This window comes from Protopterus annectens, chromosome 1.part1, assembly GCF_019279795.1.
Source record: "Protopterus annectens isolate FY-2018-M chromosome 1.part1, PAN1.0, whole genome shotgun sequence".
NCBI lineage: Eukaryota > Metazoa > Chordata > Ceratodontiformes > Protopteridae > Protopterus > Protopterus annectens.
Window position 1 is genome coordinate 490,576,649 of NC_056726.1, and position 144,179 is coordinate 490,720,827.

Genomic DNA, 144,179 nt, shown 5'->3' on the forward strand with positions numbered 1-144,179 from the left:
GGTCAGCCATTGTCCTCCTGTGCTTGCCTGTACCTCAGAGATGCATATACTGAACAGGAGGGGTCCCAGGACCGAGACCTGTGGGATGCCACTTATGACTGGTTTAGAGTTGGACATGGCACCTGCAACTCTGACCATGTGTGTTCTATCCTTGAGCCAGTTGGCCACCCATCTCATGATATAGGGGTTAATGTTCAAGCTGGTAAGCTTGTCTATGATGCCAGAGTGAGGAATGGTGTCAAAGGCCTTAGTGAGGTCCAGGTAGGCTGTGTGGACTACCTTCCCTTCATCTATGGCCTTGGTAACTGTTTCAAAGAAGTCAACTAGGTGTAGGAGGCAGGATCTGCCTTTAACAAAAGCCAAATTGGGTAGGGTCCAGTATCTGGAGGTTCCCAATGTCTCTGTTTATGAGTTCCATGATAATTTGCTCCATAGCTTTGCAGACCAGGCTGGTCAGGCTTATAGGGCGATAGTTCCCAGGTTCTGTTGTGGCACCACCTTTGTGGTGCGGGATGACTGTTTCTTTGGGTATATAGCCTGTGGTAAGGTTGAGTCTGAACAGTGAATGTAGGTGAGGGTTTAGTTCCTTTTAGAGCTCACGTAAGATGAAGCCTGGGACACCATCCAGTCCCATTGATGCTGTGTTCTTAGCTTTGGAGAGGGCTGTTTTTACCTGCATGTCCATGAAGTCTGCGGCTCTGCATTCTTCTGGGATGGACATGGGCCCTTTTGGGGGTGAGGGGGGGGGTGAAGTTTGCACTGAACTTGTCCACCAGGATGTTGGCAATGTCAGTTGGTTCAGTGTATTTTTTGCCATTTTGCAATAGCTGAAAGCATATCTGAGAGTTGCCACCTAAATGTTTGATGTAGCTAAAGAAGGCTTTGTGGTTATCTTTAGATTCCTTGCCAATGTTTCTTTAGAAACTGGACTTGGATTATTTTATGAGTGATCATAGTTTCTTGCTAATAATGATCAGTGATGCCTTTCCTTTTTGGAATTTTGCTCTATCATGTGTTAATTTCCTCCTTCTATTGTATAGCTTATTTATGGGCAAGGACCACCAGATTGGTTTCTTCTTTTTGGAGGAGTGAGTCTTGGTTTTAATTGGGATGGCTCGATCCATGCATCCCTGTAGATGCTCATAGAATGCACTTGTAAAGGATTCTACAGATTGGATAGCATTATCCTGTAGCAAGGGGGCTTTGAAACTTTCCACTTCGGTCTTGAGAAGTGTGAAGTTTGCTTTTGAAAAATTTTTCATAGTGGTTTTGTTGACTGGGGGTGGGGGGGGTTGGGATGTGGATGTCCAGTGTGATTACTTCATGATCTGATATTACCAGCGTGGGGTTTACCTCTGGTGTGGAACACTGATCCCCCATGTTGGTGATGATCAGGTCCAGTATGTTGTCACCTCTAGTGGGCATGGTGACTAGCTGTTCCAGGCCGTTTGAGTTTATAAACTCTATGAAGCATTGGACAAAGGACTTTGTACTCGAGTAATTCTCCCAGTCATTGTTTGTGTAGTTGAAATCTCCTAATATCATGGTGTTTGGTAGGACCTTTATATTTCCCAGTGTTCTCAGGAATACTGAGTGAGGGTCCTGTGACAAGGTATGTGATCTATAGCAGGCTACGATCTGATAAGCAGCTTTGCCCAATGTTAGTTGCACTTGCATGGTCTCCAAGGCCTCGTGCTGTGCCACTAACCTGGAGTTGTGGGTATCCTTTATGAAAATGGATACACCCCCTCCTTTAGTATTTCAGTCTGGGTTTTGGGGCTGACAGTCGGAAGGATTGCGATTTCTTTAAGTGGAGCATGTCCAACATCTCTGTGTTTGACATAGCTTTGTATGTTAGGCAGAGATCACCTCTGAGTAGGTGATATGCAACAGAGTAAAGCTGTAGTGTTTTGAGACGGTCTGTGAATGGCATGTATTTGAGGCCACTAATCCTCTTTGTGAGGTATTTCTGCAGGCTTTCCAGTTGTTGTAGATGTATTGTGAGGTAGATAGCAAAAGGGGCATTGTACTCTATAATGGATCTAATGAGTGATGAGTAGAGGGGAAGAATGACCTCTTTTATTCTGCATGAGACACCTTTTGTGATAAGGTGTGTCACGTAGAAGGATTTCCTGACTACTGTGGTAATGTGATTATCAAAGGAGAGTCTACTGTCCACCTGTGTCCCAAGGTATCTTATCACACTTTCGGTGCTAAGTATACTACCACCTATGTTGTAGTTCATGGGTACAGTGTTTTTACCAAAGGGGATGACAATGCACTTTTTGGCATTGAGCTTGAGGCCATGGCTTTGACACCAGGCATCTGTCTCAGTGAGGCCCTTTTGTAGGATGTCCACATCATTAGTAGTCTCGATTATGGCTCCTAGTTTGCAGTCATCTGGGAACTTCATTAGCCAGAGACCTTTCTTGTGAACCTGTACTTCAGGGAAGTAGATGCCAAGCAGGACAGGACCCAGGACTGAACCCTGTGGTACTCCACTTGTCACTGGTCCAAAGTTGGACTTGGAGTCTGCTACTTTCACAGTGTGGGTTGTGTCAGTCAGCCAGTTGACAACCCATCTTGTGACAAAGGGATTTATACTTAGTTTAGTGGGTTTATCCATAATTCTAGAGTGGGAGATGGTGTCAAAAGCCATGGCAAGATTTAGATAGGCTGTGTGAACCACCTTACTCTTGTCTATGGCTTTGGTGACTGCTTCAAAGATGTCTATCAGGTTTAGGAGACATGATCTGCCTTTTACAAACCCAAAATGGTTGTGGTCCAGAGTTTGGAGATTACCAATGTATTTGTTTATAAGTTCCATGATGATACATTTCATGGCCTTGCAGACCAGGCTCATCAGGCTAATGGGGAGCTAGTTCCTGGGGTCCATGGTGGTTCCTCCCTTGTGTAGTTAGATAACCGTTGCTGTGCGCCATTCAGCAGGCACAAAGCCTGAGGTGAGGCTATGATTGAACATGGTATGTAGGTGTGGTGCCAGTTCATTCTGTAGTTCGTGTAGACCACAGCCTGGGATGTAATCTGGTCCCATGGATGCTGTGTTCCTGGCTTTGGAGAGTGGTTTTTACCTGTGCAGCCATGATAACAGCAACTTTGCATTATTCGGGTATAGAGATGTGCTCTTTCATGGGTGAGAGGGGGTAAAGTTAGCACTGATCCTATCTGCCAGGCTGTTGGCAATATCAGTTGGGTCTGTATATTTAGTGCCATAGTGCTGTAACTCAGAGCAGATCTGAGTGTTGCCATTGAGATTCTTGACATATCTATAGAATGCTTTGTGGTTGTCTTTAGAATTAGTGTCGACTTTGTTTTCGTAACTAGCTTTGGAGGATTTTATCAGGGATTACAGCTTTTTCCTGAAGCTGAACAGGGAGCTCCTCCACTCATGGGATTTTTCCCTCTTTTGCAACAGTTTCTTCCTTCTGTTGTGCAGTTTGTTTATGGCGGGGGACCACCAGATTGGCTTCCTTTTCTTGGAGGATAGCGTCTTGGTTCTGTTTGGGATAGCACGATGTATACACTCATGTAAGTGCTTATAAAGTGCAATTGTGAAGGATTCAGTAGTCTTAACAGTATTGTCCATCTGCATGGGTGTCCTGAAGTTCAGCACTTCTGTCTTAAGAAGCATGAAGTTGGCTTTGGAGACATTTTTAACATGGTTTCCTTAATGGGGGTGAGTCCAGAATGTGGATATGTAGGGTAATTAGCTTATGGTCAGATGGGACCAATGAGCCATTGACTTCAGGTGTGGAACAACGGTCACTCAGGACAAACCAAACCCCATAACCAACACAAATAACCACAGAGTTAGCTAAATGCTACTCATTGCCAGAAGTCTCAGCCTCCAGATGCACACACTCAAGGCACATCTCAGTATGGAGAATATTGATATCTGTGCAGTAACAGAAACCTAGTTCAAGGCTCCAGAGAGCACATCAGCACTACCAGGATACTACTCATTCCATACCTTCCAGCATCAGGACCTGGATCATAGCACATAGGGTGGGGCTGTATCCATATTCATCAAGGATACCTACACCTTTCTCTACGTGCTCTGTACAGGATATGTCCCCATAGAATGTTGCACAGCAACATTCTTCACACTCCATAGGGGTGGGACCACAAAAACCCCTTAGCATTCATGCTCTATGAGCCTGACGAGTCTGCACTTTAAGGCAATGGAGCCAATCATAATGGAAGTCAACAATAAAGAGATTGTGAACCTTCACACAGTTGAGCACACCCAGTTTGGCTTCATCATATGCAGATCACACCTCCTGAACTGGGTGGATTTCTTTGAGACCGTTACCCAGGCTACAGATGATTGAAATGAGCTCAACACAGTCTACCTATACCTCATTACAGCCTTTGACACCATTCCCCAGTCAAGTATCACAGATGGACTTACCATCCTGGGCATTAATCCATACATCACAAGATGGATTGCAAACTGGCTAACAGATAGATTCCACAAACTAAGAGTTGCTGGCTACATGTCAGACTCTACACCGGTAACAATTGCTGGCCCCCAGGGTTCAGTCCTGGGGTCCCTCCTGTTTGGTATAGACTTCTTAAATGTACATGCCAACACAGGAGGGCTGGGGTTGACTAAGTTTGCTGGGAACTGTAAAGTGTTTGCCATAATAGATTCCCCGGATGACACAAATATTCTCCAGAAGGGACTCTATGAGACAGATGTGAGGTGTCAAAATCATGGCCTCAAGCTCATTGTGGAGGAATGCATAGTGATCCCCTTTCGTGAAAACAAAGTACACACAAACTACCACATAGATGTTACCCCCTTAAAACTGACAAGGTAATAAGGGATCTGGGGACACAAGTAGATAGTCATCTTTTCTTTGACAACCATGTTGCCAAAGTGATTGGGAAATCCTAAGTGGCCCATCTAATCAACAAAGGGTTTGCATCAGGATCCGTAGTGGTGGCCCTCTACTCTTAAGTCATCAGACCCATTATTGAGTACAATGCACCATTTTGGATGTACTCAACTACGCATATCCAGCAGCTGTAGAGACCACAGAGGTACCTCATCAAGAGGATTACTGACCTCAAACAGTTGTGTTATGCAACACAACTGGTAAAACTAAATCTGTTCTTCATTGCGTACCACCTACTCAGAGGCATACTCTGCCTAACATACAGATCCATGTCCAAAACATAACTGCTGAGCATGCTCCATCTACAGATAACAAAATTGAGTCGCCCTACACTCCAGGGATATGAACCTCATCACAACAATGAATACAGCATGCTGGTGGTATAGAGTACCATTCCCAGACACTTGCCTTACTGTGGAACAGAGTCTCAATGTACATCAGACAGAGCCCCCTCGCTGACACTCTTCAATAGGAACCTTGATGAGTGGATGGGAAACAGGCAATTCACGCCAGGCATCACATCAGCAGCCCCACTAGAAAGGGGCTTAGGGTACTAACTATTAGAATGAGGGCTTGGGAGACTACCCAATGGGGTGGTGAAAGCTGCACAACTTGCCTAGGCTAACATATGCCTTATTGAGGATAGGTTCATAGGTATGTAGTAGACTATGTGACAGGTACATGTCTACAGATAGTAGATATGTACTTCATTGTACCGTCATGTTGTACAGCAGGCACATGGGCCACATACACTGTAATGCTTACAGATACTGGTGGCTGTTATGTACACTGGGTGAGATGTGCACTTCATGTCTTTTGTGCCATTGGGATGTGTGCTGGGTGTGACAGTCCTGGATGGCTCCCTGTCGTGGTCACTCTCTTACACACATCTCTGCCCATCCATCTTTGGCTTATTATACTGTGTTCCCCCTACATATATATATAGGTAGGTAATAGGCTATCTGCCTGAAGGCATATATTAGTATGGCCAGAGTGTGCAGCTATCACCACCCATGGAGTTAGTTCCCTAGGCCTCTGTGTAGTAGAGCTGATGAAGTCATCCATTGTGTGTCAGTTCAGTTTCACATACACTCATCAAGGCTCCTCTGGAAGAGTGTCAGTGAGGGAATCAGCTTAATGTAGGTTGGGAGGGAGCCTGTTCCAAAGAAAGGGAAGTCTGTGAGTTATTAATGTATCTCTCCAACATGTTCTATTTATTGTTGTGATGATGATATCCTCAGAGCATGTAGTACAGTGAGCTTGGGGTTACTTCAGATAGCACATGTACATCCATTCTGCATTGGACATGGACCTGTCTGTTGGGCAGAGATCACCTGAGTAGACAGTATGCAACAGAGTACAGACTGAGTTAAATTCAGTCTTGTTGCATGAGGCAACTGTTTGAGGCCAGTAATGCTCTTGTTGAGGTACATCAGTGGTCTTTTCAGCTGCTGAAGGTGCCTAGTCAGATTCATCGCAAGTGTGTTGTAGTACTCTATGATGCGTCTGATGACTGATGATGGCATGATACAGCACTTGTTTGCGTTTGTCTACATTTGTCCTGCTGGCTGTGACTGTTAGGTATGTGACCCCCCCAACTGGTATGTGTGAGTGAGTTAAGTTGTGTCTGTGCCAGTGAAATGTTGTCATGGCTTAGTGGTTCAGTACTGTGACTATAGTGCACAGTAACCTGAGTTCGAGCCCTGTCACTGCTTTTTATTTTCCTGCTGGGAAGACCAGACTGCTTAGGGAACAGTAAAGCAGGTGTGAGTATGTTTACCTGACTTTGCTCAACTTTGCCCGACCTTGCCCGACTTTGCCTGACTTTGCCCAACACTGCCCAACGTTGCCCGACATTGCGCTGGTTAGCGTGGTGTGCAGCTATGCGCAATTGTATTTAAATATGCTCAATACTGATAAAATGTGCTTAGCAGTGCTTTATATTGCTTAAAATAGGGCACTCATGCCTCAGGTGGTGCTCCAGGGCTGCCTATTTTGGATGCACATATTACACTCCCTATACATGTTTGAAAACAGGTAGTGTCAAGTTAGGCATCCCTTTTACTGTATGTGCGAATCAGAGAGAGGTGTCATTTCCAGGGTTCCTACTGAGTCAGTGTATGTGCTATGCATTGCCTCTTTGCCAAGGCCAGGGCATACTGGGCATGCCTCCTTCTGCCTACTGGGGAAGGCTCAGGTTGTTCCTCCTCCGAGTCACACTGTGCCTGTCCAGGCCATGGCAATGGTGGGGGGGCTGTTTGGAATTGGGGAAATATATGTGCTCACCGACATGTGCTGACATGGCATCCAGGAACTGGTGCAGTACCCTGGATGTTGATGCCTGTGAAATCCCCATCATATCACCAGATGGTGTCTGGAAGATACCTGTAACTAGTATTCTTAGGCCAACACATACCTTGGTATCCACTGGGATGGGTTCCCCTCTGTTGGGTCTATGTGTGAGGTGTGGCAGGCACAGCTCAACAATTTGCTGCAGGAGGTTTCTGTCCACCCTATAGCGCTCCACTATCTCCAGCTCATTTAGCTCCTGGTAGGTTACCCTGGGTCTGTACACTCTTCTCCTTCTCCTCACTGTGGGTTGCTCAGCAGCATTCACAACATTACCACCCTCAGCACCTTGCACATGTTGGTTTATGATAGCAAGAGTAGCCCCTAACATTTTGTCTGACTTTAATGTTTTTAAGCTTTCCCTCTTTGTATACTGCAGTGTTGCAGAGTTCTTGGGAAAAAACATGGAAGAATGCTGTTTGCAGAGTTTAAAGTGCTGGGCTGGGCTAGTGTGCTGCCTGTGTAATTGGCTGATTCTGATATATTTCACCTGGCAGCCCTGCTAGTTCTCCTTGGTTAACTTCCTACTACTTCTTTTCCTTCCTTTTCCCTTTCTGTTTCCGCCCAGGGAAGCGTCGCGCAAACAAGCGCAAACACGCGCAAACGGGCGCACATGTGCACACACGCTGTGTGCCCATTTGCAAGAAATTTCAGATATTTTCATGGCGTACACCTTTGGTTTCTGGTTTTCAAAAAGGACAACTGTAGACATGCCTCTTGCAATCCTGAGCAACTCAGGGCAAACACAGGACACTGTGCTCCAATAAGCATACAGCCTTTCTGACATACTCCCTCATGATGTCACCTATCTTCTACTCTACTACTGACCTACTCCTACACTTACACTCTTGGGACATGGCTCACATGCTGGGGAAAATTGGGATTTACTATCCTTATCCTCATTTGCATAGGATTGCCTACTAATGCTTGGTTACATCTCTCACACTGAGCTTCCCCCCTTAGCAACCAGTACTCAGAGGCCATGTTGTCTTCAGCCTGCCATTCACCTGCATGACAGGATAAGCTTTTTAGTGAAAATTATTATTTCTGGCTATTTTTAAATTATTTATTTATTTTTTTTTTTAAGTGCCGCACGTTTGCGTGGCGCTGCGCTATGCTTAAACATCATAGATCTGGGAAAAAAATTAGATTTTAATAATTTTAAACATTTAAAAATGCCAATGGCCTTATATTTGGCCATTGGCATGCTTCCTCCACTGGATGCATCCTTTATTTGGAGCTGTCATAGCTCCATTTAGCAATTTGCAGAACGATACTCCGTTACCAACAGAGTACATTTCTACAAATAACACTACTCTTCCACGGACAGGTTAGTGTTTCCTGGATTGCAAATTTACCTCATTTGCATAGCTTTCAGCAGCAAATGAGGTAATTTGCATACCATGACTCTGTCCGTTCAAGAGTAGCTTTAGAAGCTCTCATGCACGCCCCTGCCGGCTGTTGCTGGATCGCTCGGCAGACATATTGGCTGTCTGATATCTTACTCTACTCTACAACTCCGTGCAAGCTTTCGTAAATCCGGCCCACATTGTTTATACCTTGTATTAAAAACAAAATGTTTTTTCTATTACCAAATTAAATTGCTAGCACACATTGGGACCTACACAGGCCCCATGGCTACTCCCCTTAACTTATTATAATATTCCCTCTCAAAATGCAGAAAGGTATTAAACAAAATTGCATAAAATGTTGAGTGAAATTAGGTCTATGTTAGACAAACTGGGACAAGTTAATAATGCTTTTTTAAACCAAACCAATAAGAAATTATAGTGAACAAATCCCTCTTGTCTGCTGTAATAAGTGACAGATTATTCAGAATGGTGAAGGCAACCTAAAAATGCCATGTGTCATTCAAAATTCAAGAATAAGTGTAAAAGTACTTTTAAGTTAGTGTCAATAAAATTACTAATGGTTTAGTCTTTGAGCCAGATGTGATACAGTAGCCAAACTGGGTGATTGTGAACATCTTTGTGACACAATATACAAACATGGTAATTGTGAACATCCTTATGGGTTTTTGGTATTCCCAAATATTACTGGAAAAATTAGGTCCTTAAGAAAATTAAATAGTACTTTGAAAATCAAAACTTGTCTGTGGAAGTCAAACATAGGGTCCATATTTAAATGTCAGCACTCCAAATGCTGAGTGCTAAATAAAAAAGATCTAAACTGTAGAAGAGTAAATGTCAAACCTCAATCTTTTCTATTAAACTTCTTTTTTACAGGAGGGAAGCTCCCCCCAAACTCATATAGATATCATCTCCAAGATCACCGTTCCTCACAGAAAAAGTAATATCCTAAGAAATGACCATCTTGCATAGCTCTCAACCTCTTACTGCAAGAAATCTGGACAAAGCCATAAATAAAAGGGGGATAAAGGCCCCAAACTAGGGCTAATTTTTAAGTATTGCTCTTACCAACTTAGAAAGTTGATAGAATAACAGGTTTTGCATTAACATGAATTTACTGATGGGCATGAAGTCTGAATCTCATTATTTTCTGACTTCAGTTCTCAAATAGTTGGCAAAGATTTGCCAGAAAGCCACAATGTTATAAATAACAGGTAAAAAAATATGAGGCAAAAATCTGGACATTCTGTGAAAATCTATACAGTTGAGAGGTATGCACATCTTAGACTTAATATCTGTAAGTCTAATTTTTCAGCCATTAAGTCTTTATGTTTTGTGGCTCACTCTAGGATCACATGATCATAGGAGATTACTAGGCTAATGGCCCTGGGGTCCTTACAAGCTTACCCAATAGTTTATTCCCCCCAAAAAAAACCTCACTCAGCATTTGTTTCCCCTGTCAGTGAGGGACACAGGTGGAAACCTTGGGACAGTTTTGTGGTTTTCTATCCACTCATCAAGGTTACATTTGAAAAGGGTCAGCAAGGGAAGTCTATTCCAAAGACTGGGCAGTCTTTTGGGAGACAAACCTGTCTCTCCAGCAGGTTTTGTTGATGTCACATATTAGATTTAGGCCTTTTGAGTGGATAATGTGCAAGGAGTTAGACTTGTGGATATGGATCATCTCTAGTAGGGGATGGTCCGATATTGCCTTGTAGATGAGACACAGATCACCACTGAGCGGTGTGCATGATACCATGTAGAGTGATAGTGATTTGAGGCTGTCTGCATAGGACAGGTGTTTGAAGCCATGAATTGTCTTTCTGAGGTATTTCTGTGACCTTTCCAGCTAGTACAGGTGTTTGGAGAGGTACATACCAAACAGGCCTTTATACTCAATCATTGGCCTAATGAGGATGGAGTACAGAGTGGTAATAACCTCTTTTTTCTGGATGCAATCTCTTTGCTTATGAGATGAACCAAGTAAAAGGCCTTTCTGACCACTGCTGCTACATGATGGTTGAAAGTGAGACTGTTGTCAACCTGAGCACGTAAGTCTCTCACCTCAGGTTATGTGCTTAGGGGGTTGTCATTGATGTGGTAATCAGTAGGGGCTGCGTTTTAGCTGAATGGTATGACTTTGGCACCAGTCATTTGTTGCTGTGAGACCCTCTTGTAGTATGTTAACATCATTTGGAGAGTCAATGACAGCACCCAACTCTAGCAGGTAGAGATATTTCATATGGTAACTCAAACAACAACATAGTTCTAAAAACAACATTTATCAGTCATGTTTTTTGAGACCAATTCATAAAATTCACTGTCACTAAGAGAAGAAGAAAATATTACTCATATAATTAACGTTTGCATTGCTTTTTTTGTGTGTTGGCCAACTGATTTTGTCAGGTCATTGTGAATGTGGTTTGTTATAAAAGATGGTAGAATTTGTTGTCAATTACATGTTCTGATGAGATACCATTTTACTGATAAGACTGAAAGTGCTAAAGTATTAACTCACTCATGACGATTGCTGAATATACTGGGTTGTTTTCTCTTGAGTAAAAGAATGACATGATCATAATTGAAAGAAAAAGCATTTTTCATCATGGTTAATGGGCTTCCCTGTGTTTCCTTATTGTATGAAATCTTGGAAATAATTTACTTACTTGTGTTAGCATGAAACACATGATTATCTGAAACTGCTGTGTGCTGTACTGGGGACTTTTCTGTATTTCCCAATGTACTGAGACTGTGTACCTGACATATATAAGTTCAAGTACCTGCTTGTTTCAAGTGGTCCCATTTTTTTAATTTAATGGGCAGCTTTTGAGCGAGCAGAAAGAAGCATTTGTAGTGCAAGGAAATGTTTTGTTATTCCTCATAGCGGAAGCTAATTAGTATCAGATAGAAATTGGTGGATTAAAAAAAGCAGTTGTTTTTGGAGGAAAAAAGCCCGTAGATTAATATTTTCCTTGTTTCTCAGCTAAGGAGGAAATAACTATTCCCCAGGTTTGAAGTATTTCTACCAAGTTTGCATGTAAACCTGAGAACTGGTGAGAACAGTTCTGGTATTGAATTTTATGACCTGATGCTGTTTAATATGATTGCTGGCTTCCCCTGGCTCCAATTTTACAGCTGGCTTTGACGTAACAGAAACAGTGCTACCCTTACTATTCAAAGGAGAAATTACTATTGAATAAATAACATAAATCAGGTAGCATATTTTATAGTTTTCTTAGTGATGTAGCTCATGCTTTGACTTTTTTGATAGCTTTAATTAATTCTGGCTGTTAAAAAAAATCCTGGTATACAATCATGACTGCATTTTCTGCTTTTTAAGTCCATTAATTTAGTTTATGTGCCTAAATTTATTAACTGGGTAAGTTTGCTTAGATATTCAGAGTAATTTTGAGATCCTAGGATAATAAGATAATATAAGTAATTAATGAAACTATGTGATTATGAAAGGTAGTAACAAGGATGTGAACAGTTACACATAACATTAGGTCTTTCCTTCCAAACTTCGTATATACCATTTGAGGTTATGATTTTTTGCCTTGGTTGCAAGCACTAGGCATGCCTGGATGCCATTTTGGCCTTTCTGTGTATGTAAATCAGTGTATCCATAAAGTACGAAGTTTAGCTACCAAGGCTATTAAGAGCAAATTAACTTAACTGCTCCTGTTCTGAATTTTATGCTTGTACTTACAGTTGTGACAGGACATGATTTGGAATCTGTGATGCAATATTTTCCTGTATGTTTGTCTAATAATCTGATTCAGAACAAAATGATCTAATGACTTTTCACTGGATTTTACCTTGATGAGTCTCGTTCTGCTTGTCATTAAAAACAAAGTTCTGCTTTTGCTTTTGATTTTTGATATTACCCATGCATTATGTGTTATGATATATGAAATTATACACAATATATTGAAATTATTGCAATGTCAAATCACTTTGTAATGAGCGGTACATTGTACCATGCCTAACTTTATACAGCATCTGAGCATTCATGATGCTGGAATCATGATGTGAACTCTGGCCAAAAGGTATGTGATAATAAATGTAAGGAATGCGTTTAGAAAAAATTGTAATGTATACTGACATAAAAGGAAAGTTATTTATCAAACTATTAAAGCATCACTGGACAGACGTGAACATTTTAATAACCTTCTTTTGTACATAAATGATAGTGTAATTCTTTTAACCTCTACCTTCTGCAACTAAATTTTAAAAATAAATCCACTACCGATTTAGTTTACTTGGACACTGAAGCAGAAAACAAAGAGCAAGAATTAGGCATACATTGTCATGTTTATAATGTAGGAAGCCATCTGGAAGGTAAATAATATACTCAGACTAAAACAGCTGATGTGAGGAATGGCACCTGTGGTGTAGTTTACTAGCCATCTTATACTTAATTACTAGCTATCAGTATGTTTGCATCATGGAGAAAGTTATTTGTAGTGAAGTATCAGCTGTCTCTTCCCTGGGTCAGGCTACAGCTCTGTTAAACCTGTGGCTCTAAATAGGGGGATGCACGTTCAGGCATCTGCTGATTCTGACCTCTCCTGACTGCACGGAGACCTTACAATATCATGCTGTTTTGCTTTAAGATGAATCAGCACAAATGACTTTCTGGGGCTCTGCATTCATTTGTTTATTTATGTCACTCTGGTAACAGGATTTGTTCAACCAGGTAAGGTCAGCCTGCAGGGGAGAAACAGGAAGAAAATCTCCAATAAATCACACTGGATAAAACATTCTTAACACACACACTCTAGTTCATAAAAAGAGGATTACTAAAGGGGTTATCATACAGTGGAAATGTTTAACTGTGGAAAAGCAGAAAAACATCTTAACTTTAAATAATCAGCTTGCTGTTGAAGAGATAGGATTTACCTGTATCATGCTGACTCAGGGTGAGTTTAACACCCCCCCAGCACAATCATTATTAAGACTGGAGAAATGCATGTGCAAGCTGAATGTGATTCATTTCTGTATGCTGTTTCTCATATCCTTGAGACTGCTATGCAGGGACATACTTCAGATCTATGCTTACCTCTCTATTGTCTAGAAGTTTGCAGGATGTCTAAATTTTTGCATAATATTTTAATTTTGTCTCTTGTGAAACTTAAATAATGACAGGCATTTGTGTTTCAGAATTCCCATTCTTCAGAAAATGCACACTGATAGATATTCTTTTACTCTAAAAACTTTTTAAATTTACAGGAGTATTTTTCTTAATTGGGCCTTTAACCCCCATTATTTTTGGCTTTGTCAGAATTCTGGTGTGAGAGGTATGGATCCATGGGCATATCTCCTGGTTGCACATTGACCTACTGAGCAGTATTAATGACTCTCACAATTTGGTAATGAAAGGCATTATTTATTTATTTATAATTTATTTATTATGTATGTATGTATTTATTTATCCTTTGTTGACTGGGTTAGTCCCACTCAGCTAGTAGTCTCTTTTTAGGGAGGACCCAAGGTATTATTTATGCTACTAGTAGAAATTTGACCAGGGCATTGAGGACCTTCCCCTTCTATTTTCAGTCAGTGCCATGGGATCTTTCTCATCCATCTGAGATACCACCAACATAGGCAGACGGGTCTCAGTGTAATATCTCATCCAAATGACATTGTGTTATGCAATGAGCTTATTTTTTTTTTCTAGGCACTGGCTCACTTTGTTACTTCAAGATGATACCATAATGCTGTATGGTTGTTTTATTACTGATCGAGTGGCCTACTTAAAATATAACCTTGTTATGTGCCTCAGGATGATTGCCAGTTACCTGGATACTGTTAGGTGTACCATGTGAAGTTAGTACTAATACCTACAGGCACTTGCAATGTAGTTCTCATTTATGGTCAGAACTAACATATCAGAATACCACCAGGTATATACAATGTGTTTCCTCAGCTGTCTGCACTTTCATACCAGGGTGATACCTCTAAGTACACATAATGGGTTTCCCCAGTTATGGACTACACTAGTAAACTAGAATTATCCATCCATTCTCAACCCGGGGTCAGGGTGTCACTTCAACAGTGACAATCATCTCAAACCAAGGTGCCAAGGTGTACACCATCAGGTGGCTACCCCTGCCACGGTAGTTCATTCATACCACACACACACACACACACACACACACACACACACACACACACACACACACACACACACACACACAGACAATTTAGTGTGTCCAATCTGCCTACTGTATGTCTTTGGAATATGGGTGGAAACCAGAGCACTTGGTGGAAACCCACATGACCACAAGGAAGAGATACAGGCTCTGCACAGAAGGTACCCCTGCTGAGAATTGAACCAGAGAACCTCTTATTGTGAAGTGACAATACTAACCACTGCTCCACTGCTGCTACCCTAAAACTAGAATGCAAACTAGAATGATACCTTCAGGTCTATTTTACTGTCAGTATCATATCATGTCATATCAGGATTATTCCATCAGGTATAAGCAATATATTTTCTCAATTCTGGCCCTAATTTGTGTACCAACGTGATAACATCAGGTATAAGTAATGCATTTCTATTTCCTCAGTTACAGTCAAGATCAAGAATTCTAGTCAAATCCAAAATAATGGGGGAACAAAGACGCAAATTCCGAGACAATGTCTAAATATTGTACCAGTTCACTCAAAAAATTAATAAAACAGCATACTTTGCATCAGCATGGATTTTTAAACAATAAGATGTATGAAACATCAGTGTTGGAGATTATTGACTTGTGTGTAATCCTTAGTGATTTATCAAAAAATCAATTTTTTATGTAGGACAGGTCAAAAATATGAGCCAAAATTATGGACATTATGCAACATCATGGAAAGTTGAGGGGCATGGTTTCCTGTAATAGTACTTTCAGTCCTCTGCAGCAACATACATTTTTGTGACTATATTTTACCATTTCTGAAGATCACAGCTAATCATCAGAAGTTGCTGTTTGTTTGGAAGGAGAGGAAGCATAGCTGTTAACTGTTGATAATTATGAGAAATGTTCCTTATTTTGAATGTATGAAATTCCATATTCCATATTGTTCCACATTGAAGTTGTCCATCACAATGTTATAATTATTTTTTTTTAACATATAGCCATGGTAGATCAGATGAAGTCATATTACTTTATGAAAACAACTTTTTTAATTAGTATGAGGAAACAATTATTAATTACAATGTGAGCTTCCAAGCAGAAGTTGTTAGTAAATGCTCCTGTATTTCATATTTTATGCATTTATTCTACATTGTGTGAGAGGTACTGTGTCACATTTTGGAGTTGGAAGATTGTGAGTGATGGGAAGCAGTCAATGGAAGAAAGCAGATGGCAGTCTGAAGCCAAACCCATTAAAGTGCTGTGACCTGGTAAGAGTCAGGACAGAACTGAGTGTCTGACAGTTCCAAGCCTAAGTTAATTATGATATATTTGGATGTTCTTGCATTTTTTTCACAAAAAACAGGTTGGTCTGTGGGCAGTGGTATAAATATACTCTACTTACTGCACAGTACAGTTGTATTTATTTTTAATTAATTTCTATAGCAAACAAAGTTGGTGGTGTGCTACACAATAACAACAAATGGAAATACACTGCTGTGGATGTTATTTTTTATTTGTTTTTTTTTCTGAGTTATACACAGAACTATAGAAAACATGGATATCATTTTCTAGTGTCAGGTTAGCTATGAAAGTAAATGGCAGCTACTGGATCACTTGGAGTGTGCAGTATTTGTTGAAAAGAACATTGTCATTATATTTGTGTGACTACTTTACAGTCAAAGATAATGCATCATCTCAAAGGGAGACATTCCACCAGGTCACTATGCTTGTGTTTTATGCACAAGTATCATATTAGAAGTCCCAACATGTTTTATTATGAACTGCCTTCACAGCCTGAAATATGGATTCTCGTATAGAGCTAGTAAGTCCAGCTTTTCAGGGGGGTTTTGTTGTAACAGTTGGGCACTGTGAATGGTTTAAACCAGGGGCTGTTTACCTATGCATAAAAAAGCCAGATAATGCTAATGTCCAAATATGGACTACATTTTCATGATGTTGAACTAAAAATCATATATATTTTACCAGACAAAAATATATTTTTTCAGTTATAACACATCATTACCATACTTTCAAGTGGCTAAAGCAGTGGAGACAAATTCAGAGGTATGCTGCACTGGGAGCTGTGAAGTACTGATAGCAGCCTTGGATTGGACTTTAGCTGAATACACTGCTGCTATTAGCTGAATGTTTTATAATGAATTCTCAGAGTGCGACAGAGATATATGATAATAATAATAATAATAATAATAATAATAAAATAACAAAACACATTTGTTAACCAGGTAGCCAACTGGTTTAAAGACAGGACCCTATTGATTTAGTTTAGGTATCTTTATTGCCATTCTGACATTTTGAATTATATTTATTTTTACTATAGGCTCTGTGGTGAACTTTTGCTTAGTATGTTTAGCAAAATAATGGCCTATAATAATTTGTTATTGAATTGTAATTACATCAAAAGTGTAATTCCCCTTTATTTATTTTGAATGAAAAAGTTTTTTGTCTCTGTACTTATGAACCCCCCAGTTAGACTCATACACAGTAAAATGCATTACAAGAAGATACATTTGCATATGTGTCTTTCTTTGCAGATGGAACAACCACCTAAATACATTTTGTGTCTCAGTGTCATGATATATTATTATGAGAAGTTTGCTTTAGTACTTTTTACAACCATTGATAAATGTTCCTTTATTGATTATTGCCACCACTGGTCTTATGAAACCATTTGGATGTTCTGGCTTTGTCATTCCTTTGGCAAAAAATCTATATTTTGTACGATTTTTCAAGCTAACAAATGCAGTATATAACAAAATCACATTACTGGTGTAATCTTTTGAATCCAGAACCAAAAAATAATATTCTTTTCTATGGAAATATAATATTTCTGTCATTTTATATACCATAGTGAAATATTCATATTTTACATGGCCTAAGAGTCATATGCAAATTTAATATTCTGTTTCCTACATTATGTAAAAGCTATTGGGTGTGCAAAACAAAATGAAGGTGGGGTTATCAAAGGGTCTTATCCAGAAATGTTCATAAGCATATCTTTTTTTTTTCAAAACAATTTTTATTGATTTTAATTGTAACATAAAACAATCACATAAAATCATGAGAAATAAAAAAAAAAAGTGAATCTAAAATTTTAACATATATATGTCGCATATATATATATATCTATATATATATATATATATATATATATATATATATATATATATATATATATATATATATATATATACAGAAATTAACAAATTTATAAAAACTGAAGTATATACAAAGACATCCAGTGAAATCATTAGAACTAAACTATTATTTTCTGTTTATATCATACATCACAGATAAGAAATTAATGAATAAAATGCACTTATTATAAAAGTTAATACTTTTTCAACAAGTTTTGCAGATTGACCCACAAATGGTTATCATATGTTTTCCTAGTTGTTCTAGAAATTATGTTTTTTAATTGTAAATTACATACATCATTTAATACATTTTTGAACTCAGAAAATGTAGGAGGAGATCCAGATATCCAGTTCTTTGTTATGGGTTTCCTAGCCACCGCTAGTATTGCCTAAAGTAAGGAGTACTTTATTTTTCTAACACATAGTGGAACAGGTGTATTAAATATAGCCAAGGATGTGCTTAAAATAAAGTTGTCAGTGAAAAGTGCCTGTAGTAAATCATTTACATTTTCCCAAAAGATGTTTAAAGTTGGACAATCGTAAAACATATGAGCCCAATTTATGTCTATATTTGATTTACATTTATTACATATATTTTGTTTTTTGTTAATTTTGTCCATTAATTGAGGACTGTAATGTGACCTGTTCATGAATCTCCAGGTATATAGTTTCCATCTCAAAGAAAAAGTAGTTTTTCCTGCTGATTTTAATATATTTGTCTTGTCTTGATCAGCCAGAGAATTATTATTAATTAAACTATAATAGTTTCAGTAGTTTTGTGGGCAACTAAATGTTTCTTCCCTTAAGATTCTATAAATGAAAGAAAGTTTGCCTGAGTAAGTATGATAATGTAATAGGGTTGATTGAAGAAATTGTAATAAAATCCTAGGATCATGTTTGGTGGATGAAGAGATCATTTGTAGTTTATTATCAAGAGATAATATAAGTATTTGAATGTCTAGCCACGTGGATTTGTCCAGTTGATATTCCTGTATTATGTGATCACAGATTTAGCCTTATATTCAGAAGTCAATTGGAACCAGAACTTGAGGTCATTATGTTTAAAAATGGTGATTTTGTTTGAATCTGAGGTTAAAAGAATTTCTTGTGTGAATGCTATGGGGAATAATAAAAAAAAACATTATTCATATTTAAGATGTTTATATATAAAATTTCTATGTGTAATTGTTGCAAGTACATAGAAGAAGGAAGTAAATTTGTAATAAACAAAAGAGAGTATAGATCAACATCAAAGTATAGTTGCAACAGTAAACAAGTTGTTTATCTAGCGAAATGCCAGTTGTGCCAGGTGTTCTACATAGGAAAGACTGACAGGAAATTGATTGATAGAATTAAAGAACATATTTATAACATTAATGTCAAGAAAATGGAGAACGCCTTGGCTAGACATATTGATATGTTTCCGACTCATAGCTTTAAATTTAGAGTTATAGATCAAGTTAACTCAGATGGTAGAGGAGGAAATGAAAGTTTACTTTTAGAAAAAATAGAATTGCTTTGGCAACTTAGAACTAATGCTCTCAGATTTCCAGGTTTAAATGAGATGTGTTCCATTAAATGTATTCTCAGATTAAAAAACTTAGAAAGGTGAAGTTCTCTTAAGGTAATTTTATACTACATGCTAAAACCATTTTAATTAAATTTTATTAAATATTAAATTTTAGTAATGATGTTTTTGTATTACTATTCACTATTTATTACTATTTATTAATATTTATTAATATTTATTAATATGTATTAATATTTATTGATTTTTAATATTTATTGACTTCTTTATATATGACACCTATTTAGTAACATTATTATTGTTAATATTGGCTTCAGTACACCTATTATTTAAGTTATGAGTATAGATGTACAGTATAACAATCTAAAGGTACCAATATTGACATTCATTAACTAAAAGTGTCCCTAAAAGTGTCTTTGAAGTAGGTTAAAATGATTTGGTTGGTAGAGGTCGTGTATGCACATGTCATTTCTTTATTATGCTTTATTATTTAATAAAGCGTTTATACAATATACTAGAATTAGGTTAGAATGTTTTTATTTGTATTTGTATACATACAGTTGTCATTATTAAGTGAGTGAAATATTAAAGAAAATATGTTGGTAAGGAGGGTTCACGTATTGGTTTAAGAGTGTTTTAACATAACTTTAATATTGTTTTAATTTTGTGATTAATACTGATTCAAAATGCTGGCTGTATTCATGCTTTTTATACATTGACTTTTAATATTTATGCTGGAGTTAATTATATTAAATTAATTTAATTCATCAATCAATTAATTATACTGGATAATGATGTTCAGATGTACTATATAAAGGCATATTTTAAAAGGGTTGTTGTTTATGATGAAGTTGGGGCAGGAGCCCTGATGAAAAGTGTATGAATATTTGCACACTTCAAAGTGAAATAAAACGTTTTTGTGGAATGTTTTTGTGGAAAGTTTCCAGTATTCGTTTAAATACAAATATAAGAACAGCTGTACTAATAGCGACTATCCTGGCTTTGGTGCTCGAGTGAGGTGAAGCGTTGTGTTTAGTCAAGGTTTAATATATTCATAAACATCTTATAATCAACATTTAATAAGGATATGGGTCTGTATGAGGAACAATTTTTAGGGTTTTTGTTAGATTTTAGAATGGGTGATATGAAGGTATATTTCCATTGCTGTGAGTGTTGTTGGTGAATACAGATGTACTTACAGTTATAGCTTCACCTTATGCACTTTCTTTTTTTCTCTTTATTCTTCTCTTTTTCCGTACACACTTTTTTGCCTCAGGAGATCGTGATTTATGTATTCCATAATGAGGTATTCAAGAAACTGTCATGTAGTCTCCAAACCAAGTAAAAAATGAAAACATATTGAGTATAGCATTAATTTAAGCTAATAAAGTTACTTCTTGGCGATTTCCACACTCAGTACTTCCTGGAGATGCATGTCTCTTAGCGCTGATGTCATCAGTAGGCATCGCAGTGCCAAAAATATGAAGCAAAGAAGTTAATGGTGTTTTCAGGTTGAATTGATGATTATGAAGCAGTTGAAGCTCGTGGATAGCCCGCACAAGGTGAGTAACATGCAGAAATTGTCTCTAGTTATTAAATCGGAGGGAAATCCATTGGGACAAAAGCAAACAGTTATTTTTAAGTATAGAGTGCAGCATTCAGAGACAGCTAGGCTTCAAAGGCCCTATTACAACTGTTAGAGCAAAAAAGGAAGCAACATGAGTCTTTTCCAGTACTGTATTCAGAGGCAACAAATGAAGCAAGGAATCACAGCACCACAGCAGGTCAAGAACATCACAAGCACATTTCAATATATTTCACCAAATGAAAGATGCCCTTTTCCATCATTAAAAAAAAGCACACTTTTGCCAGCTTGTCATGTCTACCAACAACAAATTGACTATATAGGTTAAAACAAATAACAGCATGGCTGTATAAGTTAAAATAAAATATGATAAAAAAAACATAATAAAAGGCACTGCAGCATATGAGCAGAAGAACTGTCTCAGAAGATTTCCGTATTGCATTAAATCTTTTTAATTCTTGGACAGACTTTACCATTATGGTTTAGACTGGTCTTGCATTTGAAGCAACATGGTAATGCAGCAAACCAGAAGTGCCTTATGCTAATTAGCCATGTTCCCTTCCCTGAAAATGTCCATAGTGCCTGATTTGCTTGATCAAGTGATTCACGGAATCTCTTGGCTGAGTGAAACTGTAATTTAGGAGGCAAAAGTAAATGCCATCAGAAGACAAAAGTCATTCATTCAGTCCTCTGGGAGTACATGTGGTGTAGACAAGTCCAGTGAATCTGTTGTGATGGAGTGCCATGACTGTGAGAAAGTGTTTGAAAGCTTACATATGGATGAGTTGATGTGTGTGATATGGGTGGCTATTTGGGTGTATGTGTGAGTACATGGGTATCTTAATGTTTTCTTGTATGAGTGTGTGTGTGTGTGTGTGTGTGTGTGTGTGTGTGTGTGTGTGTGTGTGTGTGTGTGTGTGTGTGTGTGTGTGCGCACGCATGTGTGTTTAGGGGATTGCCTTTGCTAATGTGGTGCATAGGGTGCTATGTTTTACACAGTGACATATTCAAAATATTATACCTCGGTCATATATGTTGCCAGGTTTTCAATTACTGACTCTTTGACTTTGGTCTTTATGCACTTTGTCCTTTGGCTTTAGGGTTTTAGCAGTACTCTCTTTGAACTGCTATGCATCAAATAAAAAGCTCATTAGCTAAACTGTCTCCTGTTGTGTTTACAGTATTTATTTATTACATTTAACCAGAAAATGTCTGACTGGGCTAGGAGCCTGTTTTCAGCAGACACCCAGGGATAAAATCTCCAAAATAGTAGCAAGCTAACAATAATTATTAAACAAGACAAATATAAAATACACAGTTGAGTAACACATATATATGTGCACATATATACAGTGGATCATTAATAGAGACACCAACATCATTGCAATTGTGTATACAGTTATGAGGAAATGGTTCATATAAACCCATGTCTAACAGTGCAGCAAAATTAAGTTGTGTACTCTGAATATTAGATGTGCTTTCTATAACAGTATTTCATGCATATGTTGTATTCTTAGATTCACAGACATCACAAGGCCACTGAGTCTCATGACCATTTTCCCTTGCCAGTACCCACAGGCAATACCTCCTTTGTCTAGGAGGGCCATGCCAGTCAATTCTGGAGTAAATTTGTGGACACTAATCCAGTTATCTAGGTTATGTTTAAAAGAAATTAGTGAACCACACTGTGTAACATGTAGGGAAAGTTTATTGCAGGGGTTTGGAACATGATGGATTATAAACCCATTCCTCTACTGTGTTTTATTTATATGTTGATTATATGGATTGCCTTAACATGTCCTCTCTTGTTCCTTCTGTCTTGTGGCCAAAGTCATAGATCAAAAGGACCAGTGAGGGCTGGTCTGTTCCTAAAGTAAGTTAGTAAATCTAGTTTGAGGTAAACTTCCAATGAGAAAAAAAATGCAAATGTTTCCTGATGATGGTATATGGTTGTCAAATGGGAATCCTGCACTCCCTTAATCCAGTCTCTTTATACACTGTAGCTGAATATCATGGGTGCAGATTAGTTGTGCATCTCTACCTGGATTAACAGTTACATTTATGTATCCCCTTAATGCTATGTCATCCTGAAACACATTTAGTTTACACACCAAAGCTTCCTAGTATATTTTGCTAGAGTATCTGGTGGATGTATGTGCTACTTGTTAAGCAGTTAAAGTCAATGGGCACAAGTGTCCTATTTCAAGGGCAAACTGGGAGCGGAGCACTGCCTGATTAATTGACTTGCTCAGAGTCACACAGCAGTCAGGTGGAGGTAGAAAGAACAAAACCTTGTACCTTTAGTTACAGAAAATTATTTATTTATTTTTATTTATTTATTTATGTTTGTTTATCGGGAAATTACGACTGGACACAGGTCCTTTTTCAGCGGAGGCCCGGGAAGAAAAGCTCCACAGAGTGAACAGTGATGAATGGTGTACATAAGAATCAGTACTTTATACATTATAGGTGATCATTGACATGGAGAATAAGAAAGAATACAGGTACACATTAGGTGCCATTAGGTAGTAGCTGTTGTTACACATCAAGTGAAGGAGTAGAAACATTGCAAAACAATTGTATAACAGTAATAACAGTAAGACAGATTCAAGAATTCTTAAACAAATATTAATAGACAATAATAATACACAAGAATTAATATTATTAAGAATAAATATCTCATTAACAGTTCAGAGCCTTAACCCTCTGCACCGAGTACCAGGCAAAAGTACCATGTTACAGACAAAATTAACAAATATAAATGTACACGTCTCATTAAAGAGCATGGAAATATACTAGAGATTAAGTGACCATTTCTATAGAACACCATATAATTTGAATATAAAATACTGTTATATTATATATAGAAAATTAATAAATAGTGCAATCATTACAAGTCCAAGGCAGAGGTGTAGCTAGCTATTTTTGTGCCCAGTGAATTGTCCCATTATCTTGTGCCTCCCCTACCAAGATCTTCACTGAATTTGAAGAGAAAAAAAAAACACCTTTCTTCTTTTGAATGGTAGCAAAGCTATTACCTGTATATACTTCTTTTGTTTGGGGATCACAGATGATGTTCTTCGACTGTTTTTAACAGTGCATACAAACCATAGCAATACAGTCATATTAAACTTTGCAGTTTATCAAATAAAAAGTTGTAGAACACATAATCTGTTAAAAGTAATAATCAATAATCATTAATAATTAAATATTCCAGATAGCACTGTTGTAATTTTGATTCCTCTTTTTACACAGTGTTTCCATTCTCCTACCCAGTATTTTTTATGGGTCTATATTACATCATTGAAAACTCTATTGAGCGAATGCCACTTCATGGAAAATGCCGTTCATCGAATTCCACTATTGTGGGGGGCACAGCCCCACACACCCTCCTTCTAATTATATATAGCATCTTCAAGATCACACTACAGTGAGGAAAGGTCAAATTTTCCATTCTTTACTGTACCGTAATCTCACTATGAACAGTTCAATGAATGGCATGCTCGCTGTAAGTGCACCGAAAATACCATTCGCTGAACAGAATTTTTAATGACGTAATAGGGACTCTTTTTTATAATAAGTCTTTCCTGCACCCAAAACCATATATATCATCACTCTACTAGGTATGATGATGTGATTACAGAGGCATCATAGTTGTGTGCACCAAGGACACTTAAAACAAGCATTTTTATTTTTTTAAATATTAAAGTATAAACAATTTTGTTCCACTAGACTGCATTCTGTGACCCAAACAGAATTTGTAGGAGCAGTTAGTTGTCCTGCACTTTTTGCAGGTAGGAGACACCTTTTATAGGATCACTAAGGGAAGTTCTTTTACAAAATTATATTTGTGTGTACTATAAGAACTGCTAAAAGAGGAATGGAAGGGAAACATATTTTAAATTAACATAAGAGATAGATAGATCCTGAGCCACTGCTTTTAAAAATAGTAAAAATGAACAGATCAGAAGGGTGTGGAAACATTTTCTCATACAACACTCAGAAGCTATTCAAAAACTTTTTTCAAGAAAAAAACAAAATGTTTTCTTTTCTCCTTAAATAAAAATATTGCTAAAAAGCTGCTTCCATATGTTACAGGTAATTAACGTCTTCTGGTCCCTATGATTCACCAAGTGACATAAGCTTTATTTTCTTTCCTAAGCAAAACTTTTATTACTTTTACTTTGGATAAAAGGGCAAAGTGTATGCTACTAATAAGTACACAGTGCATGATCCTACCACAATGCTCTGTGCACCTATCTATCCGTGTTTGTGTATGTGTGTGAGTGTGTGTGTGTGTGTGTGTGTGTGTGTGTGTGTGTGTGTGTGTGTGTGTGTGTGTGTGTGTGTGTGTGTGTGTGTGTGTGTGTGTGTTTTGTCCATACAGTACTGGAGATCAGTATGGACAACAGTATTTTTATTAAAATATAATGGTTAGAGTTGTCATCCTCGCAAATGAAACAGGAATTCTTAAGGCAACAGCATGCATTAAATCACCTGTTATATGCAGTTCTTAATTTAAATGGTTAACCTTGTCTGTCAATCAGTTAATATGATTAGCATTAAATTAAATGATAAAAAAATGTTATAAAACTTTCTGGGCTACAACAATTATTATTTCAGTCTTTCATTTGAGTGGACAAAACCATTAGCATTTATGTTTTAATAAAACCATATAATCTGTGCTGGTCTCCAGTTTTTCTTTTTTCCCATTTTTATTTGGTTAGTTTTGTGACATTATTGGACCATTTATATACAATGTCAGTCAGCTTTTGCTGAATCATGCTCACCAAAATATGTTTATTTTTACTTCAACATTATTCAATATATGAGAGGTATAAGGATTTACTTAACTTGGAGGCTACATTCTCACCTCAGAGCACTTATGGTAAGCACAACACACACTCACAAGATCCCAGGCTTCAGACTAATAAATCTCAGACAATAGTTCACACAGCAACACACATAACTTCCTCTTTCACCCCTTCAACAAGTACACACACCTCTGAAAATCACAAGGGTGCAGACACCAAGCCCTTACAGCCACTCAGACTGCATCTAACCATAGTAATGTTTTAATAATAACTAATCCTATTATCATGCATATAAATACCACCCTTAACAGGTCAGAGAAAAAAAAGGTAATTGCTTTTTTTTTGGAGCCAGACCCAGGATATAACAAGGACACTTAGAGATGACAAATACAATTATGACATTATAGTAGTCCAACTGGGGGTGAATTACCTTAGGTGCTTTACTCAGTGGGATATGCAGAAGGATATGACTGAACTTGCTATGCACATGTCAGAAGGAAAGGCACTTGTCTTGAGTGGTATTTTATCATCACCCAGAATTATCCGGAATTTGAAGTCAAGATAATTGGCTTTAAGAACTGGCTGTGTTGCTGGTGTCATTCTAGGGGGGATCCAATATGTGTCCCTTTGGATAAAGTGGCTGACAAGCCTTCCTGCTTTGCCAGGGAAAGTCAATACCTTTGTTACCAACATTTTCACATTCTGTCTAAATTAGCCTTTGTTGCCCCTACAGTGTCTTTTTACGCAGAATCAATCTGATGCTAATTCCAACACAGTGCATTTTAATTTGGAATGCATTAATTTAGTTCTAAGGAATGACAAGAGTTTAAACAAAAAAAAAATGTCATAACTTGAGGGTCTCCTGCAACTTGAACACATTGTTATATGTGTAGTTACTGAATGTGTATTACTGAATCTAGCACTGAATGTCAGCAAGACAAAGGAGTTGATTGTTGATTTCAGAAGATCTCAAGTACCACACAAACCTCTAGTGATGAAAGGGATGGCCATGGAAAGGGTCAAGAGTACAAAGTTCTTGGGTGTTCATCTCACGGAGAACTTATTCTGGTCAGTCCATGCATCCAGCACAGTCAAAAAAGCTCAGCAATGCTTGCACTTTCTAAGGAAACTTAGGAAGGCAAAATTACCAAGCTCCATACTTCAGACCTTTTATAGGGGCACCACTGAAAGTGTCCTGACCAACAGCATTGCAGTCTGGTATGGGAGCTGTAATAATCAGGATCGGAAGGTTCTCAAGAGGGAGAGTTGTAAGGTCAGTAAAAAGAATCATTGGCACGTCCCTTACACTGCTGGAAGATCTACACAAATGCTGATGCATCGACAGAGCCAAAAAGATTTCCAGTGATCCAACAGATCATGCCAATGGTCTGAACACTCACCTATCCTCTGGCAGGAGATACAGAAGCCTGCATTGTAAGACCACCAGACTAAAAAAACAGTTTCTTTCCGCTCTCCATTAGACTGTTGAACTCTTGGAAAAAACAAACCATGACGTCTGTTACATAACTAGCCTATCAAGGGGCTTATTTTATGGATGTGCAATAACTAAGTGCAATACTAAGGTAGCTCACCTAAGGACTGTAAAGTGCAATATACAAATGTGCAATAATTCAGTCTAATCGTAGATATGCTGCTATTGTTTCAATTTTACCTTGACAATATTACCTTCATATTGTTCCTTGCCTGCCTTGTCTCCTGTTCTGGGATGGTTGTGGGTCACTGCTGTCCTACCTTACTTACAAATTGCTACTTATTAAATTTCTACTGAGATATTTTATTAATTTTTCTCTGTCTATATGTGCAACTGTTTCCTACGTTGAGAACGAAGCATTGTAATTTCATTCAGCTGCACTGCTGTGTAGTTCTGAATGACAATAAAGCTTTCTTTGACTTGACTTTGAGTTACAGAGACCTGGATTCAGAGCAAAAAAGCACCCCCTCTGTTCCTTGCTATAGTAAATTTCATATCTTCAGTTCCACTGGTAATTGTGGAAGAGTATTATTAGTATTTATTTATTTATTTATTTATTTATTTATTTCTGTTGACAAGGCAGGAAAAGACCCTCTTCAGAGGAAGTTTGGCAAGAAAAGTTGCAAACAATGAAAATAAAAATACATACATTAATGTTTTAATACATGAAGTTCTAAAGAAAACACTGCAATAAAATAGAGACCACATACAGCAATGGCCTAATGCACAGAGGTCTAATGAAACACCGCACAAAGAATAGAAACAACATAGAGTCATGTTCTAATACACAGAATTCTAAGGGAAGATAATACTAATATAAAGGTCTTTGGCAATGGTGCTCAGTTTATCCAGCATTAAAATAGTATAACTTGATCTTACAGGTGAAAGAAAAAGCAGTAGAGTAGGGGTACATAGGATGAAATAATGGAAAAGTGTGTAGAAGAGGTTATGGAGAGAGAGATTATAAGGAAAATGTGAATTTGGGGAAATTGGTGAAAAAAGGGACATTTTTATGGAGAAATACGTATATTTATACATCCCAAAACAGGAAGGAAATGTGTTTAATATCTATGCTCCTTGTAATACATGCAACATCATGTATTTAGCAAACTGTGTAGCCTGCACAGCATTTTACATATGAAAATGTAGCAGGGAACTGAAGGAAAGAATCACAGAACACAGGTCACAAATGAAGAGGAATGTGGCCAGAAATGCATTGGCTAAGCATATAGCAGAAAGGGGTTTAGAACACAAATTTCGGTTCAGAGTAATAGAAATTATATATAAAAATATAAGAGGTGGAGATCTGAATAATGATCTAGAGCTTCCTGAATATGAATGGATTACACTGCTAGATGCAGACCACAGACCAGGCTTGAATGTAGCTACTAGTATTAAACCTGTTCTCAAGAAGAAACAAATGAATGTGCTGTAACCTTTGAGCTGACTACACCTTTAATTCTTTAATTGAAGTTTATAACTGAATCATTCTGATAGGGCTGTGTTTTATTGAAGTGCTTTAAAAGTGGTGTGATTTTAATGGTTCTACACACTAAAGAAGGGATTTTTTTCCTGAAAGCTTTGTGTTTTTGTGAGAAATAAATTGTGCTGCTGGTGCATTTTACTCAACGTGTCCATTTCTGGAATTTACCTTTTGTGTACTACTCTGAGCATAATCCCACCTAAAGATGGTGGTATAGATGCAAGAAATCAATCTTGCAGTTGTACCTTGACATATTTTTCTCTCTTGCCTCTTGCTGGGAACATCCCAAGTTTAAGTACAAGCTTAATCCTAGTTATCTAGCTGAAGAATCTCTCTTCACGTCAAAAAATGCAAAGTTTTCTATTTTACTTGTATCCAGTCACATTTCTATAATTTTTGTGCTTTTTAAATTTACATCAGCCAAATATCCTGAATGTCCAGAAATAATAATTTATCTAATATAGTGCTACAGTCACTGAGAAGATCAATGTCAAAAGAAAATCTATATGATTTGACTTAAATTGGTCTACAGCAGCATACAGTTGACTATAATATTAATAACTACAACTCCATCTCCTTGTTCCTTTCACAGACAGCAACAGTTCCACCAGACATGCCTGCTGTCTGTCTAGTTCCAGAATAGCTCACATCTCTTCATCTCCCAACATGATTATACAATACTCCTATGGTGGACTCAGTCTCATGTAAAACACCAATAGCAAATAAAGCCATAAGTCATAACCCTCCTCCCCACAGCACAATACAAAATGTCCCTCTGATTCATAGTTATAATGCACTGGACATGGGATCTGTAAATGTCCTTAAAAGAAAATGAAAAACAAAAATCCTCTAATGGCACAGCATATGTCTTCCAAAGTTTCAGTTAAGTTGTCAAATTCCATCTATGAAAGAGCTTTTCATAATGTAAACCTACTAGCCAAATCCAGTAATCCTCTTTCCTTTTCCTGCATTCACTTTGACTGCACTCCCACAGAAGTTTTTTCCTTTTCAGCCAGCTTCTGTTTGACTAGAGGAAATAGGTCATGTGATTTACTATTTACTTCTCTATAGCATGTCTGCTTCTTCTTTCAGCTGTTGAAGCTCTGCAGAGCTCAAAAGCAACAAGACAACTGAATTCTGTTACTGCTTTACTCTCTCAGGCACTTGTGTTAGATAAACATAATGTCTTGACACTCAAAGGGGGAAACATTCAATTTGAAATACACAGCTTAGTCCAAGAGAAATCAGTTTTGTTTGCCCAACACAACTGAATCACTGATGCAAGATGACTCTGAAATGTAGCCCTGCTCTATGGAGACCCTGCTACAATCACGCATACTTCTTTTTCCAGCATTCCAGAGCAATGATAAGATTCACATATTCAAAATAAGTTTGGTGAATCAAGCAATCATTTGCCAAGACATCTTCAAATTAGTCAGGTCTTCAGGGCCAAGTAATCTTCATTTAGCCTTGGGTGGGTCAGTTTGTCTTAAAAAGAACACTTTTAACATGCCTACCAGATCACATTACCCATCCTTTTAAGGAATGCCTTGCAAATATAACTTTTTTCCCAGCATGTCTTGTCCTCCAGATCTGTGAGCCTCATCTCATATTTGGTTGCCTGTACCAAAAGTATGAGCCTGTATTGTCTTTATCAAGGTCCACACAGGAATCAGAGTGCTTATTCAGTCTGCTCTATCTCTCTCATCATAAGCTCAGTTTGGTTGATATCTATTTTTAAGACAATTTTATGCACCATTTCTGAGATTTGATTTAGTGGCAGCAAGGGAATGTGGTTTAATTTCAGGGAAGATGCAACATCCATCATTTATCTTCTGTTGCTTGGATCCATCCTGGACTGCTAGAACTTCGTGTGGTAACGCTGGATCAGTTGTCTTTGTGCTGTTAATATTCCTTCTCTTGTTCTTTTTTTTTATCTCTGCTGGCATCCAGGAGAGACATACAATTAATAGTGATCAAGTTATGAAAAATTAAACATGTTGACTAACCAACATCATACAACATCCCAGCACATTCAGCTACCTGCCATAACTGCAAGTTCTACCGTATAACCTTTTATTTCAGTCATCTCTATTAAAAAAAGAAGTTACTTAGTAAACTGTCAGACAAGCCTAGCTGTAGTCATCATCATTTAAAGCCTTCTTTCCTCAATTTGATAACACCAATGGTTGCCAAAAATCGAATCTTCATTATCACTCCCTGTGCAAGCAACAGCTCTGTCCAACCATTCTGTGAGATATAGTACTCAATGGCCTCACAAATTACCTTATTTTCCAATTTTATCCCCATAGCTAATGTTATAGAGGTAAAGTTTCATCAATAACTGGTAGAACTTTCTCTAACAAACAGCCTACTGCCTCATGCACAGTGTGAGTTCAGGGCAACTTATGATACAAGAACTTCCAGCTTCTCAGTAATCCATCATAGTTTCTGAGATACGAAAAGAGGTATGCTTATGGCTGTTATATTCATGTATTTACTGAATAGCCTTGGAAACAGTCAACCACTCAAGTCTGCTGTCAGGATGACAAAATTTGAGTTTAGGAAAAGACCCCAGTTAATAGTTTAGTTGTTACTTAAACCATCATACTTTGTAGGTAATAATAGATAATTCCTAGTCAGAAACAGGCCACTTATGAGCTGGTATTCCTCGGAGCTCAATGTTGGGTCTAATACTCTTCATATTATAGAGTAATGATCAGTTACTTTCCCTATCATCCTTACATTTAGAATTATTATTATTATTATTATTATTATTATTATTATTATTATTATTATTATTATTATTATTATTATTATTATTATATAGTCACAGTTTTTGATTTGTCATGGGCAGGTCATGCTTACTCATCCTGGTGGTCTCTTTTGAAAAGGTCACCAAAGCAATAATTGAAGGTAAAATAGTATATGCCACATACCTCAACTTGGCCAAAGCTTTTGACACAATCCCCCACTTAGGTATAATAGAAAATTGGAATAAAACCCTAGGTCACCCAGTGGATTGCCAATTGGCTCACAGATAGGATGCCGGAAATCTAAATAGGGGAAGTTACTTCCACAAAAAGATCAGTCATCAGTGAAGTCCCCCAGAGTTCTGTGCTATGACCTCTCTTGCTTGGTATCTACTTCCCTGAAGTAAAAAAAAACAATACCAAAGGGCTGTGTCTGACTAAGTTTTTATATGACTGCGAATTAGGAGCAGTCATTGAATCCCCAAGTAACTTAGCTATCATGTAGAAAGGTTTGTCCAAATAAATAACTGGTGCCAAAATCATGGATTCAAAATAAATGCCAAAAGTACATTACCATATTCTTTGGAAATTATCTACCCCAGGGAAATACCACATTAACAATGCACCTCTAAGAGTTAACCCAATTGTTCAGGATTTGGAAATTTATGTAGGCAGTAACCTAATGTGTCCATTTTCTTAAGAAAGTCATTTTTATTGTGCAGCTTATAAACAAAGGGATTGTGTCTAGATATGCCATTGTCCCCTTTGGTAGGTTCATAGCTAATTACTAAGCTAGCTGCTCCTGGGGACCATTTTAAGTCTATCCATTTTTTCTTCTAAGGATGGGAATCAAACCCTGTACCTTGTGTTTGTGAGGCAAACACCTTGACCATTATACCACCCCCATCCCTCATTAATTCAATCATTGAGTATAATGCACCCTTTTAGCATGTTATCTTCCCAGACACATGTAACAACTGGAACATTAACATAGATATTTTACTAAAAGGGATACAAGACCTAAATAATATTTCCTTCATGGACTGACTCCTAGCCATGCTACTATACTAGGTACCCTTCAGACTACTATGAGTTGATCTGTGTCTGGCATACAAGGCATCCTCCAACCCAATACTGATGGATTTACTGCATATAATCACAGCAAATAGCATTAGAAATAGTCAGTCTAGGGATCTAAACTTCTTCTGCAATATCAACAGAACAGTTTGGAAGAACATGTTTATCTCACAGATAATACTGCTGGTCTGAAAAAACTCCCCATCTCTTTCCATATTCAAACGTAGCTCAGATCTATTGATAGAAACAGAACATTTATCCCAGAACTGCCCCTGTACTACTAATAGACAGAAGCAGCTCCCAAATGCTTTATCCCATGCATGAGTGTCTTTAAATTATCTATGGTCTGATCCCAGTTAGTCTCACTAGGGATAATATATAATTATTTAACAAGGGATGGGTAATGCCAGTCTAACAACAAACAGGATAGGTTATTTCAAGCACCAAAAGGGAAACTGGCCAGGTTTAAAATGACCTGCAAGGGCAGCTAATCTAGTACTTACCTATGAACCTATATATTGAAAAATCAGATTAACTTAATGAAAGCAAAAAAGTCAAAACTGGCTCTGTGTGAGAGGTTTTATAAAGTCATGCAGCAATCAATTAATGCACCACAATAATAAAACAATAAATGTAAGCATCTGCAATAATCACGGTAACAAAGGGTAATTGTGTGGCTTTAGTACAAGTAACCCTAGGGTTAAATAAATGAGAAGTGGGGTTTCCAGAGCAAAATATGCTTCTGGATGGAAAAACACTATTGCCAGAGTTGAAATGGTCTTTGATTTCTAGTAATGACTTATGCACACAAATATGCCATTTTTTAAAATAATGCATGGAACTCTAAAAGATAATTTGTGGTAAATGTGGGTGCCGTTGTTTGGTAAGCTACCCTGTGTGCTTTGCAGGCATATCTGAAGTGAATTTGAAGAAAAATGAAAGTATATCTATCACTGTGTTGTGCTGAGGAAAAAGATTTCTGACATCTTCTAGGCATTCTATTCACTCCCTGTATTCAATTATTCTTCATCACAAGTCATATATAGTATTTTCATATACTTGCTTTGTTAAAATAGCACATGACATCTTGTCTACATGTTGCAATGGAGGTCTTAGAAACAATAAGATTTCGTTAGACAATAAATCAAGTACTTGCTGGGGATAAATTCAATGCAGTCTAAACAGTGAAACTAAAGTTATATGGTTGAGCTCTCAATGATTTTGTGAGACTAGCCTGTTTTGAAAGAAATAACATTACAGCTCAGCTAGTACTACACTTACATTCTAATAAGATGTCTTGAGGTATTACATGGCAGTAGTTACATTTGTGGGTGCAAGTACCTTCCAACATTATTTGAGTTGTACTACATCTGATAACACTTTCTGCAATTTATGGGCGTATCTTCACTGAAGGTTGGGCATCGAGCTGGCACCTCAGCATTTCGTAAAAATCTACTGCCAATCATTAGCGGACCGGAGTTCCGCTGCGTCTACCCCTTACCGGGAAAAAGCAGAAAGACAAACACCATTTGCCTGCAGCTGCATACTTCCTGTCTGATAACTAATTGATTGATAAATTTGTTTAAAAATTAAGTGTATTTTTGCATAGTGCCCCAAGCAAGATGTTGACTTTCAGAATCATAATTTAATCAAATTCAAGCTGTGGCATGTAAAAGGTAAACTCTTTATCTTTGCTTATGCAGAAATTGATATATCAGAAACTGTTCCACTTTATTCTTTAACGTTGTACCTCATGGTAATCATCAAGTTTTTTATCTTTTGTTGCATTAAGACTAAGAATCTCTTGTGGCAGCCTGGTGGAATTACTCACCTAACCACAAATTGAACTGTTGCCTAGGAGACCAGATGAACTTTAGACCATCGCACAATGCAACTGTAAACTTACTTGCTTACACTGAGAAAGATCGCCTGCAGACCGCATGGAAATCAACCTGCTGTTTTATCCATCCACTCTGTCAGTCATTCACAGCATTATGCTTATGAGACACTGTCTTTCTTCTGAAGTTATATTACAGTATGCAAGATTAACATAGCATGGTATCTTCATGGTCAAGCTCTTGTTGTTTCCATACACTAACAAATAAATGACACGTTACTCCTGTCAACATTTTTATTAATTGTCTGACTGATACAGTCCTCTCTTTCTTAGCATTTTATGTTTAACCAAGTTGAAGGAAACAAAAATGCAGAGAAAACTTTTAACTATTTAAGACCTTTTAATCCCTTTGCTGGCTGAGACACTTTTGACTAAAATTTTATGGTCCGGCATCCTTTGTCCACAAAACATATTTTGTAAATCATTTAGTATCTGAAGGTATCAGGTATTCTGGACCTCTGTCCACTCGTAATAATGTTATAAGCATTTATACCCCAAATACCACAGATAGTGCTAGAAGCATTAATACCCCAAGTACCACAGGTAGCTCTAGAAGCATTAATACCGCAAGTGCCACAGGTAGTACTATAAACATTAGCACCCCAAGTTCCACAGGTAGTGCTAGAAGCATTAATACCCCAAGTACCACAGATAGCTCTAGAAGCATTAATACCCCAAGTACAACAGGTAGTGCTAGAAGCATTAATACCCCAAGTACCACAGGTAGTGCTGGAAGCATTAATACCCCAAGCACCACAGGTAGCTCTAGAAGTATTAATACCCCAAGCACCACAGGTAGCTCTAGAAGCATTAATACCCCAAGTACCACAGGTAGTGATAGGAGCATTAATACCCCAGATACCACAGGTAGCACTAGATACACAATATGCATGCATTCCTAGGGTTACATTTTCATAATATACCATACATTTTATGACACTGACTTAATCTGCTGAACTATATGCTTTCTTTAAATGTTCTAGTACTAATATGATAATGACTCAACAGTAGTATTCACAGTGGCTCTCTGTGTATATCTATGGGCAGACAATACCTTACCCTTAACGCCTTTACAAAATAAAGTATTATAAATTATGAACGATCTTGTCAGCCATTTGGGGTGAATTGTCAGGGCACTCAGAGGAGGTGGTGATGATTACAGAGTATGATCAGGAAATAAATCCCAAGCTAGAACAACATATGTTACACATAAGTTCATAGATACCAAGTTTTGTATCGACAGTTGGACATGAGGTCCACCACAATGCACACTTTCATCACAATCTGCTCTACATCTAACAACTATACTCATGAACTGAATGCTGTCTTCAAGTATGTAGTCACCATGTTACGTAACATGGATTCCCAAGCCCAAGATGACATTAATTTACAGTAGGATAACCACAGCGAAATTTGTTGGGTGATGTTATTGCCAAGTAATCTTTGATCATCTTTTCTAATCTTTTGTTCATCATTACCTGACATTTTAATTGAGTTAAAGGTATATAAAAGTTATATACAAGACAACTTAACCTTGCCTGGTAGTTTCACAAAACCCTATCTTATCCACTAACAATATTAACAAGGCCATCAAAAAAGAGTGTGTTTAATCACCCACTACAAGCCACTATACTTCTGTTTGAAAAGAAATCTGTTAAGGATATTAGAAAAGCTATAAACAAACCACAATCCAGGTGGATGTATAATTTGACATCCTGCCAAGCACATTTATTGTTTGTCATTAGCACAAAGAAGGACATACATGTAATTAATCCTGACAAAGGGGTGATGTGATTGTTATGGATTATATTGACTATGTTTCATGAACGGATATCATTTTAGGTGACGACATTTGCAGTGTTGTGATATTAAATGGACTGAATATTGCATATTCCAAAATTGATTCATTACTATATGACATGCTTATTAAGAGGCAAATTGATGACAATGTTTAGAGTTTTTGTTATAATTAGAAACCCTATACTCCATGTATTTTGGGATTGTCAAGTTGCATAAAGATTTGTTTAATTCCCCATTAAGACCTATTGTGTCCACAGCTGGTTCAAAAACTTATTTCATATCAAAATACATTGATTTTAAGTTTAAACATGTTGTTGAACAATTTCCCCATTTATTTAAAGACTCCTGGGAATTTTTTACCCAGGTACAGACCAATTTATTTAGTGACAACTTATTGTTTGTAACAATAGATCTGCAAGATCTATTCTCTGTCATACCTCACATAATGTTTCTGGAATGGTTCTTAGAACTGTTGGGGAGTATTACTTTGATTTCTGTATGTGAGGTGTCTGTATGGGTACACATGATGGAAGTAGTTTTATTTAACGACTTTGCAGTTTTTCAAGGGGAGTTTTACCAGCAAAGAATGGGTGAAGGGCATTTGGGCAGCTTGTGCCCCCATTTATGCAAACCTGATTATGGCATACTAGGAACAAGATTTTATTTTTAATTCAATGTTTAGAGATAGCTGGCGTCTGTATTTGCATTTTTAATGATCTACTTAATTTTTTGTACAGATTCCCTAGCAAGATAACATCAATGTATTGACTACATTAATTCATCCACACCCCGGGATTCACAAATCCTCCATGTAAGACTAAATAAGTCTTACTCGGAAACTGCAGTTGAACGGTATGATGTCAGCGTGCCATGCATATTCATGAGGGCATGCTGACTCCACTCCAAGTCTAACACGGACCGTGCAGGAAGGCAGGGGGCATGTCTGACTGCCGAGCAGTCCAAAGGTCCACGCCCCTGCAAGTGTCTGAATTGTGAAATGTCAACGCACATGGGCATGTCCACTCAAATGTCTACATACCCAACACTACACTCCCTCACATTGTAAACCCCCAGTACAGTTATAAAATGTAAAACTTTTAATATTTTTCTTATAATTCCCGATATAGCTGCCCTTATTTGCGCATGTTTTCGCGGGTGTGCCCATTGCTTAGCTGCAGTTAGCAATTTCGACATTGAAGAGCATAATAAGAAATGTTTATGCAAATTAAGCCAAATAGCAATAGTGTAGTCGTAGAGCCTTGGCACAAAGAAGAGACATTCACGGTTCGAGTCCCACCACTCCCCTTTCTATTATATGTTTTAAATTAGTATATGAAATAATTCCTGACACATATGAATAAAATTTTACTAAAAAGCATTGAAATGGCCTATGTATCAGTGAACAAAATGTATATATATTAATATAAGAAGGATCTTGACATATAAATGCCCGTAGCTAAGCAGCGCTTTACCCAGTGCAATATAGTTGCCCATAGTTAAGCAGCGCTTTACCCAGAGCAATATAGTTGCCCGTAGTTAAGCAGCACTTTACACAATGCAATATAGTTGCCCATAGTTAAGCAGCGCTTTACCCAGCGCAATAGGTTTGCGCGGAGCTGCGCACCGTACTAACCAGCGCACCATAGGGCAATGTGGAGCAACGTAGAGCAAAGTTGCCTAAACACAGCCACACCCCCTAGCCTGCCTGGACAGTAGTAAAATAAAAAGCAATGACAAGGTTCGAACCCGGGACACTGTGCACCATGATCAAAATACTGAACCACTAAGCCATGACAGCTTAGGATAAACATCCACTGTTAACATACATATACTTATAAATGGTAGATTAACCATTGCTAAGCAGGTCTGCAGTCAGCCGAGAATTTTCAAAAACGGCCAATCACAAAAACGTGCGGGAAATGCGGCATATTTAAGGTCCATAGGTGGGAATACTTGCCATAACTGATTGTAGTTCCCATCTGCAGTTAGAATGGCTGGTGCTGGAGAGGGTACTCACTTTCGAGCACAATGCTGGGGCATCGAGGAGTCAAAATACATGGTTTGGCTCCTTGTCCACCGTCATGAGTCAAGACTCCTGCAGGGCCAGTTCCAAGGGAAGGAGTACAAAGCAGAGGCTTGGAACTGGTTAGCTCATGATCTCACCAGTGCCACAGGTGTCCCTCGGACTGGTGAGCAGGTCCGTCACCACCATGCAGACTGAAGAGATGGAAGCAGGACCTACTGAACCAATGGATACAGGAGGCCCGTGACATGCAAGATGCACCACTACTGAGCAGGTAGCCATGGAATGCAGTATGTAAGACCTGCTAATTTAGTCTATATAATGGATAGGCACGTCTCAATATCCCTTCATTTAGCTGCAGGTGTCCATGCTGTGAATCAGCAAGCCTATGCAGATAGGCTGCTAAGGCTGCGTCACCAGGCAGGTTAGTAATTATTCTGCATGTATTGTTATATAAAATGGGTGAGAGAGCCTGAAATAAAAGTGTTGTAGCTGAATAATACAGCCATAAAATGCCCTGAATAATTCCTCTGCATGTACTGCTATATAAAATAAGTCAGAGAGCCAGAAAAAGAGTGTAGTAACCCATTAATAAAGGTAAAATAAGTCCAGAATAATATCTCTGCATGTACTGTCATATAAAATAAGTGAGCGAGCCTGAAAAAGAGTGTTGTAACCTATTAATAAAGGTATAATATGTCTTGAATAAGTCTTCTGTATGCACTGTAATATCAAATAAAGGAGAGAGCCTGTAGACAAGTGTGTAATGTAATTAATAAAGGTATAATACTTGGAGTGTGTCTGTGTCACTTACTTTGAAAAGTTGTTGTACCCTTGCATTATATAAATAGTGCTGTCAACCCACAGTTGGGCAGTCCCATATAAAGTGGATGAAGGAAGTGCCAGTAGCTGTGAAGCATATATACAGTCCTCAACAGTCGGTTAATGGCTGGCATGCATAGGTAAATCTGGCAGACAAGTAGCTTGTTAATGTGTTCCCCAGAAATGTGAGTGTGCTACATGAAATGTAGGGTTCTGTAGAAATTTAACTGAAAATGTCACGTGAACACATCCAGATATGTAGATATATAAATATAAATAAAATATATAGCTATGTAGCAGTAACATCTGCATCTTGGACAGCTACTATGTCAGATATAGGTCAGGTATATAATGAACTAGCCAAACCCATTACACAACCTAATGCATGTTGCCTAGTGTAATAATACATGTAGGGGATATACACCTGCATTCAATAGGAATGTAGTGTAGACTAAAAGAACTTATAAGATATTAATGGAGGTTTCTTTTTACACCCTACTGTATGTGCATAAACAATACAATTCCACACCTCAATGGGTATGTCTAATCTCAAAACATTTGTTGGGACATATGTCCTATTGTTCTATAAATATCTGCATTTACTTTGATGCATGTGCCCTGTTCAAACACCACAGTCTTGGTGGCCTGTTGCCACCAATCATCCCTGCATGCTGTTGTAATGTCCACTGTCATTCAATATATGCATGTGTTATGCTTGCTGTTCAACTGTTGGAACCCTGGTGTGTTGGGTTAATGGGAATATTCCTGCATGCTGTTACAACTAAATTGGAATGCTGTTGTCTATGTTGTAATTAAACACACCTAATCACAGAACGTATGGGAAGGTCGGTCCCAGCAGACCCACCTGTCCTTCCTCAGCTGGCGATTGCACCTGGCACCAGCAGGTCCGGTGCCCAGCCTGGGCTCCCCTCCTCCACTGGTCCTGTGCCACCTTTGGGTGGAAGCGCTGCAGGGGATGGTGCTCATCCCCCCAGTGCAAGCGTGGGTGGAAAAGGGCCACCTGTCACCCTCCGAAGGGTCCGGTTTTTGGTGCTTAGGGAGATCCAGTGTTCAGTCGCTGATCCCCTATGCCAGCTCGAGGCAAGAGTGGTGCTACTCATGGGTGAGCTTGCCCCTCCTATGCAGCCCCCAGCACAGCCACCCTTAGGGCTGTGAAGGTGCAGTGGTGTCTGCCCATGGGTGGGGATCTCAGTTCCACTGTTACCATCTGTGGGCTCATGGGCTTGCGATTTCCAAACATCTGTCCCTGTCAATTGTGTTCACCCACCCCATGTGTCATACTCCGCCCCTATATGTGTCTTGTCTGTCTTGTCTGTTTACCTCCCCAACCTACCTGCCCAACTATACCTACTTCCTCTACCTCACATTCCACTCTCACCTGAAAAAAAAAGAAAAAAAGGGCAATCTGTTCCCACAAAAAAATTACGCCCCATACATAGCTGCCCATTTCACACACATGTCCGCTGGACATGTAAATTGATAATTATAATTGGCAGTACGACATACTTTGTTGTCCTCACCCCTCTCTCAGGGGTGGAAGGTTTCAAATTTCACTCCAAATATCTAACATATGCACAGCTGCTGCTGGTAAAGAAATGGGCAGCTATGGACCTTCCCTACATCCGTCCTGCACATCCCGAGCTGGTTTCCCTACTGTCTTTCCCTCTTTGTGCCCCCCTTTTCACCACTTTCCTATCTCCCTATTTTCTTTTCTTTCAAAGAAATTAGTGCAGAGGTTAGTGGGAGTAAGAACTTTTAAGCAGTAGTTAGCAAGTTTGAGTGAGTGTGCGCATGTGTGTGCTTAGCTAAGCATCTCGCAAACTCGCTTACAACTGCCTTAGTTACTCTGTATGTCAGGGCCCTTGTTCTGCTCAGCAGCAGTCAGTCTCGAACCCCAGACCTTGGACACACTAGTCTGCATGAAGTACCACTAAGCCATAGCAGATATACAATACCTTGGTGCTGAAATGAATATATCTAGCAATACAATGAGTGAATGTAAAGGAAAAATAGGAAGGCCATAATGCAAAGCTTGTTCTGTGGATCTTTACCAGCAATTGTTGTGGAATTGCATTACATGACTGTGATAAGAGAAGCAGCCATTCTAGCGGCAAATAATGTTATAGAGGCACTTTACAACCCCCATACAGTATCATAGCAGGACGAACACTGGCATATCTGATTAGGGCAGAGGCCATACTTCCTAACTGTGACTACTTTTCAGGGATGTCCCAGATTGTGAGACATATTTTAGCTGTGTACTTCTGAATCCCTCTGAAAAGTACTGACTTTAGTCAGAAAGGTGGGGTATTACACAATGAATAATGACAATAATAACAGTAGACACCACTTGTACTTCATAAAAGGTGTACTAATCCATATGCACTGCTTCACTCAAGTCTACACTTACTGTCTCTATTAATTGGAAGGTGTACCTCACTTTTAACTACCTATCCCTGACTCCATGCAAATATGTACCTGAGTGTTTCATAGGCCTGGCAGCGGCACAAACACACAGGCATATCAACTTTTCTGCTGTTACACACTCTGCAAATAGCTTTGGGAGGGCTTCCACAAGCATATCCTTATATAGGAGTACAGCACAGAAATACCAAAGGATGTAGCCATGTACTGGTAGCAACTGACTGTAACAATGCCATTGTACCAGTGCTGAAAACACCTGTGGGTTGCACAGACAAAGAATAACAGGCTAACATCTGGCTACCATCTGGATAGGTTCACAGTTGGGAACTATGCAGACAGACCACCTGCCTTGATAAACTAACAGGTACACACCAATCCTTTAAGTCCAGTAAGATAACATTCACACAATAATATATAATGCTCTCTGTATGTCTGCATCCCCCCAAATTTTAAATATATGTGTGCGTTTAGGGTCTACCAAGGAAGTAGGTAGGCATACTCAGTACTGGAATTGTCCAGTTTTCCTGAAAATCCTGTGCTAATGTCAACAATAAAAAACACAAACCCTGCAGAAGTGAGTACATTAATATGCACAGTATAACAGTTCACAAACAGTTCATGTGCCAAAAGAATACTCAATAACTACTTTTGTATGGCAGTTAATTATATAAGTAGAAAAGAAACTACATACTCACATATATCTCATGTAAGCATTTGTAGGGGTGAGTTAAACTCTACACTGATAGCTCTGTACTGGAAATGGCAACAGTCAGGCCTGAGTACAACATGTACATCACTGTCTACACCTCTAGCTTCAGATAGAAGAAGTATACCAACCTTCTGACTTAAACAACAGTGTCCACAGCAAACAAGCATGGGCCCCACTCTGGGAATCTGAAAGGGCTACGCCTACATAACTTAGCAATTCATAGCACTGGGTTGCTATGATAGTGCGTACTGCAATTACCACACAGCAGGCTGTATGCATTTACCAAATGCTGGGCACCAATTGGTGCAGAGGGCATCACATGCACATGTGCAGATACCTATAAAAGCAGACTGTACTTGCTATTCCCACATGCAATCATTACATTGCACATGTTATAGCATCTGTAAACCTGGAGAGGAGTAAAAATAAAATTATTACTTAATAAAACAAAAATTTAATTAAGTAAAACAAATTTACTGAATTACTAACCAAAAATATTAAGTAAAAAAAAAAATTAATAACCAAAAAAAATTAAGTAAAAGCAAACTTTACTTAATTAATACCAAAAAAAAAAACTTGTCAAAACATACACAGACGGACCTGAAAGTGACAAACAGGTATGTAACAGATATGTGGTTACCAGCAAGTAGTAGATGTTTATGAAGAGTACTGTATATACTTTGAAATATGCATATGTGGCAGCAGTAGGTATGTATGCACTGATGCCATGCATAACTACTGCCATGGACAAATTAGTTTGTAGCTGTGTGCAGTGGGACATAACTGTGACATATGTAGCTCAGCATTAAATGTGAAACATCTGATCATGTCATCTATATTCTGTACAGTACTGTGTATAATGGCTGTTTGGGGGAGTAGTGCAAACAGCTATATAAACCTGGATGTGACAGAGAAACACATGCATGATAGTCATATAATGTGTAGCTTAGCATTGGCAACTGCTGTACCAGGCTAGTATAGTAATGTAGCATTAGCAGCTATAAATACTCCCTGTAATATTACTGTTATGCACACATGTGACAACTGTTCATGTTGTAGCAAGGCCCAACAGGTCATCCGTAAGGTCTACGGACTTACAACAGTGTGGACCTTGTGTGTGTATGACACACACATATGGAGAGATATTTCTGTGTCAGATATATTAGCATCTTAACATGTGCATAGAGCAAAGGACATACTGCAACTGTTTGTGAAGGGTGGACATATATATGTTGGTGAAGGTTGTTATGCGCATATTATTATGTAGGTTGTAGTGTGTGGCAAACAAGACAGCATACAGTGCTGGTATATGACACGTGGTGTTTAAACGCTGTGGGTATGATTTGTTAGGTTTTTAGTCTTCCAGACAGGGAGTCCTGCTAAAGATACATGGGCTGAGAATACCTTCAATGCATTCTGCACAAGATTGTGCAGTATTATTACATAACTGTATCCCTCTCAACCTTTGCATAATTGATATTCCCACCTTGAAAGGTGGGCTGTATATGTGACTATATGTAAATCTATATGTACACCAATGGATGTTTATATGTACGCTCAAGCTCAATGTTGTAAATGTATTGTCATCCCTTTTGTTAAAAACCCTTTACCCATGAACTACCACATAGTTGGTAGTCTACTCAACACCAAAAGTGTGATAAGAGACCATGGGATACAGGTGGACAGTAGTGTCCCTTTTGATAATCACAATGCCACACTAGTCATGTAAACTGTGTACGGTCCATATGTCATCAGAAAAGGTGTGTCATCCATGGAAAAAGAGGTCAGTGTTCCACTCTACTCATCAGTCATAAAACCTATCATAGAGTACAATGGCCCTTTTGGTATGTACCTCAGAAGACATCTACAGCAACTGTAGATGCCAGGCACATACCTCACAAAAAGTATTACCAGACTCAAACAGATGCCCTATGCAGACTGTCTTACAATACCACAGCTACACTGTGTCGCATACCACCTACCCAGAGGCAACCTCTGCCTAACATACAAAGCTATTCTAAACCCACAGGTGTTGGACATGCTCCATGTAAACAGATCAAAATCCCGACAAGCTACACACTGTACTGATCTAAACCTTGTAACATCAAAAAGCAGAACATGCTGGAGTGGTACATTCTCATCTCAGACACATACCATACTCTGGAACTAACTACCTATCAATAGCAAAGAAAGGTTCTCATTAGCAGCCGTCATGAATAATCATGATGAATGGATGTAAGATAGGAAATACAACCCAGGAATCACCTCTGTGGCTCTGCATGACAGGTGTACATGAACTTAAATTACATGGGTGTTGAAGGGCAGGATACCATATGGCTAGGCTTCTATAGGCCCTATGGCTAATAGCCTATTAGCTACCTAGGACCCGATACACACATGCATGCACTTGTTTCATTAATTGCTATGTGAGGCTGACTGAGTGTGATGGTCAATGTGTAGGTGAATGTGTCAACGTTGTGTATATGTGTGATAGCCTAGTGCGAAACTGTTTATATCATGGTATGTAGTGTTCTAGCTCTGATCCCTGCAAAAGATATGTATGCTATTGCTAGGCAAGAAAAGCAGTATGACATACGGTGTGATGTAGTCCCATGGTGTTGACTGGAGTGTGCCATTGTAGGCTAAAGCAGTACATGTATGCTTATTGATTGTCAACAATAGTGAATACAAATCCATTATGAACTGTAGTACTACCTGAAGCTGTAGGCCTAAACAGCACAGTATGGTGTATATCCACATTGCTTGGAAACACTGTTTTGTTTACCTGTAGTCCTCACACATTACATACCTCAGGCATAAGGTTTTGTAAGTGCTGACACACAGTACTGTATGGTACACAGGTAAAGCTCATCTGGGTTGCCATACCTTTGTGTCTTGTAGGTATGTCTGATGTGTGTGTGGGTATGCCTTTAACATGGCCTTGGTCGTATGTGTGTTACAGATATAAGTGCATATCTAGCAACATGTATAGTGTAGTACAGCAGTATGCCACCTATATTGATGAATGTGCACATATGTTACTTAGGGTTTTGCTATCAACAAGTAGTGTGGTGTACTGATAGTACTGTAACTGTACTTTACAATCATTTCAATGGATGACATATTTCTGTATGCATTAGCTTCATATATACCTCCTGTGGCTAGGTGATGCATTGTGTCACATACAGTGTGCCATGTACTGTTGTATAGTCTTACATACTGGTTTCACTTTGTTGCTGTGCAGAACATGGTTTAATATATAGAACGTGCCAGGCACTGTCAGGCAGTTGTGGGCTGAGCACTAATATGTGGTATTAAAAGTGTGTATCTACTGACAGCCAATAGGTTGCTATATATGGCATTTCATTGATATCTGAACTTTAGAATGTTAAGTGTGCCACATGACTTGCTCACAATTATTGTTTTATTGTCTTCTAGTGACATGTCTCACCATCGCAACCCTGCGTATTCCCCTGAAGAGGATGAAATCATAATATCCACCCTAGTGCAATATCACACCCTGCTCTTCTCCAGAAGCAGCCAGGACCAGCATGAGCACACTGCACTGTGGCAAGATGTTGTCCGTCGGATTAATGACGTAGGCATGCATAACCGGACTTTTGAGCAGGTACGCTCTCACTGCAGTGATTTAATTAGACATGTCTGGCAGCATGCCTCCGATGTCCGCAGATAACAGCTTGCCACAGGTGGTGGTGCAGCATTACATCCGCCCCTCACCAGAGTGGAAGAGCTGCTTCTCAGCGTGGTGGCTCCGAGCCAACCACTACAACAGGCATGTGTCATCATGGAGGCAGGAGTCACCCAGCAAGTTGACTCAGAGCGTGCAGGTAAAATGGCATATCTGTAGACTACTGTTAGCTCGATTGTTAGAACATGCATATGTCAGATGTGTACTGTGTATTTAGAAGATGTGGAGCCTGGTGTTGTGCAATACTGATAATTTGCTGACTGTCAACCATTGTACTACTGTAAAACTGCAAACCCACAGCAGCAATGCCATAGTTGTTAACACTGACAAACTGTCTCATATCCTTGTAGGTCCCTCTGGTGTGACAGCAAGACAGCAGACCCATGCTGGTGAGTGTTCTACATTTAATATAGCAAATAACATGTGCATGTCATAGGTGAGTTGTAGGCCATATACACATGTACAACACCTAATGCATGCTCTTCATGTTTTCTGTGGGACTATGCATATCCCGGTAACATGAGTAGCTGCCTCAAACACATGCAATACACAAAGCACCCCAAATAATTGTGGTACACTGTAGTGGACATTGCATAGGCAGAGTCAATACACATGCACACAACATACACCACTTTGTCATACGCAGTACATGTTAATATGATACACATGGCGTATTTAGACACCTGCTGTAAGGTCAGACTCCAGTATCCCAAATGTCATCCACACAGCACACATACTATACCTGAGGGGTAGAGGCCTATCATTGGGTGGTGCGACACTCTTCAACACACAATGCATTCATGTTAGGCAATGCTCCCTATTGAACACCTTACATGCCCATGTAACAACTGCCTGTGAAATGGTTAATGTAGCCACAGTGCTGCAGTTCACGTACAGCAAGATATTTGCCAGTGTGGCACACATTAGTGGCCTTGAGTGACCACATGATGCTGCCTGATGATGGCTCATGGTACTACACTACATCCAGTTACAGTAACTACAGTACTACACATAACATTCATTGCTATACACCTGACAGTTGTGTGCATCCAGTCATGGTATGTATGCCTGTGAGTGATGGTGCACAGGACATTGAAAAGCATTTAATACTTGCACAGCAATGTTGTGTCCATGTACACATTGTGTTCCAGGGTGAGGCCAATCATTGAACAACACACATGCATCAAAGACATGTATACTGTTATTAACAAGGACTCTCTACACTCGCACTGCATGCTGTTGAGCAAAAAACATCCTGCATGCTGACACGTGTGATAGGACTCTTTGGCTTGTGATACTGTACTCCACCATCAACCACTAATGAGTATGTTCTGGATTGCTGTTGGTATGTGTGTGTGTGTGTGTGTGTGTGTGTGTGTGTGTGTGTGTGTGTGTGTGTGTGTGTGTGTGTCTACTTTAGTGAGTAGTGTATTTGTGTTCATGTGTTCACGTATTCACGTGTGCGTGTGTGCATGTGTTCATGTGTGCATGTGTTCATGTGGCATGTGTGCATGTGTGCATGTGTGCATGTGTTCATATGTTCATGTGTTCATGTGTTCATATGTTCATGTGTGCATGTGTTCATGTGTTCATGTGTGCATGCGTGCATGTGTGCATGTGTTCATGTGTGCATGTGTGCTAACAGCATGTACAGATTGTAAACTGTGTTTCCTGACTTCCTCTCACATGTGCTGAGGTTGTGTTGATTGAGTGCAGTAGGGAACCTGAAGTCACTGCCACAAATAGTGGAAATGATGATACATGTGTTGTGGCACAGGCAGGATTGACATGGTCTGTCGTTGGGCTGCCAATCGACAGTACACAGCTTTCCACCCCATCTATGTGCACATTCATGCTGCCAATACATCCATCATCACCAATGGCCTTAGCTGAGGGACAGCATACAGTAGGCATTGACCAGGATAGTGTGGTATCTATGGCACATGCATCCCCTCACAGCAGCCATACCCAGATTCCTGGAATGGTACCACAAAGGCAGATGTCCAGGGGTTCTCATGGGAGCAATGCTGGTCATAATGCCTCTGGCAGACGTGCCCCCACAGGTCTTACAACCTCAGGTATGTTCCAGGCTGTAATGCAGGCACAGGCACATGTGGAACAGTACACCAGACAGGGACTAAGGGCGCAGAGGGCCCATAACACCGCTATCAATGATAGTATCCGTGACCTTGCCGGTGCCATCCGTAATTACACTGAGGTCATTGATAGACATTGGGGGGAGACATTAGATGTCCTCCGCAATGTCATGTCCATGTGCCAGGACAGTGCAGGATGGCTGAGACGTGGACGTATGGCAGCAACATCATTGGCTGGCAGTCATCTCGGATGACACACAAGTCACAGCCGCTCCCATAGTGGCAGTACCAGCCCCAGCAATTTTGGGGCTGGGCTGTCAATAGACCATCATAGAAGACCACATGCACGTGGCTCTGGCCAGTCCCAGCAGGGACATGGGTCCAGTCAACATCCCTCTGCCTCTGATGATAGTACCCAGTCTGGCTTAGTACCCAATACTGTTCATGGCACCCCTGCCAGGCACAGGTACTGTGTCCGTGGCCAGAGACAGTGATCTGTACAGCCTGGCAGGTACAGTCTGTGGCTGTCCCACAACCTTCCGTATATGGCAGCCACATGGTGGAACTGTGTGCATTCAGACACACACACATAAACCAAACACCTAGGGCTAACATATACACACACACATCACATCAACATTGACCCATGCTGTATTGTTGTCCCTCACACACACACACACACACACACACACACACACACACACACACACACACACACACACACACACACACACACACACACACACACACACACACATACATGTCGATTGGATGGGTCAATGTTGGGCTCTGGCAAACCAACAACACACCCTGTGCATATGATGAAACTGTGCCACTTCCTGTCATCTGTAACATTGATGCAGGGACAGGCTAACATGGTGCTGATGCACAGGGTGACTTTATAGCAGTGTAGCAATGTTAGCATGTTGTCAACAGTAAAGTGTAATGATATCCTTGTAGGTATATCTGAGCAGGCATGATGCATTAAAGCTATGATTATCAATGTAGTATTGTTTACACCAGTATTAATTCCACAAATGTATTGTCCGCACATGTGCCACTTGGCTGATGTGTGTAGTTTTGGCAGCATATGTTGATGAGTGGACAGTACGTTTGTGGTGTGCAGTACAGATTTGCAGGTGTACATTTGTGAACATGGTGGAGGTGCACTGTCTGCATGTACGTGCATAGTGGACACATGGGAAGGGTGACATGCCCTATATTGCACAGTGTTAACACTTCATAGTTTCTATTGGTGGCCAGTATGCATTTTACTACACATATGTTTTAACTTGGGTACACATGTGTGTATGACATGGTTTGACACTATGCTGTGGGTGATACTGTTGCTATCTGCCATTGGTTCACATTCTGGTAGTATACACAACCTCAACAGCCTGACTATAACCAATCGTTAGATGATGTCTTGACAACTGACACACAGATGTAGGAAACTCAGTAGCATTTGGATCCTTCCGGTACTATACTATACCAATAACCAGTGGTATTGACCACCACCCATTCCTGGGACCACTCCTGTTTGGCATATAGCCCTCTTAGGTACAAGCAAACACACTAGGGATATGTACATCCACATCTGGAAATGCATACAGTGGCCTACAATGCATTCTCCGGATGAGACACTTATCCTCCACAAGGGTATCATACAGACAGATACCTGTTGTCCAACCCATGCTGTAAAGCTATAAGCCAACTATAGCATAGTCATCCACATTTACTAAACATAGTATCCCGACAGTACCACATAGGTAGTAGCCCCCAACATATGTACCGATGTGTACATACAGCCAAGTGTTATGTCATCTGTCCTTTGGTATTCACATTTCCAAAGGTATTCTGAAGTCCCTCGGTGTATCACATAAGCAATAAAGGGTCTGTATGCATATCCACAAAGTTGTTGTACACCTATAATGAATGTCCATTATTGACAGACTTTGTTGTCTTTGAACATGTCTGAAATATACCCCAGGCATGAACCCTCACTCACACTATTCTATAGAAAATGTCATGGGTGTGTGTGACACAGATGACCTAGGCCACAGATCACTACAGTGGCTGGCCTTGTCACAAACATACATATGTGACCTAAGGTCTTAGAAGCAGCAGCACAATCTGTCAAAGGTAACAGATGTATTCATGTAGAAAGCAGGCTTCACACCTATGAACTAATTGAGGTCACATGTACATATATGTATTTGCCACACAGCTATCTGAAGTGTGCAATGCACATACTGTTGTTATACAGTAGTAAAAGCAAAACCCACAACATATTGACCAACAGTGTCTCACACACACACACACACACACACACACACACACACACACACACACACACACACACACACACACACACACTCAGCAATTTCAGGATTCAAAAACCTACCTATGTTATGATACTAGGAAAGTATGCATTAACATGATGCGCTATATGCTTTACTGGGAGTTTGCATTTCCACTGCTATATTTGCAGGATGCTGACATCATCAGACTGGCCAAAGAGGAATATACCACTTTTAAGGTGTTTTCCTAGTCTCCAAAACGACACTCCTATCAAAGGAAATCACACAGAAACATACACCCCACACACACACACAGCAATTGCAGGACTCAAACCCTTACCTAACTATGCTATGATACTACAGAGATACGCGTTAACATGATGCGCTATATGCTTTACTGGGAGTTTTCATTTCCACTGCTATATTTGTAGGATGCTGACCATCGGACTTGCCAAAGAGGAATATACCACTTTTAAGGTGTTTTCCTAGTCTCCAAAAAGGGCACTCCTCTCAAAGGAAATCACACAGAAACATACACCCCCCCCCACACACACACACACACACACACTCACTCACTCAGCAATTACAGTATTTAAACCCCTACCTAACTATGTTATGATACTAGAGAGATATGCATTAACACGACGCGCTATATGCTTTAGTGGGAGTTTTCATTTCCACTGCTATATTTGTAGGATGCTGACATCATCAGACTTGCCAAAGAGGAATATACCACTTTTAAGGTGTTTTCCTAGTCTCCAAAAAGGGCACTCCTCTCAAAGGAAATCACACACGCACACGCACACTCAGCAATTCAAATCCCTACCTAATTATGTTATGATACTAGAGAGATACGCATTAACATGACGCGCTATATGCTTTACTGGAGTTTTTCATTTCCTCTGCAATATTTGTAGGATGCTGACATCATCAGACTTGCCAAAGAGGAATATACCACTTTTAAGGTGTTTTCCTAGTCTCCAAAAAGGGCACTCCTCTCAAAGGAAATCACACACGCACACGCACACTCAACAATTCAAATCCCTACCTAATTATGTTATGATACTAGAGAGATACGCATTAACATGACGCGCTATATGCTTTACTGGGGGTTTTCATTTCCTCTGCAATATTTGTAGGATGCTGACATCATCAGACTTGCCAAAGAGGAATATACCACTTTTAAAGTGTTTTCCTAGTCTCCAAAAAGGGCACTCCTCTCAAAGGAAATCACACAGAAACATACATCCCCCACACACACACACACACTCAGCAATTGCAGGATTCAAACTCCTACTTAGATATGTTATGATAATAGAGAGATATGCATTAACACAACACACTACATGCTTTACTGGGACTTGTAATTTCCACTGCTGTATTTGTAGGATGCTGAAATCATCAGACTTGCCAAAGAGGAATATACCACTTTTAAGGTGTTTTCCTAGTCTCCAAAAAGGGCACTCCTGTCAAAGGAAATCACACAAAAACATACACCTCCCCCCCACACACACAGCAATTGCAGGCTTCAAACTCCTACTTAAATATGTTATGATACTAGAGAGATATGCATTAATACAACGGGCTATATGCTTTATTGGGAGTTTTTGTTTCCACTGCTATATTTGTAGGATGCTGACATCATCAGACTTGCCAAAGAGGAATATACCACTTTTAAGGTGTTTTCCTAGTCTCCAAAAAGGGCACTCCTCTCAAAGGAAATCACACAGAAACATACACCCCCACACACACACACTCAGGAATTGCAGGATTCAAACCCCTACCTAACTATGTTATGATACTAGCGAGATACGCGTTAACACGATGCACTATATGCTTTCCTGGGAGTTTTCATTTCCACTGCTATATTTGTAGGATGCTGACATCATCAGACTAGACATGGTAATATGTGTGCACTTTGTTTTATGCAATCCCAGGACTGAGCCATGGGGGACAGCAGGTGTTACCAGCATGAACAGGACTCCACAATTCTTACCTTGTGTGATCTATCTGTGGCCTAGTTGCCAATCCATCAGATGACAATACATATTTATGCACAGGTTGTTGATTTTGTGGATACGACATGTGTCTGGGATGTTGGAAAAGGGCTATTCAAAGTATATGTGGGACATGTGTAGCTCATTTCATAGATGTATGTCCTGGGTGGCTGCCTTGCAAACAGTCTAGCAGGTTTGGGAACCATGATCTGCCCATGGCCAAACCAATGTTGGTAGGGCTGTGTGTTTGTAGGCTTCCAATAGCTCTGTTTATTACTTCAATCATGATGGACTCCATGGCCTTGCAGATCAGACGTCATAGGCTTATAAGACTATAGTTCCCATGGTCTGTTGTGCACCAACACTTGTGGAGTGTGCCATATGTTGCTGTAACCCATTCAACAGTTTCATATCCTGTAGAGAGGGTGAGGCTCAACAGACTGTTCAGGTGCAGGGTCTGTTTGTTCTGCAGTTCACTTATGACACATATAGGGAAACAATGTAATCCAATTGATGCCATGTTTTCAGGTTTGGAAGGAGCTGTTTACCCATTCTACATGTGATATCTCCTGGTATGATGATAGGGCCTTTTGTCAGTGGGAGGTGGGTATGTATGTATGGGCCTGGCTGACAGGATGTAGGCATTGTCAGTCATTTACAGTTGGCCCTTACTCAGGACATATATGAGTGTACATTGCTATTTATGACATAGCTGAAGGAAGTGTCATGGTTCTGTATGGACTCCTTCACAGATAATCTTTCCATAACCTGGACTAGATAATGTTTGGAGTGCACATTGTTTATTGATGATACTGATTGCAGGTTTTTTATCTTCTTTGCTTTTCCACTTTCTATAAACAACCTAAGTATCTGTAGTACATATTTGATTATGACAGGGTTCCAATATATTATATATGTGTCTGTTGTCATATAACTGTGTGCACAAAGCAGGATTGATGAATAGTGAGAGGTTCCTGGGTTAACACATGCAACTGCCAGATATGTGTAGCCCACTGCTGTACTTATACATGGCCTAAGTGTGTGAGTATGCCCAGTTTGGCCTTTCAGTATGTTGTTGCCTGACATTTGCCTCATTTATTCAAATGTGTGAGCATGCCCAGTGTGACCTTTCAGTATGTTGCTGTCTGAAGTCCATTACATTTGTTGACGTGTGTGAACATGCCCAATATTAACATTTATACTATATGTGTGTTGAAAATCAAGTTGTATTTTTACTGCAGGGCTCACCTTTGTGTCATAACTCTACAGGGATTATGCTGTGCCTGCAGGGTTTCCATGAGACACTTTGCATAGATTTATCAACATTTCTTCAAACAGGCTAACCAGTGAAATACTGTCATGGTTTAGTGGTTCAGTACTGTGACTATAGTGCACAGTATCCTGGGTTTGAGGGCTGTCACTGCTTTATATATTCATACTGGGCAAACCAGACTCCTTAAGGACCAGTAAAGCAAATATGAGCATGTTTACCTGCTTTTGCTCAACTATGCCCAGCTTTGACCGAACTTGCCCAACATTGCTCGTTAACTAACATTGCTGAACATTGCCCAATATTGCTCAACATTGCCCAAAGTTGTGCTAGTTAGTGTGTGCAATTTTGTTTACATATACTAAATAGTGGTAAAAGTTGTTTAGCACTGCTTTATATTGCTTAAAACATGGCAATCATGTCTCAGGTGGTGCTGCAGGGCTGCCTATGTCAGATGTACATAGTATACTCTCTATACATGTTTGAAAACAGGCAGTGTCAAGTTAGGCATCCCTTTTACTATATGTGTGAGTCAGAGAGAGGTATCATTTCCAGGGTTCCTACTGAGCCAGTGTATGTGCTATGCGTTGCCTCTTTGCCAAGGCCAAAGCATACTGGGCATGCTTCCTTCTGCCTACTGGGGCAGGCTCAGGTTGTTCCTCTGAGTCACACTCTGCCTGTGATGGCCTTGGCAATTGTGGGGGGCTGTTTGGCCCAGCCCTATTCTGCTTCTGCTGCAGCTGTTTTCGCAGGATCATATTATGTAGCACAGCACATACCATGACAATTTGGGTACATGTAGTTGGTAAGTACTGCAAGGCTCCACCAGATGTGTCCAGGCACCGGAACCATGACTTGAGCAGCCCAAACACACGCTCGATTACATTTTGTGTTTGTGCGTGTGCCTCATTATCACGTTCCTGTTCAGGTGTGTGTGCATTTCTGATGGGTGTCATCAGCCACGGCTCCAGTGCATATCCAGCATCCCCCACTAGGTGACCATGAGGGATGTCCCCATTGGCAAATGTCTGGTACAGCTATGTCAGATGCCAGATATGGGAATCATGGTAGCTTCCAGGGCAGCCAGCACACACATTCATTATTATGCCCTGGGCATCACACACAACGTGGCAGTTGATGGAGGGGAAGCACTTGCGGTTAAAGTAGGCCCTACCCCGCTCACCAGCTGGTGCTTTGATGCTTATGTGCATGCAGTCTATTGCACCCACTACCTCATGGTATTCCACTATTTGCTGGAAAAGACACATATTGCTGGCCAATACCTCACGGGAATTGGGGAAATATACATGATCACTGACATGTGCTGACATGGCATTCAGGAACTGGTGCAGTACCCTGGATGCTGATGCCTGTGAAATCCCCATCATATCACCAGTTGGTCTCTGGAAGGTACCTGTTGCTAGTATTCTTAGGCCAATACATGCCTTGGTTTTCACTGGGATGGGTTCCCCTCTGTTGGTTCTGTGTGTGAGGCGTGGCCTGCACAGCTCAACAATTTGCTGCATGAGGTCTCTGTCCACTATATAGTGCTCCACTATCTCCAGCTCATGTAGCCCCTGGTAGTTTACCCAGGGCCTGTACACTCTTCTCTGTCTCCTCACTGTGGGTTGCTCAGCAGCATTTGCATTGTCACCACCCTCAGCATGTTGCATATGTCGCCTTATAACAGCAATGGCAGCCCCTAACATTTTTTGTCTCAGTAAAACTTTTTAAGTTTTCACTTCTCTTAGTTTACTGCAGTGTTGCAGTGTCTCTGAGGAAAACATGGTGGAAAGTTGTTTGCAGAGTTTTAAGTGCTGGGCTGGGCTAGTGTACTGCCTGTGTAATTGCCTGATTCTGATTGTTTTCACCTACTAGCTCTGCTAGTTCTCCTTGATTAACTTCCTACTATTTGTTGTGCTTCCTTTTCCCTTTCTGTTTCCACAAGGGGCAGCACCTCGCAAACACGCGCACACCAGCTCACATGCACGCACACATGCTTACACGGCCTAACACTTGCTGACTCCTGCTTGAACATGCACACACAGGCGCAAACGCGCTTACACAGATTTCAACAACCTTACACATGCTTACTCTGGCTTAAACGTGTGCACACAGGCACACACACGCGCGCACACAGTCTTACTCAGATTTACAGGCATGCACCCATGTGCAAACACATTGCAGGCACTTCTAAAAGAAACTTTAGTGTTATCCACGGCATACACCATCAATTTCTTGGCTTTAGCTAGGATACCTGTTGACACGCCTCTTCCAGTGATGAGTAACTAACAGCAAACACATGCTACTCTACTCCAATGAGCTTACATTCTTTCATACATACCCTCTCATGATGTCACCTATCTTCTATTCTGATACTCCCCTTATCCTACTCTTATACTCCATGGACTTTGCTCATATGCCATATAAAATTGGGATTCACTATCCTTGCCCTCATTTGCATAGGATTGCCTACTAATGCTTGGTTACATCTCTTAGGCTGAGCTTCCCCCCTTAGCAACCTTTACTCAGTAGCCATGTTGTCTTCAGCCTGCCATTCACTTGCATGGCAGTTGAATATTTTGAATAAAATCCCTATTTCTGGCATTTATTTTTTTTTCATGGTTTTTAGAGCGCAGCACTTTTGCGCGGCGCTGCGCAATGCTTAAACTTCGGAGATCGAGGTAAAAATTTTTTTTTTTTATTTTGCAACGAGAAGAATTGCCAATGACCGTATAGTTGGCCATTGGCATGCTTCCTCAACTGGATGCAGCCTTTATTTTGAGCTGCCATGGCTCCGTTTTGCTATTTGCAGAATGGTATTCAGTTGACAACGGAGTACATTTATGCAAATAACACTACTCTTACTCAGACAGGTAAGGGTTTCCTGGATCGCAAATTTATCTCATTTGCATAGCTTTCAGCAGCAAATGGGGTAATTTGCATAACCTAACCCTGTCCGTGTTAGAGTCATTTTAAGAGCTCTCTTGCACGCCCCTGCCGGCTGTTCCTGGATCGCTCGGCAGACATGTTGGCTGCATGGAGTCTTACTCTACTCTTAGACTCCGTGCAAGCCTTCGTGAATCCAGCCCACAGAGTTTTTGAAGTTCACTTAACACATATTTATGTGATGAACTAATTTATTTAAATCCAACAATGTCCCCAGTAGAAGGCAAATGCAGGAAAAGTAGAAACAAATCACATTGAGATAACTCAAAAATAACAGTAGTATAATAAACTGACGTGAGCGCTTTCACAGTGGTAGACACTGCTTCATAAGACACCATTAAAATAAAGCCACCCATTTATATATAAAACAGAAAAATCTCCTAGCCTATCATAATTGCTAAAATTCCCTCCAAAAACATGAATTAAAACATAGCAAATTAAGGCATATAACATTAAAGGAGCAAGCACCCATAATATGCAATAAAAGCATCTCTGTCATGATGTAAACTAGACAGATCTATACATATACATATATATATATATATATATATATATATATATATATATATATATATACATACATACATCACTAAACACTCCATGATGAAAAATGGCATATGCAGACCATATATACATATACAACCATGTAAAAATATATAATAAAAATTAATAAGCTTATTTTAATTTTCTAGATCTTCAAAGTTTCAGCTGTAAGCAGTCCACTAAGTAACCAAACAACAAGGCAGTAAAACTTGAACGCACGTTTATTTTAAGATAAAAAGCATTTTCGCTGCTAACAGAGTAAAGCAGCTTCTTCAGAAAACCACATAAAAATAAACGCGCCAATAAGAACATTTTAAATAACCTAAAGGAAATGTGTCAAAAGACATCACTTCCTGGTAAAGCGCTGAGAAAAAACTTTTAAATAAAGAGCATGTCAGTCAAACAATCAAATACATATACAAACAGAGTATAAATGAGCAACAACATATCTTGTTTAAGTGAAATATAAAACAATAAATAAAATTCCTAACCAAATAAATTCAAACGTGAAAGTCAACATCAATCCATAACTTAAACTAAAAGATGCAATAATATCTTGCCTTAAAAGAGGACGGTATTAATATTAATATATGAGAATATAACCTATATAACTATACCTAACTTTAATAAAATACCAAATTTACCTCAAATAACTTCTCATTTTGAGAACTGCTGAAATGTTGCAGTTCTCATTTAAACCAGGGTTATTGAAGGCATCAAGTTTTATTTGCCATTCGAGTTTGCGTAATTCCAACATGAGTGAAAATGGACCTCCTCTAATACTAGTAGGGAGGTGGTCTATACCCATAAATAAAAACTTATGATTTGGGTGACTGAGAATGTGCTTAGCAAGGGCGTTTTCCAATTTGTTATTCCTAATGGCGTAAATATGCTGATATATATGCTGGCAAAACTTCCAATCCATCTTGCCGATGTAGAATGCTGGACAGCATTCACAAAAGGCTACATTAATGACGGATCTAGTATCACAGTTAATTTTGTGATTAATAAAATATCTTCTCTCCTTAACATGAAAAGATTGGCCAACTTTTATGAAATTACACCAATTACAAGCCCCACATATTAAAGACCCTTTACATCTATGAAATTGGTCAACAGTCGGTTTACTTTGTAACAATTCTTTCAAGTTTTTACCTTTTCTAAAAACTACCCTTGGGAATTACCCCAATTTTTTGAAAAGGAATAAATCATTACTGATGAAGTGCCAGTTTTTGGAAATGACATCACATATATAGCTAGAATCACTACTATAAGTAGTGATAAAACAAGTAGGAAACTTAACTTCATTATGTGTCACTGTTGATGATGGGTCAGAAGGCAGAATTTCCTGTATAGAATCCGTTAATGATGTAGTACGAATATCGGAATTAATAAATTCTAAATTGTTTTTAAATTCATCTAGTAAAGGTTTATAAAAACCAGTAGAACGTTTAAACTCTATTTCTAAAATAGTTTCATCAATGAGGGTATCTGGGTAACCTCTATTGAGGAACTGACTTCTCAGGAAATGACATTCCTGTTGGAAAGATTGAATCGTATTACACATCTGAATGGCTCTTACTAGCTGACCCTTCACTATTGCTCTCTTCTGTTTGAAGGGATGAGAGCTAGTATAATGGAGCAAGGAATTACAATAAGTAGATTTACGGAAGACAGAAGATAAGTACTTCCCACTTATTGTATCCTTGATTAATTTCACATCCAGGTAGTCAATTACCTCAGTAGAGAAATGATGAGTGAATCTAAGAAAACTTGTTGTTTGATTCATGTAAGATATTAAAGTTTCCGCTTCCGACGAGTCGCCATGGAATAAAATGAAGATATCATCTAAATAACGTGTGTACAAGTGAAGCTGGTTCTTAAATGATGGGTTAGTGAGAATAAATTTGTTTTCCCAATAGGCCATAAAAAGGTTAGCGACACTTGCACCACACGGAGAGCCCATGGCTACTCCTTGTTTTTGAAGATAGTATTGATTATTAAAAATGAAAAAGTTGGAACTCAGAACTATATCTAATAGTTCTGTAACTATCTCGATTTAATTTTCAATGGCATCAAGGTCGCGTAACATTAACTCTATCCATTCAATAGCTTCCTGATGTGGAATGGAAGTATATAAATCCACTACATCTATAGTAAGGAAATTGTTGGAATTATCAAATGTGATGTTATTAATGTTACTTAAAAACGACCAATAATCTTTACACACAGCTGAGACATTCATAATATATTTAGTCAAAATGTGGTCTATAAGGCTGGCACAAGGATGGGTCATAGACAATCTTCCATCTACCAGGGCTCTCATTGGAGGATTCCCAAGGTCCTTATGAATCTTGGGAATTCCAAACATGACAGGGACTTTAGGGAAAGAAATATCCAAGAAGTTATACAAATCAAGGTCGATCTTCCCAGCGAGGAACATATCTCTCAAATACCCTCTAATTCTTTTAGAAGTCATGTTAATTTCATTAAGAGAGGACGGGCTGTAAGCTGGTGAATCTAATACTGCTAACATTTTATCAATATACATATTGTTATCTAAGATAACAAGCCCTCCTCCCTTATCTGGCTTAACAACTCGAACTGGTAATAGATTAAGATCTAATAAAGCTCTCCTTTGTTCTTTAGTGACATTCGAATTAGAGGAAGACATGTTAGACACAAGGTCATTCTTGATGTGTTTAAAATCGACCTCACATACAGTTTCAAAGATACGTAATCCAACATGTAATGGCGGATTAAAGGTACTAGGTAGTCTTAAAACAGACCTAACAACATGGGTATCATTTCTGTATATCAAGTCTAAATTTAATTTCCTGACGTAACATTTCAGGTCAGTAATGGTTTTAGTTAAATCAAAATGAATGCTAGGAATAAAGGTGTTCCCTTGAGACAATAAATAAATGAGTTTGGGTTGTAAAAACACACTTGAGAAATTATAAATTTTAAAATCACCTTTTAGGTTCATCTGAATGGTAGGAAATTCATGAGAAATATTCTGGGTGTCACAAGTGGTATCAATCAAAGCATTCTCATCAGTTAAAAATGAGGAATTCAGTTGTTGCGAACCTTGTTCCTGGTCTGATAAATGCGTGGGGGTAATTGGCCTAAAAAATTATTATTCCGATTATTACTGTTCCTTTGGTAATCAGAATTATTACCATTTCTACTTTTGTTGGCATTATTCCCTTTTATCCTGTTACTACGTCTCACCCCTTCATTATTAGAAGGATTTTCCCCTTCATGATTATCAATGGGGACAATAGGTGGATCAAGCTCAACAGTACCAAATGTATCTAAACTATCCAGTCCAGACGAGGTCTCACGTGTAACAGGTTTTTGTAATTTAGGATAAGCTTGGTGCTTCTGATAGGCAGTTCTGTTTCTTAATAGTTTTTTTGTTTTGTTTTGCTTAAGTTTGACCATTAGCCCATCAATGCTGTTAAAAATTTGATTATAGTCAAACTTATATCTTAAAAAGTCAGCATCAAGTTTAATTATGTCATCCAAACAGTTAATTTCTTCTGTGACCTTAGTAATATTTAGGGAATAATGTTTGATTAGTAATTCAAGCAGTTGTGAACCTTGTCGCTCAAACAAGACCATAAGGTCTGTAAAAAACGCAGAGTCTTGTATAAGACCTGAGGGTGCAAAGGCACTCCGCAAGCCCTTAGGAAAAATGCATTCATTAAGGCATTGTTGAAAATAAGAAACTTCTAATTGTAACTTCTTAAGCTTTAAAAGCTTAATATCCAGTTTCTTTAAATTATCAATAATGGTATTAACTGTAATAGCCTGATCGTGCATACCCGTAGCCGGTCGTTCCGCACTGGGAACTCCAGAAAAAGTAAAAGCTTCCAGGTTACTAATCCATTCGGAAATGGTAGGAATGCCAATAAGCCTCGGGTCGGTGTTAGAATCACGATTTGAAGCATCAGTATTTATCCTAGATGAATTCATAGTTGGAGTGTTAGGTTGGGCATTAGTAATGGAACTCCCACTAGAAGACGTTGATGGGAAGGTAGTAGCCAAAGCTAAATTGTTGCCACCATGATGCTCCTCAGGGGGATTGTTTGACTCAACTCGGTTAATGTTCCTGTTCTCAATAGCATCAATATGCGAATGTAATAAGTCCATCCTTTGCGAAAGCGAAAGAAGGAGAGCACCCATATCAATGTCCATAGAGGGTGGTCTAGTGTTGTCAGTTCCAAAAATAATTGGTGTACTTGGGCTGCTAGCACAGTCTGAAGCCATCACAAGAACGACAAACTGGAAAATGGGAAAACAACCAACAAAAACAAAATCCAAGGTTTCAGCTGTAAGCAGTCCACTAAGTAACCAAACAACAAGGCAGTAAAATTTGAACGCAGGTTTATTTTAAGATAAAAAGCGTTTTCGCTGCTAACAGAGTAAAGCAGCTTCTTCAGAAAACCACATAAAAATAAAAGCGCCAAGAAGAACATTTTAAATAACCTAAAGGAAATGTGTCAAAAGACATCACTTCCTGGTAAAGCGCTGAGAAAAAACTTTTAAATAAAGAGCATGTCAGTCAAAAAATCAAATACATATACAAACAGAGTATAAATGAGCAACAACATATCTTGTTTAAGTGAAATATAAAACAATAAATAAAATTCCTAACCAAATAAATCCAAACGTGAAAGTCAACATCAATCCATAACTTAAACTAAAAGATGCAATAATATCTTGCCTTAAAAGAGGACAGTATTAATATTAATATATGAGAATATAACCTATATAAATATACCTAACTTTAATAAAATACCAAATTTACCTCAAATAACTTCTTATTTTGAGAACTGCTGAAATGTTGCAGTTCTCATTTAAACCAGGGTTATTGCATCTTTTAGTTTAAGTTATGGATTGATGTTGACTTTCACGTTTGGATTTATTTGGTTAGGAATTTTATTTATTGTTTTATATTTCACTTAAACAAGATATGTTGTTGCTCATTTATACTCTGTTTGTATATGTATTTGATTGTTTGACTGACATGCTCTTTATTTAAAAGTTTTTTCTCAGCGCTTTACCAGGAAGTGATGTCTTTTGACACATTTCCTTTAGGTTATTTAAAATGTTCTTGGCGCTTTTATTTTTATGTGGTTTTCTGAAGAAGCTGCTTTACTCTGTTAGCAGCGAAAACGCTTTTTATCTTAAAACAAACCTGCGTTCAAGTCTTACTGCCTTGTTGTTTGGTTACTTAGTGGACTGCTTACAGCTGAAACCTTGGATTTTGTTTTTGTTGGTTGTTTTCCCGTTTTCCAGTTTGTCGTTCTTGTGATGGCATACACCAATTATTTTTGGAACTGACAACATTAGACCACCCTCTACGGACATTGATATGGGTGCTCTCCTTCTTTCGCTTTCGCAAAGGATGGACTTATTACATTTGCGTATTGACGCTATTGAGAACAGGAACATTAACCGAGTTGAGTCAAACAATCCCCCCGAGGAGCGTCACGGTGGCAACAATTTAGCTTTGGCTACTACCTTCCCATCAACGTCTTCTAGTGGGAATTCCATTCCTAATGCCCAACCTAACGCTCCACATATGAATTCATCTAGGATAAATACTGATGCTTCAAACCGTGATTCCAACACCGACCCAAGGCTTATTGGCATTCCTACCATTTCCGAATGGATTAGTAACCTGGAAGCTTTTACTTTTTCTGGAGTTCCCAGTGCGGAACGACCGGCTATGGGTATGCACGATCAGGCTATTACAGTTAATACCATTATTGATAATTTAAAGAAACTGGATATTAAGCTTTTAAAGCTTAAGAAGTTACAATTAGAAGTTTCTTATTTTCAACAATGCCTTAATGAATGCATCGTTCCTAAGGGCTTGCAGAGTGCCTTTGCACCCTCAGGTCTTATACAAGACTCTGCGTTTTTTACAGACCTTATGGTCTTGTTTGAGCGACAAGGTTCACACCTGCTTGAATTACTAATCAAACATTATTCTCTAAATATTACTAAGGTCACAGAAGAAATTAACTGTTTGGATGACATAATTAAACTTGATGCTGACTTTTTAAGATATAAGTTTGACTATAATCGAATTTTTAACAGCATTGATGGGCTAATGGTCAAACTTAAGCAAAACAAAACAAAAAAACTATTAAGAGACAGAACTGCCTATCAACAGCATCAAGCTTATCCTAAATTACAAAAACCTGTTACATGTGAGACCTCGTCTGGACTGGATAGTTTAGATACATTTGGTACTGGTGAGCTTGATCCACCTATTGTCCCCATTTATAATCATGAAAGGGAAATTCCTTCTAATAATGAAGGGTGAGACGAGTAACAGGATAAAAGGGAATAATGCCAACAAAAGCAGAAATGGTAATAATTCTGATTACCAAAGGAACAGTAATAATCGAATAATAATTTTTAGGCCAATTACCCCCACGCATTTATCAGACCAGGAACAAGGTTCGCAACAACTGAATTCCTCATTTTAACTGATGAGAATGCTTTGATTGATACCACTTGTGACACCCAGAATATTTCTCATGAATTTCCTACCATTCAGACTAACCTAAAAGGCGATTTTAAAATTTATAATTTCTCAAGTGTGTTTTACAACCCAAACTCATTGATTTATTGTCTCGAGGGAACACCTTTATTCCTAGCGTTCATTTTGATTTAACTAAAACCATTATTGACCTGAAATGTTATGTCAGGAAATTAAATTTAGACTTGATATACAGTAATGATACCCATGTTGTTAGGTCTGTTTTAAGACTACCTAGAACCTTTAATCCGCCATTACATGTTGAATTACGTATCTTTGAAACTGTATGTGAGGTCGATTTTAGACACATCAAGAATGACCTTGTGTCTAACATGTCTTCCTCTAATTCGAATGTCACTAAAGAACAAAGGAGAGCTTTATTAGATCTTAATCTATTACCAGTTCGAGTTGTTAAGCCAGATAAGGGAGGAGGGCTTGTTATCTTAGATAACAATATGTATATTGATAAAATGTTAGCAGTATTAGATACACCAGCTTACAGCCCGTCCACTCTTAATGAAATGAACATGACTTCTAAAAGAATTAGAGGGTATTTGAGAGAGATGTTCCTCGCTGGGAAGATCGACCTTGATTTGTATAACTTCTTGGATATTTCTTTCCCTAAAGTCCCTGTCATGTTTGGAATTCCCAAGATTCATAAGGACCTTGGGAATCCTCCAATGAGAGCCCTGGTAGATGGAAGATTGTCTATGACCCATCCTTGTGCCAGCCTTATAGACCACATTTTGACTAAATATATTATGAATGTCTCAGCTGTGTGTAAATATTCTTGGTCGTTTTTAAGTAACATTAATAACATCACATTTATAATTCCAACAATTTCCTTACTATAGATGTAGTGGATTTATATACTTCCATTCCACATCAGGAAGCTATTGAATGGATAGAGTTAATGTTACGCGACCTTGATGCCATTGAAAATGAATTCGAGATAGTTACAGAACTATTAGATATAGTTCTGAGTTCCAACTTTTTCATTTTTAATAATCAATACTATCTTCAAAACAAGGAGTAGCCATGGGCTCTCCGTGGTGCAAGCGTCGCTAACCTTTTTATGGCCTATTGGGAAAACAAATTTATTCTCACTAACCCATCATTTAAGAACCAGCTTCGCTTGTACACACGTTATTTAGATGATATCTTCATTTTATTCCATGGCGTAATCGGAAGCGGAAACTTTAATATCTTACATGACTCAAACAACAAGTTTTCTTTGATTTACTCATCATTTCTCTACTGAGGTAATTGACTACCTGGATGTGAAATTAATCAAGGATACAATAAGTGGGAAGTACTTATCTTCTGTCTTCCGTAAATCTACTTATTGTAATTCCTTGCTCCATTATACTAGCTCTCATCCCTTCAAACAGAAGAGAGCAATAGTGAAGGGTCAGCTAGTAAGAGCCTTTCGGATGTGTAATACGATTCAATCTTTCCAACAGGAATGTCATTTCCTGAGAAGTCAGTTCCTCAATAGAGGTTACCCAGATACCCTCATTGATGAAACTATTTTAGAAATAGAGTTTAAACATTCTACTGGTTTTTATAAACCTTTACTAAATGAATTTAAAAACAATTTAGAAATTTTTAATTCTGATATTCGTACTACATCATTAACGGATTCTATACAGGAAATTCTGCCTTCTGACCCATCATCAACAGTGACACATAATAAAGTTAAGTTTCCTACTTGTTTTTCACTACTTATAGTAGTGATTCTAAATATATATGTGATGTCATTTCCAAAAACTGGCACTTCATCAGTAACGATTTATTCCTTTTCGAAAAATTGGGGTCATTCCCAAGGGTAGTTTTTAGAAAAGGTAAAAACTTGAAAGAATTGTTACAAAGTAAACCAACTGTTGACCAATTTCATAGATGTAAAGGGTCTTTAATATGTGGGGCTTGTAATTGGTGTAATTTCATAAAGTTGGCCAATCTTTTCATGTTAAGGAGAGAAGATATTTTATTATTCACAAAATTAACTGTGATACTAGATCCGTCATTTATGTAGTTTTGTGAATGCTGTCCAGCATTCTACATCGGCAAGACGGATCGGAAGTTTCGCCAGCGTATATCAGCATATTTACGCATTAGAATAACAAATTGAAAATGCCCTTGCTAAGCACATTCTCAGTCACCCAAATCATAAGTTTTATTTATGGGTATAGACCACCTCCTACTAGTATTAGAGGAGGTCCATTTTCACTCATGTTGGAATTACGAACTCAAATGGCAAATAAAACTTGATGCCTTCAATAACCCTGGTTTAAATGAGAACTGCAACATTTCAGCAGTTCTCAAAATGAGAAGTTATTTGAGGTAAATTTGGTATTTTATTAAAGTTAGGTATATTTATATAGGTTATATTCTCATATATTAATATTAATACCGTCTTTAAGGCAAGATATTATTGCATCTTTTAGTTTAAGTTATGGATTGATGTTGACTTTCACGTTTGGATTTATTTGGTTAGGAATTTTATTTATTGTTTTAGATTTCACTTAAACAAGATATGTTGTTGCTCATTTATACTCTATTTGTATATGTATTTGATTGTTTGACTGACATGCTCTTTATTTAAAAGTTTTTTCTCAGCGCTTTACCAGGAAGTGATGTCTTTTGACACAATTCCTTTAGGTTATTTAAAATGTTCTTCTTGGCGCTTTTATTTTTATGTGGTTTTCTGAAGAAGCTGCTTTACTCTGTTAGCAGCGAAAACGCTTTTTATCTTAAAATAAACCTGTGTTCAAGTTTTACTGCCTTGTTATTTGGTTACTTAGTGGACTGCTTACAGCTGAAACCTTGGATTTTGTTTTTGTTAGATATTATATTATTATTATATATATTATATATATTAGCTTTATTTATAATATCTCCAAAATAATAATATAATATATTGATATGGGTGCTCTCCTTCTTTCGCTTTCGCAAAGGATGGACTTATTACATTTGCGTATTGACGCTATTGAGAACAGGAACATTAACCGAGTTGAGTCAAACAATCCCCCCGAGGAGCGTCACGGTGGCAACAATTTAGCTTTGGCTACTACCTTCCCATCAACGTCTTCTAGTGGGAATTCCATTCCTAATGCCCAACCTAACGCTCCAACTATGAATTCATCTAGGATAAATACTGATGCTTCAAACCGTGATTCCAACACCGACCCAAGGCTTATTGGCATTCCTACCATTTCCGAATGGATTAGTAACCTGGAAGCTTTTACTTTTTCTGGAGTTCCCAGTGCGGAACGACCGGCTATGGGTATGCACGATCAGGCTATTACAGTTAATACCATTATTGATAATTTAAAGAAACTGGATATTAAGCTTTTAAAGCTTAAGAAGTTACAATTAGAAGTTTCTTATTTTCAACAATGCCTTAATGAATGCATCGTTCCTAAGGGCTTGCAGAGTGCCTTTGCACCCTCAGGTCTTATACAAGACTCTGCGTTTTTTACAGACCTTATGGTCTTGTTTGAGCGACAAGGTTCACACCTGCTTGAATTACTAATCAAACATTATTCTCTAAATATTACTAAGGTCACAGAAGAAATTAACTGTTTGGATGACATAATTAAACTTGATGCTGACTTTTTAAGATATAAGTTTGACTATAATCGAATTTTTAACAGCATTGATGGGCTAATGGTCAAACTTAAGCAAAACAAAACAAAAAAACTATTAAGAGACAGAACTGCCTATCAACAGCATCAAGCTTATCCTAAATTACAAAAACCTGTTACATGTGAGACCTCGTCTGGACTGGATAGTTTAGATACATTTGGTACTGGTGAGCTTGATCCACCTATTGTCCCCATTGATAATCATGAAAGGGAAATTCCTTCTAATAATGAAGGGGTGAGACGTAGTAACAGGATAAAAGGGAATAATGCCAACAAAAGCAGAAATGGTAATAATTCTGATTACCAAAGGAACAGTAATAATCGGAATAATAATTTTTTAGGCCAATTACCCCCACGCATTTATCAGACCAGGAACAAGGTTCGCAACAACTGAATTCCTCATTTTTAACTGATGAGAATGCTTTGATTGATACCACTTGTGACACCCAGAATATTTCTCATGAATTTCCTACCATTCAGACTAACCTAAAAGGCGATTTTAAAATTTATAATTTCTCAAGTGTGTTTTTACAACCCAAACTCATTGATTTATTGTCTCGAGGGAACACCTTTATTCCTAGCGTTCATTTTGATTTAACTAAAACCATTATTGACCTGAAATGTTATGTCAGGAAATTAAATTTAGACTTGATATACAGTAATGATACCCATGTTGTTAGGTCTGTTTTAAGACTACCTAGAACCTTTAATCCGCCATTACATGTTGAATTACGTATCTTTGAAACTGTATGTGAGGTCGATTTTAGACACATCAAGAATGACCTTGTGTCTAACATGTCTTCCTCTAATTCGAATGTCACTAAAGAACAAAGGAGAGCTTTATTAGATCTTAATCTATTACCAGTTCGAGTTGTTAAGCCAGATAAGGGAGGAGGGCTTGTTATCTTAGATAACAATATGTATATTGATAAAATGTTAGCAGTATTAGATTCACCAGCTTACAGCCCGTCCTCTCTTAATGAAATGAACATGACTTCTAAAAGAATTAGAGGGTATTTGAGAGAGATGTTCCTCGCTGGGAAGATCGACCTTGATTTGTATAACTTCTTGGATATTTCTTTCCCTAAAGTCCCTGTCATGTTTGGAATTCCCAAGATTCATAAGGACCTTGGGAATCCTCCAATGAGAGCCCTGGTAGATGGAAGATTGTCTATGACCCATCCTTGTGCCAGCCTTATAGACCACATTTTGACTAAATATATTATGAATGTCTCAGCTGTGTGTAAATATTCTTGGTCGTTTTTAAGTAACATTAATAACATCACATTTATAATTCCAACAATTTCCTTACTATAGATGTAGTGGATTTATATACTTCCATTCCACATCAGGAAGCTATTGAATGGATAGAGTTAATGTTACGCAACCTTGATGCCATTGAAAATGAATTCGAGATAGTTACAGAACTATTAGATATAGTTCTGAGTTCCAACTTTTTCATTTTTAATAATCAATACTATCTTCAAAAACAAGGAGTAGCCATGGGCTCTCCGTGTGGTGCAAGCGTCGCTAACCTTTTTATGGCCTATTGGGAAAACAAATTTATTCTCACTAACCCATCATTTAAGAACCAGCTTCGCTTGTACACACGTTATTTAGATGATATCTTCATTTTATTCCATGGCGACTCGTCGGAAGCGGAAACTTTAATATCTTACATGACTCAAACAACAAGTTTTCTTTGATTTACTCATCATTTCTCTACTGAGGTAATTGACTACCTGGATGTGAAATTAATCAAGGATACAATAAGTGGGAAGTACTTATCTTCTGTCTTCCGTAAATCTACTTATTGTAATTCCTTGCTCCATTATACTAGCTCTCATCCCTTCAAACAGAAGAGAGCAATAGTGAAGGGTCAGCTAGTAAGAGCCTTTCGGATGTGTAATACGATTCAATCTTTCCAACAGGAATGTCATTTCCTGAGAAGTCAGTTCCTCAATAGAGGTTACCCAGATACCCTCATTGATGAAACTATTTTAGAAATAGAGTTTAAACATTCTACTGGTTTTTATAAACCTTTACTAAATGAATTTAAAAACAATTTAGAAATTTTTAATTCTGATATTCGTACTACATCATTAACGGATTCTATACAGGAAATTCTGCCTTCTGACCCATCATCAACAGTGACACATAATAAAGTTAAGTTTCCTACTTGTTTTTCACTACTTATAGTAGTGATTCTAAATATATATGTGATGTCATTTCCAAAAACTGGCACTTCATCAGTAACGATTTATTCCTTTTCGAAAAATTGGGGTCATTCCCAAGGGTAGTTTTTAGAAAAGGTAAAAACTTGAAAGAATTGTTACAAAGTAAACCAACTGTTGACCAATTTCATAGATGTAAAGGGTCTTTAATATGTGGGGCTTGTAATTGGTGTAATTTCATAAAAGTTGGCCAATCTTTTCATGTTAAGGAGAGAAGATATTTTATTATTCACAAAATTAACTGTGATACTAGATCCGTCATTTATGTAGCCTTTTGTGAATGCTGTCCAGCATTCTACATCGGCAAGACGGATCGGAAGTTTCGCCAGCGTATATATCAGCATATTTACGCCATTAGGAATAACAAATTGGAAAATGCCCTTGCTAAGCACATTCTCAGTCACCCAAATCATAAGTTTTTATTTATGGGTATAGACCACCTCCCTACTAGTATTAGAGGAGGTCCATTTTCACTCATGTTGGAATTACGCGAACTCAAATGGCAAATAAAACTTGATGCCTTCAATAACCCTGGTTTAAATGAGAACTGCAACATTTCAGCAGTTCTCAAAATGAGAAGTTATTTGAGGTAAATTTGGTATTTTATTAAAGTTAGGTATATTTATATAGGTTATATTCTCATATATTAATATTAATACCGTCCTCTTTTAAGGCAAGATATTATTGCATCTTTTAGTTTAAGTTATGGATTGATGTTGACTTTCACGTTTGGATTTATTTGGTTAGGAATTTTATTTATTGTTTTAGATTTCACTTAAACAAGATATGTTGTTGCTCATTTATACTCTATTTGTATATGTATTTGATTGTTTGACTGACATGCTCTTTATTTAAAAGTTTTTTCTCAGCGCTTTACCAGGAAGTGATGTCTTTTGACACAATTCCTTTAGGTTATTTAAAATGTTCTTCTTGGCGCTTTTATTTTTATGTGGTTTTCTGAAGAAGCTGCTTTACTCTGTTAGCAGCGAAAACGCTTTTTATCTTAAAATAAACCTGTGTTCAAGTTTTACTGCCTTGTTATTTGGTTACTTAGTGGACTGCTTACAGCTGAAACCTTGGATTTTGTTTTTGTTGGTTGTTTTCCCATTTTCCAATTTTCTAGATCTTAGCACAGGCTTGAGAGGAACACTATCATTCAGACCAAGACCTCTGTGTGACCCTAACCTTAGGATCCATTGTAATTCAATATCTTCTGCTTTATTTATAATATCTCCCATCCTCATATTTGGCCCCACCACATGTAGCACCTGAAAAACAAATGTATGTTGGGTACCTACCTGAATAGTATGTTTAGACAAAGTATTATACTCCAGACCTTTCCTAGTAGAATAAAAATGATCTCTCATCCTCTCTTTTAAACATTGGTTTGTTTTTCTGACATAGAACTTAAAGCAGTTGATACAGTGTGCTACATAAACCAGATTCATGGTATTACAGTCTGCCTTGGTCTGTAACTGTCACAGGCGACCAGTGCCAGGATGCTTAAAATATCTAGACTCATACACATATTCACAATATGCACATTTCCGAGTGCCACCCCACTCAGAACTGATGTTATTTAACATCCTAGGATAGCACGACTGCTGCTTCAGATTATTTTTATTCCTATGTAGAAACCTCGGTGCAGAGCCTACCAGTTCTGATATTTTATCAGCCACTTGTAAAATGGACCAATTTTTACGAAACATGTTCTTAATTATATCCACGTCTTGAGTGTAGGAAAGCACCACTGGAGTCTCATAAGGTCAGGTATCATGTACAACAGGTACTGATACCCTATCAGAAAAGTAGGGACTAGCCCGTCCTTTTCTTTCATTCAACACTTTCTGTCCAGCCTTGGCAGTTTCCCTCTGTCTATGCCCTCTGGCCAAATGCATTGCTGAGGAAGTCTAACTCAACTTGAAAATCATTCTCATCAGAGGACAGTCAAGATATTCTCATTGCCTGTCCTGTTACTACATTGGAAAACACATGTGAGAGATGCATACTGCCCCTATAAAGGAAGGTTGGACAATAGCAATCCTTCCTATGTACCTGAGTGCACCAACTCCCTTCCTTCTTAAAAACAGTGACATCCAAATAGTTAAAAGATTGCACAGACTTACACATAGTAAATCTAAGAAAATTACTAGTCTTACTAAGATTATTAAAAAATTCCATCAATTCATACTCAGTACCATGCCAACCAACAAAAAGATCATTGACAAATCATCGATAAAACATGATATTAGATTCTCTCCCTTTCAAAATGTGCTGTTGCTCCCACTCAGCCATGACAAGATTGGCATACGAGTTGGCACAACTCATGCCCCTCGCCACACCTGAAATTTGCCAATAACATTTCTTTTCAAATATAAACACATTGTTATCCAACACTAACTCGAACAACATACATAAAAAATCTACATGACTGAAAGAGTATTTACCATATCTAAGCAAACCTTGTTTAACCATAGAAATACCCTCCTGATTCGGAGTACAGGTAAAAAGAGAGACAACATCAAGGGTCACCAATATATCTAAATTTGGTATTGTGCTGTCAGTAGTGGCCTTACACAAACCACATAGGGATTGTTCAGTGTCTTTAAGAACCACAGGAAATTCCTTAAGTACTTCCCTCAATTGTTAGCCCCAAAAAAATGGAAATTGGTTTGGTAGTCCAACCACCACCAGCTAAAATTAGTCTTAAAGGAGGATTTATAGGGTCCTTATGTATCTTAGGCAGGCCGTGAAGCTGGGGTATTAGGGGTGCAGCAACTTTACAGTATTCAAACAATTCCTGTGTCATCAAGCCCATACACAAACATTCATTTAAAGAGTTCAAAATACTAGTGTGCATACCTAAAACGGCATTTACATCAATACTACTATAGGTAGTTGTATCCTGCAACATATTTGAAATAGTTGCATAATAGTAATCTGCATCTAACAGAAGCACTCACGTCAGTTTATTTTACTTCTGTTATTTTTGAGTTATCTCAGTGTGATTTGTTTATACATTACCTGCATTTGCCTTCTACTGGGGACATTGTTGGATTTCATTGTTATTTACTTGGAACTTGCATTCTTGTTTCTTTTTTGGATTTCTTGTCTGTAATTTATTTAAATGTCAAGATTTTGAAGGACTGTCATTTATATAAGCTTTCCTCTTCTCCTTATAGAAAACTGACTTACTCTAAGTTTTGCAATATATGAGGTGTCACCTACATTTTCAGAAAATTCCTTTGATGAAGGGATACATGGTTCTTTTAGCAAGAATGACAGCAGAGGATACCGTGTTTTTATATGAACTGAATGTGTTAAAAATATGTTACTGAAGAGCGGTTACCCTAATAACGTGTTGAATACAATAGGTGATGAAATATATAAAAAGAATTCTGGGATTTATATACCACTTTTGGGCAATATGGGATCTTTCCTGGATGGCAGGGAGATGCAAGTTGATTTTCCAAGCCCTGCCAGAGCTTTATGTCTTACCTATATTGTTGATTGTAATTTTATTTGATACATAGTTTACAAAAACTGGCTTATTTTTAGCTATACTAGTGGTTTTGATAAGGCTGTGGGGAGTGCACCAAAAGTGATTTTTAGGAAAGGGATTAATATTACAACAATGTTCAAAATCAGATTTATTAGTTAAAAACAAAAATATTGGTGTTTTTAGTGCAATATGTGTGCCCAATGTGGCTTTATTTTAGAAGGATGTGACATTTCTATTAAACAATTTCCAGTTTTAGTGATTAAATGTTTTTTCCAGTTTTAGCACTAAGGGGTTGGTTCATGTGATGCTAAACCAAATGTAGTTTTCTAAGAAAGCATTATGAAGGCAATCTTGATATTATGAAAAAAAAAAATACCAACACCGTAGCTAGGCATATTTTACTATTTCTCCAAGAACCAAAGAGGACCAACCGTGGCTGGGTATGTAACAACTTTAATAAAATAACAAACTACAAGTGCTGTCACGACCTTACAATCACTTCTTCAGACTCAGATGCAATAAAACCAATGTCTAAAAACTTAAAAAGGCTATCAAATCAGTCAAAAACAGTTAACTCCAGGGGTGGCTCGTGATATTGAACTGCCGGACTGCAGCCCTCCCACCTAGAAAAACACAAAAAAATGTTTTAAAACTAAAAAACAAAACCAGAAAAAATAAAAAGCACGAGTCCCGACTCCTCTGCGCATGTGCAGAGGCATTTGAAGACTTCAGACTGCCTTTATCAGCAGTCCGGATAGAGAAACACAGGTACCCAGCAATCATTGCTGCAAGTGCACCCAGGAATCAGTGCAGTGACGACCGCACAGAAGAGGAGGTCCGGACTGCTTCGGCTGCAGGCAGACGCAATAAGGATTGAGAGAGGTGAGCTGCTCTCATGGGACATATTGCACGGGCTGGATTGCTCTGTTTCGCAGGCGGGTTTGGTCACTGGATTGCTCCGTTTTACAGGTGGGTTTGGTCGCTGGCTGGATTCATTCAGGAGGTAGGTGGTCGCTTCGTTTGTTGAGACATACAGGATGTTGGTGGTCGCTGGCTGGATTCATTCAGGAGGGGGTGTGTGTCTGTGTGTGTGTGTAAAATGCCCCAGTTACTATATACTGGTGGATAGAGATACTCAGGCTTGAACCCTGTACCTTGGATGCAGGTGGCAAGGACCTGAATTCCCTCTCCACCACCATTTCTAAAAAAATTTGCAGATTTTTGCCTTATATTTGTTCTGTTCCTCATAAAATCTGTGGTTTCTGTATCTACATTTTTCCTTGCCAAGTCTGTAGTGTAGTGGTGCACTGGTAGCATTGCTGCCTAACAGCTACAGATTCTCTGGTTTGATTCTTGGGGTGCCTTCTGTGTGAACTTTTTCTAGCAGTTGTCTAAGTTTATAGCATGGATATTTGAAATTTGTCCCTATTTTTGGGACTGTATTCCCCCATTATTGACTTTGTCCAGGTATTTTGTGCTAAGGTTGAGAGTTATCTATGGTGGGAACTGTATTCATTGAATGTTTGGGGGCTGTATCTCCCCCCCCCATTACCGGCTTTGTCCACATGTTTTTTGCTAAGAGGTTGAGAGCTATAGTGAGAACTGAATTCACTGAATATGTTTGGGGGCTGTATTCCCCCCATTATTGGTTTTGTTCAGGTGTTTTGTGCCAAGAGGTTGACAGCTATTGGCTTTGTCCATGTATTTTGTGCTAAGGTCGAGAGCAATCTATGGTGAGAACTGTATTCGTTGAATGTTTGGGGGCTGTACCCCCCCCCCATTACTGGCTTTGTTCAGGTGTTTTGTGCCAAGAGGTTGAAAGCTATGCTGAGAACTGAATTCACTAAATGGTAGCCATTTAAGTTTGTCTTCCTCTCTTTTGCAAAACAGCTGATTTGGCATAGTGGTATGTTTCTCTGACTGTTTTGCACATGATCCCCTGGGTTAAAGACGTGGCAGTGAAATGTATGGTGGTAACACAGCATTTTATTCTAGGAACCTTCCAACATTATACAAGCAATGTTTAAAATGTGTCCCTGGTTTTTGGGCTTTTGCCCCCCCCCCCCAATAAATTTTGGCTTTTTCCCAATTTCTTGTGCTGCAAAGTTCAGAGATACAACTGCGTGTTGAGTAGATTTTACAAGGAGCTGAGAGCTGCAGGGGAACAAAACTTTAGTGCTGCTTATTCTAAGTCTGCTTGCATTAATAGCACAACAGGTGGTGTACTTGTTTTTGATGCAGAAGGCTATGGGTTCTACTCCTACAGTAGGTAGATGCAATGCTGATACTGTACTGTGTTGTAAAGTGGGTGGATGCTGCAGTCCTTTTTGGCAAAGATACCTAGAGTAGTAACTATGAACCCGAACCTGTTATCAGTTTGCTATACAGTACCTATTGCTATATTACTAGCTTATCATTTTTTTAATGCATGCAACATAGGCAATTTATTCCTCAAGGGCAACAGGCACTTTATTTGTAGATGAATAAACAGTGACATATAAAGTTGTTTGCTAGCAGCAACCTCTTCATTGTTACAGATTTCTTTAATGTGGAATTATTTAGATGACATTTACTACTTTAGAGATTGTGCATATTTACTGATACTGGTGGACTGTAGAAGGTTGAGTAGACTTTTATGATGGAAATGTTCTGAATTGGGTAGTTTTGTCATTGGTGCATGCATTGTTTACTGGAAAAATGTTCAAAACAATAAATTTAAAATGCCGACTAACAACTGTACTGTACTGTACAAGGAGCATAATTTAGTAGAATCAGGAAGGTGTATCAAAGAGCACATGTATGTTTCATGTGCAAGGGGCCTATGATTTGAAAACAGCCCAAAGTTAATCTTTATCTGCCACTGGCAAAATGTATTTTCTTTGAATGTGGGTTTCAATGCTGTTTCATTGAATGTGAGTTTCAAGGGCAGAGAAGTTTTTAATGCTAAGCCTGTTTTCATTGTGAGACTGCGTTGCTTTGTTTAGCAGATGTCTTAGTGTTTGTGCTGTAAAATGCAAAATAAAACTTTCAAATGAAATCCAAATCATCATAGAAGTAAAGCAGTATGCACATTAGTGTTTATGGTAAATGGAGTGAAATAGCCAAGTAATGGATCATTGAAATGGCTGCAGGGGGGAAGACTTCATTCAACCATGATTTTGTGAGGGGGAAGGGTGGCAAACTCAAAGACAGCCCCAGCTGAACTATACCTCCCAAATGTCCAGATTTTCACAGAATGAATAGATTTTTGCTTCTTATTTTTGGTTTGTTCCTCATAATATTTGTGGTTTTCTCATTTAGGAATTAAGTCACTAAATAATGACACACTGAGTTTCAGACTTCATAACCTTCAGAAAAATGCATGCTAAAGTAAGACCTGTTCTATCAACTGTCTCACTTTATACAAGAGCAATTTTTAGTACTGTTTATATGTTCCCCCAATATATTTGGCCTTGTCCAGATTTATTGCATTAACAGGTTGAGAGGTACATGCAAATAAATTGCTTTATAGAATTAGGCATAGCCAAAACTGTCAACTGTCCCCGAATTTGGCTCAAAATGTTGCTCCTCCCCTAATAATCCCTCCGCAAAATAGCAATTTTGGAAGAAAACATGGAGGGTTTACAATTAAGAAATAACTGTAATAATCAGAGTTATAGATTACTTTTATTTCAGAAATGCATGTAGATTCTTTTATTTTGTCAGCTGCTCAAGTTAGCAGTACTATTATTAAAAAGTGTCCCTTCTTTGACAGGTTCCAAGCTGTATTGTGTGGCTATTTTATATTTTTGCATCACATTTTTGGTCCATTTTTCATAAAATTGTTTTTTTTTGGCAAATTAGTGGTAAATCATTAAATACTGAAGTTAGAAAATAATGACAGACATTTGAGTTTCAGATTTCACATCCTTCGGAAAATTCATACCAATGCAAGACCTACTATTTTTCTAAGTTTATAAGAGCAATATTTGAAAATTGTCCTTATTTTTGGGCCTTTGTCCCACTTCTATGTCTGGCTTTGCTCTGAGGGTGAGAGGTATGACAAATGTGTCAGGGCCATCACAGTCAGCTAGAGACATTTCAAATTGTGACATACTTGTTACACCCCACTCCCCCATGTAGTGACTCTGGATGTGTCCAAGCAAGGCAAGGAGCAGTTATGCCGTGTAAATGTGCAGGGTATCCCCCCATCCAAGGTAGAGTACTACAGTGGCTTTTCATCTGTTCTTGATTTTGCAGAATGGTCTGGTTTATGTCATATTTTTATACTGTTGATTTATGCTTATTACTCAAAGTGCCTGTTGCTCTGTGTTTTAAGTAGCAATGCTTTAATGACCATCAGGTAAGCTTGTCTGAGATCATAACATGCAAGTAAGCTTTAATAAGCCTGCCAACATTGAAGCCTTTCTGTTGTTGCCATGCAGAGAATACTTAACTAGATAATGTATAAGTGTTGGGTATTGAAATGCATATGACAGTATTTGTAATAAAGGACAGTATTACATTATTTTAAGAAGCTCATTACACTTGTTGGAGACTTCCAGTGATCTCTGAGGGCTTTACCCGTAAACTAAACAGAATGACATTCATGTGTGGTCCATAACCTGTACAGTAATCCTTTAAGCAATGTATCTTGAGCTTGTTTGCTTTTCATTTTTTACTTTGATCATGTTTTCCCCATGAAACAAGTAGATAGCTGTCAGGCAGCAGGTCTTTTTTGGATAAGAAACATTTTTACAAGTGGGGGCATCACAGAGATTGCTACTTTCAGCATATTACTTGGCACTTTAATAAAGCTGAATATAAATTATAATTAGAACTGCAGTGCAAGGAGAAGCGGTTTGAGTTGAGTGCTGCTTGTTTTTCTTATACTTGATTTTGACTGGCATTCCAGTAATGTATTTAAAAAGTAATTTATTTTTTCATGCCTCTCAACCTTTTTGTTTCCATCTAGATATTAAGTAAGCTGTCAAGCTGCCAATGCATTGAAATATTTTTATTCTTTTATAATTCATTTATCTTGATTGGGCTCTCATAATGAGGGTTTAACACCCAGGGCAGCATATTTAAAGTTTATTTTTTGTAGTTTTGAGCATAGCCCCTCCCCATTCTACTTGTCTGCACCCCCATCCCATTGACCCCACCCATTCGGCTATCTTCTGCAGCCCCCCTTTGATTTGAAGTCACCAGCCGCCACTGGTTAACTCATTAATCAACGTAAAGGCATACCTTCATGAACTACTAAAAGCAATCCTTTTACTTGCAAATAACATATCCACATATAAATATATACATATGCTTACATAAACTTATCTCGATCTGTTAAAACAATATTAAAGCACAAATAATTAGTGGGGGAGTGTGCTTGTATGTAATACTGGTTTAATAGAGATGGCATTATTAATGCCTGGCGCCTTGTCTGCATTAAACTGTGCAATCCGTTTTTATTCAGCTAACTCTGTCTTGTTCTTAATGTCCCCTTTCCTAGAATTCTCTTTAACAATCTCAAGTACTAGGAATCTAAAGGCATGATGCATGGCATACTTCTTAATGTATTTTGCCAGTGCATTACTCTCTTTATTATTCCTAATATCTCTTAAATGCTTTAATAGCCTTTTTAAGTGCTTAGACATTGGTTTTATTGTATCTGAGTCTGAAGAAGTGAATGTGAGGTCGTTAAAGTGCTTACCGTTTGTTATTTTATTAAAGTTGTTATGCACCCAGCCATAGTTGGTCCTCTTTGGTTCTTGGAGATATACTACTGTTTTACTTACAGAGGACCTTTACCTAGTTTCTACACTCTTTTTTTGCCATAGTTTACTATTTCTTGATCCTTCATTCTGGTTCTCCATAATGGAAAGGATACAAGATGGACCTAGGGTTGGCCCTTGGGAGGAGGTTTTGGATGTAAGGGAGTTTTGGTGGCAATTAAAGTTTGATGCAAGATACAAGACCAAACGTAGAAACCAAACAAAAACAAGCCGTGAACGACTCAAGGCAGTCAAAGAAATTTATTTAAGAGCTTTTCGTCAGCACAGTAAGCTGACTTCTTCAGAAAACAGAAAACCACTGGCAGCATGAACCTTATAAAGGCTGATCATCCATTTACATCATGAAGCAATGATTCAATTAGTGCAATTAAAGTAAAATCAATTTTAAAAGATTTTTTAAAAAAACTGTTTAAAGGCACAGTAACCATTAGTGGTAGCAAACATCACCTCCTTATGAGTATACAAACAACACAAATACATAAGTCAACATGTTGGTATAAAAATTAATCTTATATAATGTATTACATGTTGCAACCATTAAATAAGCAACAATGCCATTAGAGTTTCAACAGTTATTAACCCTAGTTTTGTTTTGCTATTAATTCATGGTTTTAAACCTACATGTGTCGTAAGGTCAACAACACATGTAGGTTTAAAACCATGAATTAATAGCAAAACAAAACTAGGGTTAACAACTGTTGAAACTCTAATGGCATTGTTGCTTATTTAATGGTTGCAACATGTAATACATTACATAAGATAAATTTTTATACCAACATGTTGACTTATGTATTTGTGTTGTTTGTATACTCATAAGGAGGTGATGTTTGCTACCACTAATGGTTACTGTGCCTTTAAACAGTTTTTTTAAAAAATCTTTTAAAATTGATTTTACTTTAATTGCACTAATTGAATCATTGCTTCATGATGTAAATGGATGATCAGCCTTTATAAGGTTCATGCTGCCAGTGGTTTTCTGTTTTCTGAAGAAGTCAGTTTACTGTGCTGATGAAAAGCGCTTAAATAAATTAAAGTTTGATGCTGACTCTTTGCCAGGTTTGAATGAAAGTGTTTTGAAATTGAGTCATAAAAAATAATTAATTTGTGAGTGTTTTATATAATTTTTCTGTTGAGTAATATATTATAACGTATTAAGTTTTATGATTTTTTTAGCACTGATACATTCTTTGTATTGAATCATGTGACAGTAATGAGGTTATTTATTTGTTTTTCAATATATGCTTAGTAGTCCTAGAAAGTTCCTGATTAGAAGGGGATGAAAGAGCTTAACATTTATTATTTTACAGTTTCAAAAAAGTGGTTGTTGACAGCAGCCCATCTCCTTGGAAGTCTTTTTTGAATTCATGCTAACTTACCCTGGACTGCAAACCAGCCCTGAAGGCCTCTATTTTATCTATCTATCTATCTATCTATCTATCTATCTATCTATCTATCTATCTATCTATCTATATCTATCTATCTATCTATCTATCTATCTATCTATCTATCTATCTATCTATCTGTCTATCTATCTGTTTATCAGTTATCTATATTTGCAATTTGGTTTAGGAGGGGTATCCCATCCATTTACCCTGTAGTTCATGTCCAGCTCCCCATCAGCTTCCAAGAGAAATGAAAACTTACACGTCTACATTTCCTTGAGTACAATGAAGACATAACCAGTACTATTGAGATTTTCATGCCTTCTCTGTCCTACGCACTTGACTAATTCCAAGAGCAGCATCCATAAGTCCACAATGTCATCTGATTACCTCTACAGCAAATAGTTTTACAGTTACAAAAACTGAACTCAAAGGAGCAATGAAGAATTTAAAAGGGAGAATTCATCCTTTTATATTTTTGATTCATGCATGTACATGTGTACCCACTCATTTTTAATGAAAAGAGAATTTTATCGTTAAATAGATTCATTTCGGGGTGACCATAATTTTTGCAGGTCTCTAGCAGGATTGCAGGTAAGGCATGGTTGTAAAGCTGGCTAACAGATGCACTAGGGAATGGTATAATAGTAAAAACAGATAAATATGGTGCCAAAAAGGCAAAACATTTAAATGTAATAGAGACTTAAATAATTTTACATTAAACAGGGAGCTGTTCATACCCAAGAGAAGGATGATTAGGGAAAGAAAAAAGCTTTTGGATGAAGCTGCATTAAGTGCAGGTCCCCAACCAAAAATAGCCTAGTCTTGATCTAACTAATAGTAATGTGGTGAAAACAGTTGAGCAGAGAGCTACTGGCCAAAAGTAATCAGACTGCTGTATGGTTTTCAGACCCCAGTACATGTACCAGAAACATAATTACCTAACAGCAAACTGCACATTATTGCAGAACAAACTCACTATATTGGGTGATATTAAGAAAAAACTTGCAAACATCTATCCGAGAGCTTTGTCCCATATATTATGGCTGCACAGCTATGAAGGAAACAGGAAAAACACTTCTTGAGAGAAATATGGGTTCATGTAGCTTTGATTCCACAGTAGAGCAGTCAGTAGAGCAGTTGCAGATGAATGCAAAAATATTGTGTGACATTTAGATACGCAGACTTGGGAACTGGGAGATTGCATTTCTGCAGTTTCTATTTTTCAAGTGATAGTGCTCTGAGTTGTTTCCTTGTCCTTGCAGTAAAGTTGGGATGCATTAGAGCACAGCTCTATGACTACAGAAGATAAGCTTTCAGTTTTTTTTGGAAAACACAGCCCTACAAAATTTGGAAGGGTACCAGGAGGTTAGAACAATGAAAAAGATGTATGATTAATTGGAAGGCAAAGACTGCAAGCCAAGCTTACCTAAAGCTGGAAGATTGGGAAGGTAATAAATGAAAAAAGTTAAGGCCTGCAGAGGTATGGAAATTGGGGCATGATAAAAACGTGTGCATGAAGATGATAATGCAAACCAAACAATAACATATCCCTAGAGAAACAAATGATAAGCAGGGTGAGAGGCTGGTGAAAGGCATTTTAAAATACACTGAGATTACTCTACTGCAATTGGAGGAAGTACTAAACTGTTTCAGATCAGGTAGACATGCTGCATGAGTTATGTATATCTTTAGTTATGCTGGTGTGATAAGTTAGTGTGACAGCATGAGAAGATGGAGTAGCTATGGAATGGGTCAAATGGACAGATGGGGATGAACTAGGGAAAAAGAAAAGAAGGCACTCCAGGGGTTCTGGGTAAGCAAAACACAAGATCCCGAAGTGCAATATTACAAGGTGCTAAATGAGTTATCAGTCATGGTTGCTGAACCAGTGGCAGAAATGTAAAATACTAACTGCACTGTTATCTGAAGATTTGAGGAGGAAGGGTAGGAGACAAAAGATGTTCACTTGCGTAGAAATGGATCTAGAAAATAACCAGGTAACTACAGTCATGCGAGACTATCATTCCTTTATGGCTATACCATGGGACAGATTTTGTATGGCAGAGTGACAGAGTTCTTGAATACCAAATCTCTGTTGCCTGGACAGCAGCAGCAAGGTTTTATGGAGCAGAGGTATTTGCAGTTATAACTGCATTCATATCTATAAGTGTGTCTCTGTGGACATAACATACCAGAACATCATCACTGCCTTTGACACTGTAACTCACGTAAAGATACTAAGAAAATAAAATTAAAATGCATATGGTGTGCCCCCAATAAAGGGAAGTAGTATGACAATTGATGTCAGACGGGAAGCAGAGGGGGGTAGAAAAGTCCAAACAGTGGAATGGCAAGCCGATCGGTGCAGGGATGAGTTGCATAATTATTTCATATATTACAATAAGTTTGGAGAATAACTTAAATACAATTCACTTCTAGACTGATCATGTCAAGGTTAAAGTAGGACTTAAAGCTTAGAATTGTGCTGTACTTGTCCATTTTCATCATTTTTCATTGCCTTATTTTCTTTATAGTTTATTTCTTTCCCCATTTTTCTAGCAGCCTGTTATTTATCCCCTTTTAACAATACACCCAAATAACCCAGCCACTGGGGATGCACAAGCCAGTGCATTTCTTTGTGCCAGTCCCAAGCCCCGATAAATGGGGAGGGTTGCGTCAGAAAGGGCATCCGGTGTAAAACTTCACCAAATCATTCATGCGGACAGCAGTAAATATTTACATACCAGATCGGTTGAGGCCCGGGTTAACAATGACCGCCACCAGTGCTGTTAGCCAACAGGGTGCTGGCGGAAATTGGACTACTGTTGGCCAAAGGAGGAGAAGAGGGGGAAGGCATGGCCGAAGGCAGGAAGAGAGGAGAAAGGCTAGGACTGTGGTAGTGAGGGTCAGAACTTTGAATGTTGGCAGTATGACTGGTATTGCAAGAGAGCTGGTCAATATGATGGACAGAAGGAAGGTTGGTATATTGTGTGTGAAAGAGACCAGATGGAAGGGGGAGTAAGACTAGGTGTATTGGAGGTGGGTTCAAATTGTTTTATCATGGTGTGGATGGGAGAAGAAATGGCGTAGGAGTTATCCTGAAGGAATAGTATGCTAAGAGTGTTTTGGAGGTGAAAAGAGTGTTGGATAGAATGATGTTTATGAAGCTGGAAATAGATGGTGTAATGATGAATGTTGTTAGTGCATATGCTCTACAAGTTTGGTGTGCGATGGATGAGAAAGAAACATTTTGGAGTGAGTTGGATGAAGTGGTGATGACTGTACCCAAGGGTGAGAGAGTGGTGATTGGAGCAGATTTCAATGGGCATGTTGGTGAAGGGAACAGAGGGGATGAGGAAGTGATGGGTATGTATGGTGTTAAGCAAAAGAATGCAGAAGGTCAGATGGCAGTGGATTTTGTGAAAAGGATGGACATGGCTGTGGTGAATATGTATTTTAACAAGAGGGATGAGCATAGGGTGACATACAAGAGTGGAGGAAGATGCACACAGGTGGATTATATCTTATGTAGGAGGGCCAGTTTGAAGGAGATTGGAGACTGTAAAGTGGTGACTGGGGAAAGTGTAGTTAGGCAGCATAGGATGGTGGTTTGTAGGATGATGCTAGTGATCAAGTAGAGGAGAAGGAGTGTAAGGGCAGCACCAAGGATCAAATGGTGGAAATTGAAAAAAGGTAATTGTGAGGTGGAGTACAGAGAAGAGTTAAGACAGGCACTGGGTGGCAGTGAAGTTACCAAATAGCTGGGTAACTACAGCAGAGCTAATAAGGGAGACGGCTAGAAAGGTGCTTGGTATGACATCTGGACAGAGGAAGGAGGACAAAGAGACCTGGTGTTGGAATGAGGAAGTACAGGAGAGTATACAGAGAAAGTGGCTGGCAAAGAAAACGTGGGATTGTCAGAGAGATGAAGAAAGTAGGCAGGAGTATAAGGAGATGAGGTGCATGGCAGAGAGAGGTGGCAAAAGCTAAGGATAAGGCATATGAAGAGTTGTATGAAAGGTTGGACACTAAGGAGGGAGAAAAGGACATGTACCGATTGGCTAGACAGGGGGACCGAGATAGGAAAGATGTGCAGCAGGTAAAGGTGATAAAGGATAATGAGGGAAACATACTCACAAGCGAGGAGAGTGTGTTGAGCAGATGGAAAGATTACTTTGAGGGATTGATGAATGAAGAGAATGAGAGAGAGAGAAGGTTGGATGATGTGGGGATAGTGAATCATGAAGTGCAATGGATTAGCAAGGAGGAAGTAAGGATAGCTATGAAGAGGATGAAGAATAGAAAGGCTGTTGGTCCAGATGAGGAAGCTTGGGGGTGTTAATATAAAATGGCAGTGGAGTTTCTAACCAAATTGTTTAATGAAAGCTTGGAAAATGAGAGGATGCCTGAGGAATGGAGAAAAAGTGTTTTGGTACCAATTTTTAAGAATAAGGGTGATGTGCAGTGCTGTAGTAACTACAGAGGGATTAAACTGATCAGTCACAGCATGAAGTTATGGGAAAGTGTAGTGGAAGTTAGGTTAAGAAGGGACGTGATGATTAGTGATCAGCAGTATGGTTTCATGCCGGGAAAGAGCACTACAGATGCGATGTTTGGTCTGAGAGTGCTAATGGAGAAGTACAGAGAAGGTCAGAAGGAGTTACATTGTGTTTTTGTAGACTTAGAGAAAGCGTATGACAGGGTGCCTAGAGAGGAGTTGTGGTATTGTATGAGGAAGTTGGGAGTGTCAGAGAAGTATGTAAGAGTGGTACAGGATATGTACGAGGGTAGTGTGACAGCGGTGAGGTCTGTGGTGGGCGTGATGTATGCGTTTAAGGTGGAGGTGGGATTACATCAAGGATTAGCTCTGAGCCCTTTCTTATTTGCAATGGTGATGGACAGGTTGACAGACAAGATCAGACAGGAGTCCCCATGGACTATGTTGTTTGCAGATGACATTGTGATCTGTAGTGAGAGTAGAGAACAGGTGGAGGTGAGCCTGGAGAGATGGAGATATGCTCTAGAGAGAAGAGGAATGAAGGTCAGCAGGACTAAGACAGAATATATGTGTGTGAATGAGAGGGAGGATAGAGGAATGGTGAGGATGCAAGGAGTAGAGCTGGCGAAGGTGGATGAGTTTAAATACTTGGGATTAATAGTTCAGAGTAATGGTGAGTGTGGAAGAGAGGTGAAGAAGAGAGTACAGGCAGGATGGAGTGGGTGGAGAAGTGTGTCAGGAGTGATTTGTGACAGATGAGTACCAGTAAGAGTGAAAGGGAAGGTCTACAAGAGGGTAGTGAGACCAGCTATGTTATATGGGTTGGAGACAGTGGCATTGACAAAAAGGCAGGAGTTAGAGCTGGATGTGGCAGAGTTAAAGATATTAAGATTTGCACTGGGTATAACAAGGGTGGACAGGATTAGGAATAAGTATATTAGAGGGTTAGCCCAGGTTGGAAGGTTTGGAGACAAAGCCAGAGAGGCAAGATTACATTGGTTTGGACATGTGCTGAGGAGGGATGCTGGGTATATTGGGAAAAAGATGCTAAGGATGAAGCTACCAGGTAACAGGAAAAGAGGAAGGCCTAAGATAAGGTTTATGGATGTGGTGAGAGAGGACATGCAGTTGGTTGGTGTGACAGAGAAAGATGCAGAGGACAGGAAGAAATAGAATACAGATGATCCACTGTGGCGACCACTAATGGAAACAGCCAAAAGAAGATGAACAATGCACCCCAATACCGCATGCTGTCATGTCCCCACGAGAAGGAAAATCTGTGCACTAAATCATGCAGGGGTATATAATTCACATCTATTGCTTTTGTCATTATTTCATTTAACTTGTATCAAGCAAATTATTTAAATCTTCTTGTTATATTCATGATGATTTCTATATAACGTTCTAAATTAGTTACATATCTGCAAACAGAGCTAACTTTTTGTCATTTGAGTCTTTCCACCTATATCCTACAATATTTATTTGTCTGACTTCTTTAGCAAGGGGCTCTAAATATAGGGCAAATATAAGATACAAAACTGGACTGCTATAATCTGCCTCCACATTTCAGGCTAGACATTGCATCCACACAAATTCTAAATATTAACTTTTTCCCGAAATTCACAGCCAATCCTGCCAAACACTTTCTTAACATCCAGTCCCATATTTACAAATGTTTTCCTCTTTATTTCACCATCCCTTTGTATTGTAAAGATTCAAAAATGTCTGTCTACCTTCTTTGAGGCAACAATGGTCTGAATCTGTTATTCCGTCATTACCTTCACTAATCTTTTTGCTAAAATTGTCATTAAGTCTTTAGAGTCATGATTTAAAACTGAGATAGGTCATGTCAAATCCTTGTCTTTCTTGGATATAATAACCATCAGAGAACTTTGCCATAATGAGGATAAATTTCATCCTTGCATTATATTGTTAAATAACATTTTCCGGATCTTTATTATTTCTCATTCTTTTCTGTCCCACACCTCTGTTGGTATTCCATCTAAACCTGGCATTTTTCCCATGTTCTCTTGTCCCACTGTCCCCTAAGCTCTTCTTCTGTTATTTTCTTCACTAAATTATGTCTATCTCCCTCAGCTACTCTAGGCAAGTTTAGCCCTCCCAAGTACAAGTTTAGCCCTCCCAAATACTTTTCTATTTACTGCTCCCTTTACTGTTTCTTAGCCTTTACTTTTATATATCTATGATACAGGTTGTCATAAAACCCTTTTAAAATGTCTTATATTATCTGGGTCCAGCTACATTTTTCAATTCTCTGAGTCTTAATTTTAACTATAATTCTTTCTACTCATTGCTGTAGTCTCTGATGTAGAAGTTTTATTGATCTATGGTTATTGCCAAAAACGTGTTTCACTGCTTTTGCTCCATGCTCATTTACAGTTTCTAGATATTCCTTTATGCCCTCCTTCACACTTCTAGCTTTCTATCAACCAAGTCTGTTTCTGCTACTCCTTTCTCTTCCTGTATTTTTTTATCACATTAATTGTCTGCGGATATTTATTGCAGCCTCTATCCAATATCTCTTTGGCTTTTATCATTGTCCACTTCTTTATTCTTGACTTAGAAATCTATCATTTGTCCACCAACTCTGCATTTTCTCCCCTAGATCATTACAAGCATACATAAGTACACAGTCTAACTAATCCTGAAACATCATTCTTTTCAAAAAGTATGTGAGAAAATGCCATTGCCTGTCACAGTATCTCCTTAAATTTGATTTTGGTTTCGTTCATCTGTATTGGTGCATGGTTTGACAAGTTATTGGGTGTGTCTCTTTGGTTTCCTTAGAGATATAAAAATCGAGCACAAGTTTTGTATTTTCCTTCAGAAGTGTATAAATGCTTGTCACTCTACTTCCAGTGTTATGACATCCTGTACACCGGGTCTATATTACATAATCGAAGAGACACTTCTTTGAATATGTAATATATAAACCTGGTTTAAGGCTCCAGAGACCACCCCAGCACTACCAGGCTACAACTGATACCCAGACCAAAATGCAAAAGATGGGGGCGTATCCATATTCATCAAAGATACCCACACCTCCAGGTTAGTGGCACAGCACGATGCTTCAGAGATCATTCATGTGCAACTAACAATGGGCAAAACTGTAATTCAAATTGTAGCTTGCTACAGATCACCCACCATGTCCCAGGACCCTCATTCCATGTTTCTGGAAACACTGGGAAACATAAAGGTCCTACCAAACACCCTAATATTGGGTAATTTCAATTACCCAAACATTAACTGGGAGAACTACTCAAGTACTAACTCCTTGCCCAACATTTCCTAGAATTTATAAACTCAAATGCCCTGGATCAACTGGTCAACACTCCCACCAGAGGTGACAACATATTGGAACTGGTCATCACCAACATGGGCGACAGATGTTCCACACTGGAGGTCAACCCCTTGCTGGTTCGATCTGACCATAAACAAATCAGTCTGGATATCCACATTCCGCCCCCACCCCCAGACAAGGAAACCACTGTGTAAAACTTTTCCAAAGCAAACTTCACGTTACTTAAGACCAAGGTGGAAAGTTTCAAAGCCCCCATGCTAAAGGATAACGCTGTCCAAGCTGCAAAATCCTTTACTAATGCATTCTACAGGCACCTACAAGAATGCATGGATCGTGCTATCCCAAGCAAAACCAAGAATCACTCCTCCAAGAAAAAAAAAACAGTCTGGTGGACCCCTGCCATAAACAAGCTATACAATAAAAGGAGAAAACTAGTACAGAAAAGAGTAAAATCCCAAAAAGGGAAGACATCCCTGATCAGTATCAGCACGAAACTACGATCCCTCATAAAATCATCCAAGGCAAGCTTCAAAAGAAAAATTGCCAAGGACTCCAAAGGTAACCACAAGGCATTCTTTAGCTATGTCAAGAATCTAAGTGGCAATGCTCAGATCTGCTCAGAGTTAGTGCAGAATGACACAAAATACACTGAACCGACCGATATCACCAATATCCTGGCAGACAGGTTCAGTGCAAACGTAACCCCCCCTCACCCTCTAAAGAGCCCATAACCATACCAGAAGAATGTAGAGCCCCTAAAATCACAGACACTCAGGTTAAAACAGTCTTACCCAAAGCCAAAAACACAGCATCAATGGGACCAGATGGTGTCCTAGGCTGCATCCTACATGAGCTCAAAGATGAACGAACCCCTCACCTAAACACACTGTTCAAACTCAGCCTCTCCATAGGCTACATACCCATAGAGTGGTGCACATCAACAGTTATTCTGCTCCACAAAGGTAGAGCCACAACAGACCTCAGGAACTATCGCCTATAAGCCTGGCTAGCTTGGTATGCAAGGCTATGGAGTGTATCATCATGGAACTCATTGACAGAGACATTGGGAACCTCCAAACATTGGGCCCTACCCAGTTTGGGTTTGTTAAGGGCAGATCATGCCTCCTAAACCTGGTGGACTTCTTTGAGACAGTTACCAAGGCTATAGACGAGGGAAAGGTGGTACACACAACCTACCTAGACCTTGCAAAGGTCATTGACACCATTCCCCCATTCTGATATTATAGACAGGCTCACCAACCTGAACATAAACCCCTACATCACAAGATGGGTTGCCATCTGGCTCATGGACAGAACCCATATGGTGAGAGTTGCGGAAGCTAGGTCCAACTCTAAACCGGTTACAAGTTGCGTTCCCCAGGGCTCAGTCCTAGGACCCCTCCTGTTTGGCATATACTTCTCAGAGGTACAGGCAAGCACAGGAGGACTATGGCTAACCAAGTTCGCAGATGACTGCAAACTAGGGGTTATAATTGACTCTCCAGCTGACACAGACATCCTCCAAAAGGGTCTCACTGGGACGGAAACATGGTGTCAAAATCATGGCCTCAAGCTAAATGCCAAAAAGTGCATAGTCATTCCCTTTGGAAAAAATAAAGTACCACAAACTACCACATAGGTGGTAGTCCCCTAAATATGGAAGATGTAATAAGGGATCTGGGGACCCAAGTAGATAGTAATCTCTCCTTTGATAATCACATTGCCAAAGTGGTTAGAAAATCCTTCTATGTGGCCCACCTAGTCACAAAAGGGTTTGCATCCAGATCAAAAGAGGTCATTGTGCCCCTCTACTCATCCCTCATCAGACCCATCATAGAGTACAATGCCCCATTTGGGATGTACTTTACATGACACCTGCAACAGCTGGAAAGACCATGGAAGTACCTCACCAAGAGGATCACTGGCCACAAACAGATGCCCTATGCAGCTCAACTGAAGAAACTCGAGCTGTACTTGGTTGCATACCACCTACTCAGAGGTGATCTCTGCCTGATATACAAGGCCATGTCCAACCCAGAATTGATGGACATGCTCCACCTAAAGAAAACCATATTCCCTCAAGCCACACGGTCTAGGGATCTAAACCTCACCACAACAATAAATATGACGTGCTGGAGGGATAGATTCCTGTCCCAGAGACTTCCCATGCTTTGGAACAAGATTCCAATCTACATTAGACAGAGCACCTCGCTAACACTCTTCAAGAGAAACCTTGACGAGTGGATGGGAAACAGAAAGTTTACCCTGGGGATCACTTCAGTGGCTCTGCTGGACAGAGGCACAGGGAACTAATCTAAGGGGACGGGGAAAGCCAACACATTCTGGCTAGGATTATAAATCCCTTCGGGCAGATAGCCTAGTACCTACCTATGAACTTATGAAACTATATGTAATTATTGACCCCTAAACACCAAAATGTGAAAACCAGGAAAGGCCAAAACCACAAATTTTCTGTACTAGTTTCCTCCTTCTAGAGTTTACCCTTTTACCCCAACGTAGAGAAATCTTGGAGTTGGTATATTTAGTTAGGGGGGTGTGGGGGGGCACAGCCTCCCAAGTCAGAGGGTGTGGGGGTGAAGCACCCCACTTAAATTACATTTGAAGTTTGTGTTGTTTCTATGGCCCCGCAAATTTTTTCCCTTGGAAAAGTTTTGCGGTATTGGCCGTTCACGGTTTTTGTGTTTCGGTGTTTAGGGGTCAATGATTACATATTTGAAGAAGTGTCTCTTTGATTATGTAATATAGACCCTGTACACCAAATATCTGCATACATTTTCCAGGAATCTATGCCCTTTTTGTACAACCCATCTTCTCAGTCCCCCTAACACATCCTGTCTATTGCAAACAATATTCCAGGCTCTTGCTACCACCAGCATCCTTCCTGGAATGTTGTAACTTTCCCCATAACATATTTAATTTCCTGCAGAGTGATTTTAGGTGGAAAGTATACAGATGTCAATGTAATACTCATTCTCAGCCAGTTTCCACTGATTAATATATACCTTCATTGTCTGTCCTTTTTCTGTTCATTCATCTTTAACCCTAACCCTTATTTCATCAATAAAATATCCCCCATTTTCCTCTGTCCTTCTACTGCAGCATAAAAACCTTCCTTTGAACTCTGTCTTATAAGTGCCTAATGTTCCTTACCATTTAAATGTGTATCTTGTAATATCATTATCTGCTCCTTATCTTTTAAGATACATGCTAGTACATTTATCCTTTTTTCACATCAGTCAGTCTAGGTATATGTCCCTTCATCCTTTACTATACATGTCTAATGTTCTTATTCTTTTATTTGGTTTACCTTATTTTATGTTAAACTCTGTTTTTCATCTGGCATTGTCTTTGAAAAATGTTCAGGTCTAGTGTAGTAATAGATGAGAACAGCCCCCAACCCCACCCAAATACCCATTCATTTCTTGAGCTGGTACTCTCATGTGGCAAATAGTTTTAGTATTCAGCGTATTCTGTTCAGACAAATATTACATACTGCTTCTCTCAAGAGACACCAGTATAAAGCTAGACAGTAGTAACAAATGGAGTAACTCAGTCTCTAGTGTTTTTCCCTTCCCTTCATTGGGAGTCTGAATACATTTTCTTTTTTCTGTAATTATCTCCTTCATTGATAATGCATGCTGACTTCTCTTACCTATCGTCCTAGTATCTCACAGTTTTCTAATAAAACTCACCCTTCTGCATCTCCATTTTCTGTGTGGGTTAACCTCATTAGCAACATCCATTGTCTGATTAGTTTTTGAATCAACTACTTCCAGTCTTCAACATCAGAGCAGATGTAGCACGAATGTCCTCTTTAGTGCTGAACAGAAACTTTCCTGTCTTATAAAAGCCCTCTCTTTAACTCTCAAACTGTCTTCCAGCTTTGTCAGAGAGACAAAGTGCCTTCCTTGCCACATTTAACTAAGCACTTAGAGCTGCATGAAAGGGCACACCAACCAATTTTCAAAAACATCTTTCAACTCTTGACTCTTTAGTGTCCTAACCCTTGTTATCCAATTATCAAGATAAGCTTCATAACGCAAGTTTAGTTTTATTCCTAATTAATTTGCTAAGTAAACAATACAGCAAAACCTCCTGACCTATTATTATTATTGTTGTTGTTGTTATTATTATTCTTAAAGGTCCTTTTAATATTTATGAGAATTAATTTGAATGCATTGTTGCATTAAGTGGTCCTGCTCAGAGTCTTCTTCCTTAATGTCTGTATTACCCCAATTGGCTAGGTCCCGCACTCTTCTGCTATGCTCTTATATGGCCTTGGTTTTCTGCTGTAGCTTTCCCTGGCAAACTAGAAATGGCTTCACTGGGATTCTCTCCCTTACCTGTTGTAGTGAAGTGTCTAGCTGTGTTTTGGCTAGATGTATCTTTACAAGCCTCCATTTCCTCAAACCTTTTCTTTAAATCTACAAAGACTTGATTTGAAACCCCATACAATTTTACCTCTAAAGGATAAAATACATGAAAGGAAGCATGGTAAATGAGTTTGAATTTGAGATTCAATTCTTTACATTTCTGCATGCATGGAAAGAAGGCATTCCTTTCTCATCCTCTTTGAACAGAAGAGGCATTATCCGTGAATATCCTTGCTTCTGATATTTTAAAAACATTTCCTTTCCTCCACAATTTAGATAGTATTTCTTTCTTTATTTGGTAGGAATGAAAATTTATAAGGCTAAGTGTTGGATGTTTTCATAAAGACGATTTTGGGACATTAACCACTGCCCCCTTTCCATTTCCAAATGTTGCATGGGAATCCTGTCTGGTTATAAATGCAATTTTTTGAGTAAAAGCTTTACAATCCTTCTCTTCCATAGTGTCTGGGATTGCCATGAAATGCAGGTTCTCCTGAACCTATCCATCTTTTATTTTATTAAGTCTGTGAATTAACTTTTTCTAGTTCACTTCTTGTTCAGCTAGTTTTTCCATCCATTCTTTCTCTATTGTATGTATAGTGGTGAGATCATCTGAATGCTAGTTCAAGGTCTCCTCAGCTTCTGTATTTTCTGGATATTTAAGGCAATGTATTTTAACAATGTTCTGCTTATTTTGAATATTTCTGAGTTCATCTGATATTTTTTCTGCTCCAGCAAGATAGGTGCCCTTTTATTTTCCTCATACCGCCTGTCCTTTCCTGGAATGTCTTCCACTGACTCTCTCTCTCTATCTCTGTCTCTCTGTCTCTCTCTCTCTCTGGAGACCTATTTGAGTTATTTTTATTACCTTCATTTTAATGGATTTATTTCTAAGTTTCTGGCAGTCATGAACACACCTGAGATCTTCAAATGTTAATATATATATATATATATATATATATATATATATATATATATATATATATATTTATATAGAGTTGTATATATATATATATATATATATATATATATATATATTAATTCTTTGCATTTATCTATGTCTTTATTTATTTAGTTTTGAGGCAACTTCTAAGTACAGTGCCTGATAACAAAGAGGCATGCAGTTTACGGGTATAGTAGAGCCATAAAATAGCACTTTAGTAACTTCAGAAGCCAGCCTGCCTTTCTCATTAACACCCTATCTCTACAAAAAAAACATATCTGACATACCTCTCAACTTGGAAACATCAAAAATGTGGACAAGGCCCATGAAAAATAGGTACAAATCTGTATGCTGATTAACATACAATTTACATACATAATTATGTGTCCCCACCCACTCCAATGGAATTGTGGGATATCAACTTTCAAATGCAAACTGAAAAACAGACAACCAAAATATGGCACTGGAGTCTCCCTGCAGCCATTCCAGTGTCTTTGGCTATTTCATCCCATTTACCATAAACACTAATGTGTGCATACTGCTTTACTTCTACAATGATTATTTGGATTTTATTTTTACATTTTATAACACAATGCACAAACACTAATGGACATCTGCTAAACAAAACAATACTGTCTCACAGTGGTTCATAGGTTCATAGATTCATAGGTTCATACTAGGCTATCTGTCATAGGGCATTTATAAGCCTAGCCAGAGTGTGTTTGTCTTTCGCCACCCATTTTAAATTAATTTTTCTATGCCGTTTTTTGAGGTTAGTATACTGTGCCTCTGTCTAACAGTGACACAGAAGTGATACCCGGGGTAAGCCTACGATCTCCCATCCACTCATCAAGATTCCTCTTGAAGAGAGTCAATGAGGGACTCTGCCTAACCTGGACTGGGATTTTATTCCAGAGTAAAGGGAGCCTCTGGGTTATAAATCTGTCCCTCCAGCATGTCCTATTTATTTCAGTGATGAGGTTCAAGTCTCTCGAGCGTGTAGCTCGATAGGATTTGGATTTTCTGAGGTGCAACATGTCCATTAATTCCGGGTTGGACATGGCTTTATACATCAGGCACAGATCGCCTCTGTCTGGTAAGGTACATCCCAAAAGGGGCATTGTACTCAATTATGGGCCTGATGAGGGATGAATAAAGAGGCACGATGACCTCCCCTGATCTAGATGTGAATCCCTTCATGATTGGGTGAGCTATATAAAATGTTTTTCTAACCACTTTGGCCACGTGGTTGTCAAATGAGAGATTGCTATCAACTTGGGTCCCCAGGCCGCTAATTACTTCTTCTGTACTTAATGGATTACCACCTATGTGGTAATTTGTGGGCACTTTGTTTTTGCCAAAGGGGATGACTATACACTTTTTGGCGTTTAGCTTGAGGCCATGGCTCTGGCACCAGTTGTCTGTTTCTATGAGGCCCTTTTGGAGGATGCTTGTGTCGGCTGGAGAGTCGATTATGGCACCCAGTTTGCAGTCATCTGTGAACTTGGTCAGCCACAGTCCTTCCGTGTTGGTCTGTACCTCCGAGAAATATATACCGAACAAGAGGGGTCCCAGGACTGAGCCTTGTGGGACGCCACTTGTAACTGGTTTGGAGTCTGACATGGCTCCAGCAATTCTAACCATGTGGGTTCTGTCCTTGAGCCAGTTTGCAACCCATCTAGTGACATAGGGGTTTATATTTAAGCTGGTGAGCTTATCTATAATGCCCGAGTGGGGTATTGTATCGAAGGCTTTTGCGAGGTCCAGGTAGGCTGTGTGGACCACCTTCCCCTCGTCAATGGCCTTGGTGACTGTTTCAAAGAAATCAGCCAGGTTTAAGAGGCAGGATCTGCCCTTAACAAAGCCGAACTGGGTAGGATCCAGTGTCTGTAGGTCCCCAATATCTTTATTTATGAGGTCCATGATGATCCTTTCCATAGCTTTGCAGACCAAGCTAGTCAGACTTATGGGGCGATAGTTTCCAGGATCTGTTGAGGCACCACCTTTGTGGAGAGGGACCACTGTTGCTGTACGCCACTTTTTGGGTACATATCCTGTAGTAAGGCTGAGATTGAACAGTAGTTTTATGTTTGGGTTTAGCTCTTCTTGGAGTTCATGTAGGACGCAGCCCGGGACACCGTCTTGTCCCATTGATGCTGTGTTTTTTGCTTTGGAGAGGGCGGCTCTTACCTGAGCATCTGAGATGTCAGGGGGGCAGCACTCTGCTGGGATAGATATTTGCCCTTTTGGTGGGGAGGGGGGGGAGAAGTTTGCACTGAACCTGTCAGCTAGGCTGTTGGCAACGTCTTTGGGTTCAGTGTATTTTTTTGTCATTTTGGACTAATTCTGAGCAAATCTGGGAATTCCCACTCAGGTTCCTAACATAACTAAAGAATGCCTTGTGATTATCCTTAGTGTCCTGTGCAATTTTTCTCTCGAAGCTGGCCTTAGATGATTTTATGAGCGCCTGTAGTTTTTTGCTAATACTGATCAAAGATGCCTTCCCTTTTTGCGATTTTGCTCTATCATGTAGTAGCTTCCTCCTTCTATTGTATAGTTTGTTTATGGCTGGGGTCCACCAGACAGGACATCTGCCTTTGGAGGATTGAGTCTTGGTTTTATTTGGGATTGCACGATCCATGCATTCCTGATGGTGTTCATAGAATACGTTTATAAAGCATTCTGTGGTCTGGGCCATATTTTCCACAGGCCCAGGGGCTTTGAAGGATTCCACCTTGGTTTTGAGGAGTGTGAAATTTGCTTTAGAGAAGTTTTTCACTGTGGTTTTCTGGGTACAGGGTGGGGTCGGAATGTGAATATCCAGTGAGATTAGTTTATGGTCTGATCTTACCAGTGAGGGATACACTTCTGGTCTGGAGCATAGAGTCACCATGTTGGTGATGATCAGGTCCAGTATGGTTTCCCCTCTTGTGGGAGTGGTAACAAGTTGTTCCATAGCATTTGAGTTTATAAATTCTAGAAACCTTTGGGCTAGGGTGTTGGAGCTAGAGTAATGCTCCCAGTCTATGTTTGGGTAGTTGAAGTCGCCCAATATAATGGTGTTTGGAGAGACCTTCATATTTTCCAGTGTTCTCAGGAAGGCCGAGTGGGGTTCCTGGGTTTGGGAGGGTAGTCTGTAGCAGGCTATAAACTGGAAGGCAGTTTTACCCACTGCTAGTTGCACATGGATAGTCTCTGATGCTTCATGCTGTGCCACCATCCTGGAGGTGTGGGTATCTTTGACGAATATTGATACTCCCCCTCCTTTTGTGGTTCGGTCCAAGTTTTGGGGCTGAAAAGCATGGTATGAGGTATAACCTGGTAGTGCTGGGGTGCTCTCAGGAGCCTTGAACCAGGTTTCTGTTACTGCACAGATATTGATGTTCTCCATGCTAAGGAGAGTTTCAAGTGCGTGCATCTTGAGGTTTAGACTTCTGGCATTGAGTAGCATTACTCTTAGTTTCTTATCCCTTGTGATACCTATGGAGGTGGGTTTGTCTTTTGAGGCTTGCCTAAAAAAGGCACTATGGGGGTAGTAAGAGTCTTTGCCAATATCCGAAAGCCCAGGGGTGACAGGTGAAAGCCATCCATAGCGAAGCATCGTGGCTTGTCGAGCATGTCATCCCAGGCTGACAGGCATTGGATCCCCTTTGAATGACACCAATACTTAAGCCAATTGTTGAAATTGATCATCTTGTCTTCATATTGTGGCATCATTGTTGGTAAGGGTAAGATGCTACTCAAGGTCAGGGTCATACCGGCGTGGGCTACATGCTCAGAGAGCTCCTCTATGTCTCTTTTCATGTGGTCCAGTGAGGTATGTCTCAGGTAATTCACACCAGCTGGGACAATGACTTAGTCATATTTATACTTGCCTTGGAGTGACCTGAGTGCTTGTGTTATGTGACGGATCCTAGCCCCCGACAGGCAGCTCACGGTGACCTTCTCCTTGTTCAGCCTTGTGAGCAGGATGTCAGTGTGCCTGATGATAGAGTCACCTATTACAAGTGTATCAGGAGTGTTGTTTAGCCTTAAGGGCTGTGACTGTTCAGCACACTAGCTTTGTGAGCTATGTGTTGCACTTGTTTTGTTTTGGGGTAGCGGTTGCTTGGGTGCTGCTTTGGAGGTCTCTGCTGCTTAGGCAGATTTTTATTTAGAGCCTCCGAGTATGTTTTTGTGTGTTTATGTGTTTGGTTTGCTGTCATGGTAGGTCTATGTGAGACTGGAATTGTAGTGAGTCTGGTTTCCTTCCCCTCCTAACTGGTTACGCCAGTACTGAGTTGAGAGAGCTTAGCCTTCAGTTTGGCTATATGGTTGCATCTCTCACATGTGCTGGAATTTGTTGGGAGGAGGAGGAGAGGATTGTCTGTACATGAGGCAGTTGTAACATTGCCTCAAGATTCCCAGATTCACCAGCTGGACCAGAGAGGAGATTGACAACTGACCTTTCAACATGCTAGAATAGCATTGGGAATTCCTTTATAATTGAAAAAAAGGGCCAATGGGGAACAAGGTACTCAAGGGGAGTTTGTGAGGGTGTAGTGCTTTTAATTTTTTAGTGCTGACTTATTTAATTGCTTTAGTGAGCAAGTGCCAGGTGACTTAAATGCAATGTATTACAGGTAACTTAAATGCAAAAACGACAAACAGAAACTTTCTTTCAAGTGAAACAAGGAAATAAGTACAGTAAATAATGCAGATATCACTAGGGATCCACAGAAACGCTGAAAAGCCGCGTTTTAGGTGGAATTAGTGTTTCAGGGAAATAACAAGCAAACAAACAACAAGCATACAAATAAAGCTAGATTCAGCAGACCTGGATCTAGTCTATGCTACAGCAAACAAGGTGTACCAATTTCAGTAAGAAACAGTTCAAATATGCAGGCACTATAAGCCTTTAACCAGAAATTCCCAGCTCAGAAGGGCAGAGTCCAGCCTCTCCTCCCACAAGAGTGCAGACCATGAACCTTTTTAATGTAAAATAACTGGCTTGAAGCCCAAGTGCTTAAACCAGAACTAATACACTTTTAGAATAACAGACACTGAGCCCTCAATCAGCAGTTACTAACTTAGAAGGATGCAAGCTACCTGTCCTGCCACCACAGTGCAGGCCACAAACCTTCCTAATGTAAAACAACTGGTCTGAAGCCCAAGTGCTTCATCCAAAAGACTTAGAATGATAGCTACACTTTAATCAAGTTACTACTAAGCAGTAATAAATGCAATTGAATACTTTAAAGAATGCCTGGATTAGTGCTCAAGTTATACAAACAAAGCTAGATTCAGCAGACCTGGATCTAGTCTATGCTACAGCAAACAAGGTGTACCAATTTCAGTAAGAAGCAGTTCAAATATGCAGGCACTATAAGCCTTTAACCAGAAATTCCCAGCTCAGAAGGGCAGAGTCCAGCCTCTCCTCCCACAAGAGTGCAGACCACGAACCCTCTTAATGTAAAATAACTGGCCTAAAGCCCAAGTGCTTAAAATAGAATTAATACACTTTTAGACACTGAGCCCTCAATCAGCAGTTCCCAACTTAGAAGGATGTAAGCTACCTGTTCTGCCAGTACAGTGCAGACCACAAACCTTCTTAATGTAAAACAACTGGTCTGAAGCCCAAGTGCTTAAACTAAAAGGCATAGAATGAGTTACACCAAGCAGTAATAAATACAGTTAAGTACTTTTAAGATGAAGCAAAAGCAAAATAAAGTAGAAAGAAACACAAATACAGTAAAAGCAGATACATTTTTTTTTTTGAGTGAGCAAATGAGATGGGCCCAGGAGTTACAGGACAGAAACAAGTGCAAATGCAGACCTTCAAATCAGAAAGCTGAGAGAGATGGAAGACCGCCCAAATGGCCAATAACTACAAATTCTGGGCCAGAACCACTCCTTATGTGGTAGATAGGTTACCTAATGCTTACCACTCCCACTTATAAGCTAGAAGGCTTCCCTCCAACACAGAAAGGCTTGGGGGGCTCAGAAGTTTACAAACAGTCCTTGATACAGCAAATCTGTATCTGGAACACTAATTACAGGAAAGGTAGGAAACAGGTTTACAATTTTTTTTTTCAGAAAAGTAGCAAAAACAGTAGTAAAAACAATTCACATGCAGTGCAAGCTGGCACACTTGAGTATGTAGCAATATTAGTCCACACACAGTCTGAAAAATGTAATTAAATTAAAAAGGACTAAAAGCAAGTGCAGAAAGGGTTTATTAGGTAGAATGCGGTAAGGAGATGGGACTGGGGGAGTGTCCTAGATCAAATCTACAGTGGGGCGGGCACTGCAAAAGCCACCAAATTTAAACTACAACCAAGAACAGGGAAGGGGGGTGGGGAAGACAGTTTCAACAGAGATGTGAGGAATCAGAGTGCAAATTATAAAACCAAAAAAATATATACTGATCTCTGTATATTTGCAGAACAGTAAGACAACAGATATCTAAGCAACAATTTAGCTCTATAATACAGAATAATACAGAAAAATATACTCAGCTCTATATATTTGCAGATAGTCTTGTAAGGCTGTCTCTCAACACACAGGTTCCAGTTTAAAATGAAAATAGACTTAGCATTAAAACTTTTCTGCCCTTGAAACTCACATTCATTAAAACAACATTGAAACCCACACCACACAGGTTCATAGGTTCATAGGTAGGTACTATGCTATCGGCCCTGCGGCCTATACAAGCCCAGCCAAAAATGTACCGTAGCTTTTGCCACCCAAGAAAATTATTTTCCTGTGCCACTGTCAAGCAAAGCCACAGAGGTAATCCCTGGGCAGAATTTCCTATTTCCCATCCAATCATCAAGATTTTTCTTGAAGAGTGCTAATGAGGATCTTTGTTTGATATAGATAGGTAGTTTATTCCAGAGTATGGGAAGTCTCTGAGACAGGAATCTATCCCTCCGGCATGTTCTGTTTATTGTGGTGACAAGGTGTAGGTCCCTAGAGTGTGTAACTCGGAAGGAATGGGATTTCTTTAAGTGGAGCATGTCCAACAGCTCTGGGTTTGACATAGCTTTGTATGTTAGGCAGAGATCACCTCTGAGTAGGTGATATGTGACGGAGTAAAGCTGGAGTTTTTTGAGACAGTCTGTGTAGGGCATCTGCTTGAGGCTGGTAATCCTCTTTGTGAGGTATTTCTGCGGCCTTTCCATTTGTTGTAGATGTCTTGTGAGGTACATACTAAAAGGGGCATTGTACTCTCTTTAATGGGTCTAATGAGTGATGAGTACAGGGGAACAATGACCTCTTTTTTTCTGGATGAGAAACCTTTTGTGATGAGGTGTGCCACGTAGAAGGATTTCCTGACTACTGTGGCCATGTGATTTTCAAAGGAGAGACTACTGTCCACCTGTGTCCCAAGGTCTCTTATCACACTTTCGGTGTTAAGTATACTACCACCTATGTTGTAGTTCATGGGTACAGAGTTTTTACCAAAGGGGATGACAATGCACATTTTGGCTTTGAGCTTAAGGCCATGGCTTTGACACCAGGTGTCTGTCTCAGTGAGGCCTTTTTGTAGGATGTCCACATCGTTAGGAGTTTCAGTTATGGCTCCTAGTTTACAGTCATCTGTGAACTTCATTAGCCAAAGACCTTCTGTGTTAGCTTGTACTTCAGAGAAGTAGATACCAAACAGGAGCGGTCCCAGGGCTGAACCCTGTGGTACTCCACTTGTCACTGGTCTGAAGTCAGATTTGGAATCTGCTACTTTCACAGTGTGGGTTCTGTCAGTGAGCCAGTTGACAACCCATCTTGTGACATAGGGATTTATACCTAGTTTAGTAAGTTTATCTATAATTCCAGAGTAGGGGATGGTGTCCAAAGCCTTGGCAAGATCTAGATAGGCTGTGTGAACCACCTTACCCTTGTCTACAGCTTTGGTGACTGCTTCAAAGAAGTCTATCAGGTTTAGGAGACATGAGCTGCCTTTTACAAATCCGAACAGGGTGGGATCCAGAGTTTGGAGTTTACCATTGTCTTTGTTTATAAGTTCCATGATGATACGTCCCATGGCCTTGCAGACCAGGCTCGTCAGGCTAATGGGGCGGTAGTTCCAGGGTCTGTGGTGGCTCCCCCCCTGTTGAGTGGGATAACCGTTGCTGTGCACCATTCAGCAGGCACAAAGCCTAAGGTGAGGCTATGATTGAACATGGTACATAGGTGGGGTGCCAGTTTGTTCTGTAGTTTGTATAGAATGCAGCCTGGGATGTTGTCTGGTCCCATGGATGCTGTGTTCTTGGCTTTGGAGAGTGTGTTTTTTACCTGTGCAGCCGTGATTACAGGAACTTTGCATTCTTCCAGTATAGATATGGGCTCTTTAGGGGGTGAGAGGGGGGTAAAGTTAGCACTGAACCTATCTGCCAGAATGTTGGCAATATCAGTTGGGTCTGTATATTTAGTGCCATTGTGCTTTAACTCAGAGCAGATCTGAGTGTTGCCATTTAGATTCTTGACATAGCTATAGAATGCTTTGTGGTTGTCTTTAGAATCAGTGGCGATTTTGTTTTCATAACTAGCTTTGGAGGATTATATCAGGGATCGCAGCTTCTTACTCAGGCTGACCAGGGAGCTCCTCCACTCATGGGATTTTACTCTCTTTTGCAAGAGTTTCTTCCTTCTGTTGTACAGTTTGTTTATGGCAGGGGACTACCAGATTGGCTCCCTTTTTTTTGGAGGATAGCGTCTTGGTTCTGTTTGGGATAGCACGATCCATGCACTCATGTAAGTGCTTATAAAGTGCAATTGTGTAGGATTCAATAGTCATAACTGTATTGTCCATCTGCATGGGTGTTATGAAGTTCACCACTTCTGTCTTAAGAAGCATGAAGTTGGCTTTGGAGACATTTTTTAACATGGTTTACTTAATGGGGGTTGGAGGCAGGATGTGGATCTCTAGGGTAATTAGCTTATGGTCAGATTGGACCAATGAGGCATTGACTTCAGGTGTGGAACACCGGCCACTCATATTGGTAATGACTAGATCTAGGATATTGTTGCCCCTGGTGGGGGTGTGGCTAAGTTGATCCAGGGCATTGGAGTTTATGAATTCCAAAAAGCGTTGAGTGAAGGAGTTCGTACATGAGTAGTTTTCCCAGTTAATGGTGGGGTAGTTGAAATCGCCCATTATTAGGGTGTTTGGTTGAACCCTAATATTTTCCAGTACATCAAGAAAAGAGGAGTGGGAATCCCGGGGCATGGTAGGTGATCTGTAGCAAGCTACAATTTAGATTGCAGTTTTGCCCAGAGTTAGTTGCACTTGGATAACCTCGGCTGCATTATGCTGAGCAACTAGCCTGGAGGTATGGATATCCTTAATGAATATGGATACACCTCTGCCTTTTGTGTTCCGGTCCAGGTTACATGGCCGAAAAGTGTGGTATGAGTTATAGCCTGGTAGTGCAGGGGTTCTCTCTGGAGCCTTGGACCAGGTCTCAATCACTGCACAGATATCAATGTTCTCTATTTTAAGGAGTGCCTCGAGTGAGTCCATTTTGAGATTTAGATTTCTGGCATTGAGTAGCATCACCCTCAGTTTTTGCTTGTCTGTTCCTGTTACGGTGGAGAATTTGTCATTTGAACCTTGCCTAAAAAGGCACTATAAGGGTGGCAAGAACCTTAGCCACTATCTGGAATCCCAGTGGTGACAGGTGCAGGCCATCTCTGGCAAAGCATCGTGGTCTGTCGACCATGTCATCCCAGGCAGACAGATACTGGATCCCTTTAGAATGGTACCAGAAGCTTAGCCAATTGTTGAAGTCAATCATTTTGTCTTTGTACTGCGGCATCATTCTGGGTGATGGCAGAATGCTACTCAGGGCTAGAGTCATACCTGCCTGGGCTACAAGATCGGAGAGCTCTTCCATGTCTCTTTTCATGTAGTCCAGAGAGGTACATCTCAGGTCGTTCACACCAACATGGACAATGACAGAGTCATATTTGTACTTGTTGTGGAGTGACCTGAATGCATGGGTTATGTGGCGGATCCTGGCACCCAACAGGCAGCTGACAGTAACCTTCTCCTTGTTTAGTGGGACATCAGTGTGCTTGACTATAGAGTCGCCTATGACTAGTGTGTTGGGTATGTTGTTTTGCCTTATTGGCTGTGGTTGAGTGGCACACCGAGTCTGCAGGCTATGTGTCATTTGGGTTGTGTTGGGGAGGTGGAGGTTCCTTGCATTTCTGCTTTGGAGGTCTCTGTTGCTTGAGCAGATTATTATTGAGAGCCTCCATGAATGTTTTTGTGTTTCTATGTGTGGATTTTGGTGGTGTAGATTTAGTGAGACTATGGGATGAGTGTGGTGTGGTGCAAGTGTTTAACTTCTCCTCTTGACTGTCAAGTTCAGCCTTGATTGGAGAGAGCTTTACCTCCAGTTTGGCTAGATAAGTGCATCTCTCACAGGTTGTAGTGTTGGGTGGTAGGAGGAGAGGGTTGTCTGTGTACATGAGGCAATTTCTACATTGCCCCAAGATGCTTAGATTCATCAGGTAGACAGGAGAGAACACTGGGAGCTGACCCTTGGACATGCCTGAATAAAAAAACTATTTTCCTCTAGATAAGTGAGGAAAGTGAGTACAAGAGCTGTTTTTCTCTAAGCAAGTGAGGAAAGTAAGTACCAAAACTGTTTTCCTCTAGGTAATGAGGAAGGTTGAGTGCTGCAGTAATTAGTAGGTTATTTAGTGCTTACAAGTTCTGAACAAGTGCTGATCACAAATAAGCAAATTCAAGTGCTAAAAGTAAGAATCTGTATCTGGACTAAACTAGTTACAGGAAAGGGGGGAAACACATGCAAATGTGAGCTTTTAAATCAGAAATTTGAGAGAGATGGAAAAACTGCCCAATTGGCCAATAACTATACATCCAAAGAAAATTCATCTGGCCAGTGGTGGATAAAGATTACCTTTGGGCTGTTTTCAATTATAGGCTCCTGGCACACAAAACAAGAAACATACATGTGTTCTTTGATACACCTTCCTGACTTTATTAAATTACATTCCTTGTATAATACAGCACACTTGTTAGACTTATAGCACATTTTAAATTTATTGTTTGAACATTGTTCCAGTAGGCAATGAAACAAAATGCATGAACCAATAATGACAAAACTACTCAGTTCAGAACATTTCCATCATAAAAGTTTACTTCTGCGCACAATGTATATATATATATATATATATATATATATATATATATATATATATATATACATATATAAATAGAATGACAGTAGTGTAAGCCATTGGCATCTTGCATAACTTCTCTCACTTATTTTCAATTTCATTTTTATTGGGGGGGGGGGCAAAAGGCTTAAAACCAGGGACACATTTTAAACATTGCTTGTATAATTTTAGAAAGTTGCCAGAATAAAATGTTATGTTACCACCATGCATTTCACTGCCAACTCTTGAATCCAGGACCCTGTGCACTATAGTCAGAGCAACATACCACTATGCCAAATCAGCAGTTTTCTGAAAAATCAAAAGACTGAAACTTAAATGGCTATCATTTAGTGAATTCACTTCTCACCATAGCTCTCATCCTCTTAGCACAGAAAAACCTTTACAAAGCCTATAATGGGGGAACACAGAATTCAGTTCTCACTTCTCACCATAGCTCTCAATGTCTTACAACAAAAACCTGGACAAAGCCAGCAATGGGGGAATACAAGCCCAAAATAGGGACACGTTTCAAATACTGATCTTATAAACTTAGAAAATTGCTAGAATAAAAGGTTTTGTGTTGCCATGTATTTTCTGAAGAATATGAACTCTGAAATGCAAATGCTTGTCATTACTTAGTGAATTCAATCCTTCACTGATTTGCCATAAAAATCTGGGAACAAAAATATGAGGCAAAAATATGTCTAGTTTTCAGATGGAGTGGTGGTGTATAGGGAATTCAGGCTCTTGCTACCTGTACTCAAGGTACAGGGTTTGAGCCTGAGTAACTCTAGCCACCAGGTATATTTACATGGGACATTGCACACATATACAGATAAACACACAAGGAAAACACATGCAGTGTTGTACTTGTACTACACAAACATTTTACAATCACTTGCAAATGCCCTACCTTACTTACTTATCATACATCATGTACAACAAAACATACTAACACTTGCTGAACTGATAAGTGATGTGGTAAGACTGTGAAATTTAAAGTTTTACACTTTTATCACCTTCACTTATAATTATTTCAACCACACAACACTCAGCCTGATTACTTGACCTTATGCAAGTTATATGCATAAGGTCAATTAAAGTAAGTACGTACATACACATACAACACACAGCATGCTCAATGCTCATTAGTTTGAAAATAAAGTTTTTTTTTTAAGACAGCAGCTGGATCTAGTGTGTTATTTTGGATGCATTAAAGGTAACATTGTTTTATCTCTGCAAGCCAGGACTGCAGGAAGATAACTACCTGGGACCAGGTCCCCACACCTGCAGCACATATACTAAGGTAGCAAGTCAGATGACTGCACTGGTTTTCACTGCTGGAACCATTTGAAATGTCAAAAGTTTAGTTTATAGATGCAGGCTATAAACCTTCACCATTCTGTTAAGTGTGACATGGAAACAGGTGTCTTTGAGGAAAATACAGCACATTCATTCTGTCAATGAAAAAGACAGTGTACTCACAAAAAGAGCAAAATATTTACTTCAAAATGTTTAAGTGGTAGCCTGTAGCCATTTATAGGTTCATAGGTAGGTACTAGGCTACCGGCCCAAGGGCCTAAGTAAGCCTAGCCAACAAAGTTCCCTGGCTTAAGCCAACCCAAGACAGTTAATTTTCTGTGCCCCTGTCAAGCAGAGCCACAGAAGTGATCCCTGGGGTGTATTTCCTATTCCAGACACCTGGACAGAAATCACCACACCAAGTTGCTTTACAGGTTAGAGGGGGACTAAGACAACTGGGGAAAGTTTTATGTACAGAGCTGAACTAATACCTGACTGACTGTTATAAATCTTGCCATTACTAAATATTACACTCCTCTAACCAAACTAGGGGAAATAATCTACCTTCAGCTGCATTAAAACCAACAACATTTAAAAATTCCTGCACAGACCTTCAGCAGAAAAGGAACACAATTCCTAAAATATCCCATTTGCATTAAGGTCAAAATGCCTGGAAAACTAAAGTATTGCAAATTAAATCACACGTTAAAGTCAGCTGGGGCTTTTAATAAGATTGTTAGAAATATTTTCAAAAGGAAACACCGGCTCTTGCTCACAAGTGCACTTGCACATGCACACACCTTCCTCCAGTTTGTAATAAGGCAATCTCAAATACATCCCCGGAACAGCAGCTATTATTCATACATACCTTCCTCCAGTTTGTAAATAAGGCGATCGCAAATATATCCCCAGAACAGCAGCCTCTTTCAATACGTGATCATAAAACAGTAATCTGGTTAAGTGATTCAACGAGTCACAGATTATGTGTGTTAAAATGAAAATTAGAATGACATCTACATAGAGTTGCCACCTTTTAAGTGGGCCAAAGTGGGACATGGGGGTGTGGCCAATATGACACTGGCCACACCCCTACCATGACATCACCACGGCTGTTAAGGGTACCACTAAACATGTTCCCATCCTTCAAAAATAGGGACACATTTTAAATATTACTCATAAACTTAGAAAGGTGCTTGAGTAACAAGGTTTGTGTTAACATACATTTTGAAAACCAAAACGTTACTTGCATAATTTTTGCAAGTATGCAAGCCCTCTTAAAAAAAAGAAATTGTCTGTTAGAGGTTGAAATTTGTAAAACATCTTATATTATTGCTTATGTGTGTGACTCATTGCTGTACAAACTATGCAAAGGATGTTTAAAAAATATACAGTGGTTTGTACAGTGCTTAACTTATCAAAAATATATCAGGTTACAGGTTAAGCCATAACAATTCTGCAACTATGCTATGAAGTTTGCTTGCCTCCACCGATAATGTCCTGGGCCGACTGCTGTGTCTTTTGCATGCATAACAAATGTGTAAGAATTCTGAGCAGACGGCATCACAAGTACAAAATGTAAACAAGAAAAGTCAATATTATATGAAAAAATACAGCCTCCACCACCAGCCATGTGTCAAAAAGTATCAGTCACCTTGAAATTGTATTCAGTCATGAGTAAATCCTACTGATGAAGAGAATTATTTCCTCTCATGTATATACAGAGTAAAAATGGGATGACAAACGTATACAATTCTGACTACTGGAAACAGTGTAATGCTTACACAATGATCTCCGATCCCCAAGACACACACAACACACACACCTTGGGTGGTCACTAGATGAAACTAAACACATGCAATTCAGTAAAGTGCCCTTAGCCTTCCAAGAACATTTAAAAAAAAATAAACGAGTCAATGAGCAGATTTTGTGTGGTCGTAAACTTGTTCAACTTCAGAATTAATAACCACACATACTAGAATCAATAAAACATCAGGGAGACACTCAACATTAGATTGGATTCTTACAAACAAACCAAACTGACAAAAGTAGGCTGCCTCTCAGATAGCATAAGTGACCGTATAACAATATATGCTATTAGAACTCAGCATAACTTAGATAAACATCTCTCTATAATGAAGTACTAAATACAACCAATTTCAGCAAAGATATTTTCAGTGGAAATGCAGTGTCAGCAGGAACAGTCAATGAAGTTCACTTGCGTCTCCATTTGCTGGGTCCCTAGTGGTCTACATATTTGCATCTCTGTGAGGTGATTACACTTATCATGGGGTGACTGACCTGGAGGAATTGTTGGTGTCCCCTGGTGCTGTTTCTCCAATGGGGGTTGTAAACACATCATTCATTGGTGTCCCCTGTGAAGGCCCACTAAGGCATCGGGAAAGAGGTGGAAGGCCTGGTGACAGCCTTTGTGTACAGGAGCTGGACATCCATATTAGTAGTACTGAATATCCTTATATGACTTGCAGATTCACACAACTGCCTGGCCTTGGGCCTTGACCACTGGTACAGCAGTGGCTGGGTCCAAGCATAAGCATTGATGGAGGCGACTAACTTCTGGCTGGGTGTGTCACTGTGTAGTTTGGCAGTCTGCCATCAATCAAGCCTACCCCCTGTCATATTGTTCCCTTTCCATGTGTGTCAGTTTCTTTCTGGTTTGAAGTCCAATCCTCCCCATCACCTCTCTCTGTCTTTTGTGTATTGCTTTTGTTGTTTCTTTCCCATTTCTGTCAGCACCTTCCCAATCTCTGTTGTCTTTGGTATTAGTTTGCTAACTCCTACTACCACCTCTGTAACCACTTTCCTAACCATACCTCACCCATGCTGTCTTTTCTCCATACCATTACTTGATATATAGCAAAAATTGGGCACTTGGCCCCCCAAAAAGATACTCTTTCTTTCCCCTTTTTCTTCTGCATGTTCCTTTGTTTGCTTCTCCTTCTTTCTGCCTACCCTGTAAATCAATCTCCTTTTCATTTGCAATATAAAATAGTAGGAGAATTGCAGTGTAGCCCTTATCTGAGCTCTCAGCTGTGTATTTCTTGGCATGTCTTCACAGGTGTGACCATACATTGCTATGATCGTACTGCATGCATGTCACTGTATCTCTATGCTTCTGACATTTTATGGCACTGTCCAAGTCTTTGTGTGACTCATATTCTTTTCATAAGTGCACTGACTCGTCATTCTGTCTCAGTCATGCTACATCAATTCTATTGCATTCTTTGTCAGTCTTTGACCATGTTGCACTACTTTGGCTGTGCTATTTTTTTTTTTTTTTTTTGCCATGACAGCTACATTACCAGTTTTTCTGAATCATGGCCTCTGTATCACAGTTAGTGAGAGAAAATACTGTTTCTGAAAGTAGCCCAAGTGATTTAAAGAATGATAATATATCTTATGGGAAGTACAGCAAACTACTTAAATACCTTATTAAGAACAGTGCAGGAAAGAGGCGTACCCTGAAATCAAAACTTATCTTCAATACCATGCAATTAGCCCTGTAATGCTGCATCCCAATCACATACTATTATTAATTAATTAATTAATTTGCTATTGTTTAGCAGGAAAGTCCAACTAGGCAAAACCCCTTTTCAGATGAAGCCCGGGGCAAAGAGCTCCACATTACATAGATTTGAATGAACTAATAGTAAAAATATACCACAACAAGCAAGATTTATATAACTAACAGGTGATCCCCATCTTACATATACTATATAGTACTTATAGCACCTTTTAATCTCAAACCTGTCTATGAAACAAAATATATACAGCAGATAAAACTTACATATAACAATATGATACTCAGCTTTACTTTATAGTACACACACATACTTGTGCACTTCAATATTAGCATATACATATCAGATAAGACATACACAGATTTTTTTCCAACCAGTTAAATTCACTTGAGACTCATAACTCAGAGATTACTATAGCAAAAGTGTGAGAATTTAGTGGCAGTTGTTTGATCTGACATACAGGTAGGGAGTTATAACTGGGTTGATACAAAGGCGTACTATTGTACTGATATATTTGAGTTCAGTTGGATTATAAACTATAGATAGGATGAGAATAAGAAAGGGCTTTGCTGGAATTTTATAAGTGCAGGACCACATGCTTAAGAAGTAAACCTTCAAAGAAAAGTTATGTCATAGATACAATGATAAATTTCTGATACTTGCTAGGATTAAGTTCCACAGTTTAGCAACATGCACATAGTGTAGTTAGTCACCATTCATATACATAGTGTAGTTAGTCACCATTCATATGCATAGTGTAGTTAGTCACCATTAACAGTTTTAGAGTGAACACTGTTGAAGTGACACCTTGAGTCCATGTGCAAAAATAGCAAAAAGGGGTTGCAGATGGATTGTGGATGGACTTGGGCACCAGTTACCTTCAGATTCCTTCACATGAACTGGTTATTAATGGATAATGAAGTTTTACAGATATGGTTATTTGCTATAGTGTGTAGAGTTTGTTGTATGTTTCTATTTATTTCTGAATGTGTGTTTGTAAGTGTGTGAGATATATTTACATTTTTGTTGTGTATGGTGTTTGTGTGTGTGTGTGTGTGTGTGTGTGTGTGTGTGTGTGTGTGTGTGTGTGTGTACAAGTTATGTTGCGTACGGTGTTTGTATGTATGTGTGCACGTGTGTGTGTGTGTGTGTGTGTGTGCGCGCGCGCATGTGCACATGTGCATGTGATAAATGTGCATGTTATGTTTCATATGGTATTTGTATGTGTGTGCATATGTTATGTTGTATATGGTGTGTGTGTGTGTGTGTGTGTGTGTGTGTGTGTGTGTGTGTGTGTGTGTGTGTGTGTGTGTGTGTGTGTGTGTGTGTGTGTGTATTAAGTATAAAAACAATGTGAGGATGCTAGTTGAGATGCAGATATGGTTATAAACCTTAAGATTCAATCTCTACTTTTGATGTTTTCATAGAAATCCTGACTCAGTAAGTCTACGCTTTCTTAGAAATACATGAAAAACAATTTCCTTTGATAAATTAAACACACAGATTGCATCAGTTAAATGGAATTGCGTAATATATCAGCATACATGACTTAGGTGCAGAAAAACAGATTACCGTGACAAAGTGTACCCGTTAATTTGGAATGAAAACACTGACACCAATAGTCGTACCAACAGCCTGCAGCTAAATGTGTGGAACATTGTGTCATAAGTTGGCAGTGACTGAGCACTACAACACAGAGCCTAGAGTAATATAAAGACATCAGAGGAAATCAGTGGACATTAGTATCACATACACAGTGAGCACAAAGTGTCATGAGTTGGCAGTGACAGTGAAATCATGACAGTGAGATGAGAAAAGATATGACATATTTACTTTGACATCATGCAACTTTGTGGTAAGCATATTAATAGCAAAGCAGCTGAGCAGAGAAAAAAAGATGAGATGCTAAGAAACGAAGTGTAGTAGAGAATGGATAATACATTCAGAGGAGAATGAGGTTGTTGGTATAAAATGTAAAAGCTGAGTTATCACTGACAGTACTGAAACAACAGCAACAGCACTTAAAGCAAGCACTTGTTTTGTGCTAAATATTTGTGTGATATAGGGAGTGGCTGCTTCAGGCATCAGCATTCATGGGCATGCTCAGCAGGTGCTGATGGTGTGGGAGGACAGTGTCAGCACTGAAATAAATGCTGATGCTACAGTTACCTCGTCTGGAGTACTGAAGAGCTTAATGTGAGGTGCTTTTAACAGGAACTATAACAATCTGCTGGTTTCAGTCTCAGTTTTGGGAAGAAGCTTGCTGCAGTTGCAGGAATGGAAGAAAAGAACAACCATTTTTCTTTTGCACTTTGACTTTCTGAAAATTTTGATTTTTTTTTTTTAGTTGAGAGGTAGCAATTTGGGGATCTACATAGGACACCAGATGAGTTATCTACAGTTCTGCAAATGTCTAATGAAATAGCCACTTCTGTCATCTTCTTCCTAAAGATCACCTCAACAACACTTGATTCTTTTTTCAGATGTTCATATCAAATGTCCTTTTACCTGTACAAAACAACTACTGTCACACTGGTAAATGTCTGTCACTGTCTCAGAAGCAAATTGGTCCAGATGCCCCACTCCTTCATAAACACATACACACACACACACACACACACACACACACACACACACACACACATACACATGCATGTACACATGCAGACACATGCACACACACACACACACACACACACACACACACACACACACACACGCTCACTCACTCATACACATGCATGTACACATGCAGGCACATGCACACACACACACACACACACACACACACACACACACACACACACACTCACTCACTCATACACATGCATGTACACATACAGACACATGCACACACACACACACACACACACACACACACACACACACACACACACACACACACACACACACACTCACTCACTCATACACATGCATGTACACATGCAGGCACATGCACACACACACACACACACACACACACACACACACACACACACTCACTCACTCATACACATGCATGTACATATGCAGACACGTGCACACACACACACACACACACACACACACACACACACACACACACACACACACACACACACACACTCACTCACTCACTCATACACATGCATGTACACATGCAGACACATGCACACACACACACACACACACACACACACACACACACACACACACACACACACACACACACACACACACACACTTGGTTCCTCATTTAAAAGGATTAGTTTAAATTGAAAACCCTAGAAGAACAGAAAAAACTCTTAAGGACCAAGTTTTTAATACCACTGTGAATGTATTAACATATGTGTATATGTATTGAGAAGGATGAATGTCTTTCCCCAATACTTAATCTCTCTCAATCTATCTATCTATCTATCTATCTATCTATCTATCTATCTATCTATCTATCTATCTGTCTGTCTGTCTATCTATCTATCTATCTATCTATCTATCTATCTATCTATCTATCTATCTATCTATCTATCTATCTATCCATCTCTATTTATCTATGTATCTATCTATTGATCTGTCTTTCATCCAACTTCACCCCCCTCTCTCTCTCTCTCTCTATATATATATATATATATATATATATATTGATATAGATATATATAATGTTATATATATTTATTTGTGTGGGCCGGGGGGTGCTTGTATACACCACAACTTCACATATGCCGCCTGTGACAAAACAAACACATGCACGTGCTCTCTCTCTCTCTATACAGATATATATATATATATATATATATATATATATATATATATATATATATATATATATATATATATATGGGTCCCTTTCAAAACATCTAAAACCTACAACATTTAGTTTCATAACATTGAGACCAGAACATCTAAAACCCAAAACATCTAAAACCCACAACATTTAATTTCATAACATTGAGACCAGAACATCTAAAACCCAAAACATCTAAAACTCATAACATTGAATGTCATAACATCTAATAGTATAAATCACATGAAAATAACATCCCCTCCACACATAACGACACCAAACTACCAAACACACTTTTTACTATGTTTCTGTAAGGGGGCTTGATACAGTGGGGTTAGGAAATTAGTTTTTTCCCCACTGTAGTGTGATCTTGGAGTTGGTATATTTAATTTTCTGGGGATGTGGGGGGCTTGCCGCCCTGCAGAAACATGGTAAAAAGTGTGTATCGTAGTGTGGCATCATTAGATGTGGAGGGGATGTTATTTTCTTGTGATTTGTAGTGTTAGATGTTATGAAATTTGATGTTATGGGTTTTAGATGTTTCAAAGTAGACCTATATATATATATATATATATATATATATATATATATATATATATATGTATGTATATATATATATATATATGTATGTATATATATATATATATGTACATGTATATGTATATAGGATGACTGTTGCTGTTCTCCATTCATGAGGCATGGAGGCTGTTTGGAGGCTACAGTTAAATAGTAATTCCAGAGGACCTGATAGGTCATATTTCATGCTATTTAGAAGGCATCCTGGGATACTGTCTGGGCCCATTGATACAGTGTTCTTGGCCTTAAAGAGAGCATTAAAGATCTGTTGACCAGTGTTTGTAGGGGGAGGTATATTTGATGGTATTTCCTGAATATCTTCCAGATTGCCATAACATGTAAGCAATGACAGCATGATACTTCTGCAGTTTGCTCTTTTATACTTTCTGATATATTGTTTGCTTTAGTGTCCTTTTCAGCTTCCCTATACACTACTATAGTTGTTAATTATATTGCATACAATGTCTTGCTTCAAGATATATTTTAAACATTGCATCAAGGGCCATTTATTTACTAGGTAGTATACCTAAATAAATAGATCTGACAACTCCATTATCTGAATGTTTCACTGCAGAACTAGTCTGACATGTTATCCCATAAACCAACACGGGTAATATGTCTTGCATGGGTATAGTACGCTCTGATTTCAGTAAGCTGAGCCTCTGTTGAGCAGACCAAACTTCTGACTCACATTTTTAAATACATGGTCAATGCAGAAAGATAGTGTAAGTGCCCAGTCCAAAGGAAATCCTACATATATGATCTGAAAGTACCTCTTCTAAACCTAGGAGAGGACGTAAAGTGAAATAAGATGATGCCTTTCAGTTTCATTGGTCATGACAAGCTAGTTTAATTTTTTTTCTGCAGCCTGGCATAATTTACTGATGGATAAATTTAGCTAGACTACTGATACGTGTTACAGCAGAGATATATATATATTTATATATCAGTCCACTGGCTGTTAGGTTTGTTGCTTGGCAAGATGGCTGGACTAATTTATGACACCTTTAAAATTAGTGCTACTGCAAGTGGGTGGTAAGAGAGAATGTTAAAGGGTCATGTATTATAAATACTGTTTTAATTAACATGACAGTGGATATGCAGAGATGTCTGCTTCATGACATAATGGCAACAAAAGAGTTTAAGTTGTGTGGAATAAATAGAATAGGTCCGGTGTACCACTGACATAGTAAGGCAAAAGAAGGATTTGATGTTAATAAAAATAATAAAATAGAAAATGAACTGCCTGACAAAGGGTTAAACATACTAAGTGCTGCAAACACTAAGAAATTATTCTGGGACAGACTATAAAGATGTTTCTGAACCAGCAATAAAATTATTTCTCATGTAAAAAAAAAAATAAAAACAGATTCATCCTTCCATTGCTTTCACATGTAACATAGTTTAGATATCTTTCCATGCTAGCTGACTCCTTCCATTCTAATTAGTCCCTCAAATATTTTGGAATGTTAATAATTCTTTCTGCGCTGCTTGTAGGTTAAATTATGTATTATAAAAAGTACACTAGCTTTAGTTATCAGTAATTGGATAGCCAATCCTTTGGACTTGACTGACTAGGTACTGGCAGTAACCTTGATGCAGCAGTGAAAAAAAATAGGCTTTGGCACGTTACAAACGTAAAAATTCTGGCAGCGCTTTCCTACACTAATCAAATGAAGTGCAGCTTACTGAAGGCAAATTACAATTGTTTAGACTCCTATCAAGCTTATCTTTCATAAATATGAAAACAGAAACCAGACATGTTGGTCATAATTTTAGCTGTTTTTAGTCTGTTTAGGCTCTGTTTATTACAGTTTCAGTCACTGGGTGCACACACTATTTTTATGTCCTTCATTTTATATTTTATTTAATGTATTAATTTTGTTTTCACTCGTTTTCTTTTGGGATGATACAGTGAAGTAACTATGAATGGTCGGATGCTAGCTAGCACTTAGATAAAAGAAGATAAACAGCAAACAATTTTCACAGCTTAAAAGAGTCAGTCTCTGATAGTTCCCACAGTTTCTTACAAACTCCTTAAGAAAAAATTGAAATCTATGAAGTTTTAAGTCACAAATAAAGATTGAAGCTGTATGGTATGTACTTATTAATACTGAGCATTTTTCTGAATACACATGCACACTAATGTATAGGCTAATTAGCTAAGGGGAGCACCAACTATTAACTCAGAGAGTCAGGAATCAACTTGAACGAGGTACTCTGAGTGGAGTGGAATGACTGCAGAGAAACAATGTTGCCATCTCTCTTTTCAAAAGGAAGAAGCAGGTGAAACAGCAATTCCCTTTGAGGGACAAAAAAGAAAAATACTCAGAAGGAGAACTTTTCTTCCAACATGGCCAAGCATTCGATGAGGTAAGATGTTCAATGAAACCGATACAATCTTTAGGAATATTACAGAAAAATGAAGAGGAAGAGAAGACGAATAGTAGCAATAAAGAAAGGAAACAGGAATAAGAAAAATACAAAAGGAGTCAAAAAAAGGGGTATTATAAACTTGGAAGAGGGACACATCATACACAGACAAAATAGATAAAGACTCCACTGCAGATATATGTGTGCGCATGTGTGTGCACACACATATGTGTGTATGTTTGCATGTGTTTGCATGTGTCTGTAACTACATATGTTTATACATGTATATGTTTATACAATTGTGTCATCAGTTATTGAGCACTTTAAACAGTGAATACAAAAAACAGATTTTTTTTGTAAGGGGAAAATCTTCCTAACCCCCTCATTGTGCTGCACCTGCCACACTACACTCCCTGCTAAATATATAGACCAGGGCCCTATCCCTGTATTCTGTCTCCTACAGGCTTTTCAGGGAGATTTATGCCTAGCACACAGGGCATTGTCAGACACCTCTCTGATGGACCTCCTGCATATTCACAAAACAAACAGCACCAGAATTACCTGCTCTAAAGACTTAAACCTTGCCTGTGATATAAATAGGACCTGCTGGAGAGATGGGTATGTATCCCGGACACTACCTCATCTATGGAACAGGCTCCCCATCCATATGAAGCAAAGTTCCTCCCTAATCCAATTCAAGTGCAACTTGGACAATCGGATGGGAAATCGAAAATTCATCCCTGGTTTTTCACCTATCATTCTAATGGACACAGGTCACCTGTAAATGGTTCCTATCCCAGGCCCATGTTTACACTTATCAAGGGTACCAGAACTTGTCAGAGATTTGGGATGCATGGCAAGGCTTAAAAAGCTGTTATGGCTGTTAGTCTAGTAAACACCTATGAACCAACTCCAAGGTTGGACTACAGTGTATATATATATATATATATATATATATATATATATATATATATATATGATTATATGACTACTTAATTAAAATGCCAATGCTCACATGAGTGAACAAAATAAAATTGATCTAAAAAGATTGAATTAAAGCAATGAAAAAAAATAATGAAATAGTTTTATGCAGAGGGCCTCCCAGGAGCTCCCCGCTCCTGCTAGTCATATATACCAACTCTAAGATTGCACAACAGCAGGGAAAGGGTACTGCAGGCCTGCACACACAGCATTTGACATTAAGAGGTTTCAGTGTCTTTCAAAGGTTTGTTATTATGAACTGCTACTATACACACACACACACACACACACACACACACACACACACACACACACACACACACACACACATGCACACACACACACATATATATATATATATATATATATATATATATATATATATATATATATATATATATATATATATATATATATATACACACATGGGATCCCTTTTAAATCTCGAAATACTGAAAGATTGACTTTCTCGAGACTAAAATATTGGAAGTGCAGTTAATCAAAACTGCACTTTACCAAGTGTTATATTATCGAATCTGCTGTTAGTGTGATGTGGTTTGTGTTTGCGGTGCATTGTGGTCTAGGAGTTCGATATGGTGGACGATGTGTGGCTGTGTATGGAGATTCAGGTAGGTTGAAATGTTTAAAGGTTTTGCGTAGGGTTTTTCATTTTTAGTTTTGTGGGAAGTTAAGGTAGTCGGATGGGATAGATTGGTGAGTGTGTGTGTGTGTGTGTGTGTGTGTGTGTGTGTGTGTTTGTGTTAGTGTTGAAGACAGTGTGTTTTTTGGATGTGTAGTATGTGTGTTTGTTGTGTGCATGTGTGATGTTGTGTGAAGTAAGTGTAGGGTGTATAATGGTAGGGTTTTTTTTGTTGTTTGTGGTAGTGCGACCTCGGAGTTGGTATAAATAAGTAGCGGGGGGTGCAGGGAGGTATGCATAGGTTTTGTAGTTGTGTGCTTAGTGTCTTAGCTAGGGTATAGTAGGGAGGTGGTGTTTTTGATGTTGTCATGGAAGTTATATTAAAAAACTGAATGCCGCTTACTGAAAATTTGGTATTTTGAATTTTCGGTGTAGTGACATTTGTTTTTTTAATTATTCAGTATAGTGGGTGTTCAGTGTTTAAGTCTTGAGATACTGAAAGTTGGTCTTTCAGTCTTTCGAGATTTAAAGGTAGACCCATATATATATGTGTATATATATATATATATATATATATATATATGTATGTGTGCGTGTGTGTGTATATTATTTTTTATAATTTTCTTTTCTTTTCCATCTACACACTTGCTTTTGTACTTAGTCTATATATCTTACCACTGAACTCTGTTGTTTTATCTACTACTATGAACCTGACTACGTCAAACTTGTACACAATCTAACTGTATAAAATTGTAAAGGATGCAACTTTCAAGATGCAACTCTCACCTTTGTATCTTGTTCTGTAATTCTTCTTACTTATGTACTGTATGTGTATCATTCTAACAGTAAAAAATCCTAAAAGATATTTTTTATTTATTCTATGTATCTAATTTTAATTTTCATGCTTCCTGTCTATGTAAATATGATTGCTGCTGTTATACTCCTTATAATTGCTTGTGATTGATTTTTGGAGTTTTTCTCCCCAGGCCTCTGCTGAAAATGGACATGTATCCAGTCGGACTCTCCCGGTCAACAAATGTAAAATATATATCTATATATATATATATATATATATATATATATATATATATATACTATGTGTGTGTGTGTGTGTGTGTGTGTATATATATATATATATATATATATATATATATATATATATATATATATATATATATATATATATAGGTCTACTTTAGAAAACCGACACGCCAGTTCGCCGACACACAAACCACCGACACCAGATAACCGACAACACACAAAACCGACAACGCAAAACACCGAACACCATTACACCGACACACCGAACGTAAACAACACATTACACTACATTGCATAGCCACTAGCCCTAACCCAAACCCTAACCCTAAGGTCCGACACTATCGCACACTCACCCTACCTGCACCCTAACCCTAACTCAATTAACCCACCCCTAACCCCAAGGTCCGACACTATCGCACACTCACCCTACCTGCACCCTAACCCTAACTCACTTAACCCACCCCTAACCCCAAGGTCCGACACTATCGCACACTCACCCTACCTGCACCCTAACCCTAACTCACTTAACCCACCCCTACACCTAAAGACTGTCACTATTGCACACTTCACCTACCTGCACCCTAACCCTAACTCACTTAACCCACCCAAAACAAAAGCTCATCACTATCGCACACTCACCCTACCCGCACTCTAAACCTAACTCACTTAACCCGTCCCTAAACTACAGTCCCTCACTATCACACACTTACCTTACCCGAACCCTAACTCCGACACTAACACACACTCACCTTTCCCACACCCTAACCCAAAATCCCACAATATCGCACACTTACCTGACCGCTCCTAACTCCGTCACTGTCGCACACTTACCGAGTCGCTCACACATTACCCTTGTCGGTCTTTCGCTGTCGGCAAATCACCCTTTCGTAAACTTACCTGTCGGTCGCTTGGTCTTCGCCTTCCGCGTGTCGGGAATCACGGTTCGGTAAACTAAAGGGGACCCATATATATATATATGTGTGTGTGTGTGTGTGTGTGTGTGTGTGTGTGTGTGTATATATATATATATATATATATATATATATGTGTGTGTGTGTGTGTGTGTGTGTGTGTGTGTGTGTGTGTGTGTGTGTGGTCTTTCTACTATGCATAAGGTACAAGGTTCGATTTTCATTTCTAGCCAATGTTTGTGTGATGCTTGCCATGTTCTCACATTGTGTCTGTTGGATTCTTCCTACCTCTCAAAATCATGCCGGCTGTTTTCATTTCAAAGTCACCCCAAATTTAATGGAGTCTTGGGTAGTAGCACAGGTAGTAGGTGATGCTTATGGGGAGATGATCTGTGCGGACCAAACACTTTAAACTTCACCAGTAGTACACAATATCCCCTACAGAGGAGAATATGGACAACTTGGATGACTTGTCAGGGCAAGCCACTTGATGGGTGAGATTCCAAAGGAGTTGCTTTCAGTGTAAGACCACTCTGATTCTGAAAGACTAGCTGTCAGTGTAAGCGAATTACTTCAGTGTATGGCCTGTCTGTAAACAGAGTTACACTGGGGGCAGATTCCAGAATGCCTGTTCTCATTCTGCTCCCAGTGTCAGGCTTACACTGGGGGCAGATTCTGAAACACCCATTCTCATTCTGCTCTCAGTCTACGTCATCACCTACACTGAAAGTAAATCTGTTGGAATCAGGCCCAGTGATGTACAATTCATTCTAGGTGATTTGGTCATGATGACTAATGGTAACAAAATATTGCTACGTGTCTGTGTGTGTGTGTGTGTGTGTGTGTGTGTGTGTGTGTGTGTGTGTGTGTGTGTGTGTGTGTGTGTGTTTTAGCAGTGGTTGTGGGGGCATAGCTCCTATGTTGAGGGGTGCAGTTTTTTCCTCCCCCTGCAAAAAGTTTTTTGTGTGTTTCCTTAATTTCAGCAGTGCGTCACTGTCAAGTGATTCCGATGGCCTTGATCACTGCTTTGAGACGTTGTTGAAAAACTGTAAGATTTTTGTTAGGAAACAATGTCCATTTGCTAGTATTCTTTATAATGATCCAAACTACTTATTTGCAATTTGTGTTTGTGTATGTGTGTCTTGTAAACATTTGGCAATGATCCAGTAAAATAAGCCCAAACAGTATTTTGTGATCCTGAGTGTTGCATTTGGGTCATTAGTCCTCACAGTAACATTGTGCACTTTTATTGTTGTATTTTTATCATACAACTAATAAACATTCCATACCGAAATACAAATTAAAAGGGGTTATTTAAAATCTCTTCACTTCATCTAATTACTATGAATTAAGAGAAAATCAACCAGCACAAGGGCATAGAGGGGTAAAGCCCTGAAAACAGCAGATGTGATTGTGGTTTGATTTGAGTGGCTGGCAGGGAGAGATGGGTATACCCATCCCTCAGAGAGGATGTTTGCTTGGTGTTCCCCAAATATGATCCTTAGCTGAGGCTGGTACATTGTCCAAAGAGGGGAAAAAGGGAAAAAGATTGGGTAGCTGCTGCAAAGGTGGAGATAGAGTGACACTCTAACATGTTCCAATGGCAGACTCTCACCTTGGACATTACAGGAAAACATTTAGAGGAAACAGGGGTAGGGCATTTAATAAGACCCCACACACACTCCAGCAGTGTGACGAGGTTCTGAGTGAACTAAAAAAAAAAAAAAATAGGAAATCACTAACAATGGTTAGTGATACATGACTCAACCTTTACCTTTAGAACCCTGCATATACTTCATCCTAACATCTAATGATCTATTTCTCCATCATAGTATTAATTATCTCATAAAAAAAATAAATAAATAAATAAACCTTTACTACTAGATGTATTACATGTACATTATGCTATTATTCTATTTGAATGTCTACTTGAAACTGTACTTCTACTAATCAATGTCAAATGTACTGCAAGTATATACTTTAATAATATGTTAACAGATATTATCTTTATCTTTTTTCCCTTTTACTGTAAATGTATCTGCATTTTAAACATGTATTTCTTTGATGTGAATTTATTTTAACTGTTTGGAGCTTATCTCCCTGGGTCTCTACTGAAAATGGACATATATCCAGCTAGACTAGCCCGGTCAACAAATGTAAAATAAAATAAAATAAAAAATAAATAAAATAAAAATGGACAGACAGTAGCATGTCATAACAAGGAGCTATACTGAACATCTGGAGTCCAGCATTACTAATCTGGGAAAGGAAATCAGTTCTGTGCCAAGTGATGACGATTTTCTCCCAAGTAAGTCTACAGAAACATCTACTCAAACATATTCTATAAATACATTACTTTAAACGAAAGATCATTCTTCAGATTTTTACTGTCATGTTAAACTACTAAAACAAAGAGACAATTGTGTTATTCATGTAAGTTATATCTCAATGGTAAGTACTGGCATATTTACACAAACACCACGTGACAAGTTATTATGCCAAAAAAATGCATAAGACAATATATTTCTTACACTTTTTGTATTAATAATGGACAAGTGTAGAATTTTGTAACTGCAGGTGCATACATTTTTATCCAGGGTAGCTGGTTATTAGTGTATTTAATACATTTTTATGAATATACATTTTTTGTCATGTATGCTTTTATGTATATGTTCTTACATAAATTTTTATAGTTTCATAGTAGGTATAGAGGTGTTTTCACACCTGTGTTTAACAAGTAGATTTTTAAAACTTGTTTTCCGTCAGGAAATTGGAAGATGTCACTTCCTGAATGCTTTTATATGTATGGAGTGCATTCTTTTAGAATATTATCTCCTCTGAAGAAGCCACAGAACACTGTGGTGAAAACGCTTTGTTGACTGTTACAAATAAATTGCGTTTAGGACAACTTGTTGAGTCGTTCCTGCTGACAAGGACCTCGTTTTGGATTTATCCGGTTGTTTTATATTTTTTCTCTTGGTTTGTGTTTTTTGTACGAGGTATCCTGTTTATCTGGCAGTTTGCAGCTCAACAAATTTATGGCAAGTGAAAAGGAAAACACCAGCATGGATGTGGCCGGCTTACTTGCCGGGTTATCGGATAGATTGGACCAGCTTAATTCCCGGATTGATGACATGCAAGCAGCTATACGCCCGCTTAGAGCGGGGCCTTCTGGCGTCGAAACTGTTACTGGTATCAGCCAAATGAGCCTTGATGATTGGATACCGGCAGGACAACCCGAACAACAAGGATTACCCGCTAGTACCAATGTGGGATTAACTAAAACTTCGGACGGTGTTTTTTCACTATCCGGTGACGGGCTTGGAGTTGGTGAAACGGCAGGACGACCTGTTAGCTATGCTGTAGCTGTTACAAATGAACGAGTTAACTCACGGACGGATAGAACTGTAATGGCAAACCCTAATGATAGACCAGATGAGAGCACTTCTGGTTTACCGGACTTGGGTGGTTGGCTATTGGACACAGCAAATTTGTCTTTTGGACAGCAAGGTACGCTTTTTAACAATGATGTACCGAACATTAGAAATGTATGTCTAGCGGATAAGTTAAAGTTGTTTGACACCAAACTACTCAAACTAAAAAAACTGCAATTGGAGTCTGCTTATTTTAAGCAATGCATTACTGAGAATTTAATACCCAAGGGGTTACGGAACACCTTTGTACCATCAGGCTTAATTGTGGACCAGGCCTTTTTTACGGATCTGGAAGCACTCTTTCAACAGTAAGGTGCTCAACTTTTGGAACTCATTATTAAGCATTATGCTTTACAAATTGATTTATTAATGGATGAAATCAATAGCTTGGATAATGATATCAAAACAGATTTGAATTTTATTAGATATAGGTTCGACTATGGTCGGATTTTATCTAGTATTGACACTTTATTATTACAGTTGAAAGCTAACAAGAGCAAAAAGTTGGTTAGAGATAGGGAAGCCTATTCTAACAAATGTGCATACCCTAAATTGAAGGGGCCTAATATCATTTGACCAAACCCTATGAGTGATAGCCAGTTGTCCAATGCAGTGGACGACAGGAGTGGGTTGAATGATATAAGTGAGGAAAATCATGAGGGTCATACTAGTACAGGACCTAGACGAAGTAATAGAATCAAAGGCTTTGTTAAAAACAATGCAGGGCCTGGTAGTAACCAGTATAACCAAAGTTCTAACAAAAAATCTGGTAATTACAGTAATGATAATAATTTTTTAGGCCAATGCAACAGCAGGCCTCATACGAACAGGAGGAAGAATTAGATCAATTAGACACTGACCTTGACATTAATAGGTCTTTGACACCTAGTTCACCCCCCTCACCTATTGTACATGCTTGCCCTGTTATACTTACAAACAGAAATAGGGACTTTAAGATATACAATTTTTCTGACATCATTCTTGATGAGCAACTAATTGAATTATTAGCTTTTGGTAACTCATTTGTCCCAAGTAGATCTGGAAGTATTTCTAAAGAAATTATAGAACTGAAATGTTTTGTGAGGAAAATGAATTTAAAATTAGTGTTTAACCAACAAAATGAGGTGGTTAACCTAAACACTGGTGGGGGTGCTGATGGACTACCGGCCTTGAAACTGGCCAGCGTGTTCAACCCACCACTACATGTAGCATTACAACTTTTTGAAAACATCTGTGAAGTGGACTTCAGGTACCTCGCCAGTAATTATAAGGACAGGGAAAACAAAGGTGAATCTAACATTTCTAAGGAACAACTTATGTTATTAGATGAGTTTTGTCGGTTACCTGTACGCTTAATAAAACCTGATAAAGGTGGGGGGTTGGTGTTATTAGACAACCTCACATACAATGAGAAGATGGCTAGTGTGTTGAACACTAATGCTTATATAAAGTCTTCCAAGAGTGAGGTGAACGGCCAAACTCATAGAATAAGGGGTTATTTTAGGGACTTATTCCTGGCAGGAAAAATTGATATAGATTTGTATAACTATATTGACATAAACTGCCCTAAAATTCCTGTCATGTTTGGAATCCCTAAGATTCATAAGAACATCAATAACCCCCCTATGAGGGCCTTGATTGATGGGAGGTCGTCTATCACGTATCCCTGTTCAAAACTTATTACAAACATACTGGATAAATACATCAAAGCCATCACTAGTATTTGTAAGGACTCTTGGACTTTTCTTGGTAACATTAGTGGTATACCACCCAATGGCGAAAACAACTTCTTAACCATTGATGTGGTAGACCTATACACTTCTATACCGCATCAGGAAGCGGTAGAGTGGAAAGGTTCTATGTTACAGGACTTTGGGGCCTCGAGATTGGAAGTAGACTTAGTAACGGAACTACTGGACATCATTTTGACTTCCAATTATTTCACCTTTAATGGTGAATTTTTTCTTCAAAAACGTGGTGTAGCGATGGGCTCCCCTTGTGGGGCTGGGGTAGCTAACTACGTTATGGGTTACTGGGAGGCCAATATATTAAATAAGATCCCTGGCTTGCTGGAACCTGTTATTTATTATACCAGGTTCCTGAACGATATTTTTATATTGTTCAGGGGCTCTGAATTGGAGGCTGCAGGCTTTGTTGAAACTATGAATTCAACAACTGAGTTCTTAAAATTCACATTCAAATTCTCAACAAACGAGATTGATTACCTTGACGTCAAGCTAGTAAAGGACCCTATTAGTGGTGGATTGACGTCAACAGTGTTTAGAAAATCTACATACTGCAATTCTTTCCTGCACTTTTCCAGTTTCCATCCGTACCAACAGAAACGGTCTATTGTAAAAGGACAACTGGTGAGGGCAGGAAGAATGTGCAGTACAATGACTGATTTCACTAAAGAATGTGAATTATTGAGGGATATGTTTAATAATTGAGGGTACCCTGACCAGCTGTTATTAGACTTGATTGGGGAAGTCACCAATAAGAGAACTAATGGTTTGTATAAACCTTTACTACCCCAACAAGATCTTACACAACCTGATTCTATTACTAATGCAGTACCGATTGAGGTCAATTTGAACAATGGTGAGATGGTTAAACTTACAACTTCAAGTGTAGAATGTGACTTCTCTTTGAGTTTTATTACTACTTTTAGTAAAAACTCTAAGGAGATTCTAATATCTGAAAAAACTGGCATTTCATTTCTTCGAATGCCCTTTTGGCTGATAAATTAGGTAGTAAACCTAGGTTCATCTTTAAGAGATCAAACAACCTTAAGGAATTGTTACAAAGGGACGTGCCTCAAAACACATTCCATAAAAAGAGAGGCATGTTTAAATGCGGTTTTGCAAGTTTGTAAACAGAGTTACACTGAGGAAGTAAATCTGTTGGAATCAGGGTGACATTCTAGGTGATTTGGTCATGATGACTAATGGTAACGGAAACAATGTCCAAATTTGTGTTTGTGTATGTGTGTCTTGTAAACATTTGGCAATGATCAGTAAAATAAGCCCAAACAGTATTTTGTGATCCTGAGTGTTGCATTTGGGTCATTAGTCCTCACAGTAACATTGTGCACTTTTATTGTTGTATTTTTATCATACAACTAATAAACATTCCATACCGAAATACAAATTAAAGGGGTTCTTCACTTCATCTAATTACTATGAATTGAAAATGCATTCAACAAACATAGAGGGTTTGAAAACAGCAGATGTGATTGTGGTTTGATTTGAGTGGCTGGCAGGAGAGATGGGTATACCCATCCCTCAGAAGGATGTTGCTTGGTGTTCCCTATGATCCTTAAGGCTGGTACATTGTCCAAAGGGAAAAAGGGAAAAGATTGGGTAGCTGCTGCAAAGGTGGAGATAGAGTGACACTCTAACATGTTTCAATGGCAGACTCTCACCTTGGACATTACAGGAAAGCATTTAGAGGAAACAGGGTAGGGCATTTAATAAGACCCACACTCCAGCAGTGTGCCGAGGTTCTGAGTGAACTAAAAAAAAAAAATAGGTAATCACTAACAATGGTTACTGTTACACGCCTCAACCTTTACCTTCAGTACCCTGCATATACTTCATCCTAACATCTAATGATCTATTTCTCCATCATAGTATTAATTATCTCATAAAAAAAAAAAAAAAAAAAAAAAAATAAACTTTTACTACTAGATGTATTACATGTACATTATGCTATTATTCTATTTGAATGTCTACTTGAAACTGTACTTCTACTAATCAATGTCAAATGTACTGCAAGTATATACTTTAATAATATGTTAACAGATATTATCTTTATCTTTTTTCCCTTTTACTGTAAATGTATCTGAATTTTAAACATGTATTTCTTTGATGTGAATTTATTTTAACTGTTTGGAGCTTATCTCCCTGGGTCTCTACTGAAAATGGACATATATCCAGCTAGACTAGCCCGGTCAACAAATGTAAAATAAAATAAAATAAAAAATAAATAAAATAAAAATGGACAGACAGTAGCATGTCATAACAAGGAGCTATACTGAGCATCTGGAGTCCAGCATAAGTAATCTGTGAAAGGAAATCAGTTCTGTGCCAAGTGATGACGATTTTCTCCCAAGTAAGTCTACAGAAACATCTACTCAAACATATTCTATAAATACATTACTTTATGAAGATCATTCTTCAGATTTTTACTGTCATGTTAAACTACTAAAACAAAGAGACAATTGTGTTATTCATGTAAGTTATATCTCAATGGTAAGTACTGGCATATTTACACAAACACCACGTGACAAGTTATTATGCCAAAAAAATGCATTTAACAGGCACTACCTACCAAGCAAATGTAATATTTAGGGTTGAAAACATCCAAGAGCATGAAGAGCAAAGAGTTGAACTGTAATTTATTTACCTTTGATAGACTGCATTAAAGTTAAAAAGGAGGAAGTATTGTATATTTTGTATCATTCTACATGTTCACTTCCCTTGACAAACATAAACGTGCTAACTGATAGAATTTCTAATCATCCAGCATCAGACAGGTAGGCCAACTTTTTCAAGAAAAACACTATAAGCTCTAAATAGTCACTATCTATCATTTACCTATGTCAGTCTGCAAACTTTTATCACTTAACTGGCAGTGTATCACTTATATTTAGCATGCCAAGGAAGGGATAGATTACTTTTTTTTGTCTTTAATACAAGAGGTGTTTAGCTATTACTGAAAACAGGTTATGAACTTGATATGCAAACTCGCATTCCATTCCAGACAGGGAACCTAATTGCACAATAAAAATGTGGACACTTTAAATCTGAATTTATGAGAAATGAGCAAGCATTATTTTATAGGAATGCAGTTTCAGCTAAGGATTTGTAATCAATAATCTTTTTTATTTATTTACAGAACGTGATGTTTGAAATATCTTTATTTATAGTTCTAGAAAAGGTTCTGGTTTGCATTGTGACAGACCCAAAAACTATTAGAATCTAAAAACTAATTACTGAATTTTGACATTTAGTTGTTTCTTATTCCTCATTTTGTCAGCCCTGCAATACATTTTTTGCCCATAGACTCTTTAAACAGTTGCAATGCCCTTTCACCTACTATGCAATTTGCTTTAAGAAATGATCAATATTTGCCTTGAAATCGTATTTTGCTTTCTTCATCTCTTGTTGTAATGATTGTTCACATATAGACATGCATGACATATCTCATTTTTAACTTGATTCATTGCATTAATATTGCTATTACCCTTAATATATTCTTATATCTTAGAAGTATATGTTGCCTCTTGCTTAAGTTTACACTTTCACTGCTGTATGCAGCAAAAATGACATAAAAATATTTTGGCCACAAGCTAATTTGCCCAGAGATTTTTGTGGGATTGGGTTTTTTTGGAGGTAGAGATGTAGGTGGACAGAGGAGTTCTAAGTTTTAAGGGGATGAAAGAGTTGTTGCGGTGTTACAGGCAAGGAAGGGTTAAGGAGAAGGGGTGGTTGGAGAGGAAGTGAGGTAATAGTAAGGAAAGATTAGCTTAGTTTTGTGCAGTAGCTGTGGGATGGGGATATCAGATTTAGATGTGAACTTGCAACTGCTAGTATTATGTCCAAGAAGACTAGCAGGACCTGAAGAGAACAAGTAGGCCTTGGGTAACAGGGGCTGAAAGTGAGGAGTTATGTGCGTGTCTGTATAGTTTTTTGGTTTAAGTGTTTTGTCATACACTATGCTCAAAGTTTGGCTTTGTGTTTGGGATGTTTTGGGGTGTTTCTTAGCTTTTAATATTCACTGGTGTGAGTTTGGCATGAGGGTGTAGCAGTTGTAGTTTGTGATACAGTCCGTTTGGTATAGGACACATTATTGATGTCATTGGTGGAGTTCATGAGCCCCGGTAGGTGGTTGGAGGTTTTCTGTTGTGTAGTGCTTTTATTTTATTGGTCCATATAGGTTTGTTGAGCAACAGTCAGTGTGGGTTGTTCGTTCTTTCTTTTGTATTTTCCTTTGGTGGCTCGTGTCCCTTACTGAACCTTTGATGTTAAGTCATCTATCTCGCCTTCATTCTTGCTGGTTGGGTTCGGAGCCGATGCTCGACTCCGACTCGGCCATCTTCAAAAGCTCGAGAGCTACTTACTGGCTCGAGGCCTCCCTATATCCCATGATGCCTGGCACTAGATATCCAGATCTCATTTTCCACTTCTGCTGCGAGGTTGCTTTTACTGGCTCAGGTCATATTTTTCAATTTTATTGTCATTGTATAAAAATATTTTATATTATAGTTGGTGTTTAAGATAGTTAGTGTACTTTCAGTAGCTGTAGTTAGCTATTTGTATTTAGTCTCCTTCCCTTGAAAACTCGTTTTCTTGTTAAAGAGTTTTTCCCTCCCCCTCCCCCATTTCTATTCTTAAAGGTAGCCGTTTTTAGTTAGAGGCTAATCCTTGTTTCAAATTTTTATGTAATAGTTTCTTTGTTAGAAATTGTGGTAGATTAGTAGGTCTAATTACTAGATAATAGAGTGTGTGTGCTGCTAGGGTGTGGTAACTTGTGTTGAGTGTGTGTGTTTTTACTAGTTACCTATTTCCCTTTTGTTACTTTTTCTCTGTAAATTGATTTTTCTGTTTACAGGTATGTCTAAAGATACGAAAGTATCTGGATTCAAGAAGTGTGACTCATGCTGTCAGAAGATGTCACTGACAGATGGTCGCACTTCTTGTGTCTACTGTTTGAGTGGCCTACACCTGCAGGACTCTTGCTCGGTGTATCATGCCTTTAGTCCAAGAGTCCTGCAGGAGCGTAGGAATAAGCTAATCCTTAGGGGTTTGCCCAAACCTGAAGGGTCACCAGCTAAGGTTCAGTCAGTGAAACTCTCTAAGCCAATGAAGCTGCCGGCTCCCAGTTCAGAGCCATCGTCGGGTGTGGCATCTGCTTCAATTTTGGCTCCGACTGGAACTGAAGTACCTATCTCCCACTCGGCCCCGACTCTGGTATCAGAACTGTCAGGGAGTTGAAAATACTCTAGGTCTCCATCCCTTGAGTCAATACACTCAGCTCCGGGGTCGCCTCTGTTACAGTCGGAGCAAAGTCACTGATCCCACTCTTTTCGGTCTTCTAGACTATCTGACCATGATTTGGAGAGAGTGGTGAGCAGGCTCCTCAAATCGCAGGCCCTGGCTAAAATGTTATCCAGCTCCCCTCATCAGGGTTTGGCTCCTCCTGTCTCTGCAGTAGTTCCTCCTTTGACTCATCCCTCGAGTTCGGAGCCAGAGCTTGCTGGGGTTCAGATCGTGGAACCATCAGCACCAATACCTACCCTTTTGGTTCCGTTGTCGGCTCCAATCTCATCCATGGTACCGTCCTTGGAGGGATCTGGGTGCCGGGACTCCCTCGTCTGCTCCGAGGGGGCGAGTGGCATCGGACCTTTGTCCGACTCTGTTCATCCTCTCGGAGCTTCGGTGCAGGTGGGTTCGGCTCCTACATTGGCCTCGGAGCCATCTCTCTTGGTGCCGGGAAGGATCCCGGTCTCCTCGGAGCTGGAGCTTTCTCCAGTATCGGGAAGGGGCACCTTTGAGGTCATGAGGAGTGTGCTGGCCTCTGAGTCAGCCCCATGATCAGCCTCATCGGCTCCTCCCCCATGGTGCCTGCGTCTGCCTCTGCCCCTCCTCCATACCCCAAGCATGGGGAACAAGCACTCCAGGGCACCCCATTGGGTATATCTTCCTCTTCCAAGGCCTCCCCTGATCATTCAGAGGAGCCCCCTCAAAAGAAGAAATGCAAGAGGAAGCATGTTGACTCCCCTGAGTCTGTCGCTTCAGATACCGACTTGGAGGATTCGGAAGGGTCCCCGAGATCCCCCTCTGAGGACGTCTCTTTCTCAGACATCTTTGAGATACTTAGGCAGAGGGGGAACTGGACTACCCTTAACCCTTCCAAGGATGAGTCGGTATTCCTGGACGCATTTGGTTCCCGACCCTCCACCTCCTGGGTGTCTCCGCCTTTTCGATCCACTGATGTCTGTGGTGGCTCAGAAGACATGGTCAGCCCCAGACACAGTGGAACCAACCCCCCGAAGACCCACAAAATTTATTACTGCACCACAAGCAATTTCTGACTAAGGGTGTTCCCATTGATGCCATGGTGGTAGTAGTGGTCACAAAAAAGGAGTTGGCTGAAACTTCTTCGTCTGTCCATCCCCCTAATAAGGAATCTAGGACGATGGACAGATATGGGAAGCAGATGTTTGCATCAGCAACCTTCTCCATGAGGTCGCTGAGCTACTTGTGCTACTTTACCCACCTTCAAAGGATCTCATTAAAGAGCTAGGAGATACCCTTCAAGATCCATCAGCTGCGGGGGTCCAGGCTAAGGTTGCCTCCCAGCTGTCGACTCTTAATTCGGTAGTAAACTCCTCCATGTGGCTCATCTCTTACGCAGCCGATGGTACGAGTAGAGCCGCAGGCACAGGCGTGGCCTTGAGGAGGCATGCCTGGATGCGGTTATGTAACTTTGCGGAACCCTTCAGGGTGTCTTTCACAAACACCCCCTTTGATGGTTCTGCTCTTTTTGGACCACAGGTGAAGGATACCCTTACCAGGTGTGAGCAGGAAGGCAAGACTCTCTCTGCTGTGGGAGTCCATTTTTCCACTCCTTCAAGACCGTATCCCAAGGGTCAGAAGAGTGGGAAGATGTGGTTCTGGAAACCCCAGGGAGCCATTCCTGACACACGTGGAGAGTTCCCCTCCAGGGGCAGAGGAGAGAACAACAATAGATGCCACCCTCGGGGCAGAGGGGGTCCGCAAAATCAGGGCCAAAGAGAATCTTTCTCTGGCAAGCCCTTCCAGCATCCATGAAGTGCTGCCCGGCTGTCCACCTTCGGAGGCAGTCGGGGGAAGATTATTGCTGTACCCAAAAGCCTGGCAAAGTATAACACAAGACAAATGGGTACTGTCTATCATATCCGAAGGCTACAAAATCCCTTTCTTTTGCACTCCCTACATTCCCAACAAATCCCTTCCAGATGTTCCACCCAATCTAAGGGATCAAGCAGTTCAAGAAATTTCAAAACTGCTAAGAAAAAGAGCCATCCAGCCAGTCCCGGCAGACCAGCAAGAATCCAGAATTTACTCGAGGTTCTTTATGGTACCAAAAAAGACAGGGAACTGGAGACCCATTCTGGATCTCAGCAGACTAAACAGGTCTGCTCAAAGAACGAAGTTCCGGATGGTCACACTACAGTCCATTTTACCCTTTCTGGTTCAGGACAATTGGATGTGCTCCATAGATCTTCAGGACGCGTACTACCATATCAAAATGGACAGACACTCCAGAAGATTCCTCCGCTTCCGGCTGGGAGCCAGTCATTATCAGTTCAGAGCTCTGCCCTTTGGTTTCACCACAGCACCAGGGTGTTCACCAAATGTTTGGCAGTAGTTACCGCTCACCTGAGACGGCAAGGATTCCAGGTGTTTCCATATTTAGACAACTGGCTCCTTACTGCAACCACCAGGCATCACCTGCTGCGAGCCAGAGACTACACTATCCAAACTTGCTCCAAACTATGCATTACAATAAATTTCGAAAAGTCTGCATTGTTGCCTTGTCAATCTATTACCTTTATAGGTGCAAACTTAAATACAAAGGACATGTCAGTGAAACTTCCATTAGACAGAGTGCTAGACATTCGCCGACATGTCCAGGTCTTATTAGGATGCAAAAAAATTCAGGCCAGATTCGTCCTAAAGACCTTGGGTCTCATGGCAGCGGCTATCATACTAGTAACCCTCGCTCGCTTTCATATGAGGATTCTTCAGTGGATGCTGTTCACCTAATGGTCTTTCCAGCAACTTGCAATGTCTCACAAAATAATGATCACACAGACATGCAAAAAACAACTTGCTTGGTGGATGGTTTCCCCATCAGTACCCCAGGGCAGACCATTTGCTCTTCCTCCACCAGTGGCTACGGTGACAATGGATGCCTCCCTGATTGGGTGGGGGGGCATTTTCAGGGCAGAACAGTCCAAGGCACCTGGCAGCCTCACGAGTACCATCTGCATATCAATGTCTTGGAGATGAGGGCTGTGCTTTTGGCATTGCAAGCTCTTCACAACTCTCTTCCTACCATGACCATTGCAATTCAAACAGACAATATGTCATTAGTGTGGTACATCAACAAGCAGGGTGGAACCAGGTCCTATCCCCTATGTCGAGAAGCACTCAGATTCTGGCAGTGGGCGATCTCTTCCCAATGGTTTCTGATAGCAGCACACATCCCTGGGAAGTCCAACCTTATAGCGGACAGGCTGAGCAAAACAATTCTCATGCCTCATGAGTGGTCTCTCAATCAGACAGTGGCGGACCAAATCTTCCGCAAATGGGGTCAGCCTTGCTGCGACCTTTTTGCCACCCCCTTCAACAGCAAGTGCAACAATTTCTTTTCTCTCCTCCCTCTTCCGGACACTCCCCCAGAGACGCTCTAGTTCGCGATTGGCCTCAGGGACTTCTTTATGCATTCCCTCCGTTCCCCCTGATTCCCAGATTGATACAGAAAGCTACCACATTGGGATGCAAGATGATCCTCATTGCCCCTTACTGGCCTCGACAAATTTGGTTCCCGTTCCTGCATCATTACCTTCTGGAGCAGCCCTGGACCTAGTTCCAGACCTCCTGATCCATAAATCGGGTGGGCTGCACCAATCCCTTCAATCTCTCCAGCTCACTGCTTGGTTGCTCCACTTCCAACCTTAGCCAGGCTTCTGAACATCTCCCACTTGGTGCATGAAATCATCTTATCATCGCACAAGTCTACCACTAGAAAGACTTATGCTAGTAAGTGGAAACGTTTCTCTTTCTGGGCAGAGGCTAGCAAATATAGATCCCTTTTCATCCCCTGTGCACCATATTTTGGGTTTTTTAGCGGAACTTGTTCATGCTGGATCTTCCTCTGCCATGATTAGAGTTCAGTTAGCTGCAATTTCAAACTTTCATACAGGTCTACTGGATACTAGTATTATGTCCCATAAGCTTTGTAAAGTTTTTCTCAAAGGGACTACTTTACTCAGGTCCCCAGTGAGAGATCCCCCACCTCCGTGGGATCTAAATTTGATTTTAGCTTCCCTGATACTGCCCCCCTTTGAACTGGCAGCTTCTTGTTCCTTGAAGTTTCTTTCTTGGAAAAAACTTTTTCTGGTTGCAATTACTTCAGCCAGAAAAGTTTCTGAGCTTCAAGCTGTTTTTGTTCACCCTCCTTATCTAGTTTTCCATAATGATAGACTGTCTCTCAGGACTAATCCTTCCTTCCTTCCTTCCAAAGGTTTCTTCTGACAATAATTTGAATAAGTCTGTTGATCTGCCTGTTTTTTTTCCAAATTATTCCAACAAGGCAGAATACAAATTGCATCAGTTGGATGTTCATAGACAACTACGCTTTTACTTGCATAGAACTAAGCAAATAAGAAAATCAGACCAGCTGTTCCTGTCCTATGCTGAGGGTAAACAAGGTCTACCTGTGTCGAAAGTAACCTTATCTAGGTGGTTGACATCTATCATTACATTTATATATCAGCTAAGGAATAAAGAACTTCCTGCTAAACCGAAAGGTCACTCAACTAGAGCTCTAGCTACTTCAGTGGCTTTTCAGGCAAGATTACCAATGGAAACTATTTCTGCGGCAGCTATATGGTCCAATCCTCATACCTTTATTTCACATTATAAGCTGGACGTGGCCTCCAGGAGCAGAGCTGATTTTGGTTCCACTGTTCTGAAGAGTCTGTTCCGATGAGCCATCCAAGATTGAGGTGCTAGGGATGCTGACCCAACCAGCAAGAATGAAGGCGAGATAGACAACTTAACATTAAAAAGTTATGTACCTACCATAACGTTCCATGTTAGTTGTCTTCTTCTCACCTTCTTTCTTGCGTCCCACCCTCCATCCCCCTATCCTAGTAGACCGAGAAGAGTTACTTATGTTTTTCTCACTGGCTGAGTCTTCTCCGGCTATTCCTTCTGACTAGTAGTCTCTCCAGTAGGATTTATGCATTCTAGGACAGGATTCCTGTATTGTTATTATTATTATTATTATTATTATTATTATGTCTGCAGTTAGACTTACCAAACAAGATCTGGGTATCTAGCACCAGGCATCATGGGATATAGGGGGGCCTCGAGCCAGTAAGTAGCTCTTGAGCTTTTGAAGATGGCTCCGAACCCAACCACCATGTTGACATATTGGAATTAATTGATTCAGAAGAGGTACAGCATTTGATGGAAGCTGAGATGTCAAATAACAAGGTCCTATTGGCAGCATTGGTGGACCTGGGTCTGAGGAAGGTTGGAAGGTTCTGAGCTAGGACATGGAAGAACTGGGTACTTGGTTTCATATATTATATGGTAGTTTGCTTAGAGAAGGCTAGTTCACAGGCTTTGCCGCTGTTAGCTTATTCTCTCATGATTTGTCAGGCTGACTGACTATGCACTGGGAATGCGTGGATGTAGAATGATCAATGGTTCCACAAATGGAAAGCCATGGATCAGTCATTGAGAGGGGACGTGAGACACCCTGATATTTTGTTGGCCACGATGATGGATTGCTTTAGTGGGTTTTCTCACTTGGGTAAGCTAAGGTGAAAAATGGGTGGAATGTGTTGGGCATTTCATGTGGGTTGTTGTACATTGGTTATGTGCAGGTTTGTGCATACGTGTTTGATTTCTGCCAGCATGCACCTGGCATTGCAATGTGGCCATCAGGAGGGGAATCCAATACATGGGGGATTCTCTGCTAACCAATACTGGGTCCTTCCCCACCCCACCGCAAGGGTTTAGAGGGCAGGGTATTTTGGGGGGGGGCAGAGATGATGTATGTCCTTTTGAGGCAGAGAGGTAAATAAGCTTTCCCATTTGCCCATTAAGGTGGTGGTATTGTGTGAGGTGCTGGTGCACTTTACAGATCTAGAGATTGTGGCTGAGTTGATTCTGTTTTTTTTTTCCATTGAATTTTCCATCAAGCCAGGGGTTGGTGGGGATGGATTTGTTTTATTTATTTATTTTACATTTGTTTAGCAAGGAAAGTACGACTGGACAAATAGCCCATTTTCAGCATAGGCCCAGGGAGAAAAAGTTCCATTAATAATAACAATAGTAGTAGTACATCAAAGGCGAATACTACACATATGACAAAGATAAATGTCTACAGAGTTATACAATATAGTAAAGAAGAAATTAATAGAAATGTAATAGTAGTTTGTCCTGTTTGGTTGAGAAGGAATTGCACATGTGTAGGTTGCTGGGCCCTTTTGAGTATCCTCCTTTCGTCAGCTTTAAAGTGTCACTATTGGATTGGTTTTTAAGAAGGCTCCAGGTGAATTTTGGTTGATTCTTCATTTCTCTTTCCTGCAAGGGAAATCAGTCAATGATTTTATTTGCAGGGAAGATGCAAAGGTTAGGTACACATCATTGCATGGTGCAGTGGCATTGACTTGGGGTTTGTGGATCCATGGTTGATGGGGGTTGGTGGTGAGCCTGTGTTCCATTTCCATTGTTGGGTATGGTGGAAGATATATAGTTTTATTCTGATTATCTGCTACCATACTCAGTGGCATCCGCTCCTCTTCACACAATGGTGGCAGGCTGGGCACAGATTTGGTGTTGACCTTTGCTGGCCTAGATCCTTGAACCCTTTGATCAGTGACACTGTATCATCCAATGGTGGGTTGTTGATTGGTTATTGAAGTGGGCAGTGTCACGTTGCTTCTGCTGCAAAGTAAGTGAGCTCTTGAGGTAGCGCTGCTTACATCATGGTGGAACGGACGTGAGCAGGTGATGCTGCCTACCGTATTTTGTTATGTTTGAAGTCATGTATTATGCTTGTTATTAATATATTTTAAGACTAATAAATTCTTTGAGTAATAATTGATTAATAAAGATTGGTTGTCTTATGCCATGATGGTGTGGTGTGTTTTTTTTTTTTTGAGAGAGGGGTCTGGTCAAATGCAGTTTGGACACAAACTAATTTGTCCAGAGATGTCTGTGGGATTGAGCTTTTTGGGTGTGGAGATGTGGGTGGACAGTGGAGTTCTAGCTTTAAGTGGATGAAAGAGTTGTGGTGTTACAGGTGAGGAAGGGTTAAGGTTAAGGAGAAGGGGTGGTTGGAGAGGAAGTGAGGTAATAGTAAGGAGAGATGAACTTAGTTTTGTGCAGTAGCTGTGGGGTAGGGATATCAGATTTAGGTGTAAACTTGCAGCCTTCCCTCCCTGCCCTCTTTTTTTTGGTCAAGCTAGCATGTTGTGAAGTTTTTCATACTAGTGTGGATTGGTAGGCAGAGAAGAGGGGCTTCAATGTCCCTCTTCCATTCAGCTTCTGATGTTTATCATGGTGTTTGTTGGTTATTGAAGTAAGAGGCATTACACTGCTTCTGGTGGGAATTGTGAGTAAGTGAGCAGTTGAGGTAACGCTGCTTATGTTATGGTGGGGCAGAGGTGAACATGTGATACTGCCTACTATATTTTGTTTTGTTTGAAGTCATGTATTATATTTGTAATTAGTCAAGTTTATAATTAATAAATTATGTTATTAATAATTGAGAATATAGGCTGGTCATCTTATTCCGAGATGGTGTGGTGTGTTTTTTGGGAGGGTCTAGACCATTGCTTTGCACAGCATATTTAATTTCTGCAGTAATTGTCTGCAGTTTTACTTAGTAATGATATTCATACTAAGAAAAGACATTTTTTGCCTTTTAGTTTGTAGACTCTCCACTTGTCTTATGGTTATAGACATCTGCCAACATAGGTTCATAGGTAAGTACAAGGCTAGCTGCTCTTGCAGGACATTTTAAACCTAGCCAGTTTCCCTTTTTGTGCTTGAATTAACCTACCCATTTGGCTATGAGTTTTCTTACCCATCCCATGGTCGATAGTTATATATTACCCTTAATGGGAATAACTAGGATCATACCACAGATAATCTGAGGGGACCTATGCAGGGGATAACATAACTATTGTGGTTCTACTGCTTCTGCTTTTTACTGGTGCGGCTGGATTTCTCTTGCACATGTCTGTATGTAGCAGCAAAAATATTCACAGCATTATCTATTGTATCTAAGAGGTTGAACCATTTGGAGGTATAGTGCAATGCAAAAGGGTAGAACATGAATTATGTACACAGTGAACCAGCCTCTAACTACTGAAATATACATGACCTTAGCTAGCAATGATAAAGTCGCTTCTATTTCAAAATCCTCAATTATGTAGTTGGATATTGCTGAAAACATTGCATTGTACTCAGGGTAGAAGTCCATGCTAGGTAATGTCTGGAACAAATCAGAACCCTAAGGAACTAGGCATACAAACACAGTTGACTTAACATATCATATTTCCCCTCACATTTATTTGATATAAACTATTTGTTCTTTTATGGTATACCATGTTCACTATGCTTAACCAGCTGGAATGTCAATGAACTTTTGAGTTACTACTCATTTCAGTTCTCTTGTATTGATGCATTTCATCTACTGAAAGAGCTAGGAATGACATATTGACTACCAGGCTCATTTTATTTGTAACACAAACTACCAAAAAAACAAACAAACAAAAAAAAAAAAAACAAAACAAATTAAAACTATGACAAACAACACAACCAGAGACGAATAAAACTTTAATACTATTTGTATTTTATAAAACGCAGTGTGCAAGGGACAACACAGATTTCAAAAACAGACTTTGTATTATGTAGTTGTGATGTAACCCCTTTGCATAATAGTAAGTGAACATGAAATTCTTACATATTTTTAATATTAATCTGTGAGTTAGACATCTGATCACAGCAACAACGTCTAGCATACGCCTTCAGAATTAAAATGTGCCCAGCTTTGATTCATGTCTCAGATCACAACAGCGAACTAATAGCTTTCCATATAATATAACTTAACCCTGTTCATCAAAACACAGCATTTCTTCAGCAATTCATAGCAGTGCAGTTCTCATTCAGAAGGAAAGACAGTAATATTCTGTAACTGCTTAAAATTATAGCATATTTCTAGCTTTAGGGTGATCTAATGCATTATATTTATTTTTTAAGATTTAGACATTCATTTTTAAGCTTAAAAATACATCAGCACGTCCCACAACACCTAACACATAGGTGTCAGCTGCAGTTCCCAGGTGTATATGTTCTTTAAAGCACATGCCACATGGCATTAATGGCCTTCTATAACTTTGTATGTACACATTTCCCTGTGTATATTATTTTACAAATGTTCATAGGTAGAAAAAATATTTCTTTTGTTTCTGCTGCCTGCTATAGGGAGATACACAGTAACATAGAAAAAAATATTACTTCTTTGCATCATCAAGATCCTTGGTATGCCTATGCATGGCCTGAAAGCATACTGTTGTGTGTGTGTGTGTGTGTGTGTGTGTGTGTGTGTGTGTGTGTGTGTGTGTGTGTGTGTAATAATTAAAGCATAGCAATTAACATTTTTTTTAATTAAAAGGTGATCATAACCTATTTTAAAATCTTTCATGCCTGATGACAGAATGACCACAGAACCAAAAAACAAAATTAAAAAGTAAGCATTCATTTGCATTTTAGCTTTTAGGTTAAATGCTGCTGATTATTCAAGTTTAAATGAAACTGTATATGTTAGAATATCTTAAAATTAAAATTACAGAGTAGGCATTAATAATTTTACATGATAATTTCACTTATCTAATTTGTACAATGTTAGAAGTTCATTATTTAAATGGGCACGCTAATTATATTCTTAATTCTGAAGAATATAAAAGTTAAAATCAATGTGTGTTTTTGTAGACTGCTATCATGGAATCATAGAAAGTACAAGGCACCTGGGTTCTGTGACTCTTTACTGCTAGCCTCCTTAGACCTTGCCTCATTTTTCAATGATTATCAGGCCAGTAATACCAAGGGTAAATTTGTTCATATCCATTCAGCTGTATTCCTTCTTTTTGAAGGAAGACACTGTGTCACATTGCTTAATTTAGAGTGGAAGTTTAATCCAGAATAAGTGTTGCATGTCAAATCTGTCTCTCTAACTTGGTTTGTTTATCTCTGAAACAGGTTTAGATCGCTGGCTTGTTTTTGGTTGCAGACTTTGATAAGATGTTTATTTTATTACTTATTTATTATTTTATTTTTTTTTTTTACTTAGCATTTCACATCAGCAGTTATAGCAAGAATATCATTAAAGGCAGCAGTGGTACAAGAACATGAGAACTATTCATGTATTCCCCTAAAACTATAGAATTAGCCAGGTGTGGAACAGTTAGTCTACAACCATCTCAAGAAATGTTCACTTGCTGAACTGGATCCCCTTCTTCAGAAAAGATTCAACCAGGAACAGTTAGTCTAGTACCATCTCAAGAAATGTTCACTTGCTGAACCGTATCCCCTTCTTCAGAAATGATTCAACCAGGAACAGTTAGTCTAGAACAATCTCAAGAAATGTTCACTTGCTGAACTGGATCCCCTTCTTCAGAAAAGATTCAATCAGGAACAGTTAGTCTAGAACCATCTCAAGAAATGTCCACTTGCTGAACTGGATCCCCTTCTTCAGAAATGATTCAACCAGGAACATTTAGTCTAGAGCTATCTCAAGAAATGTTCACTTGCTGAACTGGATCCCCTTCTTCAGAAATGATTCAACCAGCAACAGTTAGTCTGGAACCATCTCAAGAAATGTTCACTTGCTGAACTGGATCCCCTTCTTCAGAAAAGATTCAACCAAACAGAATGATTATATGAGTGAGGATCTGCACAGAATTAGAATATGCTCTTTTTAAGGTATCCATCTTGATGACAGTGTGCGAGCTGGTCTTCAACGAATTCACCCACGTCCTTTTCCTGTAATCATATATTTCAACTTTTACCTTCAGAATTAGGGACAAAGCAACACTAACTGAATAAATAAATAGACAACTAAATAGGGAAAAAGCCTCAAATTACAGACACTTTTAAATGCTAAAACTATAAACTTAGAAATTCTCAAACTAATTCTCAGTGATAAAAAGGGGGGACAAAGCAAAAGTTCAAAAAAACAGTTGGGGGGGTGTCCCTCCAAAAATCTGGTTAGTGGAGAGGGGTCTATATTATTAAAGCGAAAAACCCTATGAGAGAATACCAAAACATTGACCCCTATATGGCGAACCGTGAAAATCCAGAACGCTCTAAACCACGAAAAAAAAATATTGAACCGTCATAGTCGGCCAACCCCACCACCTGCTACATACTACCTACCCAAACAAAATAAGCAAACCACATACATACACTATCCAAACTCTACTTCTAACCTAAACTAAAGCACCAAAACCCTACCTCCAACACTACACTAAACCCAACAAACACAACTATCTATGCACTCTCCTTAACCCCTCCCTAACCCTAAGGTCTGTAATTACTGCACACATCCCCTACAGACATACACCTAAACAAAATAAAAGCACCAAATCCCTACCTCCATCACTACACTAAACCCCACAAACACAACTATCTACTCTCCTTAACCCCTTCCTAACACTAAGGTCCGTAACTACTGCACACATCCCCTACAGATATACATCTAAACAAAATAAATAGTACTCATGCATACACTTAAAAAAACCCTACACCTAACACTACACTAACTCTTACATACAGTACCTATCTATGCACTTACCATAACTCATATCCTAACACTAAAGTCCTATCTATCGCACACTTACCTTACGGAGCTGTACCGCAGATGGGCCAACCAAAACAAATTGACATTTCGAAATTCACAGTTTTGACCATTCAGGGTTTATGTACTTCACGCAATATGGTTCAACGTCTTCGTATTTGCCTAAAGGGATTTTCGATCATGTAATAGGAGCCCAGTGGAGACGTATGCCTATAACACATTAACTTATTTTGATTCTTCAGTTTTAAATCAATCATACCTTTCTTACAAACATTATCTCAGACTTTGCACTACAGTTTTGAATCCAAATAGCCCATAACAGAAGCTGTGTACTAGGAAGTGGCTCATCATTTGGCCATAATACTGTGTGCAAAGTATTTCATTTGGTGGCATTAATATCCCCTTCAGCCACTCCAAGGTATCACACGCTTCACAGCAGCTTTTAGAAAATGGTAAATTCTCATTCATTTTAACAGCCTATAAGGACTCTGAATGCTCAGACTATAGCCTCCATTTTCAGTATAAATATTTAATTACCCATTTCTATCCTATAACTTTTTATGGTATCATTCTTTTTCATTACATTAGCACTATTATTTGGCTTTTTAAAATATTTGTTTTATTCTTAAAATAAAAAATTCATTAATTCAAGTTGTTGCATTCTCCCTAGGGCTATAGACTATTGCTTGGCTTGTTTTTTTTTTTTTTGTTATTTTGGGGCACATTAAATTTAATATCCAAACTGAGCAGAATAGTGACCAGAACGGTAGTAGTGCAGCAGACTAGACTAACACTGGGCTATTTATTATTGAGTTTTAGTTTTGTTGCTATTTGTTTGTTTGTTTTTAAATGTAATATCTCTGACAGTGTCTGCAGGTTAAATACCATTTCATAATTTCTCAGAGTTATAATGTTGGTACTTTAGGTCCATCCTTAAACTTCTAAAGTCCTAGTATGCAATCTGTTATATGCATATGACCCTACAGATGTTGTATAAAATTATTCTGCCTGAGAAATTCTGGGATCTCACATTGCCTAAATGGAGAAATCCATATTTTTATGTAAAATAATAAGCTCTTTGGGATGTAAATTGGGAAGAATGTGGTATAAACTGACTTTCATACTCGATAATTGAGTGCCCTGGTAGGACAGTCTTGGCCAACTAAAAGAGCTTGCACCACTGTTAGCAACTTCCTAAGGCAGCATTTTGGGTTTATTTGTGTTTTTGTTATATGAGAGGACATTCCCTTTTCTTAGGTTCTGGAAACACATTTTCAGGCTGACGCCCATTGCAAGACTAGTGAAGTGTGGGTGACAAAGTTATACCATTTAAGGCATTATGGATATATCAGATGTTAAATCTGAGAGGGATGCCAATGACCCTGTTCCCACAGACAAAGTTTCCCTGTTAGGTAGCACTGATCATTTGATAAAGACAGGAGATCTGATAAATTCCATGAAAAAGCACATGGGGGTAGCACTGATTGTTTGATAAAGACAGTAGATCTGATAAATTCCATGAAAAAGCACATGGGGGTAGCACTGATCTTTTGATAAAGACAGTAGATCTGATAAATTACATGAAAAAGCATATGGGGTAGCACTGATCTTTTGATAAAGACAGTAGATCTGATAAATTACATGAAAAAGCACATGGGGGTAGCACTGATCTTTTGATAAAGACAGTAGATCTGATAAATTCCATGAAAAAGCACATGGGATAGCACTGATCTTTTGATAAAGACAGTAGATCTGATAGATTCCATGAAAAAGCACATGGGGTAGCACTGATCTTTTGATAAAGACAGGAGATCTGATAAATTCCATGAAAAAGCACATGGGGTAGCACTGATCTTTTGATAAAGACAGTAGATCAGATAAATTCCATGAAAAAGCACATGGGTTAGCACGTATCTTTTGACGACAGTTGATCTGATAAATTCCATGAAAAAGCACATGGGATAGCACTGATCTTTTGATAAAGACAGGAGATCCGATAAATTCCATGAAAAAGCACATGGGGTAGCACTGATCTTTTGATAAAGACAGGAGATCCGATAAATTCCATGAAAAAGCACATGGGGGTAGCACTGATCTTTTGATAAAGACAGTTAATCTGATAAATTCCATGAAAAAGCACAAGGGGTTGTCTTTGTATTTTAGTCTTTCTGTTCTTTTATGAGGGGTACTGGGTCAATGAGGTCAGTGTCAGGAAGGGGTTTCTGACCAGTACAGTGTCTTCAGGCTGTGGCGCTATAAACGTGTTTGCACTATACAAGTTTTTGGGTTGTAGCTCAGTGTAGGCCATGTTCATGAAACTAACTTTAGACA